This window comes from Rana temporaria, chromosome 2 (genome assembly GCF_905171775.1).
Source record: "Rana temporaria chromosome 2, aRanTem1.1, whole genome shotgun sequence".
NCBI classification, from domain to species: domain Eukaryota; kingdom Metazoa; phylum Chordata; class Amphibia; order Anura; family Ranidae; genus Rana; species Rana temporaria.
In genome coordinates this window covers 128737065-128854316 of record NC_053490.1, presented here as the reverse complement: position 1 = coordinate 128854316, position 117252 = coordinate 128737065, and the positions used below count along the sequence as shown (strand labels likewise).

Genomic DNA, 117252 nt, shown 5'->3' with positions numbered 1-117252 from the left:
TTCTGGGTGAATGTAATACTCTGGAATCACCAGTGAGTCTGTTCAATAAATTTGAGGCTCTAGAGCTTAGATTCCATTTGAGTAATGAGGATGCATGCTTTCTTCTAAACGTGTGGCTACTAGGACCTATGGCAAGCCAGTTATCTGCAAATGTTAATAATAACTTTGCAGATGCGGAGGAGCAGAGGAAAGAGTTGCAGCATATTTTGGACAGTTGTGATAGCGGTATGAGTGATTTACAACAAATGAAATTTATGGGAGGAGATGACCCAATAATGTTCTCCAGTGAGTATCTTTCACTGTATAAGAATGTGTTCAATTGTCCTGACTTATTGGAGGATGATACAGGTTTCATATACCATATATACTCAAGTATAAGCCGACCCGAGTATAAATAAGCCGAGGTACCTAATTTTACCACAAAAAAATGAGAAAATGTATTGACTCGAGTATAAACCTAGGGTGAGAATGCAGCAGCTACTGTAAGCGGAAAAGAGGGTCAACAATGCCCATTTACACGCCTCACTGTGCCCATTGCAACCTCACTGTGCCCAACCTCACTGTGCCCAACCTCACTGTGCCCATTGCAGCCTCACTGTGCCAGAGTCAGTGTACCTGAAATTGACAGGCTGTGGGCGTCCATTCATTGTTTAAAAGTCGTGGTCTCCTCCTGGTCCCTTCCATGATAGACGTTTTTTTCAGCAGACACAGTTCTGCCTATCAGCGAGGTTCTCTCATCCTCTGACTCAGTTTCCCAGCAGACACTGTGTTCAGTGTTCCGCCAATCACGAACGTCCTCTTGTCCGAGGATGAAAAGACGCCTGTGATTGGCGGAACACTGAACACAGTGTCTGCTGGGAAACTGAGTCCGAGGATGAGAGAACGTCCGTGATAGGCAGAACTGTCTGCTGAGAAGGGACCAGGAGGAGACCGCAACTTTTAAACAAAGGACGCCTGTAGCCTGTCAATAATTTCAGGTACACTGACTCGAGTATAAGCATAGGGGGGTATTTTCAGCCTTAAAAAATGGGCTGAAAAACTTGGCTTATACTCGAGTATATACGGTACTCGATGGCCGATAAGTGTTATGTGAATTATCCTGCTAAAATGGCTCTGAGGAATGCTAGGTCATACCAAAATGTTCATAATATTCTTGTGGATTATTGTTGAGTCCAGGTGTAGGTGGTACAGATCAAAGGCAGATGTATTAGTAGAAAACAGAGGTACAGGAAGGCAGAAATATTTCAGTTGTTAGAAATGTGATAAAACCAGACATTTAACAGCATTTTGTGGAGCTCCTAACCAGGGCCAGATTAAGAACATCATGGGCCTGGTGCTGAGGATTTTGGTGGGGCCTTTTATAAAAAATGAATAAATGTGTAGGAATGACATGAACGCAGCCCGGCCAAGGCAAGTGACCAAAGGCACAGAACCCAGAAGGAAGACCGGGTGAAGATGGAAGTGCCTGGGCCCCGCCTGATTCATCACAGCGCAGCACTGGAGGGCTCAGTCTGAAAAGTGTACACTAATGTGCTAATATGCTGTGCATACTTGTACGTTGTGGCATAACCTACCTCAGGGCCTCTAAAAAGTAGTAATGTCAGGAAAGTTTATTACCACTTTAATATCACAGGATCCCAGGAGCCTCTCAAGGGGGCCCCTACTGACCCAGTGGCCCGTGGACAGTGCCTAAGTGCACAGTTGCCAACATTTAAAAAATATTTTCAGGGACACTTTTTTATATAAGTGCTATATTTAGAGTAGCTGAGATCCCCGATGTTCCTCTATACATCATAGTAGTAATCACAAAATTAAATGAGTACTAATAATGGGGCAGAACAAATATGATAACTGAGATTTCCTTTAGTTGAACTAACAAAAGTGTGTCCATTCTAGAGCTGGTAACATTGAGGATATTCAGTATAATTTTAAAGAACTGTTTTTGTGGGTAAGCGACATAGGGGAGGAGTATGGACGGTATATAATTGGGAAGTATGTGCAGGTGAGGGAGAGGAATGTGGAGGGTCTAACAGTGGGCACTATGTACAGGAGAGGAGTGCAAAGGGTACGGCAAAAGGCACTATGTACAGGAGTGTGAAGGGTATGACAATGGGCAGTATGTACAGGAAGAGTGTGGTGGTATGACAGAGGGTAGTAAGTACAGGAGAGGAATGTGGACGGTATGATAGTGGGCACTATGTATAGGAGAGGAGTGTGGAGGGTATGACAGTGAATGCTATGTATAGGAGAGGAGTGTGGAGGGTATGACAGTGGGCACTATGTATAGGAGAGGAGTGTGGAGGGTATGCCAGTGAGCAGTATGTACAGGAGAGAAGTGTATGACAGCAGGCACTATGTACAGGAGAGGAGTGTGAAGGGTATGACAGTGGGCGCTCTGTATAGGAGAGGAGTGTGGAGGGTATGACAGTGGGCACTATGTACAGGAGAGGAGTGTGGAGAGTATGACAGTGAGCACTATGTACAGGAGTGGAAGGATATTTAGGGACTGCGTAGTGGTTAAGCGGGTCATACATGGATTGAAATTACGCCAATTATGCTGAGACCAGCCATAGTCGATCTATGTATGGGCTACCTGGTTTTACACAAGTCAATCTATTAATCGACTTGAGTACAACCAGCCTGGGTTTTTCCCAAAACAATCAGTGCTGCTAGCTATAGTTAGCAACACTGATCATTGTACTCACTGGCAGAACACAATAACACTGCAGGAGTGATTTCCCCATCCACAGGTCAGCAGGTGAGAGGGTGTGTGGGGACAGGCTGGGGAGAGATACTAGTCAGTGGCTGGGTTGGCACTGGTAGTATCAGAGCCAGATACACACAGGTTACATACGCCACGATCGTTAGAGCGAGAACAATAATTCTAGTACTAGACCTCCTCTGTAACTCTAAACATGTAACCTAAAAAAAATTTAAAGCATCGCTTAGGATACCAAAAAAAATTGTGCTTACTTAACTAACTAGTGATTTTTTTAATGAACGAAACAGTTTTTTTCCAAAAAAAACTTGTTTGAAAAATTGCTGCGCAAATACAGTGCTAGAGCTGCACAATTAATCGTTAAAAAAATTGTGATCTCGATTCAACCCCCCTGACGATCTCCAATGCAGAGTTTGCAGATTCTTTCATATAACAAGTGGAAAGACTTTCAGCTATCAAAAGAAAATATCTGGGCAGTCTGCCAAGTTTTTAACAGGAAACATTGGCCCAGATTCACAAAGGAGATACGACGGAGTATCTCAGATACTCCGTCGTATCTCTCAGAGTATCTATGCGACTGATTCATAGAACCAGTTGCGCATAGATATCCCTAAGATCCGACAGGTGTAATTGTTTTAGGATGCAGTACCGCGGCCGCCGCTTGGGGGAGTTCGCGTCGTAAACCAGTGTCAGGTATGCAAATTAGGAGTTACGGCAATCCACTACGGTTTTTCGCGTTCGCTACATCGCTGCTAGTCTAGTTTCCCGTCGCAAAGTTAGTCGTCGTTTTGGGTGCCCTAACTTTACACAGCACACGTATGTGCTGTATAAAATATGGCCGTCGTTCCCGCGTCTAAATTTAAAAATTCACGTCGTTTGCGTAAGACGTCCGGGAATACGGAAGTACGCTACGCACGTCGCCGATCGAAAAAATGATGTCACTTCGCGCAAAGCACCATGGGAAATTCAAAAGGGAGCATGCGCAGCAGGTCCGGCGCGGGAGCGCGCCTAATTTAAATGGCACACGCCCCTTTGAATTACGCGGGCTTACGCCGGAGGCCGCCGGCGTAGGTTTTCATTGCAAGTGCTTTGTGAATCAGGCACTTGCAATTTTCTAGCAAAAAACAAATGATGATTTTTACATGTAGTAGAGAAGTGTCAGAATTGGCCTGGGTGCATAGGCGTGCGCACAGTGTGTGTCGGGCGTGCCCAGGTCCAATCACCCCATGCGCATTGGTGTTATCAATTGGTGTAGCAGCAGGAACATGGGAAAGATCTCCCTCTTACCGGATCTGCCATAAGAGAAGTGTTTATACTCTTCTCTTTCACTGTGCCGGCAGGCAGGCAGAGCAATGTGCCGGGGTCATATATATGTAGACACATACACACACACACACACACACACACACGTGTGTTTGAGCTTAAGGGTGCACACCCCAAAGCAATAGGCTGTGCACACCTATGCCTGGGTGGCAAGGGGTTTAATTACCATGAGTAATATACAAATAATTATTATAAGCCCTGTGATCCTATCAGTCTGCTGCAGTGTGTCAGCTTGTATTTATATTGGCGGCGCTGAATGTAGCTTCTGACAGGCTGTGCAAGCAGGCCCGTATATCCGGAACCATAAATGATAGCCGTCCCATATTTTGCCCAGTTGTGGGGTAGGTCTTCAACTGCCTACCCCCCAAAATGTGGGGTTTCTGCGACCTCTGGTCATCGAGCTACAATCCCCGAAGTCGATCTTTTTTTTTTTTTTTGGGCAAATGGGCCTATCTTGAGAAAGGGGCCTGGAGCTGCAGCTCCATCAGCCCCTTTGTTAATCCGGCCCTGCGCCTAACATTGCTAGCCTTGGGCAGGGAAATCTAGGAATACAGATTTCTGAGGTGGAAGTCCTCACCCAGGACAATAATAGCGGGGTGCAGGGGCCTGCAGTAAAAGATAACCAGGAGAGATCACACAATTCTGAAGCATGGATAAAAGTAACAGGTAGCCCATACCCGACACAGCCAGCAGCAAGACTGGATGAACATTCCAATATTTGCCCCTGAGCTAATCTACCATTTTGACTTGTATATAGTCGGACACAAATTGGAAAAAAAGGGTATGAGTACCACAGTGCTGACAGTCTGAATAAATACAATAAAGTGCAACTGTAGTGCATACAAAATGAAATGCAAAATGAATTTAAAAAAATAATAATAATTTATCAAGCATGTAGCCAGTGAAAACGTAACACGTGCAAATATGTTTAAACTTCTAGTTGGAAGGTTCCTTTCATAGGTGCTGCTGTGCTAGAAATAGTGCAAATTAATATTAAGCATGTGAACAGTGAAAGTCCAAAAAAGACGTGCACATGAACATATAGCAGTCCTCGGTTTATAAGCTCCTTTCCCAAGTTCCTTTCAAAAGTGCTGCTGTGCTAAAAAAACATATGATGCTGTAAACAGGTGCATACAGGATACACGACCCCCCCCCCCCCCCCCTTATGGTTGAACTCACCAGATCCAATGCACCAGACCCCCAAGCAGTACTGTATTGTGGATCAGGTAGGCTTAGTATGGTGAGCTGAGTGATGAAAACGCCAACTCCTGGGCTATTAGAATTGAGAATTCTTCTATAGCTTGTAGGTGGAACATTTGACTGGAAATGTACGATTGTGGAGTCGTACAGTTTAGCTGCTCCGTCAAATCTTCTTAGAACAATCGACAGATACCATAAACCTTCAATGACAGATTCAATCTTAATTCGGATTTTCGGACTAATGCATTTTTTAACTAAACTAAATAAATAAAAACGAATTTCGGAAGTAACAAAATAAATGTATTTTTCGGACGAAAATTCCGAAACAAAATATTTCAATATGCACATGTCTAGTGCCAAATGTGACACCGGAGGGGAGAAGGGTTCCGAAAAGCTGAAGTTCCATTTTTGGGTGGGACTCCGCTTTAATCTCACCACATAAGCAAGTTGCTGCTCCCCAGTTTATCCTGCACAGAGATCTGACCCAGAATAAAGACTCCTCTCTAAGCAGAGTACAAGACCTGCTTCAGTTGAGCTTGTTAAAGGGGTTGTAAATATTTTATTTATTTATTTTAAATAACAAACATGTTCTACTTACCTCCACTGTGAAGCTCGTTTTGCACAGAGTGGCCCCGATCCTGGTCTTCTGGGGTCCCTTGATGGCTGTCTCTGGTCCTCCCCATAAGAACTCCACACAGTGATGCAAGCTCCCTCGCATTGTGTGGAGTCCTTGCGGGCGCGCTCCCATGATACAGCGAGCGGCCATAGCTGCTCACTGTATCACTCGGCCCCGCCCCTCGGTGCGCCGCGTCATTGAATGTGATTGACAGCAGCGCCAGCCAATGGATGAGCTGCTTTCAATACATCTGCTCTAGCCAAGCAACGGCCAGGCTGAGTGGGGGGGGGGGGCGGGGGGCTGGTATAGTCGGAAGTTTTTTCACCTTAATTCATAGAATGCATTAAGGGGAACCTGGGAAAAATACAGAATATCTCCCATCCTGGACACAACCCCAGTAGTATTTTCTGGCTTCCCGACACAAGATAGATAGATAGAAACACGTAGTTAAAGCGGAGGTCCGGTTTTTAAAAGAATTGAATAAAAGTCAGCAGCTACTAACACTGTAGCTGCTGACTTTTAATAAGGAGACTTACCTGTCCAGGGTGCCAGCAATGATGGCAGCCGATGCCAAGCAATCACTCAGGTCTCGGCTGCCCCGCTGCCATCCTCGTGAGGGAATCAGGAAGTAAAGCCTTGCGGCTTCACCGCCCGATTCCCTACTGCGCATGCGCGAGCCACGTGGCACAATGTAAATGGGTGATGTCTCCTGGGACACACACAAGGTCCCAGAAGACACCACTCCCCCATTCCCCAGGAGGCAGCCGAGGAGGAGAAGAAATAAAAAGGACCATGGATCAGGAAGTGGCAGATTAGGACGATCTGCCTTGCAACAGGCACTTCAGGTATATATAAAAAAATATATATATATTATTTTTGATTTATTTATTTTTTCTTGGTGGAGCTCCGCTTTAAAAGAAAGATGTATCTCTTCAGGAAATTCATTAATTGCAACACTAGATACATTGCATGTCATTACTTGTAACTGTTTTGAAGTTCATTATGTAGATATGTATCTACACGGAATAAATATGTACAGTATTACACAGAGATTGAGAAATTGTTACACAATCACCTCTATAGTATCTCTAAAAACAAACTCAATAAAATCAAATAAATGTTGCTAGACAGAAATATTGCATCATTGAGAATTGAAGAAATAGAAAAAAAGTGGAGATATTTTCCTCAAACTGTGTAAGAGGGAAGTATGCTGGATTTTTATGATGTAAACTAGAATTCTGTATGGCTTAGGCCCCTTTCACACATGCGGACCGTATGTCCGCTTTTTCATCCATCCGTTTAAAGATGAAAAAGGGGCATTCATGTATCCCTATGAGATAGCGGATGTCAGCAGATGAACATCCGCTCACACCCGATCTTATCGTTCTCCGCAATGCTCCGATTCTGCAGACAGAGTAAAATCCTATTTTTCCATCCGTCTGTAAAGCGGATCGGGTGAACACAGACAGACGGCGGCAGGCACCCTCCCTCCCTCCGGGTGGACGTCATATGATGTCCTTGTATTCTCGGGGGTTCTAGCGAGAGCGTGCGCTCACCGCATCACAGGGTACTCGGTGCCGTTGCCCGGCGGCCGCGATGGCCGCCAGGCACCCGCGATTGCTCATCACAGAGAATGGGCGTGGAGCTGTGTGTGTAAACACACAGCTCCACGTCCTGTCAGGGGAGAGGAGAACTGATCGTATGTTCCTTGTATATAGGAACAACAATCGGTTTATACCTCTCATCAGTCCCCTCCCCCTACAGTTAGAAGCACTCACTAGGGAACATATAAACCCCTTGATCGCCCCTAGTGTTAACCCCTTCCCTGCCAGTCACATTTATACAGTAATCAATGCATTTTTATAGCACTGGTTGGGGGACGATAAAGGGGCAGGTCAAATGGCCCACCCTGAAAACGGGCATTATTGTAGTGCGGGGGGGCATGGACATCTGATTTGGTCTTGATATAGGTGGGTAGGACATGCCATGAGTTTCGTATGATGTTCCCAGTGCTTGATTGCCATATCCTCCATGGTGGTGTGGGTTGGAAATATTGTATGTCTGAGAGTGGACAGATGTGGACACTGGTATGACTGTATGAGTCTCATTATATCTATTCTTAGATCACATTGTAACCCCTGATCAACCTTTTCTATTTGGGGGATTAAACTCCTTGTGAAGGAGGCAATTTCACCTAATTATTTTTTTGGGGCGGTAATAAGATTTTTGACAACATCAATGAATTATTGAGTTTACTTTTGTTCTCGATTTCTTTATCTATTTTTGGCTCCGGTGTATGCTCTGGAGCATCTCCTGCATCTTCCTTGTTAAAAACGAATTGTGAATCTTCGATATTTTTGATATCTTGCGTTGGGTTCGCCTCCTCTTCCTCAGAATCTGTGCTAAAATTGCTTTCTGTTCTGATGAAAAAATAAATGATTAGACAATGCTACATGATTTATGACTACATGATTATGTTTATACATTTCTTGAACAAACATTATTAAACAATGTACTGTATATTTAGGTATACTTACTGGGCTGGATTCAGATACATTGGCGTATATGTCCGCCCGGCGTAAGGTATCTGAGATACGTTACGCCGCTCTAACTTTGGGCGCGAGTTCTTTATTCAGAAAGAACTTGCGCCCTTAGTTACGGTGGCGTAACGTATCTGTTGCGGCGTAAGGGTGCGTAATTCAAATGGGGATGTAGGGGGCGTGTTTTATAAAAATTTGTGTTGACCACGCGTTTTTTACGTTTTATATGAACGGCGCATGCGCCGTCCGTAAAATATCCCAGTGCGCATGCTGGAAATTCCGCCGCAAGGACGTCATTGCTTTCGACGTGATTGTAAATTACGTCCATCCGTATTCGAGGAACGACTTACGCAAACTACGTAAAATTTCAAAACTCGGCGCGGGAACGATGGCCATACTTAACATTAGCTACCCCTCATATAGCAGGGGTAACTATACGCCGTAAAAAGCCGAACGCAAACAACGTAAAAAAATGCGCCGGGCGGTCGTTCGTTTCTGAATCGGCGTAACTCCTCATTTGCATATTCCTTGCGTAATAATACAGAAGCGCCACCTAGTCACTTACACCTGTCGGATCTTAGTGATATCTATGCGTAACCTGATTCTATGAATCAGGGGCATAGATACGACCGTCGGAACTCAGAGATACGACGGCATATCAGGAGATACGCCGTCGTATCTCTTTCTGAATCCGGCCCAATGTCTCTGCTGCATCACGGGCTTCAAGAATTGGAGCTCCGAATAATGGCAATAAGTTCTACTGGATTTTCTGCTTGACCCACTTCTTATATTTTGTTGTTTTAGGAATTATCTCACATTGTCTTCCAGCGAATCTTCAGAATACGTACTGAAAACTAAAATGAATTGTTTTCTTTTTACAGATATCTTGCCACAGGAAATATTTACACATCACTGCAGTATGAATTTTGAATTGTAATATCAACATTGGTGATATTATAAAGCAAACGTGATGCAATAAGGAATCTGAAGACTACATTCATGCCTTTCCCAAAGAAAGAGAAATGGGAAGATGTTTCCCAGCGGTTCTTGAGCAAGACTAACTTTTCTAACTTTCTAGGAGCAATAGATGGCAAACATATTAGGTTAATAAAACCTTGTCATAGTGGAAGTCATTACTATAACTACAAGAAGTATTTTTAAGTTGTTTTGATGGCTGTAGTAGAGGCAGACTATAAATACATTTTTGTCAACATAGGATCGACTCCACTGTTTTCCAGAATTCTAAATTTGGAAAGTGTCTTGCTTCTAATCAACTTAATTTGCCTGATAACCGACCCTTGCTGGGACAGAGGGTCCGGATATGCCTTGTGTTTTTGTGGCTGATGAGGCATTTTCTAGTATCCATGAACATCTAATGAAGCCCTACCCACGAGAAATCTTGACACCCTGAAGAGAATATTCAATTACCGGCTCTGTTGGGCACGTAGACTAGTTGAATGTGCTTTTGTTATACTAGCTAACAAATGGCAAATTGTTCTTAAACCGATAAACTTAAAGGTTGAAAATGCATATAAAGTAATAAAGGCAGCATGTGTGTTACAAAATTTGGTACGGGAGAGAGATGGTGTAAATTTTGAAGACACATTTGCACACAATATGGAACCAGCTTATTTTCCTTATGTTCGTGGTCCGAGAGTGGGTTTCACAATAAGGGATGAATTTGCGACTATTTTTTGAGTCCTGCTGGTGCACTAAATTGGCAAGGAGATATGATTTAACTCTTCTAATATATATGCAATTTAGAGGCTTAATTATATTTTTTTGATACATATTTCTTTGGAATTGTTATATGTCTGGATATATTTAGTTATATTAAAGCCTTCTACTATCATATTCAATGTATCAATTGATTACAGGCATGTTATAATAAATACACTTGATAATATTTTTGTGAGTCATTCATATTTCATTTATAATTACTACGTAAAATAAAACTAACATCAATACAATCATGTTAAGGGTTAGGGGTTTGGGACTATGGAGACTGGGATAAGGGTTAGGGTTAGGGTTTTGGGACTATAGGGACTGGGATTAGGGTTAGGGGTGTGGGACTATAGGGACTGGGATTAGGGTTAGGGGTTTGGGACTATAGGGACTGGGATTAGGATTAGGGGTTTGGGACTATGGGGACTGGGATTAGGGTTAGGGGTTTGGGAGCATCCGGAGTGGGATTAGGGTTAGGGTTAGTTATTAGGGACCATCAGGAGTGGAATTAGGGCTAGGGGTTTGGGACTATGGGGACTGGGATTAGGGTTAGGGTTAGTGGTTTGGCACTATAGAGACTGGGGTTAGGGTTAGGGGTTTGGGACTATGGGGACTGGGATTAGGTTTAGGGGTTTGGGACTATGGGGACTGGGATTAGGGGTTTGGGACTATGGGGACTGGGATTAGGGTTAGCGGTTTGGCACTATGGGGACTGGGAGTAGGGTTAGGGTTAGCAGTTTGGGACTATGGGGACTGGAATTAGAGTTAGGGATTTGGGACTATAGGGACTGGGATTAGGGTTAGGGGTTTGGGACTATGGGGACTGGGATTACGGTTAGGGTTAGCAGTTTGGGACTATAGAGACTGGGATTAGGGTTAGGGGTTTGGGACTTTGGGGACTGGTATTAGGGTTAGGGGTTTGGGACTATAAGGACTGGGATTAGGGTTAGGGGTTTGGGACTATAGGGACTGGGAATATGGTTAGGGTTAGGGGTTTGGGACTATGGGGAGTGTGATTAGGGTTAGGGGTTTGGGACTATGGGGACTGGGATTAGGATTAGGAGTTTGGGACTATGGGGACTGGGATTAGGGTTAAAGTTAGGGGTTTGGGACTATGGGGGCTGGGATAAGGGTTAGCGGTTTGGGACTATAGAGACTGGGATTAGGGTTAGGGGTTTGGGTCTATGGGGAGTGGGATTAGTGTTAGGGTTAGGGGTTTGGGACTATGGGGACTCTGATTAGGGTTAGCGGTTTGGGACTATAGGGACTGGGATTAGGGTTAGGGGCTTGGGACTATGGGGACTGGGATTAGGGTTAGGGGTTTGGGACTATGGGGACTGGGATTAGGGATAGGGTTGGGGGTTTGGGAATATGGGGACTGGGATTAGGGTTAGGGTTAGCGGTTTGGGACTATGGGGACTGGGATTAGAGTTAAAGTTAGCAGTTTGGGACTATGGGGACTGGGATTAGGGGATTGGCACTATGGGGACTGGGATTAGGGTTAGGGTTGGGGGTTTGGGACTATGGGGACTGGGATTAGGGTTAGCGGTTTGGGTTTATGGGGACTGGGATTAGAGTTAAAATTAGCGGTTTGGGACTATAGGATTAGGGTTAGGGGTTTGGGACTATAGGGACTGGGATTAGGGTTAGGGGATTGGGACTATGGGGGCTGAGATTAGGGTTAGGGTTAGGTGTTTAGGACTGCCGGGACTGGGAATAGGGTAAAGAGTAGAGGGATTGGGACTAGGGACTAGATTGGGATTTGAATTTACTTTTGTTAGTTTGCTACTTTCTGGTTAGGGAACGCCAGTGTGAAATATGAAGGATGGAAACTGCATTCCATCCAGCACTTTTCTTGATTCTATTGGCATAACACTGATGTTTTTTATCCCACAGTTCTGGGTTGCCCCTCATTGTGTGGATAAACTTCCGATTCTACAGAGGCAGAGGCTCTTTCTGTTCTGCAGACTTCCTCAGCTGTAGGCTGCATCTCCTGGCTTGATTCCTCATCCATCATTTTTGTCTGTCTTTCTCTCAGGTCTCCTCTTCACTTCTCAACTGGATTTCCTGGTATCCCAGCATCCTCCACTGTACTGCGGTCATGTGACCTTCCCACAGCTTATGGGCGGTTTTCAGACAGTTTTAGGGCGCATTTACAGCGGTTCCCATTCATTTCTACGGAGATAGGTGTTTTTATAGCGCTATTTAAAGCACCCAAAACATGCTCCAAAGATGCTGCTTGCCGGAGTTTTGTCAACGCCCAGCCAGAGCAACGCCTCAGTGTGAAAGGTTACATTGAGATACATGAGAGGCAGTTTTTTGGCGCTATTTAGGCGCTATTTTTAGCGCCAAAACGTCAGAAAAAATGCCTCAGTGTGAAAGGGGTCTAATATCCTGACAGTGAACTACACAAATACAGGGTCTTGCCGCTGTAATTCAGGTACACTCTAAAAAAAGAACCTATCTTTAATGGCTTGGAGAAAGGGTCTTTAAATCTAATGTGTTTAACTGCTTGCCGACCAGCCGCCACAGTTATACGGCGGCACTTTGGCTCGGCTGCGTGAGATCACGTAGCTATAAGTCATCTCGCGATTCAGCCAATAGGGGCGTGTGCACGCTGCCGGAGGCGCGCGCATGCTCGCCCCTGGTGCCAACGTGCGTGCCCGGCGGACGCGATCTCCGCCGGGCACCCGCGATCGCTCGTTACAGAGCGAGAACCTGGAGCTGTGCGTGTAAACACACAGCTCCCGGTCCTGTCAGGGGGAGAAATGCCTGATACAATGTATGAACAGCGATCTATCATTTCCCCTAGTCAGTCCCACCCCCCCTTCAGTTAGAACACACACAGGGAACATAATTAACGCCTTCCTTGCCCCCTAGTGTTTACCCTTTCCCTGCCAGTGGCATTTTTATAGTAATCAATGCATTTTTATAGCACTGATCGCTATAAAAATTCCAATGGTCCCAAAAATGTGTCAAAAGTGTCCGAAGTGTCCGCCATAAGGTCGCAGTACCGATAAAAATCGCTGATCGCCGCCATTACTAGTAAAAAGAAAAATTCATAAAAATGCCATAAAACTATCCCCTATTTTGTAGACGCTATAACTTTTGCGCAAACCAATCAATAAACGCTTATTGCGATATTTGTTTACTGAAAAATATGTAGAAGAATACGTATCGGCCTAAATTGAGGAAAATTTTTTTTTTTATATATTTTTGGGGATATTTATTATAGCAAAAAGTAAAAAATATTCATTTTTTTTCAAAATTGTCGCTCTATTTTTGTTCATAGCGCAGAAAATAAAAAACGTAGAGGTGATCAAATACCACCAAAAGAAAGCTCTATTTATGGGAAAAAATGACGCTAATTTTGTTAGGAAACCACGTCGCATGACCGCGCAATTGTCAGTTAAAGCGACGCAGTGCCAAAACGCAAAAAGTGGCCCGGTCATTGACCAGCAATATGGTCCGGGACTGAAGTGGTTAAGGGTAACAAATATAAAAGGCCAACTCAATATATCAAAGGCCTTTTTGGCATCTAGACTAAATAGAAGCACTTCCCTCCTCTGCCACTGACTACAGTATGTATATTAGATCTATAACCTTTTTTAATATTGTCCCCTGCTTGTCAAAATGGCATAAAGGCTGCCAGGATTATGTTCAGTCTAAAAGACAGTCATTTTGTAATCAGAATTTAGTAGAGCAATTGGCCTATAGTTAGAGCATAGGATATGATCCTTATCAAGCTTTTGGATTAGTGTATTATAAGAGGATTGGATATCATGTGGTATAGGGTCCTATTGGAGGAGGCCCTTAACTAGTTTCAGCAAATTTGGGAGAAGGAATGGAAGCAATGCTTTATAGTATTTATAAGAAAACCACCTGGTCCTGGGGATTTATATGCGGGTAACATTTTCCATTTCCCATTCCAACCATATGACGTCCTGGGCTTTGTGAGGGGATATCTGAATGATGCCTGCAGCTAGAGGCATCATTCAGATATCATTGTTTGCCGGCGGCGATTCTGCTCACCATAATAATGATCATAGCGGCGGTTTCACTGCTTGATCATTCTTATAGGTGGCGGGAGGGGACACCCCCCCCTCCCGCTGCCATCCGGTGCTTCTCCGGGCTCTCCCGTGCCATCGGGGGCCAGGAGAAAGAATCATCCAGCGCCGGATGGGAAGCATAGAGATGACTGGTGACCAGATGGTCACCAGTCATCTCAATGACCATCGGAGGCCCGGGCGCAATGTGATGACGTCACGCCCGGGTACCCGGAAGTAAACAAAGCCGCGATTGTGGCTAGTAAGCATGAGATCGTGATTTTTTTTTTCACAATCTCATGCTTTCCAGCCTGGAGGAGAGATGTGGGGTCTTATTGACCCCGCATCTCTCCATAAAGAGGACCTGTCACTATTCCTATTACAAGGGATGTTTACATTCCTTGTAATAGGAATAAAAGTGATCAAATTTTTTTTTTTTAAAGTGTAAATACAAGTAAAATAAAAAAAAAAAAATAATAAAAAAAATTTAAACGCCCCTGTCCCCGGTAGCTCGCGCTTAGAAGCGAACGCACACGTAAGTCCTGCCCACGTATGTAAAGGCTGTTCAAACCACATATGTGAGGTATCCCTGCGTGCGTTAGAGTGTGTGCAACAATTCTAGCACTAGACCTCCTCTGTAACTCTAAACTGGTAACCTGTAAAATGTTTCAAAGCGTCGCCTATGGAGATTTTTAAGTAACAAAGTTTGGCGCCATTCCATGAGTGTGCGCAACTTTAAAGTGTGACATGTTAGGTATCTATTTACTCGACATAACATCTTCTTTCATATTTTCCAAAAAAATTGGACTAACTTTACTGTTTTGTTATTTTTTAATTCATGAAACAATTTTTTCCCCAAAAAATTATTGCGCAAATACCGTGCAAGATAAAAAGTTGCAATGACCGCCATTTTATTCCCTAGGGTGTCTGCTAAAAAAACATATATAACGTTTGGGGGTTCTGAGTAATTTTCTAGCAAAAGAATGATGATTTGTACATGTAGGAGAGAAGTGCCAGAATAGGCCCGGTATGAAGGTGGGTATAAAAGCCCTGTATTGAAGGGGTTAAAAAAAAAAAAACAAGACTTTGATATTACTTTAATAGCATGAGATGTTGAAAGATATGTATTCTCTTCCTACTTTTTAGCGTCTGGGCCTCAGATGTACAGGAGTTTTCTTGGTTTTCCATAAGGCGTGTTCCTTCAGTGTAGCTTGCATTTTAACTATTGTTAAAACTGTAGAAGTTTAAATTGGTTACGTTTTACTGAAGGGAAAGTTTGTAATTGAGAGGGAAATTTGTAATTCAAGTTTTTGTTTTGCAAGAATTCTAGTGTCATTAGCATTTTTCTTACATGCTGATTACAAAACTATACACTGGTCTCTCATTACTTTTCTGAGATTTCCAGAGGGTATTGTGAGATATATGGGGAGTAGCATTTTCTGTGAAGTAGTGTCGCAAAGTCCATTTTGACTCCACCCTAGATGGCTTAAGTAAAAACCTGTTAAGTTGCCAGTGACATGTTTAGAGTGCGTCAGAATTCAGCAACATAAGTAAGAAAAATAGGGGCTAGGTCTGACCAGGATTTTGGGTAAGATCCTAAAATTTTTACTTGCGCGTAAAGTGGGGGCATTAGCATAAAATAGTTACTGCAGGAATGAGTGCAGTGGGGATGAGAGTAGTGCAGATACTGTTTATCTGATGGGTACACTGCACATCACACATCAAAGAGTGCATGTTTTCTGGAGAGCTGGCAAAACAATTATGATTGTTCGGTTGAACGAGACAGGGTTTTGCAATGGCCAACAATTTGTCTAAGGTGGTAGACTATGGCATGCTGTAGTCGTCGTCGTATCCCCCATGATCAAGAATGGATATTCTGCTCTGAAAAGTCAGTTATACGCCTTTGTTCCAGGTGTTCTGGTTTACATTAGGGTAAACGGCATCTATTAGTGATGTCAGAGCATTCCATTTTCCTCAAAGAATAATATGATGGCCATTAAGGTCTAAAACCTCATCCGTTTTTTGTGGCGTGCTAGTCTCATGTCGAAAGTGAAGTGGTTACCCACAATACGAGAATTTTCATACAACAGAATACAAAGTTGTTTCTGACTATGCATAGTAGAGCTGCACGATTTTGGCCAAAATGAGAATCACGATTTTTTTGCTTAGAATGAAGATCACGATTCTCTTACGATTCTCACGGCGTAAAATCTTTTACATTTATACAAAAAAAAAACATGGGCTAACTTTACTGGCTAGTTTTTTTTTTAATTCATTAAAGTAATTTTTTCCCAAAAAATTGCATTTAAAAAGACTGCTGCGCAAATACAGTGCAACGTAAAATATTGCAACAACCGCCATTTTATTCTCTAGGGTCTCTACAAAAAAAATATATAATGTTTGGGGGTTCTAAGTAATTTTCTAGCAAAAAAAAAATCATGATTTTAACTTGAAAAGAGCTGTCAGAAAAAGGTTTGGTGTTTAAGTGGTTAAACGTTCCTAATTTACATACAGAAGTTTATTCCTTTGATGTAAAAGTCAATGTGATACAATGTTTAGACTTAACTTTCCACTGATAAAGAATGTTTTCAAAACTTGGCAGGCTGCCCAGACTTGGCAGATTGCCCAGACTTTGACTTTTGGCTGAGAGCAGAGAGGAAATTCTTTGCATACCAAAGTGCAGAGAAAATTATTTTCATGTCAAAGATCGTAAAACCTTGTGTCAAGAATCGCAACGGGAAAAAGATCACGATAACGATTCTTGACGATTAATCGTGCAGCTCTAATGCATAGTCTTGCTCTTATGATTTTTTTTGTATGAAAACCGTACTAATGAAGCAAAAATGGGACGTCGGGTTCACATCCGAATTTTTTTTTATAGGGGCAGATCCTCAAAGACATTACACCGGCGTATCTGTTGATACGCCGTGTAATTTCAAATTTTGCACGTCGCATCTTTTGTTTGGTATCCACCAAACAGATACGACGGCATCTGTGTTAGATCCGTCAGGCCTACGCCTTAGTACGCCGTGGGATCTAAGATGCAATTTTCCGCCGGCCGCTGGGTGGCGTTTCAGTAGTTTTCAGCGTCGAGTATGCAAATGAGCTATTTCCGACGATCCACGAACGTACGAGCGGCCGTCACATTTTGTTACGTCATTTTTGTTCGGCTTTTTCCGGCGTATAGTTAAAGCTGCTATTTGGTGGCGTACTCAATGTTAAGTATGGCCGTCGTTCCCGCGTAAAATTTTAAATATTCTACGTCGTTTGCGTAATTCGTCCGTGAATGGGGCTGGACGCCATTTACGTTCACGTCGAAAACACTGACGTCATTTGGAGCAATGCACCCTGGGAGTTTTGACGGACGGGGCATGCGCAGTTCGTTCGGCCTGGGGACGCGCTTCATTTAAATTAAACACGCCCCCTACTCGCCGCATTTGAATTCCGCGCCCTTACGCCGCGAGAGATAGACTACGCCGCCTTAACTTACGGCGCAAATTCTTTCTGGATTCAAACCAAACCCGAATAAGTTACGGCGGCGTATGGTATCTCACATACGCTGCGCTGGTGCAGATCTTTGTGGATCTGCCCCATAGTCTGCACATCCAGCTTTTGACTGCCGAAAAAGCAAAATCGGCTGTCGAAAGCACCGTACAAACAATCCGAAAATTGGCAGACAGCTCATCGCACAAATTTTTCCATCCGATTTTCATATCGTGTGTACGGGACTTAAGAAAGAAAATGTATGACATGGAATGAAATGCCTGTCTTAATGAGGATTGCCACCCCTTGTTAAGGCTTTTTATTAAAAAAACTACAAAAGCATCGGTATACTATACATTTTTTCTTCATCGCCTTGAGGTTATTTTTTAAACTATTCTTATCATCCTAGGAATCTTCTATTTGCTGAATGCTGTATGAAGATTATGATTACTATCTTCATGAAACCCAAATATGTTTTATAAAAAAATTGCATTGTGTATTTGTTATTCCATTTATTTTCATACTTTTCATGCAGCTTGTAGTTGCCTTTCTCAGCTCCAGACAGCAACACACCTTTTGTAGTAAGAGATATGACAGATTCAGGTAGAATTTTACATTTTTTGGTAGCACAGAAGTTTAGAAATAAGTGATAATGATTGCAACAGATACATTAAAATTGTCTGTGATATCCAAAGAACAACATTACAGCTTTTTTTAGCTTGCCGATATAAATGTTGTGTTTCGGAATAATTGCAATTATGACCTGCCAATTTATAGGTAAATGCATAATTATTTTGAAACAGGAAATAATTGACACACGCATTTTTTTTATATATAAACACTGATAGAAAGAAATTGATTTTGAACATTAAATTTAAATTTTTGAAGCCCGACTCCAATGAAGCATTATACCTACCCCTAAAACTGTGCGCTTAACCGCTTCAGTCCCAGACCATTTCGCTGGCCAAAGACCAGGCCACTTTTTGCGATTCGGCACTGCGTCGCTTTAAATGACAATTGCACGACCGGTTCCCAGACAAAATTGGAGTCCTTTTTTTCCCACAAATAGAGCATTCTTTTGGTGGTATTTGATCACCTCTGCAGATTTTATTTTTTGCGCTATAAACATAAAACAAAAAATGTTTTCCTCAGTTTAGGCCGATACGTATTTTTCTACATATTTTTGGTAAAAAAAAAAATCGCAATAAGCGTTTATTCATTGGTTTGCGCAAAAGTTATAGCATCTACAAAATAGGGGATAGTTTTATGGCATTTTTATTAATATTTTTTTTACTAGTAAATCTGCGATTTTTATTGTGATTGCAACTTTATGGAGGACACATCGGACACTTTTGACACATTTTTGGGGCCATTGTAATTTTTGCAGCGGACAGTGCTATAAAAATGCGCTGATTACTGTAAAAATGAAACTGGCAGTGAAGGGGTTAACCACTAGATGGCGCTGGAGGGGTTAAGTCAGTACTAAGGAGTGATTCTTACTGTTAGGGGGCGGGGCTACGAGTGACTCATCACTGATGATCGTTCCTGCTCACGGGGAACAGCTAGCAATGACATGTCACTAGTCAGAATAGGGGAATTCCTTGTTTACAAGTAATGGAATAAGATAGAAAACAGCACATTATGTTGTATGATTTGCTATGCTTTTATTCCCCAGAGCAGTCGCAGACTCCACTTATCACTCTTCATCAACCATTATAAGAAAAAGAAGGATGCAAGAGATTCGTAGCGTAATATGTTTATTAAAAGCATATAAAAGAATGAACTCACATAGCATAGTGCTGATTGCCAGCACTGCAAACAAATCACAAATCACTCAAACTAGATCGGAATACTCCTCTTTCTATTAATTTCACATGAGTGGCCTCTATTGATTGATGTCTCCCAGTTTAGACTCTGCCCAACACATTTCTTCATGAGATGTCATCAGGAGTGATGTGCCTTAGCAACCATTGACAGCAGGAAACTGTCATATATAGAAGCAGTGGAAATACTGTTTATATACTGTACTGTATAAAAGTACCTTGAACGTACAAACAGCCAAGGTAAGCTCTATTAGATCCAGGTTTATGCAGGTACCACCAGACAGAAGATCATACAGCCACAGCTTCAGGAACCCCTAGCAACCTCTGGAGCAGTGGCATTAAGGGCGCTGCCCCCTCTCTCCAGCCACTACCTCTGCAAAATGGATAGATTCATGCATTGCATGAATCTATCCATGGCTATTGTAGCCACCCCCTATTCAGGCTTCCGCCCCCCTTTTCAGACGCCGGGTGCCTGAATTACAGCTGCAGGGTGTTTTTTTAAGCACCTGATTAGAGCCAAAGGTGAACTGAGAGCGCAGAGCATTGTGCTTGCAGTTCACCCAGGCGTGTTAGAAAAGCAAATTAATATTTGCTTTTCTAACACTGAACCGCCTCTCCGACACTCAGGAACCACGGATCTAATACCGGTCACCTGATTGGCTGAAGGCAGAGGCGATCACATTGGCCGCCTAGCAGAATAGGAAGAAGAATCGCAGGGAGGACACAGGAGCCATGGAGTGACCCGCCGCCACCGCGATGAGGTAGGTGCCAGGCAGGCAGGGGGGCTGCACAGTGGCTGCAAGTTATGGGCACATATGCTGCATTTGCTAGACACAGTTGGTTGCATTTGCTGGGCACAGTGGCTGCATTTGCTGGGCACAGTGGCTGCATTTGCTGGGCACAGTTGGCTGCATTTGCTGGGCACAGTTGGCTGCATTTGCTGGGCATAGTTGGCTGCATTTGCTGGGCTCAGTTGGCTGCACATACAGTGGAGAAAATATTTATTTGATCCCCTGCAGATTATTTAAGTTTGCCCACTTACAAAGAAATGGTCTATCATTTTTATCACAAGTATTTTTTAAATAATAGAGACAGAATATCAACCAGAAATCCAGAAAAAAACACATGATACAAATGTTATAAATTGAGTTGCAGTTAAGTGAGTAAAATAAGTATTTGATCCCCCAAGCAAAACATGGCTTAGTACTTGTGGAGAAACCCTTGTTGGCAAGCACAGAGGTAAGACATTTCTTGCAGTTGATGACCAGGTTTGCACACATCTGAGGAGGGATTTTGGTCCACCATTCTTTACAGATCTTCTCTAAATCCTTAAGGTTTGCTTGGCAACTCAAAGTTTCAGCTCCCTTCATAAATTTTCTATAGGATTAAGGTCTGGAGACTGGCTAGGCCACTCATTGACCTTAATGTGCTTCTTCTTGGGCCACTCCCTTGTTGCCTTGGCCATATGTTTTGGGTCATTGTCTTGCTGGAAGACCCATACATGACCCAACTTCAGTGTTCTGGCTGAGGGAAGATGGTTCTCATTCAAGAATTTACAATACATGGCCCCATCCATTGGCCCCTCAATGTGGCAAAGTTGGTCTGTACCTTTAGCAGAGAAACAGCCCAAAAGCATAATGTTTCCACCTCCATGCTCGACTGTAGGAATGGTTTTCTTAGGGTCATAGTCAGCACTTTTCTTACTCCAAACACGTTGAGTCCCCCTCCTCAAATAGGCACATGTACAGTCATGCCAATGAACATCTAAATGATTCAGAGAAGGACTGGGAGAAAGTGCTGTGGTCAGATGAGACCAAAATTGAGCTTTTTGTCAGGAACTTGACTTGCCGTGTTTTGAGGAAGAAAAATGCTGACTATGACCCTAAGAACACCATCCCTACACTCAAGAACAGATCTAGAAACATGATGCTTTGGGGCTGTTTCTCTGCTAAAGATACAGGCCAAATTTGCCGCATTGAGGGGCCAATGGACAGGGCCATGTATTGTAAAATCGTGGATGAGAGCCAAAACAGTAAAGATGGGTCTTCCAGCATGACAATGACCCAAAACATACCACTAAGGCAACAAAGTAATGGCTCAAGAAGAAGCACATTAAGGTCATGGAGTGACCTAGTCAGTCTACCGACCCTAATCCTATAGAAATTTTTTGGAGGAAGCTGAAACTTCAAGTTGCCAAGACACAGCCAAGTAACCTTAAGGATTTAGAGAAGATATGTAAAGTAGAGTGGAACAAAATCTCTCCTGAGATTTGTGCAAACCTGGTCACCAATTAACTAGGCCAACAAGGGTTTCTCCACCAAGTACTAAGCCATGTTTTGCTTGGGCATCAAATACATATTTTACTCACTGAACTCAAACTTAATTTATAGCATTTGTTTTTTCTGGATTTTTGGTTGATATTCTGTCTCTATCATTTAAAATAATGATAAAAATGATAGACCCTTAATTTCTTTGTAAGTGGGAAAACATACAAAACCTGCAGGGGATCAAATAATTACCTTCCACACTGTATAATCTTATGGGAATGAGATACACATACATAACTGTGAACAAACAATAAATAGAAACCAAAATAAGGCTTTGGTCTAACCAGTTGTCCCGGTGACTTATCGTTATGGTTCCCCTATCCAGATGGTTCCTGTAAGGACTGCGCAGGCGCAATCCTTGCTGACAGAAATCTCCGAACCTCGGCCGGCATCCAGGCTCATTCCTTAACATCCCCGTGGATTGGAGGATGTTAAAAAAAGAGCCAGGAGGCCGAGCGAGCCGTCCGAGCAAAGCGAGGACGTGAGGCCGACTGGCCACTTTCCTCAAATTCCACGCCGCCCTGGATGCCGGCCGAGGTTCGGAGATTTCCGTCGGCAAGGATTGCGCCTGCGCAGTCCTTACAGGAACCATCTGGATAGCCGGAACCATATTGGCAGATCACCAGCAGTTCAGTTATTTTCTTGTGAAGAGCACAGCCTGGATGGTGTTTTCAATGGATGAGCTAGCAGGTAGTCAGATATAAAAGTGGGAAGATAGGATACTGGGACGAAGTAGAGTTTTGTCATCCAGCCTACAGAATAGCGAGTCCATGGGTTTACAGCAGTCAAGGCATGTTCTATGCAATCTGTAACCTGATTTATATGAGGATCACACTTAGACAGTCTGTACTCAATGAATCTGCAATCTGCAAAAGAGTAAAAGATATCAACCCAGTTAGAAAAAGTATATTTTTATTTTATTTTAAAGCCATTTCACAGTACAATAATATACATGGGGACCCCAGAGCAGCAGTGGCAACTCCAGAAACAATATATAGGTGCGGGTGGGGGGGGGGCACATAAGTTACCACAGTCAAAACTGGGGGGGGGGGGGGCACTAATAATTTTCCCCATTAAATCATACCACTGAAGGAAACAAAATAAGTGTATATAAATAAGATTACAAAATACAAGAGTAATACACTATTGCACATAAAAGATGCAACCAGTCATTGCAATGGGTCACTAACAGGTTTCCCCCTCCTGTTTGCCCCCATGCACCTTTGATATTGAGTCCCATAGCTGCACTCATCATTATACATAATACTGAACCTCAGGAAATTGATTCCCCCTTTGAATTGTTAAAAAAAAAGTTTCTTGAATGCAAGCTAAAGTGTGAACATTGTTTCACACTCACTGTTAATTTAATTTTAAAGGGGAGAGAGAGGGTGGGGGAGTAAAAATCCTCCATTGTTTAAAGTCAGTGAGGAACAGAGTGCCCCAGTGTCAGTGGTCAATGTGAGGAACAGTACCCTAGTGTTGGTGGGCACTGGAAAGAAAACAAATACAAATTAGTAATTTCCCTACAAGTTGTATCATAGGCATAAATACCTGCCCAAGCTTTCCCCCCAGCGGTGGTGGTGTCCATAGGCGCTCAATCCTTACACATTTGGTTGTATTGGTGGTTCAGATCCCACTGTTGTTCAGTGCAAGCTCTGTTCTTTACACTAGTGTTCAGTGGGTCCCTTCAAATGGTGTTCAATTTGAGCTTAGTCCCTTATATTTGGTGATCAGTGTAAATTTTGTCACTTATATTTGGTGATCAGTTGGAGCTTTGTTTCTTACACTGGTCCTCAGTGACAAACTATGCAGCAATGTCATGCAGGAGATCAATCGTATTGTACAATGGATGGCTACCTTTCATGCCATTCATTGTATAGAATTGTGTTGCTAATTGTGATTGGTAGGGATGAGTCGAACACCCACCCCGGTTCAGAACATGCGAACAGGCAAAAAATGTGTTCCAACACGCAAACACCATTAAAGTCTATGGGACACGAACATGAAAAATCAAAAGTGCTCAATTTAAAGGCTAATATGCAAGTTATTGTCATAAAAAGTATTTGGGGACCCGGGTCCTGCCCCAGGGGACATGTATCAATGCAAATTTTTTTTTTAAAACTGACGTTTTTTTGGGAGCAGTGATTTTAATAATGCGTAAAACAATAAAAGTGAAATATTCCTTTACATTTTGTACCTGGGGGGTGTCTCTAGTATGCGCATGTTTCCTGTGCTTAGAAAATTTCTAAAGGAAAAAAAGTCATTTAAAACTACTCGCAGCTATAATGAGTTGAGTTGAGAGGTATCTTGATATAGCGCGGTATTACGCGAAGGGTCCAGATGCGCTTGTCGGGTCCCGGCAATACAGATAAATGTCATTGAAAAAAACAGCATGGGTTCCCCCTTAGTCAATTTCCAGGCCCTTTGGGTCTGGTATGAATATTAAGGGGAACCACGAACCAAAATTTTAAAAAAAAGTGTGGGGGTCCCCCCAAATTCCACATCAGGCCCTTCAGGTCTGGTATGGATATTAAGAGGAACCCTGAGGCATTTTAAATGGCGTGGGGTTTCCCCCCAAAAATCCATACCTGAACCGTACCAGGCCACATGCCCTCAACATGGGGAAGATGTCCCCATGTTGATGGGGACAAGAGCCTCATCCCCGCAACCCTTGCCCGTGGTTGTGGGGGTCTACGGGTGGAGGCATATCAGAATCTGGACGTCCCCTTTAACAAAGGGGAACTCTAGATCCCGACCCCCCATATGTGAATTGGTAACAGGGTAGATTGTACCCCTACCATTTCACAAAAAAAGGGTCAGAATTTTAAAAACCACAGAAGTCAGTTTGGGACAAGTTCTTTATTAAAAATAAAAAAATAAGAAATAAAAAAAAGGTTCCAACGATATAATCCTGTCTCGAGCGATACAAAAAAAAAAAAAAATGAAACCGCCTCCATAAGAGGCGCCCGCCGAATGACGCTCTCCCGGTGTGACGTCTCCTTTATAGCTGAGGGTGGGGCAATCTGTCATGTGCGCGGGTGACCCTGCCCCCTCTGACGCGACAGCGCTGAAAGCTAAAAATTGGCCTGGGCAGGAAGAGAGTGAAAATGCCCTATATTGAAGTGGTTAAATATGTTTAGATGCCAGAATGTGCTGTTCATACAGGATGCAGGATGGTCATAAAGAGGGTGGATTATAGCAATATTACTCACAATCCTGGAAATACTGTTGACCATAACTGTTCTTGGCCCACAGTGGAGCCTGGGCCCAGACATCAGTAAGGCTTTGTATTGTGGTCTGTATATCTGTAGCTGGGGTCTTGAAAGAGCTGGGCTCAATGATGCAAACCTTTACCCCAAATGGTTGAAGTTCACGCCTAAACAATGTAGGAAAATGAAAATACCGCGCTTTAACATTTAAAATGACTAGCTAAGCTGCAACATGACAGTGTCATACAAACACAAAACACGTAAGAAACAGGAAGAATGTTGCGCTATTAATAAAAACTAAACTAGACAAACAGTTGATAATAAAAAGATATTGAAAATGTTATGAATGCAAAGAAAACCACTAAATGAAAGAGGAATAAAAACAATAACTGGCAAAAAGAGTCTTTGTATCAATCAACAATCGTTACAAGCAAGTTCTTCAATAATGAATAGACTGTTGAAAACATAAACGATAACCGACACCACTAGATAAAAAAGTGGAGGCTTACCAAATGGCAAGCAATAACCAGCTTGCGGCTGCAAACCCCAGCCAGGGCCTTTTGATGATCCTCGTAGGGGGATGACAAGGGGGTAGATGTTGAAATTTCCCACTCCAAGAGCCACAAGATCACGGCGTGTCACACACAAAAAGTGTGACACGCCGTGTGACAGTGTGTGACACGCCGTGATCTTGTGGCTCTTGGAGTGGGAAATTTCAACATCTACCCCCTTGTCATCCCCCTACGAGGATCATCAAAAGGCCCTGGCTGGGGTTTGCAGCCGCAAGCTGGTTATTGCTTGCCATTTGGTAAGCCTCCACTTTTTTATCTAGTGGTGTCGGTTATCGTTTATGTTTTCAACAGTCTATTCATTATTGAAGAACTTGCTTGTAACGATTGTTGATTGATACAAAGACTCTTTTTGCCAGTTATTGTTTTTATTCCTCTTTCATTTAGTGGTTTTCTTTGCATTCATAACATTTTCAATATCTTTTTATTATCAACTGTTTGTCTAGTTTAGTTTTTATTAATAGCGCAACATTCTTCCTGTTTCTTAAATGTAGGAAAATAGATGACATGTTATTGAATGTAACTGCAGTTTTAAACATTCTACTAATAAGAAATAACTGGGATTTAATAGGTGATATAAACTGAGATTTAAAATGTGCCATTGCTGGGGTTGTGAAATTTTCAGTACAAAATACTTAGTTGGTATTTTAAAACCCAAATAAAAGGATTGTATACAACAATGTTTAATATCCAATGACTAAACATATGTTTCACCCCATATAGTACATGAACTCAGCTGCTATCTTATTTGTATACTTATTGTATTAACATTTTGATTAAATACAAATTATATTGTGTATTTAATTGTATTGTAACTGTACTGTTTGCCCTGACGTTGTAAAGTGATGAGCAAACTGTTGGCGCTATATAAATCTTGTATAATAATAATAATAATAATAATAATAATAATAATATTCTGTTTAAAGCACCTCATACTTTATTTAAAAAACATGTGTCACCAAGAGCACTGGATATGAAGAAATTCTCTAATTAGATAAAGTAATATAGTTTATCTAACGCAACTGATTTCAGTTATTAGTGATGTGCGTTTGGCTTTGCCAAAAGTTGAACTATTATATATCTCTTGGCATCTACAATAGAAAGGTCTCATTACTCCAGTTTTTAGTTTTAATTCAGCAAAATCGATCTTCCTAACTGCCCTCACTATTCACATTAAAAATCCAGTAAAGGGCAAGTGGGGTGATAAGTTACACTCAATAAGGCTCCTTTCAAACTTGTACGACTCTAAAGTTGCACCGACTTTGGAGTGTAACTTTGACGCAACTTTGCATGGGTGCAACTTGGATACGACTTTGGCTTTGACCAGTGATAATGAACAACTGTTGCACAACTGTTGCATTGTATAAAATTCAGGTATGACTTTCATGCAACTTTTGAGGGTTAATGTCTATAGCCCTAAAGCATGAAAACCGGACCAAACTAGTGCATGAACTACTTTGAAGTCGCTGCAACTTTAAGTCGCGCATATATGAATGATTATCATTTGAAAGCATGGGGAACAACTTGTCCTGCAACTTGTATGTATGTAGATTCTCAACTCTGGACTATTTCCCTGTTCACGTGGGTAGTCCTCATTATGTGGCTTGCTGCTGAATTGGAACCAGCAGAAAATCTGAATTCAGCACCCTTATGGGTAAATTCAAGGGTATTGGGGTATGTGCACACTCGAGGTATGACCTTTGGTAAAGATGTTTTGTACCAAAACCTGTTATCAGCATCTTTCTGTACATGTGTACCAGGCCTAAGCCTATCCACGCTCTTGTATCTTTGCAGCTTGGCTGCTTTAATGCCCCGTGCAAATGGTCTACTTGAGAAAAGGTTACACCCATTGCAAACTTTATAGAATACAGTTGCCAGGGTACCTAGTACAGGTTACTTACTATTATATTAGAGTATTACCACTGTAATTTAAAACATATAGTTGTACCCATAAGTTTACATACCCTGGCAGAATTTATGATTTCTTGGCCATTTTTCAGAGAATATGAATGATGACACAAACTCACTTAGTGTTTGACTGGAGCCATTTATTATCAATCAACTGTGTTTACTCTTTTTAAATCATAATGGTAACCGAAACTACCCAAATGACCCTGATCAAAAGCTTACATACCCCAGCTCTTAATGCCGTGTATTTCCCCCTTTAACATCAATGACAGCTTGAAGTCTTTTGTGGTATTTGTGGATGAGGCTCTTTATCTTTTCAGATGGTAAAGCTGCCCATTCCTCTTGGCAAAAGGCCTCCAGTTCCTGGAAATTCTTGGAATGTCTTGCATGAACTGCACGTTTGAGATCTCCCCAGAGTGGCTCAATGATATTGAGGTCAGGAGACTGAGATGGCCACCTTCATTTTATTCTTCTGTAGCCAATGACAGGTCGACTTGTCCTTGTGTTTTGGATCATTGTCATGTTGGAATGTCCAAGTACGTCCCATGCACAGCTTCCTGGCTGATGAATACAAATGTTCCTCCAGTATTTTTTGATAACATACTGCATTCATCTTGCCATCAATTTTGACCAAATTTCCTGTGTCTTTGTAGCTCACACATCCCTAAAACATCAGCGATCCACCTCTGTGTTTCACAGTAGGAATGGTGTACCTTTCATCATAGGCCTTGTTGACTCCTCTACAAATGTAGCATTTATGGTTGAGACCAAAAAGTTCAATTTTGGTCTCATCACTCCCTATGACTTTCTGCCAGAAGGTTTGAGGCTTGTCTTTGTGCTGTTTAGCGTATTGTAAGCAGGATACTTTGTGGCATTTGTGTAGTAATGTCTTTCTTCTGGCGACTCGACCATGCAGCTTTCTTTAAGTGCCTCCCTATTGTGCATCTTAAAACAGTCACAGCACATGTTTTCAGAGAGTCCTGTATTTCACCTGAAGTTATTTGTGGGTTTTTCTTTGCACCCCGAACAACTTTCCTGGTACAGTAGGTGTTTGTGATATTGTGCTTTTAGCACGACAGCGTCGCGCTGATACTCGGCGACATGGTGCCGAGATCTCGCCGACATCTTGCACTCACTGGAATAGTGACAGCACATCCCAGCAAGCGCGTCATAGAAGCGACGGGAGATCCGACTTGGATTCCCGCCAATTCTACACGTGTGCGGCGTTTGCTATGAATCCTGAGGGGGAAGTCCCCGCCGGATTTTAAATAAAAATCCGGCATGGGTCCCCCCCTCAGGAGCATACCGGGCCCTTAGGTCTGTTATGGGTTGTAAGGAGAGCCCCCCTACGCCGAAAAAAACGGCGTAGGGGGTCCCCCTACAATCCATACCAGACCCGTATCCAAAGCACGCTACCCGGCCAGCCAGGAAGGGAGTGGGGACGAGCGAGCGCCCCCCCCCTCCTGAGCCGTACCAGGCTGCATGCCCTCAACATGGGGGGGTTGGGTGCTCTGGGGCAGGGGGGCGCACTGCGGCCCCCCCACCTCAGAGCACCCTGTCCCCATGTTGATGAGGACAGGGCCCCTTCCCGACAACCCTGGCCGTTGGTTGTCGGGGTATGCGGGCGGGAGGCTTATCGGAATCTGGGAGCCCCCTTTAATAAGGGGGCCCCCAGATACCGGCCCCCCACCCTAAGTGAATGAGTATGGGGTACATCGTACCCCTACCCATTCACCTGCAAGAAAAGTGGTAAAAACACAAATAAACCACACAGTGTATTAAAATATTTTATTAGTCTGCTCCGGAGGCCGCCCCCTGTCTTCTTTATTAGCTCTTTTACCAGGGGGGGCTTCTTCTTTGACGTCTTCGGGTGGGTGGGGGCCGCCGTCTGGTTCTCTTCCACCGCCGGGGGGGGGTGGCTTTTAAAAAAGCCCCCACCCCCCCGGCGGGTTTCCTCCGGCGTCTTCGGCGGGGCTCTTCTTCTTCCGCTATCCCGACGGGTCTTCTCCGCTATCCAGGGGGTCTCGCCGCTCTCCGCTGTTGACTCGTCGCACCCCGGTTCTTCGTCTCGCAGTCCGGTCCCTTCTTCCGTGCTGTACGTCTTCTTCCGCGCTGTGACGTCATGTTCTTCACTTCTCTTCTTCTCCCGATGTTGACTCGCCGGTCCTCCTCGCTGCAATGACGGATGCGCGCCTTGCATCGGACCTATATAGGCCTCACAGTCCCATCATGCTCTGTACCTACCCATGTGATACCTACCACGTGGGTAGGTATCACATGGGTAGGTACAGAGCATGATGGGACTGTGAGGCCTATATAGGTCCGATGCAAGGCGCGCATCCGTCATTGCAGCGAGGAGGACCGGCGAGTCAACATCGGGAGAAGAAGAGAAGTGAAGAACATGACGTCACAGCGCGGAAGAAGACGTACAGCACGGAAGAAGGGACCGGACTGCGAGACGAAGAACCGGGGTGCGACGAGTCAACAGCGGAGAGCGGCGAGACCCCCCGGATAGCGGAGAAGACCCGTCGGGATAGCGGAAGAAGAAGAGCCCCGCCGAAGACGCCGGAGGAAACCCGCCGGGGGGGTGGGGGCTTTTTTAAAAGCCACCCCCCCCCGGCGGTGGAAGAGAACCAGACGGCGGCCCCCACCCACCCGGAGACATCAAAGAAGAAGCCCCCCCTGGTAAAAGAGCTAATAAAGAAGACAGGGGGCGGCCTCCGGAGCAGACTAATAAAATATTTTAATACACTGTGTGGTTTATTTGTGTTTTTACCACTTTTCTTGCAGGTGAATGGGTAGGGGTACGATGTACCCCATACTCATTCACTTAGGATGGGGGGCCGGTATCTGGGGGCCCCCTTATTAAAGGGGGCTCCCAGATTCCGATAAGCCTCCCGCCCGCATACCCCGACAACCAACGGCCAGGGTTGTCGGGAAGGGGCCCTGTCCTCATCAACATGGGGACAGGGTGCTCTGAGGTGGGGGGGGCCGCAGTGCGCCCCCCTGCCCCAGAGCACCCAACCCCCCCATGTTGAGGGCATGCAGCCTGGTACGGCTCAGGAGGGGGGGGGGCGCTCGCTCGTCCCCACTCCCTTCCTGGCTGGCCGGGTAGCGTGCTTTGGATACGGGTCTGGTATGGATTGTAGGGGGACCCCCTACGCCGTTTTTTTCGGCGTAGGGGGGCTCTCCTTACAACCCATAACAGACCTAAGGGCCCGGTATGCTCCTGAGGGGGGGACCCATGCCGGATTTTTATTTAAAATCCGGCGGGGACTTCCCCCTCAGGATTCATAGCAAACGCCGCACACGTGTAGAATTGGCGGGAATCCAAGTCGGATCTCCCGTCGCTTCTATGACGGCTCTGTCTCCATCGCGGCAAGCCAGCTCGGCGCTGGCTCCCGCGATGGGGCTCGTAGGTGCTCAATCTCGCCGAGAAAGAGAGCGAGATTGACACAAAATCGGGTTCACCTACTGTAGTTGTGGTTGAAATTTTAGTTGGTCTACCTGATCGTGGTTTGGTTTCAACAGAACCCCTCATTTTACACTTGATTAGAGTTTGATCACTGTAAATTGGCATTCCCAATTCCTTAGATATCTTTTTCTATCCCTTTCCTGTTTTATACAGTTTAACTACCTTTACCCGCAGATCCTTTGACAATTCTTTTGCTTTCCCCATGACTCAGAATCCAGAAATTTCAGTGCAGCACTGAGTGAAGGATGCAAGGGTCAGGAGTTCAGAAACTCATTGACCTTTTATACACACACGCACACCTAAGCCCCATACACACTATTAGATTTTCTGCAAATTTTTGTCTTTAGATTTGTCAAAACCATGTAGTGCAAGGGCCTGCCTGATTGCAAACATATTGAAATGCTTAAGGTTTGACCTCATATTACATGGTATTGGTAAATCTGAAGACAAAAATCTGCAGAAAATCTAATAGTGTGTATGGGCCTTAACCCTCCTGGCGGTATCCCCGAGTGTGACTCGGGGTTGATTTTTTCTACCAAAATCGGTAACCCCGAGTCACGCTCGGGGTAGATATGCAGAGCCTGCAGCGTGCGCTGGCTTACCTTCTCCTGGATCCAGCGATGTCACCACGCTGTGTGAGCGAGCGGGACCTCGCTCGATTCACACAGCGTCCTCCTGTGCCGCCGATCTCCGTTCCCTGCGACGTTACGACGCACAGGAGCGGAGATCGGCGCCAAATTCAAAAAAGTAAACAAACACTATACATACAGTATACTGTAATCTTATAGATTACAGTACTGTATGTAAAAAAAACACACACCCCTTGTCCCTAGTGGTCTGCCCAGTGTCCTACATGTCATTTTATATAATAAAAACCTTTCTTTCTGCCTGAAAACTGTAGATTGTCCATAGCATCCAAAAGTGTCTTTTTATGTCAAAAATGGTTTTAGATCAGCTAGAAAACAGCGATAATAAATTATAATCACTTGCAGAATTGTGCGATAGCGATTTGCGGGGAAATTCGTCATAAAAAAAAATAATAATGACAGCGACAATTCTGCAACTGAGCACATTTCAGTGATTTTGAGTTGATTACATTATTGAATAATTTTTATTTTTATTATATTATTACTTGCTATAATTATTTATAATTATTTATTATATTATAATTTAAAATGTTGTTTTTAAAAAAATGTCATACCCGGGATGCCTATTAGATTCTTGTTTGGTCAGATTTAAGTGAGTTATTCCTAAAAATTACAGGCCTACAGTATAAAACACCAAATTTCCTTGCAAATAATTGTACCGCTTTTGGTACGTAATTCCAGACAGAATCATACCGCCAGGGAGGTTAATTACAAGAAAACAGATCACAGGTGAGGATGATTACCTTTTAATATCCATTTAAACTCATTTGTGTCATTTTGTGTGCATGTTATCAGGCCAAAATCACTAGGGTATGTAAACTTTTGATCAGGGTGATTTGAGTTGTTTCTGTTGCCATTATGATTTAAAAAGAATAAACACAGTTGATTGATAATAAATGGCTTCAGCACAACGCTAACCATGAGTGAATTTTTTTTTTTTTTTGTCTTATCATTCATATTCTCTGAAAAATGGCCAAGAAATCATAAATTGTCAGGGTATGTAAACTTATGAGCACCACTGTGTGTACCTTTAAGATTCATCTGTTTTGGTAAATGTCAGATTTACTAAATGCACCTTCTGTGTAATTCAATGGTATGTATGTTACTTTGAATTAAACATTTTTTTAGCATGAACTTGTGCCATCTAGTGCCTTACATAACACAGAAAATCTAATTGGAAATAACAAAATGATAGTCATTAATTAACAAGGAAAGGACATTAATATAAGAATGATATAAATGCTGTTTCTATAGGCTAGGTAGTATAACAAATTATGTAACAGTCAAGGTCAGAAACAGTAATGATGGGACTAAACCCCCATTCACAGTATTTTTCAGCTGGTTTCAACTTTTCCTATGTTCTGTTTTTATGTACTTGTTGGGGGTTAGTTACTAAAGGCAAATCCACTTTGCACTATAAGTGCAAAGTGCTTGGAAGTACAGTCGCTGCAGATCCGAGGGGGACATGCAAGGAAAATAAAAAGCAGCATTTTAGCTTGATTGATTGATTGATTGATTTTTGAGCTTAATTAGGCGCCAAATGCCCACTGTGAAGTAAGCGTCTAAGCTTGCACACGATTGGATGATAAAATCAGCAGAGCTTCCCCTCATTTCAGATCTACCCCTCAGATTTACAACTGCACCTCCAAGTGTACTTTCAGTGCAATTTCAAATGCACTTTGCACTCTTAGGCCCGGATTCTCGTACCTCGGAGCATAGTTATGCCGGCGTATCGTATCGAATATACTCTACGCCGACATATCGCAGAGCGGCGAGCACAGTATTGACAAAGCACTTGCTCCCAACGTTGCGCCAGCGTAACGTAAATTCTTCGGCGTAAGCCGGCCTAATTCAAAGTAGGTGGAAGTGAGCGTGATCCATTTAAATGAAGCGTGACCCCATGCAAATGATGGGCCGAACGAACGGCACATTCGCCGTCCTGTGGAAGCATCCCAGTGCACATGCTCAGAATCACGTCGGAAATACTCCCTAAGATACGTCGAATCACTGCCTACGACGTGAACGTAACTTACGCCCAGCCCTATTCACGTACTACTACGTAAACGACGTAAAATACGACGTCTGTTCCCTGATCCATACCTTAACATGACTTACACCTGCTTTATGAGGCTTAACTTTACGCCGGATGTACGACTTACGTAAACCGCGTATAAGAATGCGCCGGGCGCAAGTACGTTCGTGAATCGGCGTGTCTCACTCATTTGCATATTTGCAATGAGGCGGCCAGCGTAAATATGCGCCCAAGATACGCCGGCGTAGGAAAGTTACGTCGGTCGGAGGAAGCCTATTTTCAGGCGTATCTAGTTCTATGGGCACGGCGCATAGATACGACGGCGCACATTTACACTTACGCGGGGTATCTGTAGATACGTCGGCGTAAGTGCTACGTGAATCCAGACCTTAGTTTGCACTTGTAGTGCAAAGTGGATTTGCCTTTAGTAAATAACCCCCATAGTCTGGGTAAAATCTTGGATAAGCATCCTCTGTACTGCAATTAGCTGAAGTAAAATTGTGTTTGGATTCAAGCCTTGTGTCCCATTTAGGAGTTAAGCTGCCTGTGGATAATGGCAAGTCAGCAGGTGATCATACTGTCCAGTCTAAGGCAGTATGTCAATGCATAAAGCGAAATTCGAGATTGAACAGACTATGTTTCTCCAATTGTCATTGTTAACACTTGTACACTTAATTGCCCTATTCTCAAAACATAAATTAGCTTTTTCGTCAGCTCATTCAGTCATTTTTGCCCCATGGACTTTAATGAGTGTGCCTGTACAGAAATGACACATGCATTTTCAGGCAATTTCGCACCTGAGGGACTACTCTTGTCCTCTAGAACCAGTGGCGGTGCATCCATAAAGGGCACAGGAGCACTGCCCCCTCTCTCCTGCACCTGTCTATCACCATAGATAGATTCATGCAATGCATGAATCTAACTATCTTTAGCTGCCGCTGCCACCCCTATTCAGGTGTCCGGCCCTCGTCAGGCATCTGAATTACAACGGCGGGGGTGTTTTTGGAAGCACCTATTAGAGCCGTTGGCTCTAATAGGCTTCCAAATTGGTATACAGCTGGCGCAATGCTGTGCGTTTGCTTTCCTAACACTGACTCACGTCTCAGCCAATCAGGATGCTCGGTCTGGTTACCTGTCACCTGATTGGCTGAAGCGACAGGTGTTCTGATTGGACACCTATCGTCCAATCATAGCAGAGGACAGGAAGAGGACAGGAGAAGACATCAAGGACTCAGAGGGAGCTTGGAGGACATCCCCGTGACCCAAGACAGGGAGGTGCCAGGTGGGGGGCACACTAGCAGCAATTGATAGGCACACTGGCAGCAATTGATGGGGCACAGTGGCGTAAATTGATGAGGCGCAGTGACAGCAATTGATGGTGCACAGTGGCAGCGTTTGATGGGCACAGGGACTGTGTTTGATGGGCACAGTGACTGTGTTTGATGGGCACAGTGACTGCATTTGATGGGCACAGTGGCTGTGTTTGATGGGCACAGTGGCTGCGAATGATGGTTTTTTTTTGGTTTGTTTGTGCCCCCCCAAAAATTTTGAGCACCAGCCGCCACTGTCTAGAACTGATCTCCCCTTATCCCGCATAGAAAACAATTGAGGCTTGATTCATGTACAAAAACACAAAGGGCCAGATTCAGATAAGTCAGCGGATCTTTAGATCCGCGTAACCTATCTTATTTACGTTACGCAGGCGCAAGTTTTAGAGGCAAGTGCTTAATTCAGAAAGCACTTGCCTCTAAAGTTGCAGCGGCGTATCGTAAATCCCCCGGCGGAATTCAAATTCCGCGGCTAGGGGGCGTGTAGAATTTAAATCAGGCGCGTCCCTGCGCCGAACTAACTGCGCATGCGCCGTCCGCTAAATTTCCCAGCGTGCATTGCTCCAAATGACGTCGCTAGGACGTCATTGGTTTCGACGTGAACGTAAATTACGGCCATCCGTATTCGCGAACGACTTACGCAAACGACGTAAAAAATTAAAAATTCGACCCGGGAACGATGGCCATACTTAACATAGGATACGCCGCATATAGCAGGGGTAACTATACGCCGGAAAAAGCCGAACGCAAATGACGTAAAAAAAAAGCGCCAGGCGGGCGTTCGTTTCTGAATCGGCGTAACTCCTCATTTGCATATCCCTTTCATATACAAACGGAAGCGCCACCTAGCGGCCAGCGTGAGATTGCAGCCTAAGATCCGTCGGTGTAAGTCACTTACACCTGGCGGATCTTAGGGAGATCTATGCGTAACTGATTCTATGAATCAGCCGCATAGATCCGTCCAACGGAACTCAGAGATACGACGGCGTATCAGGAGATACGCCGTCGTATCTCTATCTGAATTTGGCCCAAAATCTGTAAAACACTTGTAAAACGCCCGAAAAAACAAATACTTCACAATTACTAGAAATACACTCTGCTCAGATGTGAATGCAGGGTTATAGGTCCTAAGTGGCTTGGTGTTGCAGATGGTGCTTTCCATTTTTACCTCAAAGAGTCTGAGAATGCTTCCACTCCAAATCTTGATATGCTGTATCCTCCTCCTACAAAGGCTAGTCTGCCCATCACACTCGACATGTTTATAATACGCCCCCTGGCTCTTCTAATAAGGGGCAGCAGACATAGCGTCACATCAATCATCCCCAATAAATTCACATTCAGCACCTTGACAAAATCTTCCCTTCTCAGCCAGCTGTTGGGAGCTGTAGGTATTCCAATGCCAGCATTATTTACAAGTCCCCATAACCCTGCAAGGGGAAAGTCCGTTATTAAAGAAATATCATTTAAAATGTATGAACACTTGCATATTAGATAATATTTTAATAATACCTGCAAAATCTGCAATAAAACCTAATTGTAACCTTAAGCCCTGGTTCACACTGGGTACGATTTGGAACGATTTGAGATGCGATTTGACATGTCAAATCGCATCTCAAATCGGCGGCAATTGTCGGCAATGGCACTGTCCTAATCAGTGCGACGCCGCATCTGCGATTTCAAAAAGTAGTTCCTGTACTACTTTTTGCGATTTCGGGCCGCGATTTACATTAAATTGCGGCCAAAATCGCGGCAAATCGCGGCAAAATCGCGAAATCGCGAATTTGTCGCAGCAGTGTGAACCTAGGCTAAATCTGCTTTAATAGACACAGAAGCAGAACACAGGAGCGTGCCCGCACGGGTGTCCCGAAGGAGAGCACTTCTCCAACGGGGCACTCGAGAAGTGGAGGAGCCAGGAGCGCTGCTGAGGGACCCCAGAAGAGGGGGGTCAGGGCCACTCTGTGCAAAACCAACTGCAAAGAGGAGGTAGGTACAACATGTTAGTTTTTTTTAAACAAAAAACCCAGGACATTTACAACCCCTTTAGCTTCTAATGCCTGGGCCTAAGGGTCATGACATACTGTATTGACTCCCTAATTTTACAGAAATGTGTTACTTAGTCACCCAGCAATTGAGTCTGTGCAGTGTTTCATGTCAGGGACAAGCTCAGGCCTCGTACACACGACAGAGGAACTCGACGTGCCAAACACGGCGAGTTCCTCGTCGAGTTCAGGGATGAAGCCGCCGAGGAGCTCGGCAGGCCGCCTTCTCCCATAGAACAACGAGAAAATAGAGAACATGTTCTCTATTTTCTCGACGAGTTCCTCGGCGGCTCCATCGGGCCAAAAGTGTACAGACGACAGAGTTTCTCGGCAGAATCCAGCTCTGACCGAGTTTCTCGCTGAATTCTGCCGAGAAACTCTGTCGTGTGTACGGGGCCTCAGAGTCAATCAATCACTCTGCAGTCACCTCTATGGCTTAGCTATAAATCACTGAAGAAGTGCGTTTTGTGGCAGCAAATACTAAGTTCTTGTTTACACAGGTGAGTGGGGGCAGTCAAAACAGGCAATTGAGCCACAGTATTACTATCCCTGTCTACCAAGCTGCAAATTAATATATCCAACAGGCATTTTAGTATCCACTGCCACGTTTGCAGCATAGCGAAGTCTATATAATAAATTGCATTTGCCAGGCAATAGTGCTTCTAAACTACCTATTTACGTGAACAGTAGGGATGAACAGAACACCCCCCGGTTCGGTTTGCAGCAAAACATGCGAACAGGCAAAGAATGTGTGCGAACAGGCAAAGAATGTGTGCAAACACGCAAACAATGTTAAAGTCTATGGGACGCCAATGTGAAAAATCAAAAGTGCTAATTTTAAAGGCTTATATGCAAGATATTGCCCTAAAAAGTATTTGGGGACCCGGGTCCTGCTCCAGGGGACATTTATCAATGCAAAAAAAAAGTTATAAAAACTGCATTTGTTTTTCGGGAGCAGTGATTTTAATAATGCTTAAAGTGAAACAATAGAAATTAAATATTCTTTTAAATATCGTGCCTGTGGGTCTCCTTAGTCTGCCTGTAAAATAATTTCCCATGTTTCTAACAGTACCACAGCAAAATTAAACTTCTAAAGGAAAACATTTAATTTAAAACTGCTTGCGGCTGTAATGTATTGTCAGATCTTGGCAATATAGATAAAAATCATTGAATAAAGCATCGTGGGTTCTTCCCCTAGTTCATTGCCAGGCCCTTTGGGTCTGGTATGAATATTAAGGTGAACCCATGCCAAAAATACAAAAAATGGCGTGGATGTCCCCCCCCCCCCCAAAAAAAAATCCATACAAGGCCCTTCAGGCCTGGTATTGATATTAATGGAAACCTGCTGTCATGGTCTTACCTCTCTCCTGTCTCCTTCGTTTGACATGTGCTGGCGGCCATCTTGGTTTCTAGGTCTCTTGTAGCCTCCCACCCTGCGGCTCCTCCTTCCCCCTGGGAGGAGCTGGATGCCTGGCTCATATATTAGGAGGTCTGTGGCTTCAGTTCCTTGCTTGGTCCTCCTGTGTTCACATGCTTCTAGACTGCTGCTGCTTCTGGTTCTGATCCTGGCTTCGTCTGACTTCCCTGCTGGTTCCTGATCCTGGCTTCGTCTGACTTCCCTGCTGGTTCCTGATCCTGGCTTCGTCTGACTTCCCTGCTGGTTCCTGATCCTGGCTTCGTCTGACTACCCTTCTGGTTCCTGACCTCTGGTTTCACCATCCGTTTGGACTTTTGCTTTACAGCTTGATTTTCAATAAAGCCTTCTTATTTTCACTTATCTCTTGTTGTACGTCTGGTTCATGGTTCCGTAACATTAGGACCAAGCCATGAATTTTGACGGTACAGGGCCATCCTCGCTACCCACGCTGGTTGCCAGACTTGATCAGCAGGATCACCTGTTGGGTCAGTTCGCCGTGGCGTTGCAAACCCTGCTTGAACGCACGGTTCATTTCGCTCCCGTTGCCGATGGGTCGGTTGTCGCTCCTGGGCCCGCTCCTACTGCCGCTCCGGTTGTTGCGCCAGAGTCTACCCCGACACCTGTTGTTGCGCCTGCGGTGTTTCGGGGTATGACCGGTTCTGCCCCCCTTCCACAGCGATTTGGGGGAGAGCCAACTCAGTGCCGAGGTTTCCTTAACCAAGTGGGCATTTATTTCGAGTTGCTGCCACATGCCTTTCCCACTGAGAGATCAAAGGTGGGCTTCTTGATCTCGCTGCTCTCGGACAAGGCCTTGGCCTGGGCCAGCCCTTTATGGGAGAACAACAATCCGGTGGTTGCCGAGTTTTCCGGTTTTGTTGCTTCTCTTCGGAAGGTATTCGATGTGCCGGCTCGCGCCGCTTCTGCTGCGAAGCTCCTTATGTCCGTCAGACAGGGTTCACGATCCGTAGCCGAATACGCCATTGAGTTTCGTACCCTGGCAGCAGAGGTGGGCTGGAATAATGAGGCTCTGGTCGCTGCTTTCTCTCATGGTCTCTCGGATGCCTTGAAGGATGAGGTTGCAGCTAAGAACCTACCGGTGGAGCTCGAGGCTCTTATTTCTTTCCTGATTTTGATTGACACCAGACTCAGGGAGAGACCTTCCTTTAAGGAGAGCCTGCGGAGGCCTCCTAACAGTTTGGCGCCTACGTTTGCTGTCCCACCCGTGCCTCCCTCTCCTCCCACGCCTCCTGGGGTTGACTTGTCTGGGGGTGAACCCATGCAGCTGGGGTTTGCTCGCCTGTCCGAGGGGGAGAGGGTACTCCGGAGACGCGAGGGCCGATGCTTGTACTGTGGTCTCGGTGGGCATTTTCGGTTGGCATGTCCGAACCGTCCGGGAAACGCTCGCACCTGAGATCCTGTCGGGGGCAGATCTTGGGTGGAGTCTCCTCGTCCCCGGTTTCCCGTGTTGATAAACCACTGATCACTGTTGTCCTCTCCTGGGTCGGGGGCTCGGTGACGACCCAGGCGTTGGTGGACTCTGGTGCTGGTGGTTTTTTCATTGATAGTGCGTTCGCTGCCGCCAATTCCATTCCTCTGCAGGCTCGAGGTTCCCCGCTGGCTCTAGAGGCGATAGACGGCAGACCCCTCCAGCCGTCACACGTGACTCATGAGACCCTTCCAGTGGGGATAGCCATTGGTGCCGTTCACAGAGAGTCGGTCTGCTTCCAGGTTATTTCGTCTCCACACTACTCTGTGGTCTTGGGGTACCCCTGGCTCCAGAAGCATAATCCGACCTTCGACTGGAGATCGGCCGAGATCCTCTCATGGTCACCACAGTGTGGGGCTAGTTGCATCCATGGGCCTGTCAAGTTGCTGTGTACTTCCTCGGACTCTCTGTTGCCTCCTGAATACGAGGAGTACCGGGATGTATTCGATAAGGTGTGCGCAGTTGCCCTACCTCCGCACCGCCCATACGATTGTGCCATAGAGTTACAACCTGGTGCCGTTCCTCCTCGCGGCAGGGTCTATCCACTGTCGGTTGCGGAGAATGAGGCCATGGAGGAGTACGTGATGGAGGCGCTGTCCCGTGGTCACATTCGCAAATCCTCGTCCCCGGCAGGGGCTGGATTTTTCTTTGTGAAAAAGAAGGGCGGTGAGTTGAGGCCTTGCATCGATTACAGGGGCCTTAATCGCATCACGATCAAGAACGCTTACCCGATACCCTTGATTTCCGAGCTGTTCGATCGCCTTAAGGGGGCCACGGTCTTTACCAAACTCGACCTGAGGGCGGCATATAACCTGGTAAGGATCAAGGCGGGCGATGAGTGGAAGACCGCGTTTAACACCAGGACTGGGCATTATGAATCCTTGGTTATGCCCTTTGGGTTGTGCAATGCGCCCGCAGTCTTTCAGGAATTCATCAACGATGTTTTCCGTGACCTGTTGCAGCAGTGTGTGGTGGTCTATTTGGATGACATCTTGGTATACTCTGAATCCATGGAGGCCCACATTCTGGATGTCAAGCGAGTGTTGCAACGGTTACGAGAGAACAAGCTGTTCGGTAAGCTTGAGAAATGCGAATTTCACCGATCCCAGGTAACCTTCTTAGGTTACATCATTTCCGCTGAGGGGTTCTCCATGGACCCTGAGAAGGTTTCGGCTGTCTTACAGTGGCCTCAGCCCAGTGGTCTTCGTTCCTTACAGCGCTTTTTGGGCTTCGCCAATTATTATCGGAAGTTCATCAGGGACTTCTCCATGCTGGCCAAGCCTCTCACGGATCTGACCAGGAAGGGCAGTAATTCCCAGGTCTGGCCGCTCGAGGCCATCCGGGCTTTTGAGGCCCTAAAATCCGCCTTTGTGTCGGCTCCGATTCTGTCTCATCCCAACCCTGGGTTGCCCTTTGTCCTCGAGGTGGACGCGTCCGAGACGGGAGTAGGCGCCCTTCTGTCTCAGCGTAGAACACCAGAGGGTCCGCTGCTTCCTTGTGGGTTTTACTCCCGGAAACTGTCACCCGCGGAGTGCAACTATCAGATTGGTGACAGGGAGTTATTGGCCATAGTGCAGGCTCTCAAAGAGTGGAGGCACTTGCTCGAGGGCTCGGTGGTTCCGGTTCTCATCCTGACGGACCACAAGAATCTGACCTACCTTTCTGAGGCCAAGAGATTGACACCACGTCAGGCCAGATGGGCTCTGTTCTTGTCACGTTTTAATTACGTGGTCTCCTACCTACCTGGTTCCAAGAACATCAGGGCGGATGCCTTATCACGGCAGTACTCCGAGCTGTCCAGGGAGGAATCTATACCGACTTCGGTCATACCTCCGAATCAGATCCTGGCCGCCATTCGCACCAGCCTGACCTCTCCCCTTGGTGAGCAGATTTTGGCGGCTCAGTCTGGTGCTCCCTCTGGGAGACCCAACGGCAGATGTTTTGTGCCTGAGGAGTTGCGCACTCGGTTGTTGCGAACCTACCATAACTCCAAGACCGCGGGGCATCCTGGTAAGAATCAGCTGTCCTGGGCTGTTTCACGTCTGTTCTGGTGGCCTTCCCTACGTTCCGACATCGCCGCATATGTAGCGGCATGCTCCGTTTGTGCCCAAAGTAAGTCCCCTCGGCACCTTCCGTTGGGCCTGCTGCAACCCATAGCCACCGGGGAGCGCCCATGGTCACACCTGGGGATGGATTTCATTGTGGACCTCCCTGCATCCCGAGGCCATACGGTCATTCTCATGATTGTGGATCGGTTTTCCAAAATGTGCCACTGTGTTCCTCTCAAGAAGTTACCCTCTGCACAAGAGTTGGCCACGATTTTTGCCCGGGAGGTCTTCCGGTTGCACGGTTTGCCCAAGGAGATAGTGTCGGATCGGGGGAGTCAGTTTGTGTCCAGGTTCTGGCGCGCCTTTTGCTCCCAGTTGGGGATTCATCTCTCCTTCTCCTCGGCCTACCACCCTCAGTCCAATGGGGCCGCAGAACGATCCAATCAGGCCTTAGAGCAATTCCTTCGTTGCTATGTCTCCGATCACCAGGACAATTGGGTTGACCTCCTGCCTTGGGCTGAGTTTGCCAGGAACACGGCTGTGAACTCTTCCTCTGGGACGTCTCCTTTCATGGCCAATTATGGGTTCCAACCTGCCGTGTTACCGGAGGCATTCTCTCCCCAGGATATTCCGGCTGTGGAGGATCACCTTTCCGTCCTACGCGCCTCTTGGGTACAGATCCAGAAGTCCCTTGAGGTCTCTGCGCAGCGCCAGAAACTCCAGGCTGATCGCAGACGAGCGCCTGCTCCTTCCTACCAGGTCGGAGACCGTGTATGGTTGTCCACTCGCAACCTCAACCTTCGAGTGCCCACTCCCAAGCTGGCCCCTCGCTTTGTTGGTCCCTTCCGAGTGCTTCGCAGGGTAAACCCGGTAGCCTATGCCCTTGCGCTTCCTCCTGGCATGCGGATCTCCAACGTGTTTCATGTCTCCCTGTTGAAGCCACTGGTGTGCAATCGCTTCACTTCCTCGGTTCCTCGGCCTCGTCCGGTCCAAGTGGGCAATCATGAGGAGTATGAGGTGAGCAATATCCTGGACTCACGCCTGGTCCGCGGTCGGGTGCAGTTTTTGGTCCACTGGCGTGGTTATGGTCCAGAGGAGCGTTCCTGGGTTCCCTCCGCAGATGTCCATGCTCCTGCCTTGCTCCGAGCCTTCCACGCACGCTTCCCTCAGAAACCGTTTTTTGCACCGCGGAGGAGGGGCCCTTGAGGGGGAGGTACTGTCATGGTCTTACCTCTCTCCTGTCTCCTTCGTTTGACATGTGCTGGCGGCCATCTTGGTTTCTAGGTCTCTTGTAGCCTCCCACCCTGCGGCTCCTCCTTCCCCCTGGGAGGAGCTGGATGCCTGGCTCATATATTAGGAGGTCTGTGGCTTCAGTTCCTTGCTTGGTCCTCCTGTGTTCACATGCTTCTAGACTGCTGCTGCTTCTGGTTCTGATCCTGGCTTCGTCTGACTTCCCTGCTGGTTCCTGATCCTGGCTTCGTCTGACTTCCCTGCTGGTTCCTGATCCTGGCTTCGTCTGACTTCCCTGCTGGTTCCTGATCCTGGCTTCGTCTGACTACCCTTCTGGTTCCTGACCTCTGGTTTCACCATCCGTTTGGACTTTTGCTTTACAGCTTGATTTTCAATAAAGCCTTCTTATTTTCACTTATCTCTTGTTGTACGTCTGGTTCATGGTTCCGTAACACCTGCACCACAATGTAAAAAAAAAAATGGCGTGAACAGCTGTATATATACTATACGGCCTGGCTATATACTCTGCAGAAAAATTGGGCCTTAGGTGTTGGTGGTGCCAGAACACTGTAACCCTGAACACTGTAACCCCTCACAGTTACTCTTGTTGGGCGCAGGAACGGGATCTGTTGTAAAATATTATATCAAAAATTGTAATTACATGCCCCTGTTAACCGGTGTTAGAAAAATTGGGCCCTTGGTTTTGGTGGTGCCAGAACACTGTAAGCCCTCAGTTACTCTTGTTGGGGGCGTAGGAACGGGCCCTGTGTTTAAATATTATATACACATTTTTAATTACATTCCCCTGTTAAACAGGGGCAGAAAAATTGGGCCCTGGGTGGTGGTGGTGCCCTAAACCAAAAATATTGTTGGAAGCTAGCATCATCAAGATTGAAGAGGAATAGGATAGTCAGCATAGGCAGTCTTCAAGGGATACCAGATCCATAGCAAATTCAATCAGTTACATCAGCATCAGGTGCTTGATAGCTGCTGATACAAGACTGATTCATTTTTATGAATGTGGGCCTTTCAACAGAGTCTGTGGACAGGCGCACTCTTTAAACCATTACAAACCCTCCAGCAGCACTAAATGTGTGTTCAGAAAGCACGCTGGATGCAGGACAGGCCAGTAGCTTAATTACATATTGAGCAAGTTCTGGCCAGTGGTTCATCCTCAAGACCCAGTAACTTAGTGGATGCTCTGTTGGAAAGGTCTCCAAGTCTGCTCTTGCCCCTAGATATTCCTGCACCATATAATGCAGACTCTGGCGATGGTTGCTTGAACTGATCAGACCTTGGCACTGAGCACTGAAAAATTGTTTAAGGGCATCGGTCAGCCAACCACCTTCTCCATGCTCTTCCTCTGGCTGAATGAATTCTCAGCAACACATTGTCCAGCACCAGGAAATGGTAACCTCACTGGAAATGCGTTACACAAACCTTTCTTCAAGGCCTCCTAAAGATGTTTTATCCTCTGCTCCCTCTGCGAAGGCAGGGTGAGTTCTGCAACTTTACCCTTGTAACGTAAAGCAAGAAGTGTTGCCAGCCAGTAATGATCCCTCTCCTTGACCACAAATCATAGGGTCCTTTCGCAGGGTTTGCAGAAGCATTAAATTCTGAGTCCTCTTGGTCACTAAGGATTACATTATCCGTAACTACCTCCTCCCAGCCACGTACAACTTCTAGGGTTTCTGGGGACTGCAAACCATCCCTTGAAGACTGCTGCTGAGTGTTATCCTCTACATCCATGCTGACACAATCCTCCTCCTCTTCCTCTTCTTCCTGTGTGTTTGGTGGGCCCACAGGAATGCTATCTGCATAAAGGTGGCCTTGAGAGGAAAGGAAGTGCTCCTCTTCCTCCCACTGTTCTTCCTCAAGTGCCCTGTCCATGATTTCAAGAAAGGGGGTGCTCCAGCAGGAACACTCAAATGGTGACAGGACAGTGCATCCTTGATCAGTAGCCACTGGCATGGCAAAAAGAAGCCAAGCACCCCTGTCCTGTGCCATACTTGCACAGGTACTCATTGATGGTCCTCTGCTGTGTGTGCAGCTGCTGCAGCATTGTCAACGTTGAGTTTTACCTGGTGGCATGTCACAAATTGGGTGGTTGCTGGGCAGGTTGCATTCCCTTTGAATGTCAGCCATCTGCGCTCTGGCATTGTATGACCAGCGGAATAGACCACAGACTTTTCTGTCCTGCCTCAGGAAATCTTGTAAGCCTGGGTACCTGGTCAAGAACCACCCAGTTCAGGACGTGCGCCAATAATGCAACATGGGTCCCTGTCGAAGAGAGTAGAGAAGGTTGGTGCTATTGTCGCATACAACCATTCCTGGCTGAAGCTAGCGTGGCGTCAACCACCTCCAAACCTGCCCCTGCAGAGCTGACAGAATCTCTGCCCCAGTGTGGCTCCTGTCCTCTAAGCAGACCAACTCAAGCACTGCATGGTATCTTTTAGCCTGACTGCTTGCGTAGCCCCTTGAACACTTATGGGGCACTGCTGGTTCAGAGGAAAAATCTGCAGAAGAGGCCATGGAAGAAGAAGAAGAGGAGGAGGGGGTGGAGGAGACAGCTGTGGCAGAATCACCACTAGAATTTTGGGGGCACGGTGGCAGAGCAAGCTCCAACAACACTGAACCCTGTCCTGCATCCTTCCCAGCTGCCAGAAGTTACCCAGTGCATCGTGAAGGAAAGGTTACGTCCCTGCCCATGCCTGCTTGACCGTGAGTCAGCGGTAATATGAACTTTACTGCTGACCGTCCTGTCCAACGAGGTCAAAACATTGACTTCCACATGCCAGTGGAGAGCTGGAATGGCCTTGCATGAAAATAAATGGTGTTTTGGAACCTGCCGCTGAGGTACAGCACATTCCACAAATTCACGAAAGGGGGCAGAGTCTACCAGTTAAAAAGGCAGCAGTTGCAGTGCTAGCAATTTGGTCAAGCTAGCATTTAGATTATGAGCATGTGGATGGCTGGGACCGAATTTATTTTTACTGGGGTAGCAAAATTTTCCTGCTAAAATCAATTGGTGGTGTACTGCTAGCAGATTGGCCGCAAGTACTTGGGACACCTATTGCTATACCACGGAGCATGGGTGAACATAAAATGATGCCCCCCCTGAAAAAAGTTCTGCGGACACCCATGTATTCAGGTACAAAAACAGGGTAATGTAGCCTTCATCAAGTGGGGAACAGTATGGGGCCTCCTCCAGTTTAAGTTGCTAAACTAGCTGAAGTCACAACTGTCCCTCATTTGAACCAAATCCCTAATACAGCCTCAGTTTATTTCTTCTTGATCTGAAGTGTACATCTCTATACCAAATTTACTATAATCCTACCAAAAGTGGTATATTGCACTAAGCTCCGTGAGCCCGACTGCGGGACCCGTGGACTCGATCGCCGCGGGGATACCCGCGATCCTCTCAGGGTGAGGAAGAACGGGGGGATGCTGATGTAAACAAGCATCTTCCCGCTCTGCCTAGTGACAATGACAGTGATCACCGCTTCCTGTAATCGGAAGCGGTGATCAATGTCTTGTCACACACAGCCCACCCCCCCCTACTGTAAGAATCACTCACTAGGGCACACTTAACCCATACAGCGCCACCTAGTGGTTAACCCCTTTGCTGCCAGTGTTATTTTCACAGTAATCAGTGCATTTTTATAGCACTGATCGCTGTAAAAATGACAATGGTCCCAAAAATGTGTCAAAAATTATTAATAAAAATGCCATAAAACTATCCCCTATTTTGTAGACGCTATAACTTTTGCACAAACCGATCAATAAACGCTTATTGCGATTTTTTTACCAAAAGAATACATATCGGCCTAAACTAAGGAAAAAATATTTTTTTTATATATTTTTGGGGGATATTTATTATATTGTATTTTTTTCAAAATTGACGCTCTATTTTTGTTTATAGCGCAAAAAGGTGATCAAATACTACCAAAAGAAAGCTCTATTTGTGGGGAAAAAAAGAACGTCAATTTTGTTTGGGAGCCACTTCGCACGACGTCGCAATTGTCAGTTAACGCCGCGCAGTGCCGAAACACAAAAAGTGGCCCGGTCTTTGACTGGCAAAATGGTCCAGGGCTGAAGTGATTAACCAATTATTTTTTGCATATTAAATCAATGTGATCTGTATAAATGGGGCAAGGGCAGGGATGCGTTCTTTGCCTGTGTGTGTATTAAAAGGTTATTTATCATTTCATAAATTGGGAGGTATGAAATAGTGAGAAACAGAAATATGCATGCTTAAGCAATAATAATTATATATATATATATATATATATATATATATATATATATATATATATATATATATATATATATATATATAAATACATACATACGCACACATTACCTTTATTTCTGACATTCTCCTCAACCCACAAAGCAGCAGAGTTCACACTTTGAGTGTTAGCGACATCAAGAATTGTTGTCTGCAGTCTGCTGGAGGTCTCTTTCTTCAGCTTCTCAGACCCTGTCTCTGTCAGACATGCAGCCAGAACCCTCATTCCATGTTTGTCTAGCTGTTTCGCCAGTAGGTACCCAAATCCTGTGTCACATCCAGTAATGAAGACATATTTATCTGTAAGATTCTCCAGCAACCGACTTTGCCTGTACCATCTGTACAGGAGGATCAGAGCCATCACCAGCAGCAGAGGGAGCCACATGATTACGGTATATCACTGAATGTACAAAATAAACCAAAGCCATTATTAGAGTACATTAAAATTATGAAACTAGATAAAAAATATATAAATAAATCTAACCTAAATGGAGCTAAATAGTAAAGCAACACAATACATATAATATTCCGGATATAGCACAACACCAACATGTCCATATTAAATCCCAATCCAGGCTTATATATTTTTCTTTATGTTGGCATAGGTTTGAATGGGGTTTATATTTCACTCAAGAATTTCAAAAAGAGTAAATATTTTGCTCAATTTTTATTCTCTTTTTGGGGCCTGTGAGTTGACACCGTCCTGTCCCCACCATTGGGGAATCAGAGTTTATTATTTCTGTTGATGTCTTGATGTTCCATTTTTACAAAACAGGGGGGTTGTTGCAGCCTGAGTCCCCAATGGATGGATTTTGCATCACTTCCTGTACAGACAGGCACTCGTCAAGACTGCCGAATCTGCTCCGCCCCTTGGCCCCCCTTCACCAGTCATAGCAGCTGTACTCTAGCTTTTAATTCATAGTTACATAGTTAGTCAGGTTGGAAAAAGACACAAGACCATCTAGTTCAACCCAAAAAATAAATAAAAATCCCATAATCCCACATACACAATCCCTCACCCACAGTTGATCCAGAGGAAGGCGAAAAACCCCAGCAAAGCACAATCCAATTTTCTACTGCGGGGGAAAAAATTCCTTCCTGATCCCCCGAGAGTCAATCAGATTTTCCCTGGATAAACTTTACCTATAAATGTCAGTACCCAGTTATATTTTGTACATTTAGGAAAGAATCCAGGCTTTTTTTTAAAACAATCTACTGAGCTGTCCAGAATCACCTCTGGAGGGAGTCTATCCTACATTTTCACAGCTCTTACTGTGAAGAAACATTTCCGTATTTGGAGATTAAAGCCTTTATTTCCTCTAGGCGTAAAGGGTGCCCCATTGTCCTCTGTGATGACCTTAGGCCGCGTACACACGACCGGTCCAAACCGCTGAAAACGGACTGAAGTTCAGTTTCATCGGTCCAAACCGACCGTGTGTACGGCCCATCGGTCTGTTGTTCTTCGGACAAAAATGAGAGAACTTGCTTTAAAATCGAACCGATGGACGGCTGACCATCGGTCAAAACTGATGGTTAGTACACAAAAGCATCGGTTCAAAACCTGCACATGCTCAGAATCAAGTCGACGCATGCTTGGAAGCATTGAACTTCGTTTTATTCAGCACGTCGTGTGTTTTACGTCACCGCATTCTGACCCGATCGTTTTTTTGAACTGATGGTGTGTACGCACATCAGACCATCAGTCTGCTTCAGCGGTGAACCGATGAAAACGGTCCGTCGGACCATTTTCATCGGATGGACCGGTCGTGTGTACACGGCCTCAAAGTGAATAACTCAACACCAAGTTCACTATGTGGAGCACTTATGTATTTGGACATGTTGATCATACTCCTCCCCCCCTAATATCCTCTTTTAAAAAGACAATAAATTCAGTTCCTTTAATCTTTATTCATAGCTGAGCTCCTCCATGCCTCTTATCAGTTGGGTTGCCCTTCTCTGCACTTTCTCCAGCTCCCTGATATCCTTTTTGAGAACTGGTGCCCAAAACTGAACTGCATATTCCAGATGAGGTCTTACTAATGATTTGAACAGGGGCAAAATTATATCTCTCTCTCTGGAGTCCATACCTTTATTAACCTGCCTGGCGGTATTCCCGAGTCTGACTCGGGGTTAGATTTTCCTGCTGCGAGCGGTAACCCCGAGTCAGACTCGGGCTTGCCTCGCTAGATCCACAGGCTTGGTTTACTTACCTTGTCCCTGGATCCAGCGATGCCACCGCGCTGTGTGAGCGAGCGGGACCTCGCTCGATTCACACAGCGTCCTCCTGTGCCACCGATCTCCGTTCCCTGCGACGTTACGACGCACGGGGACGGAGAACGGCGCCAAATTCAAAAAAGTAAACAAACACTTTACATACAGTATACTGTAATCTTATAGATTACAGTACTGTATGTAAAAAAAACACACCCCCCTTGTCCCTAGTGGTCTGCCCAGTGTCCTACATGTTCTTTTATAAAATAAAAACTATTCTTTCTGCCTGCAAACTGTAGATTGTCCATAGCAACCAAAAGTGTCCCTTTATGTCAAAAATAGTTTTAGATCAGCTAAAAAACAGCGATAATAAATTATAATCACTTGCAGAATTGTGCGATAGCGAATTGCGGGGAAATTCGTCATAAAAAAAAAAAAATAATGACAGCGACAATTCTGCAACTGAGCAAATTTAGTGATTTTGATTTGATTACATTATTGAATAATTTTTATTATAATTATATTATTATTTGTTATAATTATTTATTATATTATAATTTATCATTTTGTTTTTAAAAAAATGTCATACCCGGGATGCCTATTAGAATCTTGTTTGGTCAGATTTAAGTGAGTTATTTCTAAAAATTACAGACCTACAATATAAAACGCCAAATTTCCTTGCAAATAATGGTTCCGCTTTCAGCATGTTTTTTCTGAAAGAATCATACCGCCAGGGAGGTTAATGCAAGAAAGAACTTTGCTCGCTTTGGAAACTGTAGCTTGGCATTGCATGCCATTATTGAACTTATGATCTACCAAAACCCCTAGATCCTTCTATGGATTCCCCAATTTGTACTCCCCTAGTATGTATGATTCATGCATATTCTTAGCCCCCAAGTGCGAAAGTTAGCGTTTATCAACATTAAACCTAATTTTCCACTTAGTTGCACAATTAGACATTTTGGCAGGCTTGTAAATTGGAGACATCCTGTAAGGACGTTAATCCACTACATAGTTTGGTGTCATCTGCAAAGACAGAAATTGTACTTTTAATCCCAGACCCTATATAATTTATAAAGATCTTAAAAAGTAAGGGTCCCAACACCGAACCTTGGGGTACACCACTGATAACCTTAGACCATTCAGAGTAAGAATCCCTAACCTATATTCGCTGAATTCATTTTTATTTTAGCCAGTTTTCTATCCATTTACAAATTGATCTTTCCAAGTCTGTAGACTTTACCTTACACATGATCCATGTGTGAGGAACTGTGTCAAATGCTTTTGTAAAAAAAAATAAAGTATACCACATCCCCAGCCATCCCTCTGTCAAAGGTTTTACCTACCTCTTCATAACAATAAATCAGATTTGTTTGACAACTTCTGTCTTTCATGAATCCATGCTGTCTGTGGCTTAAAATATATTTTTCATGCATGTCCAAAGTGCGGCCCGCGTTCTGACTTCATACGGCCCCACTGGTAATTTGGGGGGCCACAAAAAATATATATTGTATTTATCGTTTCTCAGAGGGGACAGGGAGGGGGCCTGGACGAGTGCCATCACATTACATACAGGAGAATCTCCTGTTTACTCAGCGGCATCTGTTATAGGAAGTCTCGTCTCCTGGGCTGTCTGTCTATCATAGGAGGCAGGAATTTTTATTAAAGAGGCCACCGGGGAAAATGGAGATTATCCTGTATGTAATCTGTTGGCGCTGGTCCCGCCCCCTTCCTGTCCCCTTCGAGAAACGATGGGCATGGATTAGGCTGCACTGATGGCAATGGTAAGGCTGCGTTCATGCCATTTGTGAGGCTGAATTCATGTCAATGTTGAGACTGCATTCATGTCAATGTTGAAGCTGCATTCATGGTAATGGTAAGGCTGCATTCATGGCAATGGTGAGGCTACATATATGGCAATGGTGAGGCTGCATTCATGGCAATGGTGAGGCTGCATTCGTGGCAATGGTGAGGCTGCATTCATGGCAATGATGAGGCTGCATTGATGGGCACTGACCCTTATTTTGCTTCTCTGGGATTTGTTGGGGGCCACAAAAGAGATTATATATATATATATATATATATATATATATATATATATATATATATATATATATATATATATACATAAAATCTCTCTCTCTCTCTCTCTCCCTCTCCCCCCCTCTCTCTCTCTGCTCAGAGTATGAAGCAATCACTCAGGTACCAGTCGCAGCAGTAATCCAGTCAGTCCATGGTCGCCAGTCCGCACTGTGTCTCTCAGCCTGTCGCCTATTGGAGGCAGTTATTGTCTCGTAACTGTAGTGCAGGGCAACTAGTTCCCTAGTCTGGGCCAGAGTTGGAGCGACAGTAGATCTCCAGAGTCTCGTTATACTAAGTCTGGCTGCAAGTAGTATATGGGTAGTAACATGCCTAACCGGGTAGGGTAGATCTTCAATGGTTAGGTTTAGGATTGCAAGTGCAGGTGATGGGGGAGTAGGATTTTTTGTAACCTGTAATATGAACTCAAAGACGTCAGTCCAGTACTTATGAATGGCAGGGCAGGTCCAGAAGATATGTTTCATATCCCCTAGCAAGAGCTGGAGACGCAGGTGCCAAAGGAGGCTATTCTGGACAGGGTCATGTACCACCTTAACGAAATCTTCTGTGTAAGTTCCCAAAGGGATGAGCTCTTGGTGGATTTGTAGATGGCTTTGAGCGCATGTTGCCATTGGGTGTCATCAAAGGTGAGAGCTAGATCCGCTTCCCACCGTTGATGCGGGCGTGTTTGAGAAAAAGTGTGTTTTTGGCGCAGGGTGGTATAGAAGTGGGATATTCCTCTGTTCCCTGATGCGGGATCAGTGAGATATTTCCAAGTTTTTGGATGAATATTGTACGGGGGAATCGGTATATTGTCCAGACAGTGTTGTATGCGGAGGAATGTAAAGTGGTCAGTATTGGATAGTTTAAACTCAGATTGTAAGACAGAGAAGGGTTTAATACGGGCGTCTTGTAGTATATGTTGGAGCGAATGGATCCCTTTAAGTTTCCAGTTAGCTAGTGGTAAGTCCGGGGACAGGTAGTAGAGGACTTCCAACGGTATATTATATTGTGGAGTATCTGGGATGTAGTTCAGGAGTTTTGTAATTTTCTTCCAGGAGAGAGCTGATGCCCTCATAGTTGGGGGAATGGTCGAAGGGATAGAGGCTCCGAGGGGAGTACTTAACAACCAGTGTTTTAAGTTGGGACAAGAGGGCGAGAGTGTAAGTCTTTCTATTTGGCCCCAGGATGTGGTCGGTTGACTCTGAAACCAGGCGGGGAGTTGTGCTAGGATTGCCGCTAGATGGTAGTCCTCAAAGTCTATGGATCCCATGCCTCCCGCTAATTTGTGTTTGATCAGTAGTAGATGGGCACATCTAGGGCGTTTATCTTTCCACAGATATCTATTGAACAGTGTTTGAAGGGCTCTGAAAAAGGACGCCAGTAGGGGAATTGGAAGGGTCCTGAAAAAATATAATATTTGAGGGAGGCAAACCATTTTAAAGGCTGCCAGTCTGCCTGACCAGGATAGTTCATGTTTTGCTATTTGGGAGGCGGTTTTCTGGATGTCACTGAGTAGAGGTAGGAAATTACAGGAATAAAGGTTTTTAAGCGATTTCAGTAGTTGGATGCCTAGGTAGGATATGTCTGAGTCAGCCCACGTAAATGGGTATTGTAATTGAAGGAGGTTCCTCGTGGTAGCGTCAATGTTAATGTCCAGTATGAAGGATTTAGTCGCATTTACCTTGTAGTACGAGAACTTGTGCTGAACCAGGTAAGCAGTTTTCGCACTTCCGCCAGGGAAGAAGTCGGATCGGTAAGGATTAAGATGACATCGTCAGCGAATAAGCTGATTTTATGGGGAGTTGAGCCTATTTGTATGCCCGATATGCTTGGGTGGGAGCGAACCTGCTCCGCCAGGGGTTCCATAACCATGTTGAAGATAAGCGGGGACAACGGACATCCCTGGCGTGTGCCGTTGGAGATGGCGAAGGGGCGCGAAAGCATACCTTCAGAGAACACCTGGGCACTGGGGTTGGAGTATCATACCTTGCTTCTGAGCATGCGCGGGTTTAAAAACGTTGTTTTTAACGTCGTTTTAGCTACACACGGTGATTTTTTATGACACAAAAAACTTCGTTTTGAAAAACGACACAAAAAATTGAAGCATGCTCGAATTTTTTTTTGTCGTTTTTCAGAAGACATAAAACAACGTTTTCCCCACACACGGTCATTTTAAATGACGTTTTTAAAAACGTCGTTTTTTTTTCATCACATAAAGCGACCGTGTGTACACGGCATAAGTCTTGGAGAGCAAGCAGCCCTAATCTTTGGAAAATTTTCTCTCTTAAAGTTAAGTGTTTTTATCTTTCCCGTTTGTTTGTTGCTTACAGCTAGCAATAAATGAAATCATGTTATGGTCACTGCTACCCAGATATTGTTTAATATGAATATTGGTAATAAGCTCTGCATAGTTTGAGAGTACTAGGTCCAGCAGAGCATCATTCCTAGTCAGGACCTCAATAAACTGGACTATCCATCCTTCTTTTGCACCGGGACCACAGGGCTAGCACAGGGACTATGACTCTCCAGAATTGCCCCAATCTGTAGCTTGTTACGAAGCAAGTCCTTGACCTCCTGGCACAGAGCTGGAGGAATGTGGCAGTACCAATCCCCAACTGGTGGGGCATCCCCCATATGGATCGGGTGGTCGATGGCCTCTGTGTAACCATTCTTCTGGGATGGAGATATCAAGGGGTACTAAAGAATAAGGGTGGTACTCCTGCGCTATCAATCGGTGATAAAATAATAAATTATACTAAACTAGATGCTGCATACACATATAGTGTTCCTACAACTAGAAATAGCCAGATTCACGTAGATGTGCCTAACTTTAGGCGGGCGTAGCGCATCTCATATACGCTACGCCGCCGTAAGTTAGAGAGGCAAGTACAGTATTCACAAAGAACTTGCGTCCTAAGTTACGGTGGCATAGTGTAAATGGGGCGGCGTAAGCGCGCGAAATTCAAGGTAGGCTGTAGTGGGCGTGTTGTATGGTAATGCATTGTGACTTCACGTAAATGACGTGCCTAACGAACGGCGCATGCGCCGTCCATGAGCGTATTCCAGTGCACATGCTCAAAATCACATCGCAAATAGTCAATGCTTTCGATGTGAACGTAACCTACGCCCAGCCCCATTCTGAATCGGCCTACGTAAACGACGTGAAATTCGACGGCTGTCCCGACGTCCATACTTAACATTGGCTGCGCCATCTTTTTGGTGGTTTATCTTTACGCCTGAAAACGCCTTACGTAAACAGCGTATCTTACTGTGACGGGCGTGCGTACGTTCGTGAATAGGAGTATCTTGCTTATTGGCATATTCTCGGCGTAAATCGCCGTACATGCCCCTAGCGCCCAGCGTAAATATGCAGCTAAGATACAACGGCGTAGGAGACTTACGCCGGTCGTATCTTAGCAACAGAGAAGCGTATTTCAATTTGAGCGTACGCTTAAAGATACGACGGCGCGGATTCGGACTTACGACGGCGTATCTACTGATACGCCGTCGTAAGTCTCTATGAATCCGGCTAAAAGTGTATACAAATATGCAAATGAAATGGTGCTGGGCTACTAATAGTGCTGTGTAGTAATTATGTGATCTGTATATATAATTAAAAAAAACAATAATGAAATTAATAAATTCAATGATGATTTGCAGATTCAACATATATAAATTTAAATAAGTTCACTTCTTGCATGGGTAAATACACATTTATAATGCTATACATATTAAAGAGTGGTCCATAATTCTTCAAATTTAATAAAAACTGTATATAAATTCGGTCTGCATTTCTTATTAGTGTTGCTCTATAGTGGCGGCTGGTGCTCAACATTTTTGGGGGGCACAAACAAACTCAAAAAATACTGAAAAAAAAACATCAATTGCAGCCTCACTGTGCCCATCAAATGCAGCCATTGTGCCCATCAAATGAAGCCACTGTGCCCATCAAATGCAGCCACTTGTCCCCATCAAAATGCAGCCACTTGTGCCCATCAAATGCAGCCACTGTTGCCCATGAAATGCCACCAGTTGTGCCCATCAAATGTCGACACTGTGACCCCCGCGCGCCCGCTGTCTGCCGGGCACTTACCCCATTTTAGTGGTGGGTCAGGCAGCGGGTGGCATGCTTCGCCCTCCTTTGTTGTTCCATTTTGCTAGGTGTTCAATCGGAGCGCCTCTGCCTTCAGCCAATCAGGTAATGGGTATTAGACCCACACTTCCTGATTGGCGAAGAAGCGGTTCAGTTAGAAAAGCAAATATTTTCTTTTCTAACACATCTGGCGCTCGCAGTCCACTTTTTTTGAAACCTATTAGAGCCTATGGCTCTAATCAGGTGCCTCAAAAAAAACACCTCAGCCGCTGTAATTCAGGCGCCCAGTGCCTGAAATGGGGGTGGCAGCGGCGGCCATGGAAAGATTCATGCTATGCATGAATCTATCCAATATACAGAGAGGGGGTGGCTGGAGAGAGAAAGCTGCACCACCCCCCCATTCTAATGGACATGCCTGCCCCTGACCACTGCTCTCAGAACTCTCATCTTCTTTTTACTTGTGTCAGCATAAGCCCAGGTTCACAGCGACAGCAGGAATGAAATGGTGCGGGGATCAGCATTTTTTTTACACTGTGATTGCTTCTTACAGTGATGACTGTGTAAAGGTTTCATTCATTAAACTTTGTACTACTGTGATTGGTCACAAATATCACATGGCACAGGGCTGTTGGGATTGGCCCTTGTACCATGTGATCACTGTGACCAATCACAGTGCTCACACAGTAGTAAACAATGACAGCATTGTTTATTACTGTTCAATGTACTTGCTGTGAATGATCACATGGTACCAGAGCCGCTAATAGTGATCTAGTACAACAATCGGTGATCGGCTGTGTCTGGCGGACACAGCAGTTCACGGATCCCGCTCTTTAGAGACCGTGCACGAGTAGGCGATGAGAGATGATGTACAGGTCTGTTTGTCCACATCAGCGCTGCTCCCATCCAGCCGTTTATGTACTATGGCTGGATGGGAAGCAGTTAATTAAAAAAATAAGTAATTTGGATAGAGGAAGGCCTGTGGACGTGATGTATCTGGACTTCGCCAAATAATTTTATACAGTACTCCATAAATGCTTAAAGTTGAGGTCTGTTGGCATTGACGATAGTATATGTATCTGGATTGAAAACTGGTTACAGAAGCACATCCAAAGGGTGCTGATAGATAGCGTATCTTCTGAATAGTCTGGAGTTGTGAGTGGAGTGCTCCGGGCCTCTGTCCTGGGACCGATTTTGTTTAACATATACATAAATGATATAGAGGTTGGAATAAATAGTTCAGTCTCAGTGTTTGCTGATGTTATAAAGCTAAGCAGGGTAATAAGTTCACAACAAGATATAGAAACTCTCCAATAGGACCTCAATAAACTAAAGGGGAGGGCAACAATATGGCAAATGAGGTTTATTATTGCTAAATGTCAAGTAAAGCATTTGGGGGCTAAAAATATGAATCCAAGTTACGCGCTAGGGGAAGAACCTCTGGTGGAATCACAGATGGAAAAGGATCTGGGCATCCTAATAGATCAAAGGCCTAGCAATACAATGGCAGAACTATTATTACGCATTGAAATTGTATTTACTTAAGAGCTAAAACTATACTTCTACTGCTTTACAAAACTATGGTTCAGTCACATCTTAAAGCGGAGGTTCACCCTGAAAAACAACTATATGCCATTACATCCAGCATACATAAGAGGTTATTTACTATTAAAAAGGTAAGCATTCGTAACTCCCTTCCATAATTAATGGTGTAAGCACAGATCTTATTAAAAGCATTGTCCCGCTCTACCTTCCCTTCTCCCCTACTTTCCGTCCTTTTACATGAGTTAAATGTCCCCCCCCTCCTTTTTTTGTTGTTGTTTACATATTGTTGGTAATTGAGAAACGCCTGCCAGCCTGTTGAGGGCTGTCAACCCACATGGCCCTAGGACCCGCGGGACAGGCCCCAAATTTCCAGGGGGGGCAGGTAGTCCCGTCCGGGTGCGTGTCACTACACTTTGGTGGCCCTGGTGTGCATGGGGGTGAGGGGCGGCTAGATGGAGTCCATTGGCCCCCCCTGCCCCCATCGCGGATCATGGGGGCATACCCCGCACACGTTTTTGGTGGCAGCCCACCTCAGGCCCCTTTTTTTTGGGGGACTGGGGTTGCTTCTAGATTGGAATATATGCTTCTTATACCCTCGCCACCTACTTCTATAACCTTTTGAATGTTGTACTGTTACCCCTGTATTGAAGGAATGGGTTCATTATGTTTTTTCATCATACCTAGGAATGCTGTAATTCCTGCGACTGAGCTATTGTTGATATCGCTCTTGTTATGTTTTTTTCTTTTTTTTTTGTGTTTTTCTGCCATTTGTTTTCTGTGGTGCTGTTTCTTTCTACGTGTGTCTTTGCTCAACATGATCACTAAACAATAATCACTTTACGACCCTGCGCGGACGATGGTCTTGTGCCTTATAATCTGTTTGGCATGTCTTGCCATTTGTTGTCTCAAAATAAATACTGAATTTATATATATCTATATATATAAAACTCAATGTGTGTGTGTGTGTGTGTATGTATGTATGTATGTATGTATGTATGTATGTTCCAGCATCACGTCCAAACGGCTAAAGATATTAACATGAAACTTGGCACACATGTTACTTATATGTCAGCAACAAACATAGGATAGGTGGTTTAACCCTTACCCACCCCCATTTGCCATGGTCGGGGTTTTTCTTTAAAGTCCCATTCAACTCTATGGGAAATACATGTTACTTCATGTTCCAGCATCACGTCCAAACCGCTAAAGATATTAACATGAAACTTGGCACACATGTTACTTATATATCAGCAACAAACATAGGATAGGTGGTTTAACCCTTACCCACCCCCATTTTCCATGGTCGGGGTTTTCCCATTCAACTCTATGGGAAATACATGTTACTTCATAACTTCCAAACGGCTGTAGATATTTCGATAACACTTGGTCACATGTTGCTTATATGTCCACTTAAACTATAGGATAGTTAATTTATCCCTTAACTACCCCCATTTGTGAGAGTCGGGGTTTTTGTTTAAAGTCCCATGCAAATCAATGGGAAATGTATGTTCCCACATAACTTCTGTACGCCTGGAGATATTTCAATAATACCTGGTACACATATTACTTATATGCCAAATAAAAATATATGACAGTTAACCCCCCTGACGGTAAACCCGAGCGTGACTCGGGGTTGGTTTTCAATGCTAAAATCGGTATCCCCGAGTCACGCTCGGGGTGGACGTGCAGCGGCGCGGCTTACCTTTTGCTGGATCCACGGGCAAATTACTCACCTTGTCCCTGGATCCAGCGATGCCATCCCGCTGTGTTAGCGAGCGGGACCTCCTCGCTCGATTCACAGTCCCCGTGTGCCGCCGATCTCCGTTCCCTGCGACGTTACGACGCACGGGGACGGAGAACGGCGCCAAATTCAAAAAAGTAAACAAACACTTTACATACAGTATACTGTAATCTTATAGATTACAGTACTGTATGTAAAAAATACACACCCCCCTTGTCCCTAGTGGTCTGCCCAGTGTGCTGCATGTACTTTTATATAATAAAAAATGTAATTTCTGCCTAAAAACTGTAGATTGTCCAAAAGTGTCCCTTTATGTCAAAAATGGTTTTAGATCAGCTAGAAAACAGCGATAATAAATTATAATCACTTGCAGAAATGTGCGATAGCGATTTGTGGGGAAATTCGTCATAAAAAAAAAAAAATAATGACAGCGACAATTCTGCAACTGAGCAAATTTCAGTGATTTTGAGTTGATTACATTATTGAATAATTTTTATTATAATTATATTATTATTTGTTATAATTTTTTATTATATTATAATTTATAATTTTGTTTTAAAAAAAAAATCATACCCGGGATGCCTACAAGACTCTTGCTTGGTCAGATTTAAGTGAGTTATTTCTAAAAATTACAGACCTACAGTATAAAACGCCAAATTTCCTTGCAAAATAAATGTACCGCTTTTGGTACGTAATTCCAGACAGAATCATACCGCCAGGGAGGTTAAATTAACCCTTACCTACACCCTTATATAAAAGATGGGTATATTTATATTACTATGATTTTCCTCCCCAAAAGGTTAAGATAGGAAGACCGGGCAACGCCGGGTATTCAGCTAGTATATATATATATATATATATATATATATATATACAGGGCTCAAAATTTCAAGTCCTGAGCTACTAGCCAGGCCTCAAGAGTTACTCGCCACCAGTTGCCCCACCTAATTCATACACTGCCCTGCGCCTAAATGCACCCGTAAACACGCCCTCGTAGATTATCTCATGGAATTACAATGTTTTATGCAGAATCAAGTTACAAAATTAAATATTACCAACAACAACTTTAACAAAATGGGACAGGGCACTGGGGGCAGACCAGAGGGACAGGGCACTGGGGGCAGACCAGAGGGACAGGGCACTGGGGGCAGACCAGAGGGACAGGGCACTAGAACTGGGTCTCTTCCCTATTCTCTTGCTGTCTCCTCTGCAACTCCCATCCATCCTCTCTCTCATCTCATCATCAGGAGCCTGTATGTGCGGCTCCACGCTTGCATGTCCCCACTTCCCCCTTTTATTCAGGCTGGCAGAGAGGAGAGGAGCTGCAGCACAGCGGAAGGGAGTACAATCCAGCGCCGAGATCCACACAACTGCACAGCCATTGACACCATAGCACAGCCCACACTGACAGCGTACAGCACACATTGAGACCAGTCTGTTCACAGTGCTCAGGCTAAACTGTTGGACACTTACATAGAGCACAAGGAGAAGAAAACTGCACAAACTAGAAGGCTGCCACTCTCATGTCAGGGCAACTTTCAGTGAGCGCTGCACCGGAATGGTAATTTTTGCAATCCTCCACCTCACTCATTACTTTCTGCTCTCCAGCTACATTGGTCGGGGCCCGGGGGAGGGGGGCAGGCTCAGAGAGGTCATACTGTTAGGTCCCATGGCTTAATGAGAATTGTAAGGAGAGCACCTGTGTACTGCTCTGCCTGTGCGCAGCTCAACAGACTACTTTTCCCGAGCATGCACCTTTCCTCTTCGGCCGCCAATCTCATTGGGACTCTAAGTGTAGGCACAGATTGGAGGGAGATTGGTCATGCAGCCCTGTCATCACTCGCCCCCAGCTTAAATCCACTCGCCAACTGCTAGTAGGCGAGTGGAAATTTTGAGGGCTGTATATACAGTGAGGAAAATAAGTATTTGAACACCTTGCTATTTTGCAAGTTCTCCCACTTGGAAATCATGGAGGGGTCTGAAATTGTCATCGTAGGTGCATGTCCACTGTAAGAGACATAATAATAAAAAAAAAAATCCAGAAATCACAATTTATGATTTTTTAACTATTTATTTGTATGATACAGCTGCAAATAAGTATTTGAACACCTGTCTATCAGCTAGAATTCTGACCCTCAAAGACCTGTTAGTCTGCCTTTAAAATGTCCACCTCCACTCCATTTATTATCCTAAATTAGATGCACCTGTTTGAGGTCATTAGCTGCATAAAGACACCTGTCCACCCCATACAATCAGTAAGAATCCAACTACTAACATGGCCAAGACCAAAGAGCTGTCCAAAGACACTAGAGACAAAATTGTACACCTCCACAAGGCTGGAAAGGGCTACGGGGAAATTGCCAAGCAGCTTGGTGAAAAAAGGTCCACTGTTGGAGCAATCATTAGAAAATGGAAGAAGCTAAACATGACTGTCAATCTCCCTCGGACTGGGGCTCCATGCAAAATCTCACCTCGTGGGGTCTCAATGATCCCAAGAAAGGTGAGAAATCAGCCCAGGACTACACGGGAGGAGCTGGTCAATGACCTGAAAAGAGCTGGGACCACCGTTTCCAAGGTTACTGTTGGTAATACACTAAGACGTCATGGTTTGAAATCATGCATGGCACGGAAGGTTCCCCTGCTTAAACCAGCACATGTCAAGGCCCGTCTTAAGTTTGCCAATGACCATTTGGATGATCCAGAGGAGTCATGGGAGAAAGTCATGTGGTCAGATGAGACCAAAATAGAACTTTTTGGTCATAATTCCACTTACCGTGTTTGGAGGAAGAAGAATGATGAGTACCATCCCAAGAACACCATCCCTACTGTGAAGCATGGGGGTGGTAGCATCATGCTTTGGGGGTGTTTTTCTGCACATGGGACAGGGCGACTGCACTGTATTAAGGAGAGGATGACCGGGGCCATGTATTGCGAGATTTTGGGCAACAACCTCCTTCCCTCAGTTAGAGCTTTGAAGATGGGTCGAGGCTGGGTCTTCCAACATGACAATGACCCGAAGCACACAGCCAGGATAACCAAGGAGTGGCTCTGTAAGAAGCATATCAAGGTTCTGGCGTGGCCTAGCCAGTCTCCAGACCTAAACCCAATAGAGAATCTTTGGATGGAGCTCAAACTCTGTTTCTCAGCGACAGCCCAGAAACCTGACTGATCTAGAGAAGATCTGTGTGGAGGAGTGGGCCAAAATCCCTCCTCCAGTGTGTGCAAACCTGGTGAAAAACTACAAGAAACGTTTGACCTCTGTAATTGCAAACAAAGGCTACTGTACCAAATATTAACATTGATTTTCTCAGGTGTTCAAATACTTATTTGCAGCTGTATCATACAAATAAATAGTTAAAAAAATCATACATTGTGATTTTTGGATTATTTTTTTTGATTATGTCTCTCACAGTGGACATGCACCTACGATAACAATTTCAGACCCCTCCATGATTTCCAAGTGGGAGAACTTGCAAAATAGCAGGGTGTTCAAATACTTATTTTCCTCACTGTATATATATATATATGTGTGTGTGTGTGTAGCGCTACCCCCTCAGGAGCCGCTGGTTAGATTTGGGATCGGCATAGTTGTGTTACCTCTGTGATGTGTCTAGGGGTAATGACGATGACGAGAGCAATGACAGAGTGTCCAGACGATTAGTTGACGTTTTCTGTGCCTTTATTTTGGGTCAAACATGACCAACAGTCAACTTGAGATAGATAGGACAGGCTGGTGAAAAGGAGAGGACTTTGCAGATTCAGGCTATGGATAAGAGAAGCAGTCCTGCCTCCAAATGATTGGTCTTGCTTCATCGCCACTCCAGCCGGAGTGGGTATAGTGCCCCTGGACAGGTCCCCCTCACAGGCCTGGCAGCCAGGGTGTCACTCGGAACTGCTGGGAAGGAACAAGTCTCTGCCACCGACTTGGCTCTAGTTAAATTAAGATTAGTAAAGGGCCTCTGCCACCGGCCCAATACTCATGAACATGGATGTTAGAGCGAATCCTCCCAGTAAACACAATTTCGCCTGAATCTTCCTCAGGTAGACTTGTTATATTTGGGGCCACCGACTGACAGTTTGCAGCATACAACCATTCAGTGTCCGGTCACCCAGATCCCCGATGGTTCGTCTAAGCCCTATTGGATCACCTGCCTCCGGGTTCACCTCAGACCGACTCCCCACCGAACAGCACAACTCGCTTGGGATCTTCTTAATAGAGGTGGGGGACCCAGTAAGTCACTGGGGTCCCTTGGCAGCATCAGTTGCTCTGAGACATGAGGGCCCAGAGTCAGGAACTCTGCGTAGCACGTGCGCCCCGGCCTGGTAGGCCATATCGCCGGGGCCTGTGATGTGCGCATATCGCCGGGGCCTGTGATGTGCGCACACCCTAAAGGTGGGTGCCGCACCTGGAACCAGGAACCCGCAAAGAACTCTGAAAAAATGAGAAATACCCTCCCCCAGCATGCCCCGCGAGGGAAACACTCCTCTAATTGGCTGCTGGAGAAAGGGCGCCTCCGCCTGGACCCCTCTGGCGCCACCTGCCATCCAGAGATGGAACTACATCTCTGGAGTACAGAACAATCCACACGACAGTTCAGGGCTGGCAACAGCCAAATTTAAACAAATCAACATGGATGAGAGCAAATAACTCTCTCATCCCACTAAATTTGACATAGCACCTGTACTGAAAGTACACAGGCACTACATATATAAAAAGCATTGTTATCATATACCAAACATTTTACCGTAAAGTCCAGTAATCCATAGAAACCAGTTATCGAACATTTTAGTTATCATCTGACTACAGTACATTGATCTGACTGTACTGTGGGTATTGTTATTGAGTGTTTACTGCATTAATAGGCGGAATTGTGTTATATAACTCAATGATACAGTCGTGAATTTATTAAAGTGGAGGTTCACCCTAAAAACTAATTTTTAACATTAGAGCCAGCATACTAAGTACATTTACTTTTGGCAGGTAATTTTTTTTTTTCTCTGTACATACCTTTATATCCTGATTTTGTCCAGGGCTTCTGCGTTCTGATGACTCTGGGACTGGGCGTTCCTATCCCAGCCTCAGGGTTCCGATGACTGCGGGACTGGGCGTTCCTATCCTTCGGTTCAATGATTGACGGCTTGTGAAACAGGTCCCCTGTCGCACAACACACATCACCAGATTCCCGGAGATAGCCGAGCTGCGAATAGGCACTATACGGCGCCTGCGCCCGCCGTGTAGAGCTGACTGCGCAGGCGCCGTATAGTGCCGACTCGCAGCTCGGCTTTTTCCGGAAATCTGTTGACGCGCGTTGTGCGACTGGGGACCTGTTTCACAAGCCATCAATCATCGAACCGAAGGATAGGAACGCCCAGTCCCGCAGTCATCGGAACCCCGGAAGCCCTGGACAAAATCAGGATATAAAGGTATGTACAGAGAAAAAAAAATGACCTCCCGAAAATAAATGTCCTTAGTATCATCAGTATGCTAGATCTAATTTAAATTTTTTTTTTTTTGGGTGAACCCCCGCTTTAAGTAGAGCATATTCACTTTTAAATAGAATTTCACTTTGCAAAGTGAAACTTCACATCAAACAAGGTACAACTTTGCCTCATTCACTAAGTTAAGTGAATTTAATCTTTGAAATGGAAACTTTCCTTTTTCGTAGGTGAATGAGGTTCCAGGTCTTTAATTATCCAATCACGTTAAAGTGAAAAAAAATATAATTTTTTTTTTTTTTTTTTTATTTCCTAGCACCCAATGAGGTATTATTAGCAAACTGAATTTTTACTTTCACCTCATTCAATATGATAAGTGAAAATTCAGTTTAAAAGTGAAAATGATATACTTCTTTAGTAAATCCATACAAAAAAAAGTTACTGTTTTTCAAAGCAAAAAATCATCAAAGTTACATAGTAAGTCACGTGAAAACAGTACATGAAACACGACATTTACGTAAAAATAAATGTAAAAATAAAGCCAACTCTTACCTCCAGAAGTCTGTACCCTTAATAAGTGGCAGGTCACAATTCTGTACATATTCAATGTAATTCTATAGAAAAGATTGCCCTGCTGCTTTCATAGTCCTCGTTGTCCTAAAACCTGGCATACAGTATATATCTATGAGACATGTGCCAATATGATGTAGCTTTGTTCTTTTCTACTTTTAAGCAAGTAAACAGCCGTTCTGAGATTTCCAGCATCTGCCTGAGCAGAAAAAGTCAGAATAAACGTATCACCCATTGCTCTAGGTGTAACTACTATTGAGTCAGTCCGGGCATGGAGCCTCCAGATGTGTCTAAGATGTCAAGGATGAATAGAATTGTAATGCCGATCACAAACTGGTTGGCAAAGGTGCATAGCTGTTTATGTGAAGACAAAGATCTTTTGTGTTAGCAGGAAATGCCTCAGAAAGGGAAACAAGGGAGCACTTTGCCCAGAATGCCAATTTTATTTTAGATTAATCCAAGAATACAAAAGGATGAACATATAAAAAAGGAGCCTTATATTCTCCAGTGTGTAGGAAATGATATCCTTATGTTGCAGCAAAAACAAAATAACCCAACTCTCACTGATTGTTTCCCTATGCCACCGTGCTTAATGTTCTCTTTTTTTATTGGGTGTAAGGAGATTTTATCCCATGGAAAATTGGAAGCTTGTTGGGACTTCTAAAAAAGGAGATGTCTGTATCCAATTCTCTGCTGAGGAGCACATGAATAATAGTTTGTCACGAAAGAAGAAAATAATATGGAAAATGTGTGCTAAAACAATAATATGCACAGAATTGTATATTCAGGAAAGGTCACGCTACAATGTGCATCTGCTTATCTTCAGTAAGTCCAACTCTGACTAGCTGATCAGAATTTTTTTTTTCTGTTTTAGACCTTGATTTGGCATGGAATTCACTAGCAACATACACTATATTACCAAAAGTATTGGGACACTTGCCTTTCCACGCACTTAAACTTTAATGGCATCCCAGTCTTGGTCTATAGGGTTCAATATTGAGTTGGCCCACCCTTTGCAGATATAACAGCTTCAACTCTTCTGGGAAGGCTGTCCACAAGGTTTAGGAGTTTGTCTATGGGAATGTTTGACCATTCTTCCAGAAGCAAATTTGAGAAATCAGGCAATGATGTTGGATGAGAAGGCCTGGCTCGCAGTCTCCCCTCTAATTCATCCCAACAAGGTTCTTCTATCGGGTTGAAGTCAAGTTCTCCCACCCTTAACTCACTCAGCCATGTTTTTATGGACCTTGCTTTGTGCACTAGTCCAAATCATTTGGTTGAGGGGGGAATTATGGTGTGGGGTTGTTTTTTAGGGGTTGGGATTGGCCCCTTAATTCCAGCGAAGGGAACTCTTAAAGCATCAACATACCAAGACATTTTGGACAATTTCATGCTCCCAACTTAGTGGGAACAGTTTAGGAATGGTCACTTAATGTTCCAACATGACTGCGCACCAGTGCACAAACAAGGTCCATAAAGACATGAATGAACGAGCTTGGGGTGGAGGAACTTGACTGGCCTGCACAGAGTCCTGAATTCAACCGATAGAACATGTTTGGGATGGAATAGAGTGGAGACCGCAAGCCAGGCCTTCTTGTCCACATCCGTGGAAAGAAAGAGGGGAAAGATCCCTGGTGTCGCACATCCATGGAGTCCTGCTGTGATAAGAGAGAGACAACCTTAGCCTGGGCTCCCGCCAGGCAACGCCCTAATGCGTTTCATTCTGCCTCCCAGAGCTTAGTCATGGGGATCAAATGCACTTCTGGAACTAAGGGGCCAAGTTCAAACCCTGAAAAAACAACCCCACACCATAATCCCCCCTTCACCAAATGATTTGCAACAGTGCACATAGCAAGGTCCATCAAGACATGGATGAGCGAGTTTGGAGTGGGGGAACGTGGTTGGCCTGCACCTCAACCCAATAAAACACCTGTGGGATGAATTAGAATGGAGACTGCGAGCCTGATCTTCTTGTCCACATCAGTGCCTGACCTCACAAATGCTCTTCTGGAAGAACGATCAAACATTCCCATAGACACACTCCTAAACCTTGTGGACAGACTTCCCAGAAGAGTTGAAGCTGTTATAGCTGCAAAGGGTGGGCCAACTCAATATTGAACCCCATGGACTAAGACTGGGATGCCATTAAAGTTCATGTGCGTGTGAAGGCAGGCGTCCCAATACATTTTGTAATATAGTAATGGCAAATTGTGTGGGAAGACAATAACTGCAGTAGAATGGTATCAAGTTGTGAACCATGACTGATCAGTGAATAGATTTCATTACAGACTCATGCAGCGTACACACGATCTGGCTTTTGCCCTGCCAAATCACATCGGAATTCAAACGGAATTCCATCGGAAAAATATAGAACATGTTCCATCGGACTTTTTCCATCGGAAATTCTGATCGCGTGTACGGGGCATAAGAAAGAAACTTCATTCATTTCTTGTGTGGCTAATTATTTATTGTTATTCTTTGGTCTCTTGCTTTGTTCTATTATTGAGCCAACACATCTTGAAGCAGTTGAGTCGTTTCTCGGTTTCAAATTATATTTTTTGTTATTGTAAGCAAGCAAAGGTTTTATAACAATGTTAAAAACAAATATGGATGGTACAGATGTATATGTCCTGATTATGTTGTTTTAGTGAGGTATATGATATGACAAAAGAATGGCGGCTGATTGTGTTCCACTGGAAGCCAGTGCAAATCAGAAGCTAGTAATGGACCAGGGTAAAGAGAAAAGAGGCTGAGGATGAGATGATCATAAACTGGGGAGAGAGGAAGCAAATCTGGAGCTTATTATGGTCCAGGGAAAGAGGATGCAGGGTAAAAAGTGATCAAGGCTGGAAGGGATGGAGCTTAGCAATGCACAGGTTTAATCAAATTCATGGAATGTTTGGTATTTGTCTCCACTACTGAAGCCAGGGGACAACAGGTATCGTGTTCAGAGGCAACATACCACAGAAAAATTCTGGGGACACCAGAGCACAAAAGTGATGGTAAAGCACCAGCCAGTGGTCTCCAAGTTTAGATATAAGGCATCATGAAGGAACTACATATGATACCATAAAGATGCTATACTGCATACTGTAGCCATGATATGATAATCCATGTACTTATGTATGCTGAGTACAGGAATTCTATAAAGTCTGTAAGTGTATTTATATACTTGTCAATAGACTAGGACAACTTTATTTTTATCCTAAGTACATTTACAAAAGCAGACGTTTTAGTTTAATCGTTTTTTGTTTCACCCACAATTCTGTTCAGCAGTATTTATCTATATACACTTGTAACAGCCCTGTGGGTATTTTTTTTAGGTGACAATGACATAGTTTTATTTTAGAACATAGCACATATTTATAAAGCAGCAGTGAATATGACATTCGTCAAACCTTCCCTGCAGGTGAAGCAATCAAATTAATTTAAAACACATGCACAAGGAAGATACACCCGCAGTGAATGTTTTGTGTGAATGTCACATTCACCAATTTACATGTACTGTAAAACCTGATTTGTGTGCACAGGGCCGTCTTAATCGCATCATAGGCCCCTGGGCAAAGTAATGCACTGGGGCCCCTACAATGGAGACAGCGCAGGTAAACAGACCAGATATCCCCCCAGCACTCTGACCCCTCTACATCCCAGATATCCCCCCTGCACTCTGATCCCTCTAAACCCCAGATATCCCCCCTGCACTCTGATCCCTCTACACCCCAGATATCCCCCCAGCACTCTGATCCCTCTACACCCCACATATCCCCCCCCCTGCACTCTGATCCCTCTACACCCCAGATATCCCCCCTGCACTCTGATCCCTCTAAACCCCAGATATCCCCCCTGCACTCTGATCCCTCTACACCCCAGATATCCCCCAGCACGCTGATCCCTCTACATCCCACATATCCCCCCAGCACTCTGATCCCTCTACATCCCAGATATCCCCCCAGCACTCTGACCCCACTACAACCCAGATATCCCCCCAGCACTCTGACCCCTCTACACCCCAGATATCTCCCCTGCACTCTGACACCTCTACACCCCAGATATCCCCCCAGCACTCGGATCCCTCTACACCTCAGATATCCCCCAGCACTCTGACCCCTCTACACCCCAGATATCCCCCCAGCACTCAGGCCCCTCTACACCCCAGATATCCCCCCAGCACTCTGACCCCTCTACACCCTGCTTTGGGGAATGTGCAGGGGCCCCACATGCAGCTGAGGCCCCTGGGCAGTGCCCAGGTGTGCCCTCTCATTAAGACAACCCTGTGTGTGCATACCAACTACAATTGTATCCTGCACATTTCAATAAAAGGTTAAAGGCTGAAGTCTTAAAAACATCTGAACGATTTTGCTGTAAGTATTACAGAGAAGCATCCTCTAAGTAAATACTAGAATGTTAAGTAAAAAAGTGGCTTCTTTTATATAAACAGTGCTATAAACAAATTATGCTTTGGACTGAAACTGCAAACATAATAAGACCAATAAGGCCAATCAAATTTCAATTGGCTATAATCAGTGAACCATGAATTCTGGTTGGATTCTATGGGTTACTGCACATTATACAACCTTATTAAGCAGGCCTGTAAAAATACAGTGTCATGTAATAAAATTGAATACACACCTTAAATACACACAGAGCTCTTCCCGTCTTCTGTCTTGAATACATCACTTACTGTACTCCTGATTATTTAAATTTTTTCAGCATGTTGCCCTTATATGTAGCACGTTTCTATATAGATTTGTATATGAAGTGATGAAAATTGCTTAGGTCGATGACTGAGGCAATGGAAGGAAACATGCTTTCAAGGGGAAGTGCTAAAACAAGAGGTCATTGCTTTGAAACTGTTTGGGAATTTAGCTCCAGGGAAATACAAGGAAGTATTTCTTCGCGGAAGGGGTGTTGTATTCACGGAATACCATAGTAATATTGGTGGTAAAAGAGGGTTCTGAGGGAGTTCAAAAGTTCTTACTATAGTAGAAACAATGGCAAAATGAACATAAAGACATAATGGTTCATTATGCTTATGAATGGCAAGCCTCTATGCTTTTGAATTTAACAAGTAATTTCTGGAAGCCAATCAGATCAATTTTAGTGACTAACTTCTGGCATTTATGGTTGTTTGAGTGCCATTACCAAATCAATTATAAACTAGAAGTATGAAAAAAAAAAATTTTCTAGAAAGGTTTTATAGAGATTATTTACAAGGCATTACGAAATAATATGTAATATGTAATAGATTCACAAATTGCAGATTCAGTAAATTGCAAATGCTAAATCATCTGCATTAATAATCAGAGATAGCAGCAGAAACCAAGGAAACCACAAGGCCTTAGAAAATGAGTAGCTCTTGGCTAAGTGAGAAGGGTCGTATATAAAGACCAGGGTACTATTGTGACAGGACCTCAGATCCAGTCCTTTCTGACCCCCTGTCCTCTGCATTATATGCTAATGCCCCCTGTACACTGCCCTACATACCAATGATATCTGCACATTGCCTTTAAACTTTTGACCCCTGTACACTAGGGTGACCAGACATCCCCAGTTTCAGGGGACAGTCCCCTGATTGAGGACACTGTCCCCGGACCAAGTCTGTCTCCGGTTTTGTCCCCAGATTTAATTTCAAAGAAAGTCAGTGCAGAATTAAAATAAAAAAAATTAGAATTACACACCCCCGCTCCGCCATGCCTACTAGCATAGGGGGGTTGTATTTTTCCCATTATCTGTGCCCCTTTCTGATGATCATGTGCTGGTCAGAGCGGAGGGAATATTTCTTCAGTTTCGGGCGCATGCCCATTCAGCTCCGCTCGCATGTTATTCTGCCTTGGCTCAAATCCTGGCCAGCCACCTGCCTATCTTCTTGCCTTCCCTGGCGGAGTGATCTTCCTCCGCTCCCCATCCAGTAGTAGCCGGGGCCCGAAGAGTAAGACTTGAGAGGCTGTGAGGTGGGCGGCGACGGGCAGAAATTTGCTGATTGTCGCCATTACTAGTAAAGAAAAAATATGTGCCCGGATTTCATTTTAAAAATCTGGTCACCTTACTACAGTGTTTCCCAACTCCAGTCCTCAAGGCACACCAACAGGTCATGTTTTCAGGCTTTCCATTATTTTGCACAGGTGATTTGATCAGTTTCACTGCCTTAGTAATTACCACAGCCGTTTCATCTGAGGGAAATCCTGAAAACATGACCTGTTGGTGTGCCTTGAGGACTGGAGTTGGGAAACACTGCCTTACTGTACACTGCAATACATCCTACAGACCTCTGAACACTGCCCTACCAACTACTGACCTCTGTACACTGCCCTACCAACTACTAACCTATGTACACTTCCCTTCCAACTACTGACCTCTATACACTGCTCTACATACTACTGACCCCTGTATGCTGCCCTACCTACTACTGACCTCTGTACACTGCTCTACATCCTACTGACCTCTGTACGCTGCCCTACCTACTACTGACCTATGTAAACTGCCCTACCTACTACTGACCTCTGTACACTGTCATACCTACTACTAACCTCTGTACACTGCCCTACCTACTAGTGACCTATGTACACTGTTCTACCTAATACTGACTTCTGCCCCACACTGAGACCCTTGAGAACAAAATTGTGATTGGAAGTGAACGCCAAGTTTCTCACCCCAGTCAAGTTTTAAAGTAGACTAAAGCCTCGTACACACGATCGGATATCTGATGAAATCTAGTCCGATGGTTTTTTTCGTCCAAAATTCTATGAAGCTGACTTTCATCAGTCGTGCCTACACACCATCAGTCAAAAATCCGATCGTGACCAAACACGGTGACGTACAACACTATGACGAGCTGAAAAAAAATTAAGTTCAATGCTTCCAAGCATGCGTCGACTTGATTCTGAGCATGCGTGGATTTTTGACCAATAAAGTTCCATACAGACGATCGGATTTTTCTATCGTTTTTTTATCCATAGAACATTTTTAAAACATGTTCTATTTTTTTTTCACCGATGGAAATCAAACCGATGGGGCCCACACAGTCCATCGGTCTGTTTTCATCGGACAAACCGATTGTGTGTACAGGGCTTAAGTTTATATATTTACTGTCATTTGTATTTTTTTTTACTTCTTCGTGTTCATCCATACTTTTTATTGGTTGCTTGCTGTTTCCTTACAAATATACATACATACAGGCCTCTGCACATATGTAGCAAGGGTCCCGACCCCTAGAGGCCTAACGGTGACCTCCAGAGTCAGGGAGAGCTGACATCCTTCTTTGTAGAGTGGGTTACTAGGCATAGTGGGTGTAATGAAAGATAAAATGATTGGGCGCCAGTCACTTTTTGACCGCGAACAAAAGAGACTTATTGTCTCTTAACAGGAACTGGGGGGGGAGAGAGGGTCAGGGCTGAACACCCTTAGGCAGATGCAATTGCAATTGGCAGACACCGAGACAAATTAGGCAGACAGCTATACAGTTTGAGGGCCTTTAAGCTGGTTGCAGCACTATATTTGTAGAACTGCTGTCTCTTACAGCAACTGAACTTGTAGGTTGACTTCAACACAGATCTGTACACATACCAGACTTGGTATTCACATTGTGTAGGACCTGGCCTCCATCTCACAGCCTCCCGCTGTAGCTTTTCTCACTGAGCTCCCAGTCTTCTCACCAGATCTTCAGATCCCAGCTGTCCACTGGATCCCCTGAGCTCTTCCACAGCTAACACGCTGTACACTCCAAGCGTCACCCATGCTACCTGCTGCATCCTTGGCTTGGCTCTTGGTTAACCCACTGAATCCTCTTCAAGTGTCACTCACGCTCACCTGCTGGGTCCCTGACTTGAACGCTGAAGCTTTCCAAACTTGTTCACCATCCCCGTCTAGTGAAAAAGGCTACTCTGGTACTTCTTCGGAATTCACAAACCTGGCCTCTGATAATAGTAGTTGACATCCCTTTCTGGTGACGGTTGTCCCCTTTAACTCTGACCTCTGGTTCTCACTTGCCTCTGGTAACAGGAGTGGTCATCCCATGTGGCAACTGCTTCTCCTTCACCTCTGGCAACACTCGGTTCACTGTCTGGCTGAATCTCTGCAATGATGAGGCTCCCCTCGAGCTGAGCCTCTACACACGTGGCTAGGCCTCAGGCTTAGGCCTAGGCCTAACCTTTAGATGCTGCTTCACATACAGCCCCCAGGCCTCAGCTGGGGGCTAAAAGAACACTGATCACCTGACTTATTCCCCTTGAATAGACTCTCCCAGCATGCTAACCACAAATATGATTGTCTGCGAAATGATGTCTATTAACAACCTGAACTCACTGTGGTCTTGTCATTCTAATGCCACAGAAGAGCGAAATGCACCAGACTCAGGCTTACGCTCGAAACAATTAGTGGATACAACTACCAATTAGCCATGTTAATTACCACCTAGCATAACTAAATTAGTTAGTAACCCTGTCTAATACCAAGGTGCTACACATACATAACATCTATCAGTAATTCCTAATTTTTCTCCTCAATGATAGAAAAGTCATGAACATGTTTTGCAGGGTCCATAAACAAACAAATCAAAAGGGTGTTTCCATAGTGTATTTAACTGCTTCCTGTCCAGGCTATAGACAAAAATGACAGCCGGGCAGGAGCTCTCTTGTTCTGGGTAGATGTTATATGTCCACCCCAGGCTCTGCTGCAACACAATCTGTCACCTGCTGTGTCTACCATACGCAGATCAGACAGATCAGTGTATCGGCCCGCTGCCAGTACCATGTGATCACTGTGACCAGTCACAGCAGATCACAAGACAAATGTACACAATTGATGTCTATCATTCATGTCATTCATTGTGTACATTTGTATTGCTCACTGTGATTGGTTATAGTGATCACATGGTACAGAAAGAGCCAATCAAAGTCCATCTTCACCATGTGATTAGCTGTGGCCAATCACAGCTAATCACAGTAGTAAACACTGAGTGAACACAGAAAAAGACACTTACTGTTATAAGCGATTACGTTGTGTTAAAAGAAATCCTGATCACCTCCCCAGAGTAATACAGTGCTACTATTGTAACACTGTATTGCTCTGGTGACAATATGTAAAAAATAATATTGACACCAGTTATATGATGACCAGGTATTGCACTGATGACAGTATGTAAAAAACAAAAAAGCTCTTAAAGGAGTTGTAAAGGAAAAAAATGTTTTGCCTAAAATTAATGTCTGCAAGGTAGACAGACAGAATAGCGTAATGATTCTGTTAAAAAATCGAGTAAATACCTAATAAATTCCTTCATCTATATCACCTCCGGCGTTCTAGTTTCTGTTCTCTCATTCACTTCCTGGTTTGCATCGCTCGCTCATGTAAGAACTACATTTCCCAGTATGCATTGCGGCACGCCCAGTAATTCACACCTCCTCGAGGTCTCTAACACGTAGAGAGCGTCCTGCCGCACAGATGTAGTTCCCAGGAGGGGGTGAGCACGTTACTGACCACCGCAGTAAAGCCTCCCTTCACGGTGGACAGTAAAATCAGACAAGCAGGAAGTGAACAGAACAGACAAGAAAAAGAGCAACTTCTGAGCAAAAACGAACAATGAGGAAGTGAAAAGAGGAATGTCTGCAGGTAAAGGATGCTTATTATGAAAAAAATGTTTTCCTTTACAACCACTTTAATTCTCCAAAAAATTGTGCCAAAATTTACAACTTCAAAAAACTTTCCATGTCTCATACTAATGTGCTCCCGTAGGAGCCTCTGGTATTTTCATGATTCTGCCCTTGTTTCAGTCTTGCAGACAGGCACACAGTATTTCCCACAGCCAGGTGCACAACATCTGCTCGTTGGACATCCTTCCTCAGTCAGCTCTCAGAAGAACCCTGGGTTTCAGAATTTACCGTTCCGGCCCTCAGGTCCCCTACCTGGGGCAGCATGGCTGGGGAGAGGCAACAGGCCCTTTTCCCCAATTGGACCTCTCCTCTAAGCACCACTCCCTGTAATTGGATTAGAGGGAATTCATATTCATGCTGCTGATCTGCATGGGTCACTCCTGTTTACCCAGAGCCTTCCAAGGCTGCCTGCATACAGAGGAGCCAATACTGCAGCACTGAGTCACAAAGGATACCCTTACTGAACAATTATAGCATTCCTGTTAGTTCACATTTTGTTATGCTACAGCTTTATTCCAAAATAGATTAAATTCATTATTTTCCTTAAAATTCTACAAACAATACCCCATAATGGCAACACGAAAGCAGTTTATTTGAAATCTTTACAAATTTAATAAAAATAAAAAACAATACATACAGTAAGTATTGAGGGCCAGATCCTCAAAAGGGATACGCCGGCGTAACTGCTGTTACGCCGTCGTATCCCTGTTTCTAACTATGGAACTGATCCACAGAATCAGTTTTCCATAGATAGGCAGAAGATCCGACATGTGTAAGGGACTTACACTGCCGGATCTTAGGATGCTGTACCGCATCCGCCGCTGGGGGCATTTCGTGTCGAAATGCCGCCTCGGGTATGCAAATTAGCACTTACGGAGATCCACGAAGCTTTTCAGCTTAGTTTTTTCTCCGTAAGTTTTAGTTTGCAAACGCAAAATTAGGGCTGCTTTTACAAAGTGTAAACTGTTTACACCATGTAAAAGCAGACCCTTCTGTCCAGCGACGCGATTTTTTTTTTTGTTTTGAATTTTTTTTTTAGATATCCTTTTTTTCAGCCGGCGATTCTGCGCACCATAAGAACGATCATAGGGGCTGTCGGCATGAGATTGGTGAATTTTTTTTTATTGACCCCCCATCTCTCCATAAAGAGGACCTGTCACACACTATTCCTATACAAGGGATGTTTACATTCCTTGTAATAGGAATACAAGTGATCAAAAAAATGTAAAAAAAGGTGTAAAAATAAAAAAAATTGGTAAAAAAATAAAATAAATTTAAAACGCCACTGTCCCCGGGAATTCGCGATCAATAGCAAACACACACATAAGTCCCGCCCACATATGTAAAAGCTGTTAAAACCACATCGTGTGCATTAGAGCGTGTGCAACAATTCTAGCACTAGACCTCCTCTGTAACTCTAAACTGGTAACCTGTAAAAAAATAAAAATAAACTAAGAGTCACCTATGGTCGATTTTTAAGTACTGAAGTTTGGCGCCATTCCAGTGTGCGCAATTTTAAAGCGTGAGAAGTTAGGTATCTATTTACTCGACATTACTCTTTCACATTATACAAAAAATTGGACTAACTTTACTGTTTTGCTATTATTTAATTCATGAAACAATTTCTGCAACATTGAAGGTCCCAATGAGCACAGTGGCCTCCATCATCTGTAAATGGAAAAAGTTTGGAACTATCAGAATTCTTCCTAGAGTGGGCCACCTGGCCAAACTGAGCGATCGGTGGAGAAAGGCCTTAGTCATGGAGATGACCAAGAGCCCATAGGTCACTCTAACAGAGCTCCAGCATTTCTCTGTGGAGACAGGAGAACCTTCCAGAAAAACAACCATCTCTGCAACACTCCAATCAGGCCTGTATGGTAGAGTGGCCAGATGGAAGCCACTCCTCAGTAAAATTCACATGACAACTCACCTGGAGCTTGCCAAAAGGCACCTAAAGGACTTTCGGACCATGAGAAACAAAATCCTTAAGTCTGATGAAACGAAGGTTGAACTCTTTGGCCTGAATGGCAAGCGTTGTGTCTGGAGAAAACCAGGCACCACTCCTCACCTGGCCAATACCATCCCTACAGTGAAGCATGTTGATGGCAGCATAATGCTGTAGGATGTTTTTCAGCAGCAGGAACTGGGAGACTAGTCGAGCTCGAGGGAAAGATGAATGCGGCAATGTACAGACATCCTTGATGAAAACCTGCTTCAGAGTGCTCTGGACCTCAGACTGGGGCGAAGGTTCATCTTCCAACAGGACAATGACCCTAAACACACAGCCAAGATAACAAAGGAGTGGCTATGGGACAACTCTGTGAGTGTCCTTGAGTGGCCCAGCCAGAGCCCAGACTTGAACCCATTTGAACATCTCTGGAGACATTTGAAAATGGCTGTGTACCGACGCTCCCAAGCCAACCTGATGGAGCTTGAGAGGTTCTGTAAAGAAGAATGGGAGAATCTTCCCAAAAATAGGTGTGCCAAGCTTGTAGCATCATACTCAAAAAGACTTGAGGCTGTAATTGGTGTCAAACCGTGCCTGCTGGACCCGCGGACTCAATGTCCGCCAGTGTCCCGCAATCGTGTCACAGAGCTGAAGAACGGGGAGATGTTAGAGTAAACACAACATCTCCCCATTCAGTCTAGTGACACTTTCACTGATCGTATTCCCTGTCATCGGGCTAAACTGAGGGGGGGAGGGGGAATTTTTTTTATAGATGTTTTGGGGATATGTATTATAGCAAAAAGTAAAAAATATTGCATTTTTTTCGAAATTGTCGCTCTATTTTTTTTTATAGCTCAAAAAATAAAAACCGCAGAGGTGATCAAATACCACCAAAAGAAAGCTATGTTTGTGGCAAAAAAAAAGGATGTCAATTTTGTTTGGGAGCACAACCGCGCAATTATCAGTTAAAGCGACGCAGTGCCAAAACGCAAAAAGTGGTCTGGTCTTTGACCAGCCAAATGGTCCGAGGCTGAAGTTGTTAATCCATTTTAAAATAAGGCTGTATCATAACAATGTGGAAAAAGTAAAGTGCTGTGAATACTTTCCGGGTGCAGTGTGTGTGTGTGTGTGTGTGTATATATATATATATATATATATATATATATATATATATATATATATATATATATATATATATATATATGTATATACACACAGTATCTCACAAAAGTGAGTACACCTCTCACATTTTGTAAATATTTAATTACATCTTTTCATGGGACAACACTGAACTTTCCTACAGATTAAATAATATAAATAATATACACTGATTTGGGTTCTATTTACCAAGGAAATATGGCAGAATACATTTTGTCCATAAATTTATGAAGAAAAATTATTTATTTGCAAACATTTTTAACAGGAGAAACATGGGTCTTTTTTTCATTTATTTATGAAAAAATAAAAGACCCAGTGGTGACTAAATACCAACAAAAGAAAGCTCTATTTGTGTGAAAAAAAATGATAAAAATGTCATATGGGTAGAGTTTTGCAGGACCACGCAATTGTCATTCAAAGTGTGACCACGCTGGAAGTTGAAAATTGTCCTGGGCAGGAAGGGGGTGAAAGTACCTGGTATTGAAGTAGTTAAAGAAGTTAATGAGCTGGTGTGGGAGCTGTTCGAGTGAGCAGATAGTCAGATAGTACAGTTGGGACATAAGAGAGTGGTATAAAGAAGAGTTTGGCATCCCAGCCTGCTGAGTAGCGTGTTTTGGGGTGGACAGCAGTCAGTGCATGCTCCATGCACTTTGTGACAGGAGTTAGGTCTGTATTGCAGAGGGATGAAAATGTCTTCTCCATATCAGCCACATCTGTAGAAAAAACAAAAGATACCAGTACTGTAAATATGTCATAGCTAGAACATAGTCTAGCTATAAATAATTGTACTATTATTGAAGATTGTTTTGGAAATTTTATAGATAGGCAACTCCAATCCTCATACTGATTAGTTGTTCCTAATGAATAACTACTGCAGTAGGGAACAGACAGAAAATATGCACTCAGCATCTTTCCAAATAACTGTTCCCTACTGCAGTAATTATTAATTTGGAACCACTAATTAATAACACCTAAACATGTGGAGGTTCCAGGTTGACGGTGATAGGCGGTATCTCAGATAGCAAGCAATTGTGCTGCAAGTTTAAAAATGACTTGCTAAGCTATTGCTAGACTTGCCAAGCTTCACAAGTATGTTGCACAATTGCAGCAAGTCCACATTGCATGGCTCCAGATCAACTTTCTTTGAAAACATTCTGCAAGTCTGCTGCAAGTTCTGGTTCAGTTATGTTGTGCAATAGTCATCCCACCACAGGGGTCACTGTGGCTGGTTTTTCATGCTGTAGACTTGCAGAGCTCTTGCTGTAGACTCACTACTGCATTTTGCTCTTGCTAAAGACTTGCTACGCAAATTTTCTACAAATTGGGAAAAGTGTCAACTCAGGCCTCGTACACACGACCGAGGAACTTGACGGGCGAAACACATCGTTTTGCTCGTCGAAATCCTTGTTAGGCTGTCGAGGAACTCGACGTGCCAATTTTCTCCATTCCCGTCGAGGAAAAAGAGAACATGCTCTTATTTTGGCTCGTCGAGTTCCTCGACAGTTTCCTCGTCGAAAAATGTACACACGACTGGTTTTCTCGGCAAAAAAAAAAAAACAGCAAGTTTCTTGCTGGTTTTTGCCGAGAAACTCGGTCGTGTGTAAGAGGCCTAAGACGTGTGCTTCAAGTGCTCTGCAAGTGTACAACCTGCCAGTGAAATCATAATATGAGGTGATCCACAGTTCATTTTATATTACCAGGATGTGTTATGTGGGGGAGGGGTGGATTGCTCACTTTTTATACTGTGGATCACCTCATATTATGATAAACATAACATAACATATGATAAACATGTCCAAGCTAGATATGTAAATAACCTGTCACTCAAAGCAAGGAGAGAGGAAAGGACTTTTTATTTAGACAGGTTTTTATCTGGAAGTCTGTTAATTTTCACTGAACAATAAAAGAGGATTGCTCAGAGCTGGATTAACTCTGTGTGGCAAAACTGGGCACAGATGATAGAAAATCTTATACTCTACATTGTGACATTAAAAAAAAAATGTTGGGTTTACATCCACTTTAAGTGGAGGTGGTGGTTATTTTAGAAATAAAGTCATGTAGAACAACACATGGACAACACATATACCTTTTCATCATCTAGTTTTGTGTATGGTCTAGCACAATTGTTCACATTTAAAGTTGCATGTTGTAAATTTAAACAGACTGACCTTCCCTGAAAACACAATCAGGGGGCCAGATTCATGTAGCTCAGCGGATCTTTAGATCCGCCAGATCTACCTGTTTTACGATCCGCCGGTGCAATTTAGCGAGGCTAGTGCATGATTCATAAAGCACTTACCTCGCAAATTGCACCGTCGGATCCTAACTCCCCCCCGGCGGAATGCAAATTCCGCGGCTAGGGGGAGTGTACAATTTAAATCAGGCGCGTTCCCGCACCGATTTAACTGCGCATGCGCCGCCGGCAAAAAAGCACAGTGCGCATGCTCCAAATGACGTCGCTAGGACGTCATTGTTTTCGGCGGCTAGGTTACTTACGGCCATCCATATTCCCGACGTACTTACGCAAACGACGTAACAAATTTAAAACTCGGCGCGGGAACGTCGGCCATACTTAACATTAGCTACCCCTCATATTAGCAGGGGTAGCTATCCGCCGGAAAAAGCCGAACGCAAACGACGTTGAAAAAGAGCGAAGGGCGGGCGTACGGACGTGAATCGGCGGTTCTCCTCATTTGCATATGCGACGTGTAAAAAAAAGCGACGACAACTAGCGGCCGGCGGGAGATTACAGCCTAAGATTCGACTGGTGTAAGTCACTTACACCAGTCGGATCTAAGGGAGATCTATGCAGAACTGATTCTTATGAATCAGTCGATTAGCTCCGACCGTGGGATCTCACAGATCCGATCGTCGGGTCTCACAGATACGACGGCGGATCAGGAGATCCGCCGTCGTATCTCTTGATGAATCTGCCCCAGGGTGTTGAACATTTTCAGATGTCAGTAATGGCAGCTTACATTTATCCCTGACAACCAATGTATATTAATAAACTGGATTCTAAATTGACAGGATGCTGAGCTATTTAAATATAAAGCTATATAACTTACAATGTTTGAAATAGTTCTCTCCATAGCTATAATGGATTTCTGGATGGAGTTTTCTCCAAATATTGCTCAGAATGTTTTTCATGTGCTGCATATCATTCAGTCCAGTCTTAAAATAGCCAGGCTCTATAATGGAAACTTTTACTCCAAAGGGTCTTAGCTCGCGCCTGTTAGTATATACAGACATTAAAGAAAGTAAAACTATAGGAACATGACGCAATCATAAATATGAATGACATAAGATTACTTTTATAACAACATTCACAGCGTCTCCCCGCAGGGATGTAGTGCCAAGGGAGGGGGCGAGCACACTGACTAACCCCCAGCCAGAACAGCTCAGATGATGGGGGCAAGCTTACTGAGGAGAGACAGGAAGTGAGAAATTCAGACAAAGAAAAAAAAACATTTAGAAGGGAAATCGAAGGAAAAGGTAAGTGAACCAACAATGCACTAGCTTAAAGGAACCTATTTAGAAAAACCTTTACAACCCCTTTGTCTGTTATTTATATTGTATTTTAATACAGAGTAAGAGCTCATTTACACTTGCTTCAACTACAACACACATTAACCCCTTAAGACCCGGACCTTTAGGCAGCTAAAGGACCCGGACAGTTTTTGCGATTCTGCACTGCGTTGCTTTAACTGACAATTGCGCGGTTGTGCGACATGGTTTCCAAACAAAATTGGCGTCCTTTTTTTCCCACAAATAGAGCTTTCTTTTGGTTGTATTTGGTCACCTCTGCGTTTTTTATTTTTTGCACTATAAACAAAAATAGAGCGACAATTTTGAAAAAAATTCCATATTTTTTACTTTTTGCTATAATAAATATCCCCCAAAAATATATATAAAAAAATATTTTTTCCTCAGTTTAGGACGATACGTATTCTTCTACCTATTTTTGCTAAAAAAAAATTGCAATAAGCGTTTATCGGTTGGTTTGCGCAAAATGTATAGCGTTTACAAAACAGGGGATAGCTTTATCAGCGATTTTTTTCGTGACTGCGACATTATGGCGGACACTTCGGACAATTTTGACACATTTTTGGGACCATTGTCATTTTCACAGCAAAAAATGCATTTAAAATGCATTGTTTACTGAGAAAATGACAATTGCAGTTTGGGAGTTAACCACAAGGGGGCGCTGAAGGGGTTATGTATGACCTCATCTGTGTTTCTAACTGTAGGGGGTGTGGCTGTAGGTGTGACATCATTGATTGTGGTTTCCTATATAAGGGAACACACGATCGATGACGGCGCCACAGTGAAGAACGGGGAAGCTGTGTTTACACACAGCTCTCCCCGTTCTTCAGCTCCGGGGACCGATCGCGGGACTCCAGCAGCGATCAAGTCCGCGGGTCCCGCGGTCACGGAGCTTCGGACTGGGTCGCGGGAGTGGTGCTTCAAAGCATCTTTAAAACCTCCATAGAGGTCTATGGCGAAGCTCGCTTGAAGCATCTGCGGCTTTTGAGAGGCTTTAATTCAGCTTTAGCTTTGTTTGTTTTGGAGAAATTGCAGGTATGAGATATCCACACATACACAGGGCATCTGTCAAGCTTCAACAAAGCTTCAACAGAGCATCACGGAAGCATCACCAAAGCTTCACCAAAGCACCACCAAAGCTTCACCAAAGCACCACCAAAGCTTCATCGAAGCACCACCAAAGCATCAAAAACATATCATAAAAGCATGTTAAAGAGGTAGGCGCTTTAATGTGTGTTGAAGCTGAAGCAAGTGTAAATGAGCCCTAAGAGTAAGGGGGGAAAAAATCCACGATAACATACAATCAGGGATTATCGTTTATTAATACATCACAGTCAGAGAGGGCGAGGGCAGATTTCTAGTTATACTTAATGGGTCTGCTCAAGAAAGATATTTCAGGAGTTATAACAAGCATACTCATCATACAATGAACTCAGCTTACTGCTTAACCACTTAACGACCGCCGCATGTACATATACGTCCACAGAATGGCACGTACAGGCAGATGGGCGTACATGTACGTCCCCGCCTTTCCGCGGGTCGGGGGTCCGATCGGGACCCCCCCGGTACATGCGGCGGTCGGTTCTTCTGTGGGAGCGATCCTGGATGAGGGGGCGGCTATTCCTTTCTAGCCGCGCCCTCGCGATCGCTCCCCGGAGCTGAAGAACGGGGAGAGCCGTATGTAAACACGGCTTCCCCGTGCTTCACTGTGGCGGCTGCATCGATCGTGTGATCCCTTTTATAGGGAGACACAATCGATGACCTCAGACCTACAGCCACACCCCCCTACAGTTGTAAACACACACTAGGTGAACCCTAACTCCTACAGCGCCCCCTGTGGTTAACTCCAAAACTGCAACTGTTATTTTCACAATAAACAATGCAATTTAAATGCATTTTTTGCTGTGAAAATGACAATGGTCCCAAAAATGTGTCAAAATTGTCCAAAGAGTCCGCCATAATGTCGCAGTCACAAAAAAAAAAAAATCGCTGATCGCCGCTATTAGTAGTAAAAAAAAAATAATAAAAATGCAATAAAACTATCCCCTATTTTGTAAACGCTATAAATTTTGCGCAATCCAACCGATAAACGCTTATTGCGATTTTTTTTACGAAAAATATGTAGAAGAATACGTATCGGCCTAAACTGAGGAAAAAAAATGTTTTTTTATATATTTTTGGGGGATATTTATTATAGAAAAAAGTAAAAAATATTGCATTTTTTTCAAAACTGTCGCTCTATTTTTGTTTATAGCGCAAATACCACAAAAATAAAGCTCTATTTGTGGGAAAAAATGGACGTCAATTTTGTTTTTGAGCCACGTCGCACAACCGCACAATTGTCTGTTAAAGCGACGCAGTGCCGAATCGCAAAACCTGGCCTGGGCCTTTAGCTGCATTTTGGTCCGGGGATTAAGTGGTTAAAACATAACCAATATAAGTGTAGAATGGTTATAGGACCAAGGAATCAGCAGTATAACGTAGTCCCTTAACTAATTTGTTTGTAAAAAATAGGGAATAGAGAAAAAAAAGGGGGGCATAAAAGAGGAGATAAGGAGAAGAAAAAGATGGTACGTTTTTGCTGGTGAAAGAATTGCTCATATGATACCGCTCTTAGGTTAGACCAAGACCAGCAATCTAAGCTCTTGTTAATAAATGACTTAAAGAAGAAGTCCTGCCAAAGCTTGTTCGGCTGGGCTTCTCCTATGGGTCACAGGCATGCAATTTTTTTTGCACTCCTGTGACCCGTTTTCAGCAGAGAGCAGACTGAAGTCCGCTCTCTGCTGACATCACAGATATCAGTCCAGGCACCACGTCATTGCGACAAAGTCTGGATCTGCAAGGTGCCTAGACTGACACCTGTCTCAGTGAGCCGTTGAGAGTCTGAGATGGCAGCTCCGCCCCTTCACAGCTCAGTGCTCCAATGAGCGATAAGGGAGAAGAGCAGAGAGCTGTGACTGACAGTCTACAGCTCTCTGCTCACGGAGCTCTGAAAACTGAGTGATCGGCGGTGTTAGATCATTTGGTTTTCAGTCTAGAGGTGCCAGGGGACAGATGCAGCAGCAGATCAATGCTGCATCCACCTAGGTAGGTATGGAACTGAAATAAAAAAGAAACCCATATTTCTCTTTTAAACGCTTGTTGACAATCTCCATAGCTGCACATAAAACAAAGTGACAGCACAACACATGGGTAAATCTGTCAGTAGCATGAGCTTAAAGAGTAACTCCACTTTTGTTGAGGTAAAAGAAAAACAATCTTTTTTGGGTGATTTATGTACATTGCATGGATTTTAACAAACTTTTTGCAGATTTCTATGTGTTTCTGCACTGAAGAAAAAGTTGTTTTGTCTACAGTATGTGCGGAGTGAATGTGAATGGGAGTGACTTTTTCATTATTAACCACTTGGGGACCGCCACACGACTATATACGTCGACAGAATGGCACGGCTGGGCACAAGGGCGTACAGGTATGTCCCCTTTAAGAACCCAGCCATGGGTCGCGAGCGCACCGCCAACAGCGTGCTTGCGACCCAGCCTGAAGCTCGGTAACCGCGCCCGCCGGTGTCCCGCTATTGGGTCACAGATCTGAAGAACGGGGAGAGGTAAGTGCAAACAAACCTTTCCCCGTTCTTCCTAGTGGCTTGTCAGTGATCGTCTGTTCCCTGTCATTCCCTGACACGTCCAGCCACGCCCCCTACAGTAAGAAACACACACTAGGGCACACCTAACCCTTACAGCGCCCCCTAGAGGTTAACCCTTTTACTGCCATTGTCATTTTCACAGTAACAGTGCATTTTTATAGCACTGATCGCTGTAAAAATGACAATGGTGTCAAAAGTGTCCGATGTGTCCGCCATAATGTCGCAGTCACGATAAAAATCAATGATCGCCGCCATTAGTAGTAAAAAAATAAATAATAAAAATGCCATAAAACAATCCCGTATTTTGTAGACGCTATAACTTTTGCGCAAACCAATCAATAAACGCTTATTACGTTTTTTTTTACCAAAAATATGTAGAAGAATATGTATCGGCCTAAACTGAGGAAAAAAACTTTTTTTATATATATTTTTTTATATATTTTTGGGGGATATTTATTATAGCAAAAAGTAAAAAATATTGTTTTTTTTTCAAATTTCAAAAAATAAAAACCGCAGAGGTGATCAAATACCACCAAAAGAAAGCTCTATTTGTGGGAAAAAAAGGATGTTTCTGGGGGCATTCCGTACGCCAACTCTGCACAGAAGGCCTCCAGGTTGACGCATTGCAATGTTACAGAAAATTATAATGCTGTGGATTGAAAATAAAAGGTAATTTGTAATAACATTGAATTATAATATGGCTTGTTTAGCAATTGTAGATGCTAAAGTGGAGTTACTCTTTAAAGGTCCATGTTGTGATAATAGATGAAGGAGATAATACAGGCTAATGTGTAGCAAAACCCTAATTTCAGTTATCAAAAAATGTTGAAATCCACCATTAAAGTAGGTAACTGAAGGTAAAATCTTTTTATTTTATTTTGAATAGAGCAAGGGAGGATTACAACCCATGTTAAATTTTTTTTTTTGTCTCCAAAATGGGACAAACAGGAAGTGAGAGGAAATCACTGCAAATCAGAATCCAGGCCACCAGAACTATGGGCCAGATTCACGTAGAATTGCGGCCATGTAACGTAACCCGTTTACGTTACACCGCCTCAAGTTTTCAGTGTAAGTGCCCGATCCACAAAGCACTTACCTGTAAACTTGCGGCGGTGTATCGTAAACATGTCCGGCGCAAGCCCGCCCAATTCAAATGGGGCGGGTACCATTTAAATTAGGCGCGCTCCCGCGCCGGACGTACTGCGCATGCTCCGTTCGCAATTTTCCCGACGGGCTTTGCGCGAACTTACGGCGGCCCGACGTGTTTGTGAATCGCGACGTGCGTAACGTACTTACGCTGGGAAAAAAATAAATTCAAAAGCGACGCGGGAACGACAGGCATACTTTAACATGGTGGAGTAATTTTACACCATGTTAATAGCACCCCTAACTTTGCGACGGGAAACTAAGACTTGCGCCGACGTAACGACGGGAAAAACCTTTGTGGATCGCCGTAACTGCTAATTTGCATACCCGACACTGGAATACGACGCAAACTCCACCCAGCGGCGGCCGAGGTACTGCATCCTAAGATCCGACAGTGTAAGTCAATTACACCTGTCGGATCTTAGGGCTATCTATGCGTAACTAATTCTATGAATCAGCCGCATAGATAGAACAAGAGATACGACGGCGTATCAGGAGATACGCCGTTGTATCTGTTCTGTGAATCTGGCCCTATGTCCCTATCAGAAGATTTCCCCTCTATTACAACCCAACATGTAGGACTTTCATTTGCCTTCACTTTCAGTAATGGTAAACAGGACAAATAGAGAGGATGAATCTCTTTAACCACTTACGGACCAGCTAGCTACCATAACCCCGGTATCCTCTTCTTCAGCGGTCGATCTTCTACAAGATAAAAGTGGTCTCTGTGGCGAATTTGACGCAAGATCACTTTTATCAGCAGCGGGAGAGGGGCCCCCCTCCTGCCGCTCTCCGGTGCCCTCCGCCGCTTACCGGAGCCGTCGGTAGCGGCGGTGCCGATCCAGTCCTGTCCCTTTCTGTGTGTGGAGATGAGTGAGTGGAAGATGGCCCCCACCCGTCTCCATATCACTGAAGGGCGGAAGCGACGTCAAAACATCACTTCCGCCCATATGTCTTAAAGGGACGTTTTTTGTTTGTAATTTTTTCAAATTACTATTTTTTAATTGCATTTAAGTCCAAATATGAGATCTGAGGTCTTTTTGACCCCAGATCTCATATTTAAGAGGCCGTCATGCTTTTTTCTATTACAAGGGATGTTTTTTTTTAAAAACAGTTCTAAAATCAATAAAATCAAGTAAAATAAATAAGAAAAAAAACAATTATTTTTTTTAAAGCGCCCCGTCCCAACGAGCTCAAGCGCAGAAGTGAACGCCTATGTGAGTAGCGCCCGCATATGAAAACGGTGTTCAAGACACACATGTGAGGTATTGCCGCGTTAGTTTGAGCGAGAGCAATAATTCTAGCCCCAGACCTCTTTTGTAACTCAAAACATGCAACCTGTAGAATTTTTTAAACGTCGCCTATGGAGATTTTTAAGGGTAAAAGTTTGACGCCATTCCACGAGCGGGCGCAATTTTGGGTATCAATTTACGAGGCGTAACATTATCTTTCACATATATAAAAAAAAATGGGCTAAATGGGCTAACTTTACTGTTGTCTTGTAATACCGCTGCGCAAATACGGTGTGACAAAAAGTATTGCAATGAGCACCATTTTATTCTCTAGGGTGTTAGAACCCCCAAACAGTGGCGGTGCGTCTATAGCGGGCGCCCCCTCTGGCTCCCGCACCGCCACTGATTACAATAACATAGATTCATGCATTGCATGAATCTATATTATTGTTGCCGCTGCCGCCGACTATTCAGATGGCCGGCCACCTGAATAACGGCAGCTGGTTGGCTGTGTGGAAGTGCCTATCAGAGCCAGCGGCTCAGGCCCTCAGGCTGTAGTCGGCTTCTGGAAACTTATCTAAGGGACGTACTGGGGGTGCGTTCCTTGGATAAGACTGACAGGCGTCTCAGCCAATCAGGTTCACTGGTTCTGGTTACCGGTAACCTGATTGGCTGAAGCGTCATTGAGGGTGGGAGAAGACATAGGAGGATGGCTGACCCCCAGAAAGGTAAGTGCCGGGCGGATGGAGGGGCATTTTACAGGGCACAGCGGCGACAATGGGCACAGCGGCGACAATGGGCACAGTGGCATCAATGGGCACAGTGGTGACAATGGGCACAGTGGCATCAATGGGCACAGTGGTGACAATTAAAGGGCACAGTGGCGACAATTAAAGGGCACAGTGGCGACAATTGGTACAGTGGCGACAGTTGATGGGCGCAGTGGCTGCGTTTGATGGCATGGCACAGTGGTGACAATTGATGGCACAGTGGCTGCGTTTGATGGCATGGCACAGTGGTGACAATTGATGGCACAGTGGCTGTGTTTGATGGCATGGCACAGTGGTGACAATTGATGGCACAGTGGCTGCGTTTTATGGCATGGCACAGTGACTGCGTTTTATGGCATGGCACAGTGGTGACAATTGATGGCACAGTGGCTGCGTTTGATGGCATGGCACAGTGGCTGCGTTTGATGGCATGGCACAGTGGTGACAATTGATGGCTGCGTTTGATGGCATGGCACAGTGGCTGTGTTTGATGGCATGGCACAGTGGTGACAATTGATGGCACAGTGGCTGTGTTTGATGGCATGGCACAGTGGTGACAATTGATGGCACAGTGGCTGCGTTTTATGGCATGGCACAGTGACTGCGTTTTATGGCATGGCACAGTGGTGACAATTGATGGCACAGTGGCTGCGTTTGATGGCATGGCACAGTGGCTGCGTTTGATGGCATGGCACAGTGGTGACAATTGATGGCTGCTTTTGATGGCATGGCACAGTGGCTGCGTTTGATGGCATGGCACAGTGGTGACAATTGATGGCACAGTGGCTGCGTTTTATGGCATGGCACAGTGGTGACAATTGATGACACAGTGGCTGTGTTTGATGGCATGGCACAGTGACTGCGTTTTATGGCATGGCACAGTGGTGACAATTGATGGCACAGTGGCTGCGTTTGATGGCATGGCACAGTGGCTGCATTTGATGGCATGGCACAGTGGTGACAATTGATGGCTGCGTTTGATGGCATGGCACAGTGACTGCGTTTTATGGCATGGCACAGTGGTGACAATTGATGGCACAGTGGCTGCGTTTGATGGCATGGCACAGTGGCTGCGTTTGATGGCATGGCACAGTGGTGACAATTGATGGCTGCTTTTGATGGCATGGCACAGTGGCTGCGTTTGATGGCATGGCACAGTGGTGACAATTGATGGCACAGTGGCTGCGTTTTATGGGATGGCACAGTGGTGACAATTGATGACACAGTGGCTGTGTTTGATGGCATGGCACAGTGACTGCGTTTTATGGCATGGCACAGTGGTGACAATTGATGGCACAGTGGCTGCGTTTGATGGCATGGCACAGTGGCTGCATTTGATGGCATGGCACAGTGGTGACAATTGATGGCTGCGTTTGATGGCATGGCACAGTGGCTGCGTTTGATGGCATGGCACAGTGGTGACAATTGATGGCTGCGTTTGATGACATGGCACAGTGGTGACAATTGATGGCACAGTGGCTGCATTTGATGGGCCCAGTGGCGACAGTTGATGGGCGCAGTGGCTGCGTTTGATGGCATGGCACAGTGGTGACAATTGATGGCACAGTGGCTGCGTTTGATGGCATGGCACAGTGGTGACAATTGATGGCACAGTGGCTGTGTTTGATGGCATGGCACAGTGGTGACAATTGATGGCACAGTGGCTGCGTTTTATGGCATGGCACAGTGACTGCGTTTTATGGCATGGCACAGTGGTGACAATTGATGGCACAGTGGCTGCGTTTGATGGCATGGCACAGTGGTGACAATTGATGGCTGCGTTTGATGGCATGGCACAGTGGCTGTGTTTGATGGCATGGCACAGTGGTGACAATTGATGGCACAGTGGCTGTGTTTGATGGCATGGCACAGTGGTGACAATTGATGGCACAGTGGCTGCGTTTTATGGCATGGCACAGTGACTGCGTTTTATGGCATGGCACAGTGGTGACAATTGATGGCACAGTGGCTGCGTTTGATGGCATGGCACAGTGGCTGCGTTTGATGGCATGGCACAGTGGTGACAATTGATGGCTGCTTTTGATGGCATGGCACAGTGGCTGCGTTTGATGGCATGGCACAGTGGTGACAATTGATGGCACAGTGGCTGCGTTTTATGGCATGGCACAGTGGTGACAATTGATGGCACAGTGGCTGTGTTTGATGGCATGGCACAGTGACTGTGTTTTATGGCATGGCACAGTGGTGACAATTGATGGCACAGTGGCTGCGTTTGATGGCATGGCACAGTGGCTGCATTTGATGGCATGGCACAGTGGTGACAATTGATGGCTGCGTTTGATGGCATGGCACAGTGGCTGCGTTTGATGGCATGGCACAGTGGTGACAATTGATGGCTGCGTTTGATGACATGGCACAGTGGTGACAATTGATGGCACAGTGGCTGCATTTGATGGGCCCAGTGGCTGCATTTGATGGACGCGGTGGCTGCATTTGATGGGAACAGTGCGGCTGCAATTGTTTTTTTGTTTTTTTTCGTTTGCGCCCCCCCAAAAATTTTGAGCCCCAGCCGCCACTGCCCCCATTTCTAAGTAATTTTCTAGCAAAAAAACGTGTTTTTAACTTGTAAACACCGAGTCTGAAAAACAGGCTCGGTCTTAAAGTGGTTAATGGGGCACAGACTGCAATAAAAACTGACAAGCATAGTCCCTCTGCACTCCATCCAAAAACTAAAAAATAAAGTTTTTCCTTTAGTTATACTTTACCTTCTTCTGAATTCAGCATTTAGATTTTACACATCAGTTTTGTCTGTTATTCAAAATATATTTGACAAACATGTATTCCTGGATCGGTACAAAGAGATTCGAAAAGTGCAGTAAGCCACAGAACTCAATGAGAAGTCGTCTTTCACTCGCTGGAAACCACACCATTTACAGAAAAAAACAACATACATAAAGGTAGGGAAAATATGATCCATATTTGGTAAGTCTAGTATAAGCTTGTTATGCTCAGCATTAGGAGTGGAATTTATTTCACAAGTATATGAAAAGACCTAAGCAATAAATATTTGAAACATGCCACACATGTTACAGGAACACCCCCTGGGCTAAGGTTTATTGTAATAATCGTCTCTCTCACCTCAGACTGTCTGAAAATGCTTCAACTCCAAATTTAGAAATGCAATATCCACCTCCACAGATAGTCACCCGTCCCACTATGCTGGACATATTAACAATACGCCCTTTGGATTTCCTGATTAATGGCAAGAACCTAAGGGTTACATCGATAGGACCCAGCAAATTTACATTAATAACTCTTTCGAAGTCCTCTTTTGTCAACCATTCATTAGGTGCACCAGGCATCCCTGTTCCTGCATTATTCACTAATCCCCACAGACCTGTAAAGGAAAACAAAAGATGACATTTTAGGAATGTTGTGAAATAATTTAAAACATTGTACATCTTATCAGGCAAAAGAGGTTAGAATAACTCAGGGCCCAAGAGTCCAGGGGATGTATGAGGATTACAGTAAGGGCCAGATCCACAAAGAAGTTACGTTGGCGTATCTATTGATACGCTGCGTAACTTCTAGGATGCGCCGGCGTATCTTTTTTCTGTATCCAGAAAGCAAGATACGCCGGATTTTTGCTTAGATACGACTGACGTAAGTCTCTTACGCCATCGTATCTTAGTTGCATATTTACGCTGGCCGCTAGGTGGCGCTTCCGTAGATTTACGTGTAGAATATGCAAATTAGGTAGATGAGCCGATTCACAAACGTACGTGCGCCCGGCGTATCTATATGCGTTGTTTACGTAAGGCGTAAGTTACGTTCACGTTGTCTAGGCAAATGAGCGGGCGTAATTTAATTTGAAAATTCGACGTGATACTGAGCATGCGCGCGCATGCGCTGTTCGGAAAAAGCATAATTTATGTGGGGTCATGCTTAGTTTACATAAAACACGCCCCCCTGTTCCTCATTTGATTTAGGCGCGCTTACGCCGGCACATTTACGCTACACCGCCGTAACTTTCGACGCAAGTGCTTTGTGAATACAGCACTTGCCTCTCTAAGTTGCGGCGGCGTAGCGTAACTACGATACGCTACGCCCGCCTATATTTACGCCTATCTACGTGAATTTGGGCCAAAGTGTCTTAAATTCAACAGTTGAGCAGGAGTAGTGGCTGCTGAATACAATAGCTGGTAGCAGGGATCCACGCTGTTTTACATGGATGGAGGAATGGATAAATATCTCTTCATCCTGGAGGGAGCTGAATGAGAAAAATCTATACAAACGAATTTGCAAATCTTTCGATTGTTTTGGTCAGGTAAAAAGCAATGAAAGCCTTAGCATTCCTTTCAGTAAATGTTCCCTTTGAAGTTTAAAGTTTGTATTTGTAGGTTGGGTTAGAGGTAGGGTGACCACATTTCCAAACTACCATTCAGGGACACCCTCCCTTCCCAGAAATCAGCTTGTGCTGTAACGAATCACAGCACAGTGATTGGACACAAGAGGCGGGATTTATGATTTCTCCAATCACAAGCAGGGGGCAGGATTGTGCTCCTCCAGGCATTCCCGGCCAGGACAAATACTATCAGTGAGTAAAGCGGTGATGTAGCGGCCATTTTTGGGGGCTTCAGATTAGCCCGGGGGGGGGGGGGGGTTTCTGTGTCCGTTTCATTCCGGGACACTGTATTGTCCTGGAATGAAAGTGCCCGGGACAGACCTGCAAAATGTGGGACTGTCCCGGGCAATCCGGGACACGTGGTCACCCTAGTTAGAGGCCCAGTATTATCTCACACAATAGGGATGGCCCCGAACATCATGAGGCTTTAATGGCAAATTCCAGTGCCATGGAACACCCCATAATGCACTACGAGATCGCAGTGCATTGATGTCTGATGATTGGCCAAGGCATGCACCTGACCTGCATGCTTTGGCCAATCACAGCGCGCTCTGCTGTGAGATCAATGATTGGCCAAAGGCAGGCTGCCTTTAGCCAATCATGGCTCAGGGGGCTAAGTCCATGCCCCACACTATATAAGGCTGCTTACACGGCAGCCGTATATAGTGTAATGATTGAGAAGAATGTTAGCTAGAGGCAGGTTAGTTAGTGGCATGCAGGCAGTTTAGTGTGTGTATGTGTATATATATATATATGTATATATATACACACACACAGTGCAGTCAGTGTACAGTATATAATACAGTGTATTGAAGTGGTTAAGAGTAACCATATGACAGAATAAATAAAAATAAAAACGGCATGCCCCACCTAGTCCATACCAGGCCCTTTGGGGCTGGCATATATTTTAAGGGGAATGCCACGCCAATTTTTTTTAATTGGCGTAGGGTCCCCTCAAAATCCAAACCAGCCCCCTGGCAGACCAGGAAAGGGGGGGAGCAAGTGCCCCCTCCTGAACCTTACCAGGCCGCTTGCCCTTTAACACGGGGAGGGTGCTTTGGGGTCCCCTTGATGGGGACAAGGGCTTCATCCCCACAACCATTGCCCCCAGATCCCGGCCCCCCTATGTGAATGGGTATGGGGTACCCCAACAAGGCCCCTTATTTCCACATCTGGGATCAGGCCTGTATTATTGGTTATCCGTAGGTCTAGTAACGCTTTGTTTCTAGTTGGTGCGGCTACCATCTGACCCATTAAATTGTCCTGCAAGACATTTAGAAACTGGCAAGCCTTAGACGAATGCGCGGTTCCTTCTGCCCAGTCTACGTCTGGATAATTAGACGTCTCTGGTGTAAAGGCAAACTCTGATGCCAGAGTAAATACACTAAGGTAAGGGGGGTTACTGACATAAGGGGAAACCCTATTTATCTTAAGGTATTTATTTTCCCCTTACTTCAGTGACCCCCTCCCATAGACTGGGTGACTTGACCTCCTCCATTGCTTGCCCGGGAGCATGCAGGGCAGTCAAACATGGTTCTCTGGGTAGCTCACGCCTCTGCTTTGATCCTCATCACTATTCACCACCAGTGGCGGTGCGTCCATAGATTGCGCAGGAGCGCCGCCCCCTCTCGCTTCCGCACCGCCACTGATACAATACATAGATTCATGCATTGAATCTATGTATTGCCGCTGCCACCGACTATTCAGATGGCCAGCCCCCTGGGAAGCGCCGGCCATCTGAATAACGGCAGCTGGTTGGCTGTGGAAGTGCCTATCAGAGCAATCGGCTTCCAAATACTTATCCAAGGGACGCATGGGGGGTTCGTTCCCTGAATAAGACTGACAGGCGTCTCAGCCAATCAGGTTCACTGGTTCTGGTTACCGGTAACCTGATTGGCTGAAGCGTCATCGAGGGTGGGAGAAGACATCGAGGGACCGTGGAAGGAGGATGGCCGACCCCAGAGAGGTAAGTGTCGGACGGGTGGGCAGCATTTTACAGGGAACAGTGGCGATAATTACAGGGCACAGTGGCAACAATTGGCACAGTGGCGACAAAGGGCACAATGGCGACAATTGGCACAGCGGCGACAATTGGCACAGTGGCGACAAAGGGCACAGTGCGACAATTAAAGGGCACAGTGGCGACAATTGGCACAGTGGCGACAATTGATGGGCACAGTGGCTGCGTTTGATGGCATGGCACAGTGGTGACAATTGATGGCACAGTGGCTGCTTCTGATGGCATGGCACAGTGACTGCGTTTGATGGCATGGCACAGTGGTGACAATTGATGGCACAGTGGCTGTGTTTGATGGCATGGCACAGTGGCAGCGTTTGATGGCATTATATTGGCAAAAAAAATAAGTTACGGCGGCGTAGCGTATCTTAGATACGCTACGCCCGGCGGAATAATGCGCCGATGTACATGGATCTGCCCCAATATATTTAAAGACTAAGGGGCAGATCCACGTACATCGGCGCATTATTCCGCCGGGTGTAGCATATCTAAGATACACTACGCCGCTGTAACTTTTTTTTCCCGAATCCTCAAAGAATTTGCGCCGCAAGTTACGGCGGCGTAGTGTATCTTTGGCGGCGTAAGGGCGCGGAATTCAAATGGATGTTATGGGGGCGTGTTTTATGTAAATACGTCGTGACCCGACAAAAACAACGTTTTTTTTTAACAGCGCATGTGCCGTCCGTGGGGGTATCCCAGTGCGCATGCTAGAAATTAAACCGGAACAAGCCAATGCTTACGACGGGGACGTCATTCTACACAAATCCCTATTCGCGAACGACTTAAGCAAACAACGTAAAAAATTAAAAATTCGACGTGGGAACGACGGCCATACTTAACATTGAGTATGCCTCATAATAGCAGGGGTAACTATACGCCGGAAAAAGCCGAACGCAAACGAAGTAAAAAAATGCGCCGGCCAGACGTACGTTTGTGGATCGCCGTAACTAGCTAATTTGCATACTAGACGCGGAATTTGACGGAAAAGCCACCTAGCGGCCGGCGGAAAGAATGCACCTAAGATCCGACGGCGTACTAAGACGTACGCCTGTCGGATCGATCCGAGATGCAGTCGTATCTTGTTTTGTAGATACAAAACAAAGATACGACGCAGGAAATTGAAAATTACGTGGCGTATCAATAGATACGCCGGCGTAATTCTTTTGTGGATCTGCCCCTAAGCCAATAAAATGCTCACGTACATATCTGACCTATGGTACATATAAAAGAAGGTATATAATGATCTTAAAACATTTTACTTATTCATACACTGATAGTGAGAATAAATAAAGAATAATCATTAAATAGGCAGACTATAAAATAGAATCCAAAAATAATGGGCCATGTAAAAAAAATATATATAGATTACTGTCAGCTAAAGCAATTGCACCAATGGAAATGAGGCGAAAGAGCGCAGATAAAAAAAAAGTATATATAAATAAACATATAATAAAAACATTAAAATAATTAAAATATCTGCGAGCAATTAATGACATGGATACAACATAGCAATATTAGAAATTACTGAGAAAACAGTTGAGGTCAAACTCAACATTCATACCTCCAGGTGTAAGTGTTCTCATGGTGTGTATCCATTTTGACTATTTCTGACTAATTGTCATAACCTTATGACTTCCTCTCCATGACCTATTGTACTTTTGAATATCCCAAAATTGGAGTTGTGTAGGATCTTTGTTGTATACTAGTGCAAAATGTTTAGACACAGTGGCCCGGATTCACATAGAGCGGCGCATCTTTAGAGCACAGAGAGGCACGAACAGTATTTACAAAGCACGTGCTCCCTTTGTTGCGCCGCTTAATTCAAAGTAGGAAGGTAGTGGGCGTGATCTATTAAAATGAAGCGTGACCCCATGTAAATGAAGGGTCGAACGAACGGCACATGAGCGCCCATGCTCAGAATCACGTCGCATATACTCCCTAAGATACGACGGCTCAATGCCTACGACGTGAACGTAACACCTACGCCCAGCCCCATTCACGTACGACTTACGTAAACGACGTAAAATACGACGGTTGTTCCCTGGTCCATACCCTAACATGACTTACACCTGCTTTATGTGGCTTAACTTTACGCCGGACGTACGCCTTACGTAAACGGCGTAGATTACTGCGACAGGCGTAAGTACGTTCGTGAATCGGCGTATCTCGCTCATTTACATATGCGCCCAAGATACGACGTAGGAGACTTACGTCGGTCGGATGGAGCCAAAATTCAGGCGTATCTTATTTCAAGAATCAGACGCATACAGTACATGTTGCCGAGAATGTGTTTCTAGCACGACAGCATCGCGCTGATTCTCAGCGACATGGTGCCGACATCTCACACTCGCTGGAATAGACAAAGCACATTCCAGCGAGCGCGTCATAGAAGCGACGGGGATCCGACTTGGATTCCCGCCAATTCTAGCTGCGGCATTTGGTATGCATTCCTGAGAGGGAGAACTCCACGCCAATTTTTAAATAAAAAAACTACATGGGTTCCCCCCCCAGGAGCATACCAGGCCCTTAGGTCTGGTATGGGTTGTAAGGAGATCCCCCCTACGCCAAAAAACCGACGTAGGGGGTCCCCCTACAATCCATACCAGACCCGTATCCAAAGCATGCTACCTGGCCGGCCAGGAAAGGAGTGGGGACGAGCGAGTGCCCCCCCTGAGCCGTACCAGGCTGCATGCCCTCAACATGGGGGGTTGGGTGCTCTGGGGCAGGGGGGCGCACTGCGGGGCCCCCCCACCCCAGAGCTCCCTTTCCCCATGTTGATAAGGGCAGGGCCTCTTCCCGACAACCCTGGCCGTTGGTTGTCGGGGTCTGCGGGCGGGGGGCTTATCGGAATCTGGGAGCCCCCTCAAATAAGAGGGCCACCAGATACCGGCCCCCCACCCTAAGTGAATGGATATGGGGTACATCGTACCCCTACCCATTCACCTGGAGGCAAAGTGTTAAAGTTAATAAACACACGACACAGGGTTTTTAAAATAATTTATTAGTCTGCTCCGGGGGCCCCCCTGTCTTCTTTAGCTCTTTCACCAGGGGGGCTTCTTCTTCCGCTCTCCGGGGGGTCTCCTCCGCTCTCAAGGGGTCTTCTCTGCTCTCGGGGGTCTTCTTCTATCTTTGCCGCTCTCCGCTGTTGACTCGGCGCACCCCGGTTCTTCTCCGGCTGTCCGGTGCCTTCTCCTTCAGGGCTGGCCGCCGCTATCTTCATGTGTTAGCTCAATTACTAGCAGGCGGCCAGCCCGCTCTTCTGTGACGTCTTCTTCTTCTCTTCTCTTCTTCTCCCTTCTTCCGATGTTGACCCGATGCCTCTTCTCGCTGCAATGACAGGTGCGCGGTTTGCATCCGACTTATATAGGCCTCACAGTCCCATCATGCTCCGTTACCTACCCACGTGGTACCTACCCACGTAGAAGCCCCCCCTGGTGAAAGAGCTAAAGAAGACAGGGGGGCCCCCGTAGCAGACTAATAAATTATTTTAAAAACCCTGTGTCGTGTTTATTAACTTTAACACTTTGCCTCCAGGTGAATGGGTAGGGGTACGATGTACCCCATATCCATTCACTTAGGGTGGGGGGCCAGTATCTGGGGGCCCCCTTATTTGAGGGGCCCTGAAGTGTGCCCCCCTGCCCCAGAGCACCCAACCCCCCCATGTTGAGGGCATGCGGCCTAGTACAGCTCAGGAGGGGGGGCGCTCGCTCGTCCCCACTCCTTTCCTGGCCGGCCAGGTAGCGTGCTTTGGATACGGGTCTGGTATGGATTGTAGGGGGTCCCCCTACGTCGGTTTTTTCGGCGTGGGGGGGTCTCCTTACAACCCATACCAGACCTAAGGGCCTGGTATGCTCCTGGGGGGGAACCCATGTCGGTTTTTTATTTAAAAAATGGCGTGGAGTTCTCCCTCTCAGGAATGCATACCAATGCCGCAGCTAGAATTGGCGGGAATCCAAGTCGAATCTCCCGTCACTTCTATGACGGCTTTGTCTCCATCGCGGCATACCAGCTTGGCCCTGGCTCCCGTGATGGGGCTCATAGGTGGTCAATCTCGCCGAGAAAGGGAGCGAGATTGACACAATATTGCGGTCACCTACTGTAGATACGACGGCGCATCCGTGCACTTACACAGTGTATCAGAAGATACGTCGGCGTAAGTGCTTTCTAAATCTGGCCCATTGTGCTTAGGGAAGCCGTTTATAATATTTTGGACATGTTGTATCCTCACTTTAAGTGCTCTTTTAGTCCTTCCGACATATTGTAAATTGTAACTGCACTGAAGTACATAGACTACTCCCTCAGTATGACAGCCAATGAAATCTCTAATTGTAAAGGATTTTCCTGTAATTGTTGCTACAAACTCTGCTCTTTTTTCTTGATGTGATTGTAGTCATATTAGTGCAATTGTGACAGAGAAAATTGAGTACTGTCTGTGATACTTTTTTTATTTGCACTAACATACAATTTTTTAGGACAAGCTTTAGGGGTATGTCCTCTTCTTCAAGGTCCAAGCAGTACTGATTCACAATTTTTTTTAGCAGAGGGTTAAAACAAAACAAGAAAAAAAGAAATCTCTGAGGGAAAGAAAAAAAAAAAAAAAGAAAAACAAACAAACACATACAAATCAATGGTAATAAAGATAGCAGCAGAGTTAGTGGGATAAGACAGAGCCGTGCGGCTTTACTTCCTGGTTCCCTACTGCGCATGCGCAAGTCGCACTGCACATCCTCACTGGTCCCTGCTGTCTTCTGGGACATTTGTGTCTCCCAAAAGACAGCGGGGGAGGACAGAGTAGGCGCCGGAAGTGGCGTAGGTAATTACAATCACTGCAGTGATCTTTGCCAGGAAGTGGGAGCAAATACCTGTAGCTCCCTCCTCCCCCCTGAAAGGTGCCAAATGTGACACCGGAGGGGGGGAGGATTCCAAAAAGTGGATGTTCCATTTTTGGGTTGAACTCCACTTTAAAGTGAGGATACAAGAACATGTCCAAAATATTATAAACGGCTTCCCTAAGCACAATGGCCCAGATTCTCAAAGGGCTTACGACGGCGCAATGCCATGTATGCCGTCGTAAGTCCTAATCTGGGCCGTCGTATCTATGCGACTGATTCTTAGAATCAGTTACGCATAGATATCCATTAGATCCGACAGGCGTAAGGCTCTTACGCCGTCGGATCTTAAATGCATTTTTTTTTGTCCGCTAGGTGTCGCCTCCGTCGTTTTCCTCATCGAGTATGCAAATTAGCTTAATACGCGAATTCCCGAACGTACGCGCGGCCGACGCAGTAAAGTTACGATGTTTATGTTAGGCTTTTCCCGGCGTAAAGTTGCCCCTGGGTATATGGGCGCAACTAATGTTAAGTATGGCCGTCGTTCCCGCGTCGAAATTTATAAATTTACGTTGTTTGCGTAAGTCGTCCGTGAATGGGGCTGGACACCATTTACGTTAACATCGAAACCAATGACGTCCTTGCGACGTCATTTGGAGCAATGCACCCTGGGATATTTTACGGACGGCGCATGCGCAGTACATTCGGCGCGGGAATGCGCTTAATTTAAATGCTACACGCCCCCTACCCGCCTAATTTGAAATAGGCGGGCTTGCACCGGGTGATTTACTCTACGCCGCCGCAACTTTACACGCAAGTGCTTTGTGAATAAAGCACTTGCATGAAAAACTTGCGGCGGCGTAACTTAAATGAGATACGTTACGCCCGCCCAAATTTACTCCATTCTACGAGAATCTGGGCCTATGTATCTAAACATTTTGCACTAGTACACAACAAAGATCCTACACAACACAGCTCACAGATATTATAATTATTTTAATATTTGTAATATATGTTTATCTATATATATTTATCTGCGCTCTTTCGCCTCATTTCCGTTGTGTGACTGCTTTAGCTGACAGTAATCTCTATATATATTTTTTTACATGGCCCATTATTTTTGGATTCTATTTTATAGTCTGCCTTTTTAATGATTATTCTTTATTTATTCTCATTACCCGTGTATGGATAAGTAAAATGTTTTAAGGTTTATATACCTGCTTTTATATGTACCATAGGTCAGATATGGACGTGAAAGTATTATTGGCTTATAGCCAGATTCACGTAGATGGCTGCAACTTTAAGGCGGCGTAGCTTAAGGCATTTAAGCTACGCCGCCGTAAGTTAGCGAGGCAAGTACATGATTCACAATGTACTTGCCTGCTAAGTTACGGCAGCGTAGCCTAAAGCGGGCGGGCGTAATGGCGCCTAATTCAAATTTAGCTACGGGGGCGTGTTTTATGTTAATGGGGCTTGACCTGAATTTTTTGACGTTTTTTTTTAACTGCGCATGCGCCTACATTTCCCAGTGTGCATTGCGGCTACGTCCACCGCATGGGCCTATTGATTTTGACGTGGACGTAAACCAAGTAAATCCCTATTCACGGACGACTTACGCACACTAAGTAAAATTTTCGAATTTCGACGCGGGAACGGCGGCCATACTTAACATTACTATTTCATCTATTTGATGGAATAACTTTAGGCGGCCTATCTCTTACGTAAACGGCGTAAATGTACTGCGGCGGCCGGGCATACGTTCATGAATTGGCGTATCTACTGATTTGCATATTCTACGCTGACCGCAATGGAAGCGCCACCTAGCGTCCAGCAGAAATATTGCAACCTAAGATAGGACGGCGCAAGCCGTTGTATCTTAGATATGTTTAAGCGTATCTCTGTTTGAGAATACACTTAAACATAGGTCGGCTCAGATTCTGAGTTAGGTCGGCGTATCTACTGATACGCCGACCTAACTCTACCTGAATCTAGCTATTAGTCTTTAAATATATTGGGCCAGATTCACAGTGAGAGTACGCCGGCGTATCTACTGATACACCAGCGTACTTTCAAATTTGCCGCGTCGTATCTTTAGTTTGAATCCTCAAACCAAGATACGACGGCTTCTGGCTTCGATCCGACAGGCGTACGGCTTCGTACGCCTTTGGATCGTAGGTGCAATACTTCGGTACCCACTGGGTGGAGTTCACGTAGTTTTCCGCGTCGGGTATGCTAATTCGCTTTTTCCGTCGATCCACGAAGGTACGCGCGGCCATCACATTCTCTTACGTCGTCGCTAGTCGGCTTTTCCCGGCGTATAGTTAAAGCTGCTATTTTGTGGCGTATAGATAGACTTGCCATGTTAAAGTATTCGAATTTTGAATTTATTTATTTTTTGCGTAAGTCGTCCATGAATAGGAAAGGACGTAACTCACGTATACGTTCAAAAAATTACGTCAGTGCGACGTCATTTCGCACAAAGCACGGCGGGAAATTTCAAAACGGAGCATGCGGATTTTAATCGACGCGGGGACCCGCTTCATTTAAATGAATCACGCCCCCTACCCGCCCAATTTGAAATACGCGCTGAGAAATACACTACGCCGCCATAACTTAAGGCGCAAAATCTTCCTGGATTCGAAATTCCGCCAGGTAAGATACGGCGGCGTACCGTATCTCTGATACGCTGCGCCAGGGCAATTCTTTGTGAATCTGGCCCATTGTTTTTAATATACACTTGCTTCATGCGTTATATACTGTAACTATTGGTACAAGATGACCAACTGCTAGGCCTGACCATTGGAAGGTGGGGAAGCATGTCTGAGGCTATTCTGAGGATATATTCAGAAAAAGATGAACTTCATAGAGCATCAAATGTACTTTGAAAACTTTTACTGTAATCATAATGGTATAATTTGTCTACATACATTATCATCTATACAACTTTAAAACTTTTGATCAAATTTAAATATCAAATTTGAATATCATTTAAATGATAACGAACTAACCATTGTCACCAACAACATCAGAGACCCATGTAGTGACAGAACTGACACTCTGAGTGTTAGAAATATCCAGAATAACTGTTTGCAGCCGGCTAGATGCCTCCTTCTTAAGATCCTCTGCTCCTTTCTGAGTCAAACAAGTGGCCAAAACCCTCATTCCCCGTCTGTCCAGCTGTCTTGCTAGCTGTTTCCCAAAACCAGAATCACATCCAGTTATGAGCACAAATTTATCTGAAAGATTGTCCAGAATCAAGCCCAGTCGGTGCAATCTGTACAGGAATACGATCATTACTAGGAAAACCACCAGAGGGAGCAACATGATGAAATTCTGAAGGTGTCTGCAAAACAAAAGACGTGAAAGGCACACACAAAGCATAGGAATATTTTGGATTATTGTATCTAAGTACATTAATATATAAAAAGCATTGGGAACCATATAAGCCCTATATTCTAATGTCAGACTCAGCCTGTTATACAAACTGTAACCATAGTACATGAACTAATAATAACATTGCTGATTTGGAAATCAAAGAATAGATTAATTTGTATTAAAATCTAAATTAAATGAAAATTTAAAGGGGTTGAGCCTATCATTTTTCTTTTACACCTTTTCAGAGATAACCCCATTAGCTACTTTATTATATCCAGTCATATTAATAAATCAACTTGCAAAAATAACATTTTAAACCTTTGCCTTTTTATTGTCAGGCTGTTAGAGCTGTCAACCCAGAATCACAGTTTAGTTTCATGCAAAGCTTCTTAATAAGGAAAAGCTTGTGTTCGGACCAGTGGCAGTGCGTCCACCTGATTGGCTGAATCGATAGGCGTTGTGATTGGACGCCTATCAGGCGTCCAATCATAGCAGAGAATGGGAAGAGAGGACGGGAGAAGACATTGAGGAGCATGGAGTAGCATGGAGGACATTGCTCGCTGCCCGCCGCCGTCACCCACTGCCCCACCGAGACAGGGTAAGTGCAGAGCAGATGGCAAGCGGAACGGGTGGGGGGGGGGTCACACTGGCAGCATTTGATGGCACAGTGGGAGCATTTGATATGGCACAGTGGCATGACTATTCCAAGTACACAACAACTTATCTGATGAAGCACAAAAATGAAACATCAGAAAAAACCTCAAGAGTTTGTAGCCATGTTCACCAAATTCCACAAAAATAACAGGAATAATATACATTGACAAAGGACGGGAATACACAAGTATGGAAATGGAATCATACCTGAAGACACCAGACAACCACACCATACACTCCCAAACAAACCAGTGTAGCTAAAAGGAAAAATCTCAATCTTACATAAATGACCAGCTGTCAGATGCCAACCCACCTAACAAGTACTGGGGAGAAAAGTCACGACTGCAACATACCTCAGAACAGACTAAGATCAAAAGCCGTTGAAAGCACCCCATTCGAAATGTGGCATAGATCAAAGCCTAGCATACAACATTGGAGTGTTCGCATGTAAAGCATATGCTTAAATCTCAAACAAGAAGAGATCCAAATTGGAGAACACAGCTAGAGGACATTTTGGTGGGCCACAGCGAACAAACTGACAAAGCCACAGAATTTATTTTGATGAGCGCCCATCATCAAATCGAATGATTGCTGAAAGCTGAGAAGTGAAAACGCCCAGTGAAACAGCAAGAGAAGCTCACCGAAATGAGTCTGTGCAGGAGTCAAAACAAAAGATGGAACTCTCAATAGATTCTGCTGAACAGCCTGAAATCAGAAAATCCACTCGGGAGACAAGGGGGGTACCACCCCACAAGCTGTAATATGCTGCTAAGATATAGAACATACTTGAGCCAACATCCTGGGAAGCCATAGAAAAATTACCAAAAAGCGAAGCCAATAAAATGGAGAAAGAAAGCAGAAGTAAAATTGCTATAGGGGAAGGAAGACCTTCACCTTGCCAACATCAAAGTTATAGCAAAAAAGAGGGAGAAGCTGCCTCAGCTTCTCAAAACACAGACTTTGTAGGCTTGAGGCAGTTTGCTGATATTAAGGGGGTCTGGCTGGCTCCTGTTGCTGATATTAAGGGGGTTATCCCCTCCTCTGAAGAGTCTTGCTTCTTTATGCCTCCTACCTCTGTGATGTCCCCTGTGTGTCCCCCTCCCCTGGTCCTCTCCATCCTCTCCTCTGCATCCAAAGTCATTCAGCACCTTTGACATTTGAGTATGGAGTAACATACTAGCAGAAATCTTGTAAATTTCATAGAATTTTTACTTCATTGGTGGACTCAAATTTATTCTATGATACACTGCGACTTTCTTGTCTCCATACTATAGGATTGGGGATCTGTTGACTCTGTAGTTGGAGGGTGCCCTTTTAATTTCCTCCATTTTTTGATTGTTGTATTTTAATGTATTTCCAATAAATTGTGTTAATGTGTTTTTATACAAACTCGCCTCATGCTATGCCTACAAAAAGTCCATGTTTTGAGAAGCTGAAGTAGCTTCTCCCTTTTTTTGCTAAAATTGCTATAAGAAGACAAGCCCCGGACACTCACGGAACTTCCCTAACTGTAAAACTATAGGAAGCGAGTGGATTTTTAAAGTTAAGTTCAATGCTGAAGGAAATATCCACACATATAAGGCCAAATTAGTTGGCAATGAATACTTCAAGAAATTTGGAGAAGATTACAATAAAAAATTCACTCCTGACGTAGAACACTCCACCCTCACCCGCACTACACCCGGCAAGGGCATGCAAGTTAAACACTTAAATGACAAAAGCGCTTACCTATACAAAGTCATTAAAGGGGAAGTTCCGCTTGTTTGCATACCCTCCACTGCTACATTTGGCACTTTTTTTGGGGGGGGGGGGGAGCGGGTACCTAGTTTTGACAGGTACCCGCTTTCACTTTCAAATCAGATCACCACAGCAATCTACCAGGATGTTTGGCCCCTTCTCCTTCCCCTCTGCAGCCTTCTGGGACACACAAGTCCCAGAAAACTGTAGGACCATTTACACGTGCGCAGTAGGCAACAGGCTGTGAAGCTGGTAGGTTTCACTGCTGGTTTCCCTTGCCTAAGATACCGGCGACTTCACCCAAGCCAATTGAAGAAACGTCTAGGGTGCGGACATCACATGACACACAAGTCCTAGAAAACTGTAGGACCATTTACACGTGCGCAGTAGGCAACAGGCTGTGAAGCTGGTAGGTTTCACTGCTGGTTTCCCTTGCCTAAGATACCGGCGACTTCACCCAAGCCAATTGAAGAAACGTCTAGGGTGCGGACATCACATGATGCCTGGACAGGTAGGCGTCCTTATATTGATAAGTCAGCAGCTACAGTATTTGCGAGTTTTGGGGAGGGGCAGACTGAAGCTCCTCTTTAAGGAAGATCTCTACACTGAGCAAACCAGGGTTTGAGCAAGGACAAAACCTTGTGTATAAATTTCAAAATAGCATCTATGGCTTTAAGTAATCTGCAAGGACGTGGAATTAGAAAGTAATTGAAGTACTTATGGGAGAGGGATTCCTAAGAAGCAAAGTAGATTCCTGTCTCTATTCTAGAAGACAGATGGGTATATATCCTAATTTATGTTGCTGAAATTATAACCGGTAACAAGAAGGAAATTACAATCAGATAAGTCACAAGTTGAAGCAGAACTTTGGAAATAAAGAGCTAAAGAACCTCAGCCAGCATCTTGGGATCCAAATAGAGAGGGAAGAAAGATAGAAGATATCTACTCAACCAAAGTCAGAAAATTGCCAAAAACTTGGAACAGTTCCACATGCAAGATGCAAAAGAAGTAAAAACACCCATGGAACCAGGCCACCAAAATTAAGCCGAAAACTTGCTACCCAACAATAACATGAAAGCTGCAATATCACTGTGCTACCACTGTGACAAGAACAGGCATAGCTTTAGTAGTAGCATAGGGCCAGATTCTTAAAAGGCTTACGACGGCGCAACGCCATTTGCGCCGTCGTAAGTCCTAATCTGGCCCGGCCTATCTATGCGACTGATTCTTAGAATCAGTTACGCATAGATATCCCTTAGATCTGACAGGCGTAAGGCTCTTACGCTGTCAGATCTTAAATGCTATTTTTTTTTCCCGCCGCTAGGTGTCGCCTCGTCGTTTTCCCCGTCGTCTATGCAAATTAGCTTTTTACGACGATTCCCGAATGTACGCGTGGACGACGCAGTGAATTTACAACGTTTCCGTAAGCGTAAACTTGCCCCTGCTATATGAGGGGCAAGTTTACGTAGGTCCGTCGTATGCCATGTTAAGTATGGCGTCGGGTCAGCGCCATCTTTTTCCGTTGTTTTTGTAAGTCGTTCGCGAATACGACTTTACGTCAATGACTCTCACGTCGGCGTCATTAACGTTTTCCGTCGTGAGCTGGAGCATGCGCACTGGGCTATTTTTATGCCCGGCGCATGCGCAGTTTGATCGTCGCGGGGGCGCGCTTAATTTAAATACAAGCCGCCCCCTTTGAATTACGTGGCCTTACGCCGGGCCATTTACACAACGCCGCCACAAATTACGGAGCAAGTGCTTGGAGAATACGGCACTTGCTCCAGTAATTTGCGGTGGCGTAGTGTAAATGCCTTACGCTACGCCGCCGCGGATTCTACCAGAATATGGCCCACACTCTCTAGAAAAGTTTCAGCCCCTTGTCACCGCAACTGGAATACAGTAAAAATGGTGATAGAGTACCTAAAGAAAACAATTTGGATGATGCTATGGCTACCTGCAGTGTCAAATTCAAAATGAATTGGGTGCAGTATGTGGGCCAGAGATCATGCAGTGGTTACGTCAACAAGTGGTTACGTCCTCCAACCATAAATTGGTCTAGCCCAAAGCAAGTGACTGTTCAATTGAAGAGGAGTACATTGCAGATTCACTAACTTTTAATGGACATGGGCAAAGACATGTTAAAACCCATTCCCATTTTCAAAGACAACCAGGGATGTATAAAGTGGACACAATCAGAAAGGGTCAATCCTAGGACTAAGCACATCGATGTAAAGTATAATTTGCTTAGGGACACTCAAGAGCAAGGTGTTATCGACATTCAATATTGCTCGTCTGTAGATGACTCACCAAGCCATTGTTAAAGGAACATCATAGTCTTTTCCAAAAGAACCTCCACGTCATATAGCAAAGCAAATGCTGTTGAGAAGGGGTGTTGGAAGTGCAGAAGCATGTACTATTCACTCTGAACTACAGATGGCACTGTAGTGATACTGTATATTAGCATATTTGTGTTTATCTATGCTTGTACAGTATATTCTGCACAGGAAGGAAGTTTTTTCTTTTCGTTCTCTCCTGTAATGCTTATCTCACACGTATGCTTTTCTTAAATGCAAGTAAAGCCAAATTCTACATTCCGCAAGATCTCAGCGAAAGTTATAGCGTCTACAAACTATGGGATATTTTTATGGAATTTGTATTTATTTATTTATTTACTAGCAATGACAGCGATCAGCGATTTTTACCGGGACCACAACATTGCAGTGGACAAATCAGACACCTAACTGACACTTTTGACACTTTTGTGGGGACCATTGACACTAATATAGTAATTAGTGCTAAAAATATGCACCATAACTGTACTAATGACACTGGCAGGGAAGGGGTTAACACCAGGGGCAATCAAAGGGTTAAGTGTGTCTTTAGGGCGTGAGTACTAAATTTGTGGGGATTTCTCTGACTGGGAGAACACAGAGATGCATGTTCCTGCTTAGCAGGAACACAAGGGGCCAGATTTAGAGAGAGATACGATGGTGTATCTCCTGATACACCGTCGTATCTCAGAGTTAGGCTGGTCGTATCTATGCGGCTGATTCATAGAATCAGTTACGCATAGATATGCCTAATGCCCCGTACACACCATCACTTTATGTGATAAAAAAAAACGACATTTTCTGTGAAGTAAAAAATGACGTTTTTGAAACTTCAATTTTCAAAGACGAAGTTGCCTACACACCATCGTTTTTCTCACAATGTTCTAGCAAAGCGAGGTTATGTTCCACCACGTTTTTCCATTGAAGCTTGCTTCATAAGTAGCTTCTGGGCATGCGCGGGTGAAAAAACGTCGTTTTAAACAACGTTTTTTGCTACACACGGTCAATTTCTGTGAAGTAAAAGTTGACGTTTTGAAAAACGACACATAAAATTGAAGCATGCTTCAATTTTTTTTGGTCGTTTTTTAGAAGACATAAAACGATGTTTTCCCCCACACACGGTCAATTAAAGTGACGTTTTTAAAAACGTCATTTTTTTTCATCACATAAAGTGATGGTGTGTACGCGGCATAAGATCCGACAGGTGTAACTGTGTTACACCGTCGGATCTTACCTGCAATTTAAAAATGGGGGGGCGTTCTCGCTAATTTACGCTGAGAAATATGTAAATCAGCAAGATACGCAAATTCACGAACGTACGCGGACCCGACGCAGTGTTGTTACGACGTTTCCGTATCGGTTTTCCCGGCGTATACTTACCCCTGCTTCTATGAGGCGCAGCCAATGTTAAGTATAGCCGGCGTTCCCGCAACGATTTTTAATTTTCTTACGTCGTTTGCGTACGCCGATTCAGAAACCCGCGCGCCGCAAGTTACGCTCACGCCGAAATCACTGACGTCCTAGCGACGTCAGTGGGAGCAATGCACGCCGGGAAATTTCGCGGACGGCGCATGCTCATTTAAATCGGCGCGGGGACGCGCCTGATTTAAATAGTACACTCCCCCTAGCCGCGGAATTTGAATTCCGCCGGGGGTTTTACGATCCGCCGCCGCAAGTTTGGAGGTAAGTGGTTTGTGAATTACCCACTTGCCTCTCAAACTTGCGTCAGCGGATCTTAAATCACATAGATCACGCGGATCTAAAGATCCGCTGATCTATGTGAATCTAGCCCATTATCTCTATGTTCCCCCCTGTCAAAATGGCGATCAGGCTTGTTTACATATTACATATTACATATTAGTACCGATCCCCTATATTTTCCTATGGCAGCTGAGTGTTGACAAAAGGGAAAGGAGGAGAAGCCTACCTTTAGCTGCTGCAGGAGGAAAATACAGATCAGTTCCACAAAATTCCACCCCCACCACCCCTCCTGTCCAGGTTCTGAGGGTCAGCAAGGAAGGATTGCGGTTTACCTGTCACCTGCCCACCATTGACAGGTTGCCAACCCCAGGATTAGGTTGTGCCCAGGCACACCTGGCACACACCTTGCACACACCTATGGTCTTGGATTTAATACCGCTTTAAGCCCTGCTCTACCACCTAAAAAGTACCACTTATTATCCCAAATTAGAAAAAAATTTATACGCATAGGTTAATATGATACTGTAGTATTTTAATTATGAACATAAGCACTAACTACATTAAAAAAATACAAAGTATTATGTTAGTCACTGATTGTTGAACAATGTAAGCCTTACCTTGCTTTATGTCAACTCTTAATAGATAGACGTCCAATTAAACAACCCTTCACATATATTCATCTTTTCATGTCCTGGATTCAGTCTGTAAAACATTAACTATCCTGGTTTACAGGTCTTTCATTGGCATGGCACCAAACACACTAATAGGTTAAAGAGAAAGTAGATTCCTTACTGCTTTCACGTAAAAAGTTTAGACATAAAAAAATATATCAATATGTCTTAATGTATTAAGCAAACCTCGCTTGTACATATAGCGTTGATTTACTAAAGAAAAATCCACTTTGCACTTGAAAGTGCACTTGTAAGTGCAGTCGCTGTAGATCACTGTAGATCTGAGGGGAAGCTCTGAAATGAGGGGAAGCTCTGCTGATTTTATCATCCAATCATGCAGTTTTTTATTTTCCTTGCATGTCCCCCTCGGATTTCAGTGCACTTTCAAGTGCACTTGTAGTGCAAAGTGGAGTTGCCTTTCGTAAATAACCCCCATAGTTTGTCATTATATTTTTGCAATAAATTGCTTTGCTGCTTCTCAAAATGCATGTCTGTACATTGAAAATGGTACCCTTTTGCTTAACAAGAAGTGAGAGCATTTTATAATGGCTGTTGTACAAATTTCTACATTTAATGCGATAATAAAAAAGAAAGAAAGAAAAACAAGCATGTCAATCAGAAATTGCAATCGCTTTGCCTATCCTGGACAAATTCACAGTCTTTCAAAAGACCAAGCCTCTTATCCACTGATGCTCCTTGCACTCCCCTGGTACATTCCTCTGTTGAAACTGGAAAACCAAACCCTGTGTAAGCTCTGTGTTGGATGGTGTCAAAGCTTAAAATAGGGTTAATGATTCCCTACCCTTCCTCATGTATTGGCATTCAGGCCTGTTGATCAGCTGCTCAGGCTTGAGTGAAGGAGATCAAATGGCCCCCATACCTTAAAGCACCAGGCAATCCCGAGGGCTACAAAGAGGTGAATAAGGAGGGTGGCCAAGGTGAGTATGATTCGTTATAGGATTCTCTCCCCCATTCGCAGATCATGTTAAAGACAGTGTAATGAATGAAAGCATTTTTTTTTTCAGTGGAAGAAGAGGAAGGACAGAGCATGACCCTGGTGGACCATTTGTATTGATGTTCTGCCAAAGTGGTCAACCATTGCAACACTGAAGGTTTAGAGACAGGAAGAGGACAGTCATCCCTGCAGTGAAGATTTCTCCAGGATCAAACTGCCTGCACGTGGGACATACTTCATCACAGGTTAGTGATGTAACTAAAGCTGTAGGGATTTTTTCCCTCTAAACATAAGCTTTAAAAGTGATTCACACTGAATAAAGTGATGTTCACACTGAATAAACAGCCTAAAAACTGCACAAATATGTTTCGCTATTGTCACACCCAGCCCTGCTTGTCAGTTCAGCAACAGCCCATTACAGGCAGGAACATCGCAAGTCATCGAAAAATATCGCATGTGGCGTGAAACAGCCTATAACCCCTCCTTCTACTTCCCCGTGGCTACTGATCCCAGTTCCACTGCTTGCAGAAAATGCTAGCCTACCTGGCTGCCACCAGCCGCACCAGGCTGTCTTCCTGTTCCCAGTCCTCCTGACCATAGGTGTGCGAAGCCTATTGCATTAGGGTGTGCACCCTAAGCTCAAACACGCATGCATTTGTTTGTGTCTACATATATATGAACCCGAAACATTGATTTCCCTGCTGGCACAGTGAAAGAGAAAGATAAACACTTCTCTTTTGCCAGAGCTGGTAAGAGGGAGATCTTTCCCATGTTCCTGCTGCTACACTGAGTAATAATACTAATGCACACGGGATGATTAGGGTGTGCCTGGGCACACCCAGCACACCCTGTGCACACGCCTATGCTCCTGACTGACATGCACATAAAGATTCCCCAGGGCAAGGCTTAATGTAGACTTGGCACAACCCTATCTTCAAGAGCGCACTGCTACAGCTGAAGTCTCTCCCCTTGTCTGTTCCTGCACCGTGCTGATCTACTCACTGTATTTCCTTGTTCTCTCTGCTGCTTCTCTGGCTTAAATCCCTCCAACTGCCTCCTGTGATGGGATCCTTCCAGGCCAGCCTCCCGAGCTCCAGCTCGAGGTAAAACCCCCGGATGGTGGTCCCTCAGACAAAGAACTAAGACTGTAACCATGTTATACCTTACTTGGCATGAGCAAAAGACGCTATCACAGTCTGGAGTCAGTCTCGGAAGCCATTGGCTGTTGAGAGATTCACGAATAGTCAGCTGGATTAATATACAAACAGATCCACTAGTGGAGGAAGCGGGCTCACCTGAGGCATAGGATCTAAGCACTAGCTAGTCTTCACCAGTGTTCCTGATGGTGGAGAAGGGTTTTGCTGCATGCTAATGCCAGCAAGGCCCTCAGGATTGCCCTAGCATAAGAGAGCAAGCAGGAGTCAGGTAGTGGATGGAGCAGATAAGAAACAAGCAGAAGCATAGTTGATGAACAAGCCAAGGGTCAATAACAAGTAGTAGCTGGATGGGATCAGTCAGAAGCATTGTCGATGAACCATCCAAGGTTGGTAACAAGTAGTAGCGAAGATAAGGACAGCTGCAGGTACACAAAGGAGCAAGATATTGGCTGGAGAGAGAACAATAATCTGGCAAACAGACGTGACTTAATTCAGAACTTCATGGGAGAAGCAAAGTTTTCAAGGTTCACCAGAAACAATGTACAAGGTAAAGTTGTTCAAGTGATCAGGCAGTGAAATGTCCAGCATCTTAAGTGGCACAGTGATAACTACAGCCAGACACTACGGAGGTCCCAGGTTCAGATCCAGACCCTGACAGACACGTGTTCCTGTATGCCATAGGTTATAAATCAGTGACTGTGCCAGGGGCGTTGGTGAGTCTGCACTGATGGGCATTGGTGAGGCTGCACTGATGGGCACTGATTGGCACTGGTGAGCCTGCACTGATGAGCACTAGTAAGGCTGCATTGATTGGCACTGGCCAGCCTGCACTGATGGGCACTGATTGGCACTGGTGAGCCTGCACTGATGGGCACTGATGAGGCTTCACTTTTGAACAGATGAATTTGTACAATAAATATTTTTGAATATGGGTGTTTTTCAATTTTAAAGTTGGGGGGGGGGGGGGGGGGGGCAGATATAGGTTCAGTCCCAGGTGCCAAATGCTCTAGATACGCCCCTGCACTGTGCAAAAATCCTAATGCCATAAAATAATCTCTTGATGACATTTAAGTTACAATAGTGACCACAAGTTTAGACTTGAATTGATTAAAATCATTATTAGATTACATATACAGTAACATAGGCTTGAGGAACACTGAAACAACCAAATGTTAATTACTTGGCTGCTTAAGGCAATGCTAAGGGAAAAAATTGTGTATTAATACAATATGTTTTTTATGCAGCTTGTGATATAATCTATAATATGCTGTTCCTCCAAATACTTTGTCTTTAGAATCTAAACTCTAGGTCTATCTTAAAATTTTTCCTTGCTCAATCATTTTATTGAGTTTTCAAGATATAGATCTTACATTGACAGTTAGCATTAAAATTGCTCTGTATACAATCGTTAAGATGCATCAGTAACATTAGTGAATATGGACTAAGTGCAATCTGACAGGTCATATATAAAAAGGTAAAAACAGCAATACAAAACCAACGTCAAAGACGTAATATTGAGGAAAGTTGAGGCGGCAGTAACTTAACCACTTAAGGACTGAGCCTGTTTTTCAGACTAGGTGTTTACACTGAAGTTTTTTTGCTAGAAATAACTTAGAACCCCCAAACATTATACATTTTTCTTTTTAACACCCTAGAGAATAAAATGGCGGTCATTGCAATACTCTTACAAATTCACTTTTTTGAAGAAAAAAATAAGACACCAGTAAAGTTTGCCCAATTTGTTTTATATTGTGAAAGATAATGTTACGCCGAGTAAATTGATACCCAACATGTCACGCTTCTAAATTGCGCCCTCTCGTGGAATGGCGTCAAACTTTCACCCTTAAAAATCTCCATAGGCAATGTTTAAAAAATTCTACAGGTTGCATGATTTTAGGGACTTGGGCGCTAAATTGAGGAAAAGAACCTCCAAGGTAATATTCTCAGGAATACTAGCGATACATCGAGCCACACCAGAAAGGCAGAGGGAGATTAGGGAAGTAAACAAGTGGCTAAAGAGCTGGTGTAGTAAGGAGGAGTTTGGGTTGCTGGAGGACTGGGCCGACTTCTCAGTCGATAACCAGTACTATAGAAGGGACGGGCTGCACCTAAATGAGGAGAGTGCAGATCAGCTGGGAATAAGGATGGCCAAAAAGTTAGAGGGGTTTTTAAACTAGGCGATGGGGGGTGAGGGTCCAGAGATAGAGATAGTCAGCGTGGAACATATTCCAGAGGGTAAGTATTAGGGGCATTAGTGGCAGGGTAACCTAAGTAAAGTAGCAAGTCCTAGTTGCAATCTCAGAACACCCAGGAGTATAGTATGTGACCGGTCAAAATATATAAATGCATTAAAGTGTTTGTTTGCCAATGCCAGAAGTCTGCCAAGCAAAATAGGTGAGATGGAAGCTCTGGTGCATCAGGAGAGCTATGATGTAATCAGTATTGCTGAAACTTGGCTTCATTCCTCACATGACTGGGCTATTAATATTCCTGGCTATGCACTCTTTCGGAAAGACGGGGTAAAACGGAAAGGTGGAGGGGTCTGTCTCTATGTGAGAAGTGATCTTAAAGTGAGTGTGAAAAAGGACCCGATGGATGGAGAGTGTGATGAGTCGGAAGCATTATGGGTTGAACTGCATACAGATGTGCGTAGTTCAAAGTTAATCATTGGAATTTGTTATAGACAACCCAATGTTAATGAGGAGGTGGAGAGTCAGCTCCTTGCACAGATGGAAAGGGCTGTAAGGGCTGGGAAGGTGCTAATAATGGGGGATTTTAACTACCCAGAAATTGATTGGAGTAAGGCCCCTTTTACACAGGGCGGATCAGTAATGATCCGCCCCATGAACCTCCACTTGCTCAGCGGGGATCGCTCCGTTGATCCCTGCTGAGTCGGCGGATGACAGGGTGGTCCCCGCACACTGTGCAGAGACCGCCCTGTCTTTTCTTTGGCAGATCGGAGCAGGTCGGATGTCAGTGGGCATGTCACCACTGATATCCGCAGCTCCATAGAGGAGCACGGAGTGCCCGTTCAGGTCCACCTAAAAAACTGGCAGGCGGACCTGAACGGGCCGCCCGTGTGAAAGAGCCCTTATGGCACTGCTGGGACAGTTAAAGGGCAAAAATTTACAAACCTATTACAGGACAATTTTATGGTCCAGTTTATTGAGGCCCCAGCTAGGAATGATGCTCTGTTGAACCTGGTAATCTCAAACCATGCAGAGCTTATTACTAATGTTCAGATAAAGTTACACCTGGGTAGCAGTTCCAATAACATGATTTAATTTGATGTTAGCTGTAAGCAAAAATCACATACGGGAAAGATAAAAACTTTTAATTTCAAGAGAGCAAATTTCCCAAGGATGAGGGCTGCTCTCCAGGACCTTATTGGCATCAATGGGTACAGAACAGAAATGGGAATTCTTCAAAAAGACTTTGTGAACTCACTGCAAAGTATATTCCCATGGGCAATAAGTTTAAAAGGCTAAAGCCTTGTACACACGCACGGTTTTCTCGGCAAGAAACAGCAAGAAAACTGCTGGCAGAGCTTTCTTGCCGAGTAAACCGTGCTTGTGTACGAGGCTTTAAGGTTTCTCATCGAGAAAACTGGCCAGAATCTAGACGAGAAAAATAGAGAACCTGCTCTCTATTTTCTCGTTGTGATTCTCGGCAGTGTTTTGCTGCCGAGAAACCCGAGCGTGTGTATACTCCATGGAAACCCGTGCATGCTCGAAATGACTTTGACGCATGCGCGGTAGCTTCCAAGGCATAGGTAGGGTGAAGCAAGATGGCGGCAATGGCATTGAATGTGACGAACGCATGCTCGTCGTAGTCAATGACTTCACCGCGTTTGTGCCTGTTACGTACCTGGGTGTGAGCCTGACGCATGGAGGGAGACCTCCCGTACAACCCCGGCTCGGAGACCACTGGAATAGGGACAGTGGTGGTAGGAGCGCGGTGGGGTATATGTGCCTGTTCTGGTTGTTGCTGCTGGTGAGACAGGAAGCAGATGATGCAGGTTTGCAGAGCCGTGGATGCAGGTTAGCAGAGGCGTGGATGCAGGTTAGCAGCGTAACAGGTGCAGGTGAGCGGAGTCAGGCAGGCTGGGTCATACACTTGGAGTCATAGCAGAAGCAATAGGCAGAAGAGTAGTCAGAGTCCAGGCCGGGTCTTGGCAATGGGTAATCAAGCAGGGAACAGAGCAAGGTCAACAAGCCGGAGTCAGGATTGGAGCAGGAAGCAGAGTCAGGAAGCCAGGTCATACACTTGGAACAGAATGCTTTCAAACAGCAACAGGAGCTCAGGGAACAGATGCAGATCAAGCCGCGAGGTGCAGCATCACCACAGTGTATTTTATAGGCTTGCTGGGCGCCAAAAGATGCGTCTAATGCGCGCGCAACGGCTGGTTAGGTACGTTTTGACGCATGCGCGAAGGAGCATGCAACGGCTGCATAGCTGCGTGCAAGGTCCGTGGTTGACGCATGCGTGTAGGCGCGCGCCGAGGGGAGCGAACAGTACGTCCCTGACAGTGCCATTCAAAAGAACGACGGTTCTTTTGAATCGTACGTGTGTACACTCGGCCGGCAAGAGAATCTTGCCAGGAATCTCATCAGGAAAAACAAAGTTTTTTCCTGACGAGAATCCGGGCCGTGTATACAGGGCTTAAAAATAAAACCTATGTGGCTCACGTCCAAAGTTAAAAAAGCTATAGACTATAAGAAAAGAGCTTTTAAAAAATATAAAAATGAAGGAACACTGTCATTTAAATGTTACAAAGAATATAACAGGATATGTAAAAAGGAAATCAAGGATGCAAAAACTTAAAACGAACGACAGATTGCAAAAGATAGTAGGACAAACCCCCAAAAATTCTTCAAATATATTAATAGTAAAAAGGTGAAGTCTGAGCATGTAGGCCCTTTACAAAATAATCTAGAGTGGGTGACTGGGGACAAAGAGAAGGCTAATTTATTCAATTCTTTCTTCAGCTCTGTGTATACAAAGGAGCATGCGGGAGCTCATGTCCAAAATGGGGGTTGTAGTGACACAGCCCCAAATGATCCACAATGGCTCAAAAGTGATATGGTCCAGAAATATTTAGACATAATAAAGATGGATAAAGCACCTGGATCAGATGGCATACACCCACGGATCCAAAAAGAATTGAGCTCTGTAATTTCAAACACTGTACTAACCATGCAAGCATAGTCCAGTGAT

General features: G+C 44.6%; 2 protein-coding genes across 3 annotated transcripts; both read right to left on the bottom strand.

Moving 5' to 3' along the window:
• Positions 1-22372: 22372 nt before the first annotated feature.
• LOC120929486 (retinol dehydrogenase 16-like) lies at positions 22373-69960 on the bottom strand. 2 transcript variants are annotated; one of them, XM_040340962.1, is made up of 5 exons: positions 69786-69960; positions 47554-47881; positions 36139-36397; positions 25015-25178; positions 22373-22668 (listed from the first exon to the last, which is right to left on the bottom strand). In XM_040340962.1, the coding sequence occupies exons 2-5, from the start codon at positions 47864-47866 to the stop codon at positions 22433-22435; spliced, it is 972 nt and encodes a 323-aa protein (XP_040196896.1). In that variant the 5' UTR covers positions 47867-47881; positions 69786-69960; the 3' UTR covers positions 22373-22432. The 2 variants fall into 2 exon arrangements, with proteins under 2 accessions (XP_040196896.1, XP_040196895.1); XM_040340961.1 differs by lacking the exon at positions 69786-69960 and adding an exon at positions 65139-65747.
• Positions 69961-78327: 8367 nt separating this feature from the next.
• Positions 78328-109975, bottom strand: LOC120929485 (retinol dehydrogenase 16-like). The gene is made up of 5 exons (XM_040340960.1): positions 109870-109975; positions 102464-102798; positions 91343-91601; positions 80975-81138; positions 78328-78619 (listed from the first exon to the last, which is right to left on the bottom strand). Exons 2-5 carry the CDS (start codon positions 102777-102779, stop codon positions 78405-78407), a joined length of 954 nt encoding a protein of 317 aa, XP_040196894.1. The 5' UTR covers positions 102780-102798; positions 109870-109975; the 3' UTR covers positions 78328-78404.
• Between the last annotated feature and the right edge of the window lie 7277 nt (positions 109976-117252).

Coding starts and splice junctions, on each gene's coding strand:
- LOC120929485 (XM_040340960.1), bottom strand. CDS start 102,779: ATGTTGCTCCCTCTGGTGGTTTTCCTAGTAATGATCGTATTCCTGTAC. Junction 81,139..91,342: donor GCATTTTCAGACAGTCTGAG/GTGAGAGAGACG, acceptor ATATACTAACAG/GCGCGAGCTAAGACCCTTTG. Junction 78,620..80,974: donor AGAGAACTATTTCAAACATT/GTAAGTTATATA, acceptor TTTTTTCTACAG/ATGTGGCTGATATGGAGAAG.
- LOC120929486 (XM_040340962.1), bottom strand. CDS start 47,866: ATGTGGCTCCCTCTGCTGCTGGTGATGGCTCTGATCCTCCTGTACAGA. Junction 36,398..47,553: donor GGAGAATGTCAGAAATAAAG/GTAATGTGTGCG, acceptor TTCCCCTTGCAG/GGTTATGGGGACTTGTAAAT. Junction 25,179..36,138: donor GCATTCTCAGACTCTTTGAG/GTAAAAATGGAA, acceptor TACATTGTTTAG/GCGTGAACTTCAACCATTTG.